The following is a 144179-nucleotide window of genomic DNA, read 5'->3' as shown; positions in this document are numbered from 1 at the left end:
GTCATGCAGGATGAAATAAAGGCTTACTGCGTGAATGATGTGGTCATCTTGAGAGAGGTTTGCATGTGCTACAGACTCGAGTTCCTGGAGTGTGGTGGTGTTGACCCATTCCGGTCAATTACGATTGCTTCGGCTTGCATGAAAGTCTTTTGCAACAGATTCCTCACCAAGGACACCATTGCATTGGTCCCCTCAGACAACTACAACCGTTGTCAGAAGACATTCTCAAACAGCTCAATACAGTGGCTTGAATATGTGGCCTCCGATAAGAATATATCAATACAGCACGCCCTGAACAGGGGTGAAGTGAAAATCGGTCCCTACTACGTTGATGGTTATGCTGAACGTGATGGTTTTAGCACGGTCTATGAATTTCTAGGTTGTTTCTGGCACGGTCACCCAAAGTGTCATTGTTCAACCAGCATCAATCCAATGACAAAGATTCAGTATGGGTTGATGCACCAGCAATGGTTGACAAAGCTAGAGGCTTTGAAAGAACAACACAACGTACATGTTCAATACATATGGGAGTGTGAGTGGAACCGGCTTAAAAACACATCCGCAGATGTCAAAGCTTTCTTGAAGACCTTTGGTTCTCCAGAGCGCCTTGACCCTCGGGATGCTCTTTTTGGTGGTCGTACTAATGCGATTCATCTGAAGTTTACGGCTCGAGAAGGGGAGACTATTCAGTATAACGATGTCTGTAGTCTTTACCCATTCTGCAACAAGACAAAGACTTATCCGATTGGGCATCCAGACATAATCTTTCGAGATTTCAAACCCCTAGACACTTACTTTGGTATTGTTAAGGCTACAGTGTGTCCACCGAAAGGCCTTTATCACCCCGTTTTACCACACAGGGTTGGCGGTAAGCTGTTCTTTCCATTGTGTAGATTATGTGCAGAGTCTGAAAACCAGGTAACTGATTGTTCACATACTGATTCAGAAAGATCTTTAACCGGTACCTGGGTTTCTATTGAGCTGGTTAAAGCTGTTGAGAAAGGTTATCGCATTGTGGAAATATTTGAAATCTGGGATTTCACCAGGACATCAGATGATCTTTTTGCAGATTACATGAGAACATTCCTGAAGCACAAGCAGGACGCTAGTGGCTTCCCACCATCTGTGGTTGACGATGAGGCTAAAGACCGGTATATCCGTGAATATCATGAAAAGGAGGGTGTGCAGCTTGACAAGGAAAACATTGTTGTAAACAGTGCTAGGCGATCTTTAGCTAAATTGGCAATGAATAGTCTTTGGGGTAAGATGGGTGAGCGGACTAACCTTATGAACACAATGTTAATTACAGATCCGGAGGAGTTTAGCCACTACCTTTTTTCCAGTGAAATAGATGTTGGTTATTTCTCGTTCATCTCAGACACTGTTGCGATGGTACAGTGGCGTTACACAAAACAGACACCAATCAAACCACGTAACGGCAACATATTTATTGCCGCGTTCACAACAGCTTATGCTAGACTCGAGTTGTATTCACTCTTGGAAAAGTTGGATAGTCGTGTACTCTACACAGACACTGATTCCGTGATCTTTGTCACACGCCATGGGGATTGGGTCCCCCCACTGGGCCCGTTCTTGGGTGACTTGACCGATGAGTTACCGGATGGTGACAGCATAGCTCAATTTGTTAGTGGTGGGCCAAAGACATATGGTTACAAAACCGTTAAAGGTCTGACCTGTCTCAAAGCAAAAGGCATTACGCTCAACAGCTACAACACAACCATTGTTAATTTGGAGACGCTGACACGACTGGTTGACAACTTTGTATGGGGTGAGGGCGGTGATGATCATGTCCTTGCTAATGCAGACACAATTGCTAGAGATAAAAGAACATTCATGTTGAAAAACCGAGTAGTGTCTAAGCGTTTCAGAGTTGTGTACAACAAGCGTGTACTGCTCCCTGATTACAGCACAAGGCCTTATGGGTACTAAACCACAGTCTAGGATGGATAGCGGTTTTGACCCGCGACTACAACACCCGTTCAGCTGTGTCATTAGTGGCCCCAGTAACTCTGGTAAAACATATTTTGTGAAGATGTTGTTGGATAATGCAGAGGTTGTATTCTCCAAAGAAATTCAAAATATCGTCTGGGTTTATTCATGTTGGCAACTGCTGTATGACGAACTGTTGAAAGTAAGGGAGATACATTTCATAGAAGGTCTACCAACATCGCTGTGTGATGACAATCTGCTACCGATTCAGAAAAACAACCTTTTAATTATTGACGATTTAATGAAAAGTGCATCAGAGAGTTTGGAGATGGAGCGAGTTTTCACACAATATTCACACCACCGTAACCTGAGTGCAATTTACCTCGTCCAAAACATGTTTGTTAAAGGCAAATCTAGTAGAACTATTAACTTGAACACAAACTACCTCATCTTGTTTAAAAACCCCCGCGACAATCAGCAGATTAGTATTTTAGGCAGACAGATATACCCCGGTCTTTCTCGATTCTTCATGGAGAGTTTTAAAGATGCAACACATCCGCCTTTTGGTTATTTACTTATTGACTTTAAAGCTACAACACCAGAAGACTACCGTCTGAGAACAGGGTTATTTTCAGGGGATTGGCCTGTCGTGTACGTTCCTAAGAAAGTTTGATCATGTCTAAACGCATTCGTAGAAATTTACCACTTTTGAAAATGATATTTAAGGCACCGGCAAGTCAACGAAAAGTTATTTTAGAATCAGCATCCACCGACCTCATTCTATCACTCTGTGAAATAGCGCTTAATCTAAGGCGCGGTAATATACCCTTAACCGAGTCGCAGCTCCGAAAAGTAAAGAGACAAAAAGCCAAAATTATATACATGTCTAGAAAGAACACTTCAGTTGCACGGAAAAGAAAAACCATCAACCAATCTGGAGGTTTTCTACTGCCGTTACTAAGCGTTGCAGTTCCATTCTTAACCAGTCTAATTGCATCGAGACAGGGTTAAACAACATGGAGCATGCTCAGAAAATGTTTCTGGTGCCACAACATCAGTTGGAAAAACTGCGAGAATCCAAAACGACTAGCACCGATGTAAGACAGTCTGTTGAGAATGATTTGGACTCATCGATTCGCAATATACTGTTGAAGCCTGATATGGATTTACATGAGAAAGCTAAAAGATACTCTGCCATTTTACAAAGATTTTTGACTGTTGTGCGCCAGGGGGAGCTTGATACAAACACCCTGACTTTAAGTCTACCTGGGTCTGAGACCGGGTCTGCTGTAGTAAACTTGACTGAGAATAAGCAAACTGTTGACCGAAATGTTGACCTTGTTGATGAAATTTTGGATAATGTGCCTGTGAAGCGTAGAAAGAATGTTGAATATATTCTTAATAGAATGCACAGGTCTAAAGATTTGACTTCATGGAATTCAAATGGTGAATTTGTTTTCAAAGGAGAGATAATCAAGGGCTCGCACCTATTGGATCTTGTTAAAAGTGTGACAGCTACCAATAAAATTGCTGACGATAGAAGACCGTTGGGGTGGGGTGTGTTTTTAGAGGCCATGGCATGTCTCAACATGCCTTTTACAACTATTCCAAATGCGCATGTAAGACGTAAAATCAATTTGTATAAACAAAAGTCTGGTGACACAATGGATGATTTAGCCACACCACCAGCAACTGGTTTTCAAACAACCAAAGCTTTCTTTGAACCTCATACCACGGACCCTGCAAAATGGCTTCCATTTTAATGTGTTTTTATTTTATTTGTGATACATTGTATGTTTGTTTTATCCTGAATAAATGTTGGATGAAAAATAATATGTAAACATTGTGGTTTTACAAATGTTTTTATTTTTGAATAATAAAGTTGACATACACGTGATTGGCTTTTCTATTTCTTCAACAACCATGGCACAAATTAAACGTTTCACAAGATTGAGCATGTTGTATGCAATTAAACATTTGCTTATCACGCTTACTCTGGTACATCTTAGCTACAAACTTTGAGACTAGGGCATCATTTACTCGTAAATCATCAGCATAAAAAGACAAAATCTTTATAACTCAGACCTTTTGTCATTAGAAAGAGAGAACAAACAATGCTGTCCACACGTGGTTGAAACCAGGTCCTGTACTTGTTTTGAACTGTATTCCACATTCTCACAGGTTTTCAGAAAGGCCTTGATTGACTTGGGAAAATATGTAAAATCCGGGGGGTTTCCAAAACTGTCATAAAACCTTCCAATGCCATCATCCGTTATGTAAACAGCCAGCCAGTGCTCCCCAGGTTGATTGCTTGGGTGTGTATTAACAATCATCATTGATGCAACATCTCGGACAGGCACCCTAGGTAGTTGGTCACTTGCCAGCACACCATAGAAATGGGTCCTAGATGAAAATTGGATCACCACACTGGTCAACTCTGCGGTATTCATTTCCACACAGTTCTCCTAATAGTAGTCAACCATGACTTGTCGCCGGTTTGACACTTCGATAATGGAGTCAAAGATTGAATAAACAACTAAATTAATTGTGTGGGGTAGTGGTTGTCTGAACCTCATCTCAAGTCGTACATTCCCTGACTTGATCAAGGATATGTGCTGACCACATTCCTCGTCTGGCGCGCAGTTGAATGCATAAAGGGCATAGCCGTGTAAGAAGTCCGACCTGTCAATAGCCAAGGCTTGGTCCTTTAGGTGTTTTCCTGAAGCTAAGGCCAATTGGTAAAATTCACGCACTGCTGACCCTGTTGTGTAATTTGGTTGGAATGGTTTGCTAGGAAATTGCTGACCATCCAAATACATAGCCATAAACTCCAAATTATAATGTTTGAAATTAAATGGATTCTTTGTGTAACTTCCGGTAAAACTGTCATTGTCCACCAATCCGATTACAATACATTTTGGCAGAGGTCCTAAAAATAGGTTTTCCTGGTTACAAACACGACCCCCAGCCGGTAAACTAAATGTCTTCATACACACTCTTTCAATTGGGTACTTGGCATTGGTTGAGAGTAGCGCTTGAGCGTGTCCAAGTTTCACTGCTGGCGAAACAGACACTTTCTTGACAAATAGTGATGCTGATAGTATATGCAAACGATAACGCACATCCCCGACCCCCATAAGGCAGAACTCATCTTTACCGCGCACCATCCTAACCTTTATGTCAACGCCGTTTAACATAAGTTTCTCTTGAAAGAAGATATCGCTATGAACAGGGCCGATCATTTCAAATGTTGTGCTATCCGCCGAATAGGCAGCCCTTTTCGTAAGTCCATCGTTCTCGCCTGCAGGGTCCGTAACATCCATGTGACCTGCGGCATCCTTGTAAAACAACCCTGCTGAAAACTGTGTTTTTAATGTATCACATCCATAATTCAGAATGCTCTCTATAACGGCTCTGTAGGGGTATGTGTTGCTACTCTGGCTAATTAAACGATCACCCAAGGAGACGTCCACTTGTGAAAATAGGGTGGCTATCGGATAGTTGATAACCCCAACACGTGCTCCGGCATCAATATTAGTTCCGTCCGGTTTAGTGACTTTTACACGTAGGTACAGCAAAGTATTGTTTAGATCAACGTAGTCTTCGCCATTCCCGGCAATAAAGAACTCCAGAGGGGCTGCGTCTGATATTGCTGATAGGGTCGGTATTTCAATGTATGTATTTTTCTCAATAGATGTCTGTGTGAATGGAACTGTGAATAAATCCAACTCGGTCTTCATACATTCGCCAGACATACGGTGTAGGAGTGCCATCTTTCTAAAATATATTCTTAATCAGCTTTGTCATGTTCCCTTTGAGTGTCCTCCGGGGTGTATGTCCTCTTTTAACCGTGGCTCTTGTTTTTGTCTCATTCTTGCGTTTGTTACTCTTGGGTAGGCTCCGCCTACCAGGTGGTCTCTTTCTAACACCTCGAGACATAACCATTAATCCAGAACCATCCTGCTGTTTTGTTTGTCGTGACATAACACTGTTGACAACATCGCCGACTATATTCCTAGCTGCACTCTTCAGATGTGGTTTTGCTATGGAGAACCCGCGCTTCAACAAAGGTATTGCCATCCGGAAAAGCCCTCGGAAAAGGCCCCCTAGACCGGCCCCATACATTGCTGAGCTACCATGATACCCTGGTAAACCGTTACCAGCCTGTGTTGTGTAGTATTCAACATACCTTTGAGGATCATCATAGAGCTTATGTGGCTGCATCTTAAACTCTAAAAGATTGTTTGACGGGTCTGAAGTGTAATTTTGCAATCTCCTTCCCCACTACAAATGAAACCAGCTGGTTTTGATCAGATTTTACTTCAATACAGATCTCATCAAATTGTCTCTTACTAAGAGGTACGTAGTGTGGCTTGTCGTAAAGTCACTGTGACAACTTCATTCTTTCTCCCTGTAATATGTACAGTTCGCAGCAGTGGGACATGACTGTCACCAACACATTGATAATCAATTATATCTGTGTAGATGTATAGGGTGTTAAACCCCGCCAGAATATCTGTGGGGTATGTTCTGTACCATGTGGCGGGCCACCGCTCACCTGGTTTTAACCCCAATATCTGTTCCAGTTTTGCGCTAAATTTCAAACTAAACTGTGGTTCACCTTTTAGAAACACTCTATTTTTAAATTCATCGTACCCCACCGATAAACCATGTGTTTTTATATGACTGTTGAGCTCTATCACTAGTTTTAATATGTGTCGAGTGCATATTTCCAAGTTTTGTCGTTTTTCAAGTCATGTAGTTCAAATGCGTTTTCGCCCCGTGTAAAAGTTTTCCACGTATGCGGGTATTGGAACTCTATCAAAGATACTTCCCAATCGCCTTTCAAATCTATACCTTTGGCAAATTTAGTGGTATAGCACAAACTTGTGTTGCTTGGATAGACATGTCTCGATGAGTTACTGGGCAGCGTTATGTAGAAGCCACCATGCTGATCGCAGTCAATGTAAATGACGTGATCCTGTAAACCCTGGAGTTTTATCCAGTTTCTAGGTCAACCACTTGTTCCGATGGTATCCAGCTGTTGAATTTCTCAGGCCAACCAAGCCACTTCACAAGACACATTTTCCTCCCTTTCTGTACTTTCTCATTCAAAACTGCTTCCACTTTAAAAGTTTTATCCTTGGCCACGATTATTTTCAGCAATTCCTGTTCATAAAAGGTCCCAACTATCACATCACCATCGTAATCTTTTATTCTATATACAGGAGGTACCCGAGGAATGCATTCTGTTATTGTAAAATATTCATCTGTGTTCCCTTTTTCATAGCCTTTTGTAAACGCACCTCTCAGCTTTGAGAGTCTCACAGTATCCCCAACCTGGAACTTGTAGCTTTGATTACCATTTCTCGTTAATGTTGTGCCATACAGGTTCTTGAGAACTAATCTAACATTTTCTTCACAAACGTCAGCAGGCTTCATCTTAATAGAGCGATGGTAGCTATGGTTGTACCCACGAACTAAATCTTGAATAACCTCAACATAGCGGTGAGTGTTGGCTGCTGTCAGATACCTCCACATTCGTGATTTAATTGTTTTATTAAACCTCTCAACGATACTCGCTTTGACATAATTTCCTGTAGCAAAATGTTTTATGTTGTACTTCTTCATCAACATTTCAAAATGTGAATTAAAAAACTCCTTCCCCTTGTCCGTTTTGACTTTTTGTGGTGTTCTTCCTTCTTTTAATGTCTTCAAATGCTCGCTTTACCTCTATAGCGCTTTTATTTCTCAGCATGCGAATCCATGCGTATTTGCTTAATACATCTATGCATGTTAACATAAATTTCATGTTATCGTTTTCCACACTGTAAGCACTCATGTCAACCAAATCCAGCTGAAATTGTGAATTTATATCATGAACAATAACTCTATTTCTTTTAAAATGTATAGCTACAGGCCTGTGTAGCGTGTATGTATCCTGGGCAAGCAGCCAGTCATCGGCCTCACCATTTTTGAGGATCTCCCCGGTTTTTTCCAAGTATGCTCTTTTCAAACCCTCTCTACCCACATAAGCACCAGGGTTTGCCGGGTCATAGTAAATACTTTTCATAACCTGTTCAGACATCGTAGAGTGTTCGAGCAATAATGAGAATTAATACATGTTTAACAATGTTTTATTTGAGTTTTCGAAATTACACAACCAATATTTTCAGAAAAGTTACACAAACATTCAGATTTCTCATAGTCTTTCTTTATATACATGTTAACATGAGAACTGAAGCTACCCTGGCCTTAGACAACAGACTCTTTGCTTTCATCACACCATGACCCCGCTGCGTCGCATACAACATCCTCATTAAATTTGTCCATGTACTCATCCCTGTTCTCACTCAGTCTCTGGGTGATGTTCGGCTCCAACTTGAGCTCGTGCAGAAAGTTCTCAGCGGCCTCGTGAACATCAGTCATCGGTGTGTGAAAACCAGATGCGTTCAAAGCCTTGACCAACACATGTTTCAGTCGCGGTGTTAAAACTGTCGCCACGATGTCATCATAATGGGCCTCAAAAAAATACTCAGGCAGTTCGAGACATGAATGTCTTGTCTGGCTCGGGTGGTCCACTTCGCATCCGATGCATGCTTTGTGTAGAATAGCCCCAACAACGTTTTCCAGAATCATACCCATTGTTGCTTTGATGATCTTTAAAATTTTTGGTGCAAGTTGTTTGTCCATTTTGTGATAACTCTTGTTAGCATTTGAAAGGTATGACAGGTTAAGAGGACCTAGTTGATCACCAACCCTGTCAATCCAATGGTAGTTTCTTGTTGGGTATGCCGGTGGAATCGAGCTGTCTGGGTCAGGGGTTCCGTAGAAGGCTTCAGCGTTGTCATCCCAGGCGTCACACAGCCAGTCCTCAGCCTTGGGGTCTTCAATCACCGCTTGGTTGTAATCTTGAGACATGTTTCGTAAATTCTTCCGACTGCTTGAATGTCACCGGCGGTCTGTCGGTTTTTATGCTGTGCTGATGAAGGTGTTGGCTTAAGGCGGGGCTTCGGGGTCTTAGGTCAGTCGATCAGTCCGCAGTCACAAACTAACGCCGATATTTTCCGGAAATAACTCCAATCTGACAGAGTCATACTCTTTCAGCCCCTCGACAACTTTAAACAGTACATCTACTGTATTATGTGGGCCTTGTTTTGGCCCCAAATAAAACACTTTTCGAAAGGTGGCCCATAAACAGGCATTAAAAACCATCCGTCCAATTTCCACTCCTGTGCCACCATATCCGGGTGTAATTGATGGATTCGGGTTAAACTCTGCATCGGTTTCTTCGGGGCTGGCATGTTGATTGCATCTCTGCGGTCCATTTGCAATTTCTTACCAAATCGCTGAGCTGCATTTAAGCTGTTAGCTTTCACCGGTGTTTCACCCAAAACATTGATAGCAGCACAATCCTCCATGTTTTGTAATGTGTAGGTAAGTTCGCTCAGGCAAGACTGAATGACCAACCCCGATGTCGGCGTGGTTTAAATACACATACCCCACCAGTCAACCCATAAAACATGAAAGGTTAACAAACACCGTTTGTATGCCAGCTGTTGCAACACTTGTCAGAAGATAAAACACCAGGGTTTTATATTTGTCGAACACCATTTGCTGTACACCAAACAACTTACCGCTGACACAACACTTATTTACTGCCTGGGAATTTAACATTCCGGAACCCTAAGCCCCATTTGTTAATCATCAAACATAACCCACCTGTTATAACACTAGTCTGGTTTGCTCATCAGGCGTTGTAAAACATCAAACACTGACACATCAATGTAATCATAAATCACAAAGTCACCGGACATGCATACGTCACTCCTGAAGTCCCACCCTAGCATACGTCATACAGGAAGTCCCACCCTAACCTACGTCATACCGGAAGTCCCACCCTAACATACGTCATAAAGGAAGCCCCACCCTAACATACGTCATACCGGAAGTCCCACCCATGCAAACCGGATGTCCCGCCCATCTGTCACATCAATATGGAAGTCCCGCCCCCTAGGGCCATAAATCACCATTCTGACACAATATACCCTACTGCTAATATAACAAGCACAGGCAGTGTGAATAACAGGAAATCAGGGAAACCAGAAATAGGTATCCTGCAAGATTTCAATTTAAAAGCCTCTTCTCTCCATGCATAGTGCAAACTGATTTTTCCAAGCATAATCCATGTGTGCAACTATTCTTTATTTGTGCGTAAGTTTCATGTTTAATAAAAAATCACTTCTGCTTATAGAAAATGTATTATTGTCTAGGACAACACACTTGTTCTCCCAAATACTCAAAAGGTATGTTCATACTGCACCTTAGCCTAGGGCTAAAAGCCTCCTAAGCCCAGGGCTAAGCACCACCCTTAGCCTGGGGCTAGCTGGCCCTGCTCCAGAGCTGGGTTAGCACTGACTTTTCAGAACACAGAACGTTTATTATCCAATCACATAAGCTGCATTTTCACATAATTTATATATGCTCTATATGTAGTCATTATTACCAACAGCTACACTATATTTCTGTTACGGTCCATTCTCATACCAAACTTTTGTTGTTTCAGTATACCAGCTTTATCTTAGTGAAGTAGTTACAGCAACTTGCTTTTGATGTAAATCTATCAAAGATGTCAAAACAATAAAGGTTGACTAGTTAAATTCTCTGCCTTATGTTCGTATTTTCACATTGTAGTTTCTCTTCCTTTGCGTATTTTTTACGAAGTTGTCAAAGAAAATGCAGACAGGGTGGACATCTTGGTAAACCGATGTCAGAAAGGAATTAATTGAAAATTGTTAAGTAATACTGATCGCTTGTCAGTGATGTACTGTAACATTATTCACATACCAGAGAGAACAAATCATTTGTAGCTTGTCATAGATGGAACGTCAAATATTCTCGTGTCGTATTTGTCTGTTAGCCCAGGGCTTAAGAATACAAGTGTGAAACCTTAGCCTAGGGTAAAACCTTGGCCCAAGTTAACAAAATCCTGTGCGAACATAGGCTAAGCTAACACAGGGCCAGTCTTAGCCTGGGGCTAAGAACAATGCAGTGTGAAAGGGCCTAAACAGCGTTGCTTTATGGGTCTTTCCCTAGGTTGTTGCTGTAAAAAGAGAACTTGTTAAAATACAAAATAACTAAAACTAAATGTTATGCAATCACTACAGTATTTCCAGGCCACTCACAGCCATCATTAAATATGATGGACAGAAAACAGCCATGAAATAGCACATGCCAGAGAGTAATATTTAAAGCAATATCTTAACCTTAAATATATTTTGCAGCTCAGACGAAAATTCTATGCAAGGCTATTCTGTGTCCTTTTCATTTTCACACACAATAATTTTACTTAGTACTTAAATGCATTATAGTCTACTGGTGTAATGTCATTATGAAACCTTAAAAAACAGCTATGGACTTTCGAACATGAAATCAGGACTCACAATGCCATTTTAGAGCACAGTGCTAGCAGTCCAACTTATTGTTGCTAGCTTTGAAGAGCAACGTTCGGGTCATATCTTTGTCAGTAATGCCACATTACCGACAAAAGTATGTACATAGAAAAACGATCCATAAACAAATAAATGGAGACAGAAAGGAAGAATTTAACATATAAAAATTCATAAAAGGGTGTTTGTACAGTCACATATCTAATTTCATGCTTACCCCGGCCCGTACAGAAAAAACATGTGAAATATAATTTGATTTTCAGCAGTTCAAATGAAATAATAGTACGTAAAAAAATACATGTGAAAAGTTGAAAAAAGATACATGAGAAAAGTTGTTTTTGTACATTTCACGTGAATGTTTCCACATGTGTATTTTCCATGTTTTTGGCACTTCACATATGAAAAATTAATATGTCAATTCCACACATTATTTTTTCCACTAGTACATTTTGGCCAAATAACAATTTCACATGTTAAATTTACACAGTTTTAGGAAATTTCACAGAGTGCACACGTGAGAAATTTGACTTTTTACATTTCACTTTTTGGATTTCATACAGATACATTTTACCCATTAAATCAGAGGCATGCTCATATGTTCATTGGCATAGAATTGTAATAGTTTTTTTAAACAATATTTAATAAAAATTTCAAAAATACAAAATCCAGTCTCTAATTATTGGCGGTAGAATTGAAAATAAGAGAAGCATTTCAAATACAGGAAAATAAATTGCACTATGACAATCTGACAATTTCTTAATTTCAGATTTAAATCATTTAACACAGTAACAATGGGATGAAAGTACTGGAATGTGAATGGTGTAAAAAATGTAACACTACAAACTTTTAGGGTGAAAAATAAAAAAATCACAATAACCTGGTTGCATAAGTGTGCACACACTTAAACTAATACTTTGTTGAAGCACCTTTTGATTTTATTACAGCACTTAGTCTTTTTTGTTAGGAGTCTATTATCATGGCACATCTTGACATGGCAATATTTGCCCACTGTTCTTTACAAAAACGCTCCAAACTTGTCAGATTGCAAGGACATCTCCTGTGCACAGCCCTCTTCAGATCACCCCACAGAAGTTCAGTTGGATTCCTGTCTGGGCACTGGCTGGGCCATTCCAAAACATTAATCTTCTTTTGGTGAAGCCACGCTTTTGTGTATTTGGATGTGTGCTTTGTGTTGTTGTCGTGCTGAAAGGTGAACTTCCTCTTCATTTTCAGGTTTCTAACAGACGCCTGAAGGTTTTGTGACAAAATAGCCTGGTATTTGGAACATAATTCCCACCACCATGACTAAGGCCCTGGTTCCAGCTGGAAAAAAACAGCCCCAAAGCATAATACTGCCACCACCATGCTTCACTGTGGGTATGGTGTTCTTTGGGACAGGTGCAGTGTTGTTTTTGCGCCAACATACCTTTTGGAATTATGTCCAAAAAGTTCTACCTTGGTTTCATCAGACCATAACACATTTTCCCACGTGGTTTTAGGAGACTTGATGTATGTTTTTGCAAACTTTTGTTTGTAAGAAAAGCCTTCGGTCTTGCCACCCTACCCCATAGCCCATTCATATGAAGAATACAGGAGATTGTTGTCACATGTACTTGCCAGAAATTCCAGCAGTTCCTTTAATGTTGCTGTAGGCCTCTTGGAAGCCTCGCTGACCCATTTTCTTCTCGTCTTTTCATCAATTTTGGAGGGATGTCCAGTTCTTGGTAATGTCTTTGTTGTGCCATATTTTCTCCACTTGATGATGACTGTCTTCACTGGGTTCCATGGCATATCTAATGCTTTGGAAATTATTTTGTACCCTTCGCCTGACTGATATCATTCAAGAATGAGATCCCTCTGATGCTTTGGAAGCTCACTGCGGACCTTTTGCTCTGAAATGCAAGTAAAAAAATGTCAGGAAAATCCTACTAGAACAGTTGAACTTTGTGATTAATCAGAGTCACTTTAAATGATGGCAGGTGTGTAATGACTTCTATTTAACATGAGTTTGAATTCTGTTACACAGCAACATCCCTAGTTATAAGAGGGTGTGCACACTTACACCAAGTTATTGTAAGGTTTTTATTTTTCATTTTCCCCCCACACAGATGTCAGTTTATTTTTCAATGGAATTGTTTACATTATAGGTCACATTAAAAGTGGAAAAGGTTCTGAGATGATTTATCTTGGTCTCATTATTTTACATTACAAAAACCTGGCATTTTAACAGGGGTGTGTAGACTTTTTATATCCACTGTATAATCAAACAGGTTTACAAATAGGTAATAGCTTTGGGTTATCAAACTGACAGCACCATTGTAGAGTTAGTATGTTGAGAATGTCAAGAAGATACATTACAGATTGTAATAAGGGGTGTTGGGATATACCGTATTGACGATAACCAAGATAATAAATAAAATATTGATATCATGCCAATAATACACATATGATAATATCACATTCACTAGGAAAAAATGACGTTTTTTTCCAAAAACTCATCTCGGTTTATCGATAGCTTTTTCATGTCACCTATAGACAAACAATGCATGTCCTTAAACTACCAGTCTGGACCTATACACTGGCATTTTAATTAATCCATGTACCCCATCAGAACTCCAAGGGCCCTGCCATACATGGCAAAAAACAAGCTAGGCCTATAAAAAAATGAAAAAGCAAAACATTTTGAGTGCGAGAGCCCCTACGTTTTGACAACCAGGTAAAGGACGCCTGTGCAGTAGGCTATTTAACAGATCTTCCTCCCCCTTCCAGTCGAAAAGGGTGCTAAATAGTCTCAAAATCCCTAAATCTGGCAGCAATGGCCTTTGCGTGTCTTTTGTGCATTACGCTACTTTCAAAATTGCTAATCATTAGGTTTTGATAAATGGCGGTAGACATGAGTAAAAATAAATATACAAGCGGTGCTCAAAAGCCAAGCAATAGTGTTGTCTGAACAAGCTTGCTCAAAACACCCAAAGATTACAAACTTTTTCAAACAAGCCAGAGAGGAAGCGATCATCAGCGCCTCCACAGACAAAACACTGCCGCTGCCGGTAGCTAGCAGCAGCACGTCTTCACCAGAAACATGCCTACTTAAAAGCGACATCAGTGCTAATTTCATCAACAAAAATAGTGACGAATATATGTTATATATTTGTTACACTGCTCAAAGAAATTAAGGGAAGACGTAATCATCACAGTATAACACCAAGCCAATTAAACTTCAGGTATATCGATCTGCCCAGTTAGGAAGTAAAAGCGATTATGAATAAATGTCACCTGTTCTGATGCAAATGAAAGTGACAACAGATGCACTGGAGAGGCAACAGCAAGGCAACCTGAAAAAGGGAATGGTTTTGCAGGTGGTGGCCAGACAAACGCTCTCTCCTTATCCCTCCTGACCGATTCTTCTCTAGTTTTGCATTTTGCTAGTGTCCTTGTTATTACAAGTAGCATGAGGCGGGACCTGCAGCCAATCAAGTTGCACATGTAGTCCAGCTCTTAAAGGATGGCACATCCACATGTGCCGTTGCAAGAAGGTTTGCTGTGTCTCCCAGCACAGTCTCAAGACAATCAAGGAGATAACAGGAGAGCTGGACATGGCCATAGAAGGGCATCAACCCAGCAGGAGGACCGGTATCTGCTACTTTGTGTGAGGAGGAACAGGAGGAGCACTGCCAGAGCCCTGCAAAATGACCTCCAGTGGGCTACTGGTGTGCATGTTTTTGACCAAACTGTCAGAAACAGACCCCATTAGGCATGAGGGCCTAATGTCTTTTAGTGGGCGCTGTGCTCACAGCCCAGCACCATGGCATTCGCTAGAGAACACCAGAATTCTTCACAGATGAGAACAGGTTCATACTGAGCACATGTGACGGACGTGAAAGAGTCTGGATACGCCGTGTTGAACGTTATGCTGCCGGCAACATCATCCAGCATGACCGGTTTGGCGGTGGGTCAATTATGGTCTGGGGAAGTATATCCTTGGAGGGTCACACAGACCTCCACGTGCTAGCCCATCGTCAGACCTTATACTGGTGCAGTGGGCCCTGGGTTCCTCCTGGTGCAGGACAATGCCCGGCCTCATGTGGCCAGAGTGGGCAAGCTGTTCCTGGATGACGAAGTAATTGATGCCATTGATTGGCCATCACGTTCCCCAGACCTGAACCCAATTGAGAACCTCTGGGACGTTATGTATCGGTGCATCTGACCCCGCCAAGTATTACCACAATCTGTCCAGAAGATCACTTATGCGCTTATACAGGTCTAGGAGGAGATCCCCCAGGACACCATCTGCCGTCTCATCAGGAGCATGCCCAGACATTGTCGGGAGTGCATAAAGGAACATGGGGGCCATACACACTACATTATGAGTCAGCAAGATAAAATTCACACTGGAAGTTGGAACAGCCTGTGATTTTAATTGTTTACTTTGATTTTCAGTGTGCAATTGACTGTTGTTCAACGAATTACACAATGTACAGTCAAGTTTTTGATCTTTAATATATTTGTTAAACGAGACCCAATGTGTGATTTAAGTGCCCCCTTAATTTTATTGTGCAGTGTAATGATTTTTCAGTGGCAGTTGACGAGACGATAACTTACTAAATAGAAACAGAAAAAAACTAAAATAGTTTATGGGCAAGTATTTTCTACTAATATGGACAATATTTTCTACCATTTACTTACAAATATTTGATGTCATTTTACCTTCAAGTACATTGGAAAGAAACAAAATGATAATATGTGCATATGCCTTTGACCACATACTTTTATTCTGAAGACAAGGCATGTGACCCAAAAGTCATGGTGTAGATAAGAGTTTGGTGATTGGCTACAATGTCCCTGCCCATGGGTAAAAACTGATTTGTATCTGTAAACATTTATTTTTATCTTTAAAAACCGAGTAGTATCTGCAGAAAAATAGTTGAACATGCCAAAACGGTGTTATATCTGCAAAGCAGGATGTGTAAGTTTCAAACTCATGATGTTTCCAAGTACAAATTGCGATATACAGTTAGGCCTGGAAAAAACTGGACACTGACAGTTGTTATTTTGGCTGTTTACCAAAATATATTAAAGTTACAGTTAAATAATGAATATGGGTATTCACATCCAAATTGGAGGATGGGTTTAGGAATTACAGCTCTTTGTAGCCCCCTCTTTTTCAAGAGACCAAAAGTTATTGGACAACTGACTCAAAAGCTGTTTCATGGACAGGTGTGGGCTATTCCTTTATTATTTCTTCATCAATTAAACAGGTAAAAGGTCTGGAGTTGATTGAAGGTGTAGCATTTGCATTTGGAAGCTGTCGCTGTGAACCCACAAAATGCTGTCAAAGAAGCCCTCACTGCAAGTGAAACAGTTAGGTTTAAAAAAAAAATCCAAGAATAGAATAGGGCCAAATAAGACTTCACCAAAAAACATCTAAAAAAGCCAGCCCAGTTCTGGAACAGCATTCTTTGAACAGATGAAACTAAGATCAACATGGCATGGGCATGCATGGCTTCCAATGGCACTGAGACGTGTCTATTGATGATGTGACAGAAGCAGCCGGATGAATTCTGAAGTGTATAGAAATATATTGTCTGCTGAGATTCAGCCAAATTCAGCAAAGTTGATTGGAAGCACTTCACTCTACAGTGATCCAAAACATACTGCGAAAGTAACCCAGGAGTTTTTTAAGGCCAAGAGGTGAAATATTCTGCAATGGCCGAGTCAATCACCTGATCTCAATCCGATCAAACATCCATTTCAATTGCTGAAGACAAAACTTAAGGCAGAAAGACCCATGAACAAACAACAACTGAAGACCGCAGCAGTAAAGGCAAAACATCACAAAGGAGGAAACCCAGCGTTTGGTGATGTCCATGCGTTCCAGACTTCAAGCAGTCTTTGACAGCAAAGGATTTGTGGCAAAGTATTACAAATGAACATTTTATTTATGATTGTGTTAATTTATCCAATTAAATTTGAGCCCCTGAAATAAGGGGAATGTGTATGAAAATGGTTGCAATTCCTAAACTATCCATACAATATTTTTTTATACCCCTTGAATTAAAGCTGAAATCTACACTTCTATGGCATCTCAGTTGTTTCATTTCAAATCCATTGTGGTGGCGTACAGAGACAAAATTATGAAAATTGTGTCAGTGTCCAGATATTTCCGGACCTAACTATACAAGTCGCGCGCTTTTTGAGTTGATATTAGATCTATAAAATGATTATTTTTTTGTAAAGAGGCATTTCATGTTTTACGTATGACTTTTATACTATCATACCAATGTACTTATGAATGTTCTTACGATCGTAACAATACAAGCTTAACCTTTTGGCAGATATCGAACCCCACATCTTATAGTTACACACAGACACACGCACACATCAGGCTTCACTTTCTCGCACTTACAGTATACAGCTCCGGAAAAAATTAAGAGACCACTGCACCTTTTTCATTCCTTTCCAAAAAAGTGAAAAAGGAGGGTTTTGAGTGAGGAACCGAAAGTTAAAAATTAAGAGACCACTGCAAACTGAACGCTTCTGTTCCTCACTCAAAACCTTCCTTTCCAACTTTTTTGGAAAGGAATGAAAAAGGTGCAGTGGTCTCTTAATTTTTTCCAGAGCTCTATAGCCTACTATATTTACACAGACACAATAGGCAACGCTTGCAACATCTCCCACACAGAATTTTTTTTAAATAAAACAAAAACGTATTCCCGCTCACCCTCCTACACTTAAGGTCGTGCCCGCTTCCAGCCTAACAGAGACACTGCTCCCACTCATGCGGGCGCTCACAAACCAAGACACGCATTTACAATTCTGTCCAGGAATCTTTTCAACACGGTTGTTCTCAAAATGTTGTGAACCACAGTATTTATCGAAGAGCATTGCATAACAGAACGTAACATTTTAACCAACTAAACAACTTTCTTGTGAGGGTTAATTATAGGCCTACAGTTGGCTCATACAGGCACATTTTACACTTGCTGTTAAAAATAAATGTCCCAAGTATAAATAGGCTACAATAATGTAGGCTACATAAACTGTTTTTTGGGCGAGGTTAAACAATGTAGAGAAATTGACAACTGGAAACGTTAACTGATGCGATGTCATCAGCCTCACACCAGCGCCTTATTTATACAGTCTATGACCAGCGCGGTAAAGAAAAAGAAAAAATTATACTTCCTGCTCAAACTCCCCAGTGGCAGGGATGCACGCAATTTAACACTTGGATTATGTTAACATTATTTTATCCTTGTGTAAACATTATTTAACAATTGTGTTATTTTAACATTTTGTTTACACATTATGTTAGTGGGTATAATTGACCCGGGATGTTAAATCACAACCCAAAACCCAGCAAACATTAGGTTGTCACGACGTAACGAGACAGTCCGTTTTCGTAACTATCTGACGTTGCAGCAACCGGAAAAGTAAATGTCCTATTTTCGTTGCGACAACGTAATTAACGCAATTAAATTACGTTGTCATTTTGTCACCTGTATGTCGAGACAACGTTATGTAATTAAGGTTGCCTATTCGTCATTTGTTGACCATTGGCAGGTTTGCAGTATTTGGTTATGCAATGCTTATTTTTGCACTAGCAAAATCAATTTGGTCTAGGTACAGCTACTGTAGCTAGCCTACTTGTTACCTTCTACTCCTGGTCCTCTGCAGCATCAACCATATCCCGTTAACATGGTGGTTCTATTTTTAAAATAAGACCGAGTTAACTCAGTTTTTTTCTGCCTTATATTCCTACATTACACAATGTTCCTGCTGATTTTTCAAGTACATGCCAATATAATCTCCTGCTCTTTTAAAGCACAAACCACAGTCTACCGTACTAGATATTTTGCTCATGTAGTCATTTCCAAGCAAACAGTATTGAATTGTCACAACATACTGACAAGGTAACTTACATTTGGAACCAGTTAGATATTGATCAACCTGAAATGCGATTTATTTAAAGTAATCCATTTGTAATTTGTGAAACAATATTTTGTACCAGGTATTTTAATATGCTGTAATTCTTTGCACTTCAACATTTGTATAGTCATACCTACAACTAGAATAGGTACAGTTAAGTTAATTTCTGTCCAGTCAACATATCTCACATGACACTTCTCTCAAACCTGGTGTTTATCCACTCCAACTGTCCCATGCCCTCTTAAAAGGTGCACAATACAATTCAGCAGGGCTCTAAACAGACTTTAGTTTTACAGTGAGCATGTGAGGTATTATGTATACATTTATCCTATCAACCCCTTTCCAGATATAATTATGTCAATGCTGTTAGATCATCAGTCCAGGTATTTTCTCCTAACAAATTACATGACATAATATAGAAGAGCCCCATATGAAATCTAGTAAAAAAAAAATAACATAACATTTACAAACAATCAAGAAAATGTATGTAATTAAAAAAATATATTGATCACCCACCTCACACACTCCCAAATTAGTCAACGGTACAGAAATTAGAACTGTGTGGGACTTCAAAACAAACAGGAAGGATAAAGTAGGAAATCCCACCTAGTTCACTACAATTAAATTGCAGGTCTTCAATGGCAATAACCAGGCTAAATAATTACTTTTTCCAATAATAGAGTTATATCCTTCTTGAATCACTGAAATTGAAATGCAACTATCAACTGATCACATAAGAGATATTATCAAACTATAAGAACAATATTAATGGCTCTCTTCATTGGGTTATTCTAATGGTGAGAAATTGTGAAAAATCATGATATAAATTTTTTTTTTTAACTATAAACTGATCAAACAAGAATAACTATTATCTAACCATCCAAATACAATAACACAAGCAAAAATGGAAGCTTTACTCTTCCTCGTTGCCAGAAATGAGTCTTAGTGGTCATCTATTCTATCTTCACCTTCCTTTGTTGTTGGGACCCAGAACCTGATCATGGACAATGAAAAGTGTCCACAACCTGATTCAGTTAATTTTATTATATCACTTTTCCATTATCAAATATCTTGTTGAATCACTCTTTGTGTGAACTCCGTGGTTAAACAGTTCTGGAAAAAACTAAGAGACCTCTCCTAATTTTTCTTAAATCAGCATCTCTACATGCATGGCAGCCATTCCATTCCAGTGTCTGTTAAATTCCAACACAGACACACCTCATTTTACTTAATGAGGTACTGAATAGGTGATTACCTGAATCTAATGACTCAAAGTTTGAGAGAAGTGATAAATGAGAATGCATATTAAGGAATTCGACGTTTGTTAAAATATGACTACAAAATTGTGTACTTCCTCGAATCTGCTTAGCAGATTTACCGTGTCAAAATCATAGACTGTATATATAATGGACGACGCCCTTTCGCTCTTTTCCATTGGTGAAAAATGAAGCCACCAGTGTCCTGATACGGCGCTGACATCTTGGACTTGCGTCTGCGCAGATAGCGATCTTGGGACCAGTTCTGCGCAGTAGTTATGCGCAGTAGCGAGAAGGAAGTAAAGCCGTAAAGCCGCGAAATCAACGGCCCCACCCCTGTGCCCCGCCCTCACTCTCCCTCGCAGAATGCGCATACCGTAATCAATCGCAAGTCCAAGTACAGTACAACCTTTGCTTGTTAAACCTAGACGATATGTTATAGCCTAACTTACATCATGTTTAACCTTAATTTAGAATAGGCCTAATACAAAAATAATTGCTAACTTTTAGCTAACGATCACCTGCTAGCTATTAACATGGCTATTAACAAGGCTTGTTGTCTTTTAGCTAACGTTAGCTAGCCCATTACATTTATTTACTAATTAAATAGCTTATAAATTTAACTTACCGAAAAAAATTCAAAGATCGATTGGAAATGCCAGATCGGTTAGCACAATGTACTGCAGAACAACCCATTATGTCCGTGTGAAATTATATCAATTATAGAAATTGAGATATTAAATGTAAAGTTCCAATCTCCTCAGTCCTCCGAAGATTCAGTGGCTCCTCGGCTCAGATAGCTGTCAATCACAGCTGTGAATCACGACGTCACACCACCGTTTTTAGAGCATTAAATAACTAACTAAAAACAAACTTATTTTAAAAACAAACTCTTGAATTTACATTAGCGTGATACAAACTACAGTAAATGACAGAAACCAGCTTCGGAAAAAATATATTTGAAGGGTAATTTAATTGTTTAGTTGGTCTCGCGTCCCATTGAATAACATGGGGAGGGCGGGGTTTATGACCTATACTGGGACCACTCACCAGGGGGCGATCGAGACGTTTTGGCTTCACTTTTCAGGGCTTGTGCGGCACGCTTGGTCAAAATGATATTGCGCTGGATATTAATATTTTAATGTTCCACTCGGTAGCCTAGTGCACATTACAGCAATAAAGTACACAATACTTTGAAAACATGATTACCGCGTGCTTAGTCACACCTTGAATACTCAAACTCGACTTGAGTATTTATTTCTGTCCCAGCAAGGGAAACATTTATTGCACAAAGCTCAGCTTGGCTGGGGGAAAAAAAACAAAAAAACAATCAAGCTAGCTACAGAAGTAGTTGACTTAATAGTACTGTAGCTTGCTAACGCTAGTTGGCTTGCTCTACAGAGTTAATGTTATTCAATGATAACTACCAATGTGATTTTAGCTAAATTTGTAAGATAGCCATCTTATCTATCAGCTTTGTAAAGAAGTTAAATAAGCTTACCTGAGATTCCTTTTCTAGGAAAGACACGGTGCTCCAGAAATTATGTCGGCGTAACGAGAGCTAAGCAGATGTTTGTTAAGTAGTCGTACATTTATGTTAATAATTCTAAATTGGAAAATTGCTAGATTAGAAAAACCGAAAGTATCTTGCTGTAGTTTGAAAGGTTAACATAAAAGATTACATCATTTCTAAATAGAAAAAAAGTATTGATTTGAAAAAAACTAATGACATATTAGCGGCTGAAACTTAAGCACTATGATAGTTATTGGGCTAAGAGTAGAAGAGTAACTCACAGAAACTACTAAACCAGAATTAACTTGAACTGGAGTAAAAAAATAATATATACACACACATATAGTTTAACACATCAGAAGTATACAGTCACCGCGACAATATAATTGCTGAGGTAAACCTCTCACGACTATTTAGGAGTGCATACTACAGCGAAGACATGGTGGGTCCCTCGAGTTGCGGCTCTTCCGTATGTCATTTTAACTGAGCAATTGCGTGTATTATTGTTTCTTCAGCTGAACTCTGAAATATTTGGAATATGGTTTCCGATGTGGTGGCAATTTATGACATCGTAAGCAAAGTACGCTGATCAATGAACCTCCTGAGCAGGTGAGGAAGATGTGGTCATGCAATTACCTTCGGACAACATTGCCACAACGTTGATGGTAATGTCACGACATGACCAATCCACTACGTCACGGTTCGTCGTGGTTACGTAACGTGTTTGCTGGGTACTCACTATTGATAGTATAACCCCCAACAAATGGGTTAGACATCCATCACCAACTCATTACCACAATTTGAAAGCAATGTCTGATTTTCATTAGTTAATGAATACAAATTCACTGAAAATTATTACTTTTGTCAGTTTCAAGTTATTTCAGTGACCATAGCGGGTTTTTCTTACTTTAACAGAAGGATACCAACAATTGTCCATGTGTGTATATGGAAAGTTGATTAAAAGTTACATAAACCTACTGGATGTATTGTAAATCTGCCCAGAGGATATTATATAAAGATAAGAAATATAAAAGCAACATAATTTGTAAAATAATATTAAAAAGGCATACCACACTTGCACCCTGACATAGGGTGGGATAAGTTGAGCTATCTAGACAACTGTACACAATTTTTGCCATGTGATCATGTATTCAGGAAGAACCCATAATTGCAGATTATGACACAACAGCTATTTCAGTCTATAGGGCTCTCTGCACTGCCACAGAAGAGCCAAAAACAGATATAGATTATTCTACAGGAATGCCAAGAAAAGGCTACATTAAGGAATCACGTCTGCCCATTGTGAGTTCGGAGTAAATTCAAAAAAAGCAACTTCCACTGATTGTGACGAGTACACTTACTGCGTAAAGGTCGGTTGCCTGGTAGCCTTGTACAGTGAAACTAACCTTGACCTCAGAATCGTGGACAAAAATACCCTCCAGCCCTCGCCTGCTGAAATTGGGGGTTTAGCTTTTAGTTTGGCTAAATAATTCACATTACGAGGGATATTGTCTCCTATAATCTCAGATGAGATGCCGCCATCAAAGCAATCACCAAGAATGAGTGGAGGTACCACTTACAGTGCTGAATAATCTCGGTCAAGTCAGACCCCGTTCTGCAAAACTATCAAGTCGATCTCCATCAGTTTTGGTTCTACCTCTGCCTGCTGCAAAGAAACTGCAACACATTGTAAGCAGAACAGGTAGTTGGCTTCCACTTGCCCTCCATCAAGGTCCTACATAGCTCTAAGGTAAGAAATCGTGCATGCAAGATTATTAATGACCCATCCCACCATGGTCAATCACAGGTAAAATAAATATTATCCACATGCAGGTGGGCAGTACAAATTAATCATCACCATACACAGGAACTGTAAATTAATGCATATGATATACTCACCCTTCTTATTTTAAGGCCTGCATGGTCCAGTCGTTTTCCTGATGGATGGTTGGCCATCTAAGACACAACCAATACTTCTTGATTTAAATGGACCCTGAGGCGGTATGCATGATGTTTTGTGTGGGGTTTTTGTCAGTAGGATTTCTTTCACACATAATTGGCCAAGAGTGTGGGAATGGGATTTGCACAGCAACACACTCTAAAATGTCAGAACGTGTCCTGAAGGATGGTCAAGATTGGAAAAAATATAATCATGTTATGTCATTGTGCACGGCCTCCAAGTTATACAGAATACTACAAGCCGTTTTGTTATCCTTGTTTATTATGGACATTGGATGTCCTGCACTGATGTACCTATCCGCATATTGATAAATGTACAAGGTGTCAACATTTCCTAGAATACTACAACTTCGCGTGGGTGGTGCTTCCTGCTCTGGCCCAGCACTGCCCAAAATTATGCCAAACAGGAGATTCTACAATGTTAGTTTATCAATACTACTATTGCCAATGCAAACCCAGCTGTTTCTACTTGGGTATAGCTGACCAACTGTTGAAAAAGCACCAACAATTAATAATAATTTTGATTATGAAAATGGCAAAAAGGCTCTCATTTAAACAGAATAGCATGTTTTTTTCCATTTACATTAGTCTGACGTAAACTGTATTTTACAAAAACTGATTGTGCTCTGTTTTACAGGATATAGTAATCTCTCAAGGCATGTATTGTCTTTTAATAATAGATTTTCTTCCCAGTTATATTACACTTAATTGAATGGAAAGTTAGTTAACAAGTTTCTGTTGAAAGATCAGTAATAATTTTTTACCTGTGCTACAGCAGTAAATATGCACCAAATGTAGTGACTTGGACAGTTGAGCCACCATTAGGTACATTTGGGTATATTCTGTAGTTTCTGTTCTGCCAGTGACCCTGTCTCTACATAGGCAGAGATGAACTCTTCCATCAGTTCAACTCAATAACCTTTAGGTGTATAATGCACAAGTTATATTATTTGTTCATGCCAGGAAGTTAATCTCAATTTCAGTAGTTCAGCAACTACGATAACTCCTACAGACGACAGTGCTCAATCTTTCATTTTATTTATAGTAAAATACTTTTTAAATGCATTCTTACTATACAGAACGTTTTTAATTGATCTTTACAAGAGCATCTCTTTCAATAAGAAATGAAGAGGCAAAAATCCAATATAAACCAGGCAAACATGATTCAGGATGAAAATAAAATAAAATCATGAAGTCAGCACAGGTAAGAGTAGCCTACACTTTGAGCTTGACTGTCTCAAAGACATTGAACAATCTAGCTCTCCACAACTGAATATTTGTCAAGAATAGATTCTGAAACCACCTACCCTTCCATCCGACATCAAAGTGTTCAGGTTCAGGAAGACCAGGCTCGTAAGCGTTCCGTTGTATGGCCCATACCTTATGTAGCTAGTCAACATGACAATTAAAACTTGAGAACCATACATCAAAACCAACACACTTCAGCCAAAATGTAGTGGGTGCCTTGTTTTGCACAACCTGGGATGATTTTAATTGTTTGGTTTCAACAAAAACTGAAAAGCAGATTTGCGCTAGAGATTCAGTCAGGCACCAGGCTCTAAAATTACCAATTGAGTGCAAAATCTGCCCACCAGTACAAAAACCAGACATCTCTTTGCAAAACGTGCCTAGACTCTGCATTATTGACACTCAACAACAAAACATCACTGAATGCAGTTTATGAGTGGCATTTCTTGAGAAGATCAATCCAGAAGAATAAAATGAAATGTAAACCGGTTGTAGCCAAATACTTAACACCACGCAATGTCCATTACTGAACAATGAATCCTAAAACATTTGCAGTCTTATGTATACAGTACGTATTCCCTCCCATAATAAAACCTTTGGTGTGTAGACACTGAACCCATGGTTGACATCAAACACTCAAAATACATTTCAGTCAAATTTAAACATGATTAAATGTAAAAAAAACAAAAGCCAGGCATCCTTTAAGGCCTCGTTATTTAGACATACAATGTCAATTGTGTGCTGACGAGATTTGTCGAGTCATAGGTTTTACACTCTAATGTGCGTATCGTTTCTAAACAAATGCCAGAGAAAACCTTATTTTTGTATCCATTCTGATGATTACACAGTGAAGCCCAGTGTTCATCAATGACACGGGTATGTGCAGGGTCTTGGGCATCGGTTCAATTTGTATAGTACTTGGTGGTGCAGTGGCGATTAACCTGAGGATATGGCCAGCTGTGTGTGTCAATGGTTGTTAAAAAGGCGGCCTCAAAAAGGCGGTCTCAGTCCTTAGTCGGCCACATGGGAGTCGATGGACCATAGGACAGCAAGCTTGAGGCGGCGAACACTGCGATACCCAATTCACTGAGGCTGAAGAGGGTCCGTTCAGCCCCCCACAGACCGTTGACCATTTAGCATTCTATAAAATGAGGGATAGTCCATATCAAACAGCACACTTTTGAAAGAACTTTAATGGAATCAAAAAAATTTGAACCCCAACTTCGGTTCAGTCTGAACAAACTTTTTTTTTAATCCACCCATGACGTCTGTGTAATATAAAACTATATTATATACAAATCTTGTTTCGGGAGCATGAGTTCTGTGGAAATGCTCTGCAAAGGCAAAGCTTTCTTCTGGCCCACGAACTGACACTCCACTTCTTCCGGTACTGTTCCTAGGGTGGGAGAGGCCACTGGACAGATTTCCAAACTGGCAGTGCTTTCAGTTGACTTGGTTCATTTACCCAAATCCGTCCACCCCTGACTCAGTCTTACCGAACTCTGCTGTACCTTACAGTCTTGTCCCTGTTGTTTATGAGTTCAACTACGGCAACATGTCCTAGACACTGACGGCTCCTCACTCGTTCAGGGACAGAATGATGTCATCCTCAAGGTCGGAGTTGTCAGAGCTGTCTGCTGGGTTGAGAAAGAAAGCATGGAGAGATTTAGAGTTTGGGGGAGATTTTTGACAGAATACTGCACAAGTCAGGCTGCTCTTGTAAAAAGTGCCAGAAAGCAACAAACAAAACAAAAAAAAACATGACATGTGGGCAGAGGGCTCATCTCTTATACTCCAGACGGGTTGACCAAAGAGTGCAAGCAAGAGTATAAATGTCCTTGCACAGCAGACAAGTAACAACTTTCTGTAATCAATTTAATGAACACCTGAGCCTAATAGAGAATGCAGACTGGATATTCTTTCGGTGCAAAAAACCACAGGTGTAGCTGGGCAACGTACACCGGAGGGAAACTAGAATGGCAGCATTTGCCCTTGTCTGCAACCGCTCCCACCCTCTACGTTCTCAGCTTCAGGTTGCCGATGGCTAGGAACAACCTGCAATTTAAATTACTGTGCAGTCAATTTTTGGACAATGACACAGACTATAAGCATTAATCCCTAAACCATGAACCACACATTAATTTCAACCTTTTTTACTATGCTTTTAGAATGTATTCAGACCTGTTGCCTTCTCATTTTTGTTGAGATGATAAAAAAAAATTGCCATCCATCCACACACCCAATATACCTTATGGACAAGGTGAAAACACCTTATAGATGTTTTTGGAAACAAGAAACCAGGCAAGCCTAGTTCAACCGGCCCGCAATAGAAAGTGTTGCCATCTCGAGATTCGAACGGGGGTCACCCACGTGAAATGCTGTGTCGTTAACCACTACACCAGGGATCTGTACATTTGCCAATGGATCTGTACTATCCTGAACAAATCCTCTTCTGCCACTGCCCGTTTTAATAGTTAATTGGCCATTCGTGAATGACAATGATAGAGTTAAACTGACTAACGTTTCTTACTAAGTTTACCTCCACCAAAAATAGCGTCTATGTATGCCGTTTGCCAGAAATAAGCTTTAAGGGTATCTACTAACTTACTGGAACAGTCATAAGAATTTAGCAATTGCTAGAGAGTCTGCCAAAGCTGGCAAAACATCATAAATTTTTCTTTCATTCATGAATGACACGTATACAATATCTATCAATAAAGTAAACGCTAACTAATTTTTTCATCAAGTGAAAAGACGAGAGAATCGTGGAATCTACCAGAAATAATTAATAAATGTTGTTGCTCTCAATAGATTTGAACTTAGGTCTTCCACATGAGAGGCACTGTCTTTAACCACTACACCACGGCATTACACGATTCAGCAGTCGCTAGACACTATTCAGGATTGTGTTAAACTGACTAACGTTTCTTATTAAGTTTACCTCCACCATAGCGTCTATGAACTGTTAGCGTTTGCCACTGGACGTTTTAACAGCTTACTAGCCAGCAATAGGTTTACTAGTATCTACTAACTTCCTAGGAATAATCATAAGAATTGAGCAATTGCTAGCGGGACTGAAGATGAACTTTTCCATGCCAGAAACAGTTGCAATATTACAGTATACAGTTCCAGTTAAGGCTTACTATAACGTAACTACTGTATGTTAAGCCAGCAAATGTGTTTGTCTATCCTGACCCAAAATGCATGCACGGATGCGTACTTGGAAAATCCACCAGAAACAGTCACAATATAACCGTAAACTGTTTTATTTCAGGCTTACTATAATGTAGATACTAACGGTTTTAGCTAGCGAAGTTTTCGTCTATACGGAATAATTCAATGCGTACATCGCTTCGCCTGTTAGGAGATACGAACTTGGGACCAGTAGTTCACGTCCGCTTCTCTAACCACTACGCTATTTAAAAAGGGGTAGTCGGTCAGTCACTCAGTAAGAGACATTCACTCTTCTTAGCCGGCTCCAATTACACGGTCGGGCAAAAAAAAAGAAAACACTGCAATCTACCATTTACCTTATTATTCAGAACTGCCTTTGGCAGTGATTGATCGGCAGCATCGGCAAACTGTGATCTTATCGTCTCCCCACAGATGTTCATTTGGGTTCAAGTCAGGGCTTTAACTGGCCCACTCAAAGACCTGAACCCACTACAATGTTGTTTTGACTGTGAGCTTCAGGTCGTTGTCATACTAAAAGACAAATAGTCACCCCAGTCTGAGATCCTGAGCGTGCTGGATCCTGAGCGTGCTGGATCAGGTTTTCTTCAAAGATCTCTCTGTATTCTGTGGTGTTTAACCATCCTTCAAACATGAACAGTCTCCTAGTGCCAACTGCTGAGAAGCATCCCGATTGCATGATGCTGCCACCACCATAGGGATGGTATTAACCAAGTGATGAGCTGCCGAATTAGTGTTTGACATTCAAGCCTAACAGTTTGATTTTGGACTCATGATACCCTTTCCTTACGCTGTCAAAGTGCTTTAAGAGTCATTAAGTGTAAAACTGTAGTTTGCATGGCATATCCCTTTTTTGTTTAACCAAAACCATAATGGAATGATTGGGATTGATGGAGTGCAGCAGACACGGTTGTCCTTCTGTTAGTTTCTCCCATTTCTGCAGAGAAACTCTGAAGGTCAATTAGTATAGCCATTGTGTCCTTGGTTATCTCCCGGACCAAGGCCTTTCTTGCCTGGTTATTTAGTTGACTTCTTTACATTTACTATTTTTCATATTTCATAATAATAGTGAAGGCATTGAAAAGAAACTATGAAATAACATGCAGTAACCCAAAAAAGTATTAAACAGATCAAAATACATTGAATATTGTAGATTCTTTGAAGTAGCCCCCCTTTTACCTAGATGACAGCATTGCACACTCTTGGTATTCTCTCAAATAAGAAGAACTGATGGGGGGGGGGGGGGGGGGTTCTAAAAGATTCTAAAGAGTCATGCCTGTATTTGTGGACTTATTTATTGCAGAGGTCACAGATCTGTCATAGGCTATCACTCCAGGCCAGTGGTTCTCAAAGCGGCTGGGGTTGCAAGATGGTTGAGCAGTACTGTCCCCAGTAGCTTACTTGGTAAGATCACAGATCTTGCAACTCTAGGGTTGTGGGTTCCCAGGGGGAAAATGTAAGCACTCACTACTGTAATTTGCCCTGGTTAAAAGCATCTGGCAAAGTGATGCAAATGTAAATATACTCATGACTATAAAACTGAAAGATTAAAAAAATATTTAAAAAGGCCACCTTAAGCTTTAATAGCCTACCTATTAAAATATATATCCAACTTCACAACATTCAATTAAGACATTTCTTCTTACATTGCCTCAAACCTTATCCATTACTCCCACTGGTCCACAAACTCATTCTTCAATTCTTAGTAAATACATCATCCTTTCCATACTATAAATGTCATGCATAGTATTAATCAATAATCAAGTTCCAGCGAGTCTAATTCATTCCATTTGATATGAGTATTGTCGTCCTCAACGTGTAGACACACTCTCCAACATATGTTGTGTTCATAAGGCTTTCATTTTAAATATTTTTGTATGCTAAAAAACACTAATGTTAATTAACAAGCTCAGTCTATGCAAACTGACTAAACTATCAGTCACCCAAAATGTGTTTATTTTTCTCAGGCCAGCCCTGGGGTTTTAAACCATATTTCCTGGTTGCCTTTTTGTCATACCCAGTGTACACTGTTGTATATACCACACATTGCAAGGAGCCTGTCGGACATGGACCAAGCTTACCGGGCGACATGCGTTTAGATTCCCTAAATAAACAGCTCCCAGAGAACAGTTGCATTGGAACATTACATCTGTACTTCAGGGTAGCCTGGCCTGTATCATACTTAAACGGACAAACTGATGTCAGCTACTCACTGTTATCCAGGGCCAGGTCTCCATCTTCCTCATCGTCGTCTGAATCATCGTCTTCGTCATCCTCATCATCTTCCTCCTCCTCCCCATCGGCCTCAAGCAGACGGGCCACCTCCTCATCGTCAGAGGGAGAGAAATCATTGTTCCCATCTTCCTCGTCTTCCTCATCCTCTCCTCCATTGTCGTTGTCCAGCTCGGTGACCAGGGGGTCTGTGTCCATGTCATCATCCGAGTCATCTTCGTCGTCGTCGTCATCCTCTTGGTCATCATCTTCCTGAAAGGGGAAAGTGTCAGGGAAACAAAATGTAATGATCCGAAGTGACACATCTAATAAACCTATATTTCATCTGTATCACCTGTCTGTCTCAATCTACCAATTATCCACAGCTCGTGTTGGACTATTAACTGAAATAACATGGGCACTGCATTTCTGATGTATAGTGGAATATTCAGTCTTTTACCTGGTCGTCTTCATCCTCCTCCTCCTCAGCCAGTCTCTGGCGTCCCACCTCATACAGCCGGCACACGGTGTCTGTGTTGACAGAGTCCTGGTTCTGGAGGGGAAGCACATAGTACTGATTGAGAGACCACCGCCATCATCACTAACACTACAATTAAAACCTAACTGTGCAAACCAGGACATGACATGAATGGTCACAACTCCATTTAGCAGCGCCTTTTAGACATATGGAGCTGGACTTACCTCGATCACAGCCAGATAGCAGTCCTTAGTATCCGTGCAGAGGTCGAAGATATTCCTCTTCACATCGATGGTGGCTGTGGAAGGAACGTCATACTTGTCATACCACTTCACAATATTGAAAGTGGATTCATAGAGAAAGACTCAACTGAATTGGATGGATTATATTTTCCTAGGAAGAGAGAGGAAATCGTATTCCATTTACATGACTAGCAACTACCAAATGATGGGTCCAGATAGGAACCACTGGTTGGCTATGACTGGGTCTCTAATCAGAATTGGATACAGTCCACATTTACATTTTTGATAAACAGCGTGTGGCAGGTAACAGGGCATCTTAGAGCAGTCTCACCAATGGGTTTGTAGTCTGTGGCGTTGAACGTCCTGAAGGAGGAGCCAAAGGGAGTCTTCATCTGCATCTCCATCATGTCATCCTCATCATCAGCCTGAAGCATGGCTGGGAAAAACAGAGCACAGTTCTCTGCACATGAGACAACGGAAGCCAACGCACAGGAGGAAAAGCTATAGTTTATGGACAGCTAGAAGTATTTTTCCAGTCAGAAGGACACCAGACATATCTATAGAAAGGAAACATGCAGACCTGGTAACCTTGAAGGATTGTTAGGAGTAGCACTTGAGGCCTTGGACCCTGCGATGACAGGGCGTGCTTCACCCACACAACACTCAAATCACAGGCAAATGCATTTTTCAACCTAATAATGATGTTGCCAGAAGGCTGCCTCCGAGGGAATTGTAGGCTGTGGACTTGAGTACTTTGTAATTGGTTGCTTTCAAAAACTCGAAAAAGTTTTTATGTACAATCAAGGTTCTCCCTAGGGCCTAAGGCAGGTGTGTCAAACTCAAAGTAGGATCATATCCAAAAAAAAAAAAAACATTTCAAAAAAGGCGGCTGGACGAAACCAATGTATTTGGTTTCCTGAAATAAACATACATAATTACTACCACTCAGTCTGGCGGTGTTTTACTTTAAAATATGCCCTTTCATAATGTCCACTTATAAACAATGTAGGAAAGCGTCTAGCATTTTCCATAAATCAAGCCAACAGAAACATACCGGTAATATTTGTCCAGCCAATGCTTGCACAAATAACTTACATTACACCCATCTACAGTCACCTAAAGGATTATTAGGAACACCATACTAATACTGTGTTTGACCCCCTTTCGCCTTCAGAACTGCCTTAATTCTACGTGGCATTGATTCAACAAGGTGCTGAAAGCATTCTTTAGAAATGTTGGCCCATATTGATAGGATAGCATCTTGCAGTTGATGGAGATTTGTGGGATGCACATCCAGGGCACGAAGCTCCCGTTCCACCACATCCCAAATATGCTCTATTGGGTTGAGATCTGGTGACTGTGGGGGCCATTTCAGTACAGTGAACTCATTGTCATGTTCAAGAAACCAATTTGAAATTATTCAAGCTTTGTGACATGGTGCATTATCCTGCTGGAAGTAGCCATCAGAGGATGGGTACATGGTGGTCATAAAGGGATGGACATGGTCAAAAACAATGCTCAGGTAGGCCGTGGCATTTAAACGATGCCCAACTGGCACTAAGGGGCCTAAACTGTGCCAAGAAAACATCCCCCACACCATTACACCACCACCACCAGCCTGCACAGTGGTAACAAGGCATGATGGATCCATGTTCTCATTCTGTTTATGCCAAATTCTGACTCTACCATCTGAATGTCTCAACAGAAACCGAGACTCATCAGACCAGGCAACATTCTTCCAGTCTTCAACTGTCCAATTCTGGTGAGCTTGTGCAAATTGTAGCCTCTTTTTCCTATTTGTAGTGGAGATGAGTGGTACCCAGTGGGGTCTTATGCTGTTGTAGCCCATCTGCCTCAAGGTTGTGCGTGTTGTGGCTTCACAAATGCTTTGCTGCATACCCCGGTTGTAACAAGTGGTTATTTCAGTCAAAGTTGCTCTTCTATCAGCTTGAATCAGTTGGCCCATTCTCCTCTGACCTCTAGCATCAATAAATGTTTTTCCCTTTTCACACCATTCTTTGTAAACCCAAGAAATGGTTGTGCGGGAAAATCCCAGTAACTGAGCAGATTGTGAAATACTCAGACCGGCCCATCTGGCACCAACAACCATGCCACGCTCAAAATTGCTTAAATCACCTTTCTTTCCCATTCTGACATTCAGTTTGGAGTTCAGGAGATTGTCTTGACCAGGACCACACCCCTAAAAGCATTGAAGCAACTGCCATGTGATTGGTTGATTAGATAATTGCATTAATGAGAAATTGAACAGGGGTCCCTAATAATCCTTTAGGTGAGTGTATTAAAAAATTAAATAACAGTTTCAGGTGATAGTCGGGCAAGAATTAATTGACAACGCAAATCATTGAGCAGGCCGGATAGAAGTGGCACTGGCTGGATCGGATCTCCATGTCTAACATGATCCATATCTGTCCTTTCTGTTACATCATCCCATCATTAGTAGCCTGCCAGTGACTCCACTGCATTCATTTCACTAAAACGCAGTGCCAAGACGAAATCATTACCGCCACACAAAAACAGAACATAAAAAAATAAATAAAAAAAGGCTTCTGGCAAGACACACTTTGAAGATGGTACAAGAGTCCACATTAAGTCTCCTCCCGCAAACATTAACGAGTAATAAATAAACTATTCTACACTAGGATCGTCAGGTTCATCCAGAAAACCCCAGAGGCTTGATAACGTGGATTTAATGGAACGGTTATATTTGTCTCCTCACAAGGCATATTTAAGTTGCAAAGGTAGGGAAACGTGTATTCTGACAAGCAGTCAATGCACAACAACCCATTAGTTTTTTGTTAAAAAAACAGAAGTGATCCCAGACCTCTACATCTACTATATTCCTTAATTGTCAATGTGAACTTAACTCTTAAACATGAGATATGTACAGCCACTATAGTGCATCAGTAGGGTTACATGCGACAATGCTTACCTGCTCATAGCACAGCTGATACTATGGCCTATCAGAAACAAGTATTCATTTAGACCATGCATTGTAGCCTGTTATTGGGATTTCTGGAAGTCTGAATTATATTATATACCATAAGATGCTGTTTGTATAATTTCTTTTTGGAAACAAATGTCCTTTAAGAAAAATGTAACCTGCCAGAATCAAGCATCCCACTTCACAATAAATTATATTAGGAAGTCCCTAACACAAGGGAAAACCAACTCACACCTTCCCCACACGGTGACACATTCTTCTGGAAGGAACAGCAACCTAGTGTTAAAATAACGGATACCGTGATCAAAGCATGTGCCTTTGCTAAACGGGAAAACAAAGCAAAAACACATGTAAACCTGCACATATCAAGCACAGGTGGAAGCAGCTTACTTTGACCTAAAATTGTAAACATTAATAGGATGGCATGTCAGAAAATGTTATTCCTGCAATTATGGACAGTAGTGGATATACAACCAACATTACAGCCCCCTTTGGCCACTAAACAGGGTTTGCCTCTGCCACGCTTGATACATTCATTTGTTTCCATAGACAGGTGGCAAGCATGCAAACTGCAGCGTCCCTGTTGCTAATTAATATGTTTAAGTACAACTGATGAACTGGCTTAGAAAGGGGAACATTGCTTGGATTTAGATCAGAAATTGCTACGCAAAAAATAGATTCACAAATGTACAATTCAAGTCCAGTTTCACGTGTTCCGAGACAAACAAATGGAACATAATCGGTAGGGGTCAAGCATTTCTTTTTTGCGATGTTCAAAACCGGGTATTTCAGCATTTTACAGCTATGGGTACAGAAGGTAAATCTCACAGCTGACCAAATTACATGAGCTTTTACTTCTGTTGCAGTGGATCTAGCCAAATGACCGTGTTTTAGAGGCTTTGGCTATAGGGCCATAAGAATGGTGTGGATGTGGTTGGATCCACCATGGCATCCCCGTGGCTCTGAGGCAGTATGAACCAGCTGGTCCCCCTTCCTTTGCCAGCTCAGGGCACAATCTCCCAGCCATATGGAACACACACCTCCACGTGCACCTTTCACACATTTCAAACATTAATCCTGCAAGCCTTTTTGACACATATTTAAACTAGAGGTTTAGCACGAGGCGATGTGTGAACCTCGCTGCCACAGCACGGCACTCAGTTTCCCATCATGCAGCGGGGGCCAGTCCTTACCACCATAGATGACCGTGCCGTTGTTGTTGAAGACAATCCTGCACTGGTCCAGAGCTGGCACGGTGTGGAGCAGGTGGAAGGTCCGCAGGTCCCACTGAAAAACTCCTTAAGGATTCTCAACATAACCTCACTGTTAATATATGACTGCTTTTGCTAATTCATTTGGAGTTCGGACACTTCACTGATAATACTGATGGCAGGGGCCACAATAAAGGATGCTCGGCTGCTTTGCGCATTCGACAGACTCTATTGCAATCATATAGTAAGGATACGATCTCCGTGTTGACGATGACCTCCAGTCCGTTTGGGTGGAAAACGCCGCTGATGTTCATGTTGAACTTGTCAAATTTATGGATGGCCTGAGCCGAGCGCACATCCCACAGCACACCGTCGTTTAGCACGAGGTCATCAGTGGGGTTAAAGGTTGCACAGTTCCTCTTGTAGTTGTTGGCCAGGTCTGGGTAGTTGAGGGTTAGGGTCTTCTGCCCCGTCTGGATGTCGTAGATCTGAGAGCCAAAGATGTTGACGTGATTTCAGGAAGGAAAAGAAATCCAGTGCATATTATATGGCTGTTAAGATGAACCTGTACATATTCAGGAAGTAGACTCACATGGGCTATGTGCTCCTTTGTGCCAATGACTCGGTCTTGTGAAAGTTTGCTGAACTCCACATAATGGTCATCTAAGAAGGAATGCCTGGAAAGTAAGAAATAATGATAATTACAGAGATGAAACAGCCTGGGAAACAGAAGGGCCATGATGACAGGCTTTGAAGAGCTTAGAACAATTTGTTAATCTAAACCAAGTGAATTAATGTTAGTTTGGCTTCTTGGCGCGAGTTGTGTTTTGAATCGTTTGTGTGGAATGAACCGTTGAGCAACGCGTGAATGTAACGCTAGCACCACCAAACCGGTCACCCACTTGTATAAAGAACTGTGTTATAGTCAAGCAGTGCCTGATACCTAAAGGCATTACTCTCACTGACGGAGTGTCAGAGTTAGCAAATTCTAGATTTGTCTGAAACATACACTCTGAGGAAAACGCATCCCCGGCAGGGGTGTTGCCAGACCCGGACATTTGGCGCGTTTCAGTCGTTCCTGAGGGCTTTGCAAACTGATATTAACAGCAGAGAGGCATGTTAAGAAATTCCCCAAACAAGATCCGATGAGCACATGTGCGTCAATGAAAAACCATACAGCCCTGTGCAATATCAGTGGCAAACCCTGATATTGGAATGCATACTTTTGTTCCTATAACAGATTAATTGAAGTAGTAATCGCCACACAAATCGAGGATTAAAATAGTCGATAGTTGCAGCCCTACTTTGTACTGAATAAGATATGTAAATCAAACTATGGGCAGAATAAGGCCCCACTAGACAGTTGGTGCTCTATGAAGTGGAGAATCCAGCCCTAAGGCTGTTTAGTCGTTGTGCATTGATAAAGAACCGCTCAGCCCCTTCTAAAAGCCGTTGTGACAATGGCAACATCACGCAGTGTTACACTCCAAGTACAGTCACCGAACCAGCTGACTTAACTTGAGTGGGAGGAGCAGTCATGCCAAATCAATGCAAAAACTGAGTGTATTGATCGCATGGAGTCTGGCTTGGTCACACTTACTTCATGATGAACACTGACTTCATGCCCCACAGTGCAGACAAAGGATAACTCCATGACGCCGACGTCAGCAGCAGAGATCCATCCTGATGAACAAAGACCCCACTAAGTGGTTACACAGATTTTTAATATAGCCAGAAGACATTTACATGTAGATGAAAAATGGTGGGCCAAAATGGTGGCCCACTGACCCGCGAAGGCTCCAGGTGTGTGATGGCGGAGCTGTGGCAGCTGTAGCTGGCCTCCTCTTGGCCCGTGAACACATTGTAGAGTTTGAGCTGGCCCGTACACGTCCCCAGCATCAGGAAACGCTCGCGGGCCGAGAAGGCACAGCACATGAAGCCACTCTCATCCTCGTCTGCCTCCCTGAACACGGAGATGGGCCTGAACCTGAAGAAAAGATGGAAACCTGATCGCGTTAACACAAGCATGCCTATTCAGATTATGATTTGCATGAATCCGGTCAAATCACCAATAAAGGGGCAAGAGTATCAAACTGGCCACCGGCCCAAAACATCCCTCCTCAGAAACGAGGACATTGATTCCCCCAGAGTGACGTGATTCACACCTGCTAAAGATGAGGTGTCTGTCGAAGCAGCCCCCGTCTACCCCTCCATATTTGGGGTAGACAACCCTGCGCGTGTGTCGTGAGGTGAAGTTGGTCGGGGCCTGGCGCCTCTGCTTGGGCTCCGGACACTGGTGGGGGGTGAAGAGGGAGAACGGGGGGCAGGTGGTAACCGGGTTCTTGCAGCGCGCGTGCTGCTCCCTCAGGTACTCCGTGATGATGCTGTCCAGGGCGGGTGGGGAGGGCAGGTGGCGGTCCAGCTGCTTCTTCATGGCCGGACTCTGGCTGAACGCGCCATGGTCCGACTTCTGCCTCAGCACCCGCGCCTTCTTACAGGTGGCAGGGACGGGGCACGGTGACGGCCGCTCCCGCGTGAACGCTATCCGCCCAATGAGCGGGGAGCCGTTGCTCTGGTGCGGGGCCGATAGGGGCGGGGCGGTTGGCGGGGCGGCGAGGAGCTGTGACGTAGATGGCCGCGGTTGACCCAGCAGCGGCACGGACGGGTGAGAGCCGTGGCTGGCCAGCCGCGCCGCCACCCCGTTGGCCAGCCGCGGGGTCCGGGGGAGGGCCGGCGCAGGGGAAGCGGGGGGAGGGGGAGGGGCGACGGGAAGCAGCGCCGAGGAGGACGGGTGAGCGAGTATGGCCATGGGCAGGTCGGCCTCTTTGGTGAGTGCGGTAGCAGTCTCGTGCAGGCCTTTGGTCACCAGGTGATTTCGGATCAACAGGAGGAGCTCCTTCTCGGGAAAGGAGATCCTGGATTGGGCCACCACGTTGGCCCTCTGGAGCCAGGCCAGGGAGACGTCCGTGCCGATCATGAGGGGCTTTCCAGACACCCGCTTGATAAGCTCCGCGGCAAACTTGCAGAATTTCACATGTTCGCTGCGTTTGTCCTGGAGCACAGGCTCCTTCATTAGCTGCTGGATGTGTCCGCTGCTAAAGAGGGGCAGCTTGCTGATGATCTGTCGGACCGAGCTGGACCGGGACAGGCCTACCAGGGCTTTACAGGCCAGCGCCCGGATCTGATCCGCATCTGTGATGGGCATCTTCACGGTCAGCAGAGACAACAGAACCTACGGGTAGATGGCAGAAGGACTGTGTCTATCAGGGCATAAAACATAGTGCAACCGATCTCTAATTAAAACCCTAAACAAATGAAGACAGACACTTCGGACCAGTCGAGCCCAAAAACAGTGCAAGATCGACAGCTCTGAAGTTCATCTCAAACCTTGATGCCGTTGTTGGACTGCACCACGTTCCACATCTTGGTGAGCACGCTCTCGCTGCTCTTGGTGGTCTGGGGCAGGCGTCGGCGCGGGGTGCCCGAGATGAACTTGCCAATGCTGGACATGCGTTTGTCCGGGGCGCACACGCAGTTGATGACCACCTGCAGAGCAGACTTCTGGATCTCAGCGTCATTCACAAACACCTCTCCCTCGGCCACCACCAGGACCACGCTCATACCTGAGAGGAAACAGGGTTCAGGGTGGCTCAGTCGGAAGAGCTTGACAATTGGAATGACAGGATCGCAGGTTGGATTCCTGGTGCCAGGCTCACATAAAACGCATGCAAGCATGACTGTAACGGAAGTGGAAGAAAGGATCTGCTAAAGGGAATATATTAACATGAACAAATCCTGTAAACTGGGATAGACAATTCATTTACTGTTCCATTAACATTGGACAGACACCCCACCGACGGACACCTCAGGGTTACGCACGTAGAAAGGGCAGATTGACCCTTACCCACAGTGGAGACAGCGCTGCCTGCCTCCCCACCCAGCACGGCCACAGACTCGGCCATCAGCAGCTGTGTCTTGGGGACAACCGTGAGGATGCTTAGGATGTCCAGGGCATAGCGTACCGTGTCACTCCTAGGGGACAGATAGGTAAACCTTCACACATCGTCCCCTCATTCACATGAAAGACAAAACGTGGGAAGTGTCAACGAAACACAGTAAAAGAAACTAGCCGGTCTGCTAAACATTTCAGCCAATTAACGCTGTCACACACTTCTGTGAGTACTGTGAAGATTAGTCATTTCCAAGTATGATCTGCAATAGATGTCATTACAACACTTCTGCTGGTTACAATAAACAGTCTGATATCCTTTTCAACGTTTCATTGAGCAGAGCATTACAGTGATTTTACTCAGTTACTGCATTTGCACAGCCACTTCATATTAGCCAATAATACATTAGTATAGGAAAATCTGTGGGTACGAGACATTTTTCATAACCATACATTAGAGGCAGGTAGAATGTTCCCCTTGTTCCCCTTGAAAATGTTTGTTTGTGGGGGGGGGGGGGGGGGGTCAATACACAGAACCGTTGTGCTTAGCCATTAAATGAATCAGTTTCTGAATGGGAGCTGGGAGGTTGCCTCACTAGTTGTCTTTACCTGCCATAGTATGTCCTCCAATCACAGGCGATGGAGATGAGCTGCAGGAGGAGCTGTACACAGGACAGCTTGTGGAAGACCTCCGCTGGTTCCCAGTAGAGCCGGACTGGGCCGTACTCGATCAGGAACTCCATCATCTCCACTACCTGCTCATGGGTGTAGCTGCAGGCCTGGGGAACAGAAAGAGAATGAGGCTTCGCTGGAGTTGAAGAACAGATGTGATGGTTTATGCATTATTTTTTTACTGTAACTATATAAACTGCTAGTGGAGAATGCTTCTGGAGAGAATTTTTCACTTTTATTTGTTTTTGCTACAGAGGAAAGTTGTTATTCATCTGCTGAGTTATTGTTTATCAACTGACTAGACTGCAATTTGTCATAGAATGCTTACAAATACTCCAAAACAACACTCATTGAATAATAATGTCTCCGCACTGAATTCTTAAGAGAAACATCTTCTGCGCACACACACACACTCGTAGAGAATTACTAGTGATGACATCACATAGGCAGAATTACAAGTGAAGACATTTTTCGGTGACGGGTGCATGCATCACATAGGCGCTTCGTCCTAACAATCACCCAACCGACAGCCGGTTCCTCCTACCTTGTAGTAGGGCTGTGGGTGAATAGGAGCACCCCCCTCAGTCCGTTGCAGGGACTGCTTCACCTGCTCCACCTTGACGGCCAGGTGCGCCTCGAAGTACCGCCGCAGGGCCATGCAGGTGTGCTTGGCCGTCTGTCTGCTGGAGAAGATCTGGTCGTCGCTCAGCAGGGCACCCTGGTCTTCAGGGTTCAGGATCTCCAAAGTACTGATCTGGAGACAATTATAACACAATGAACAGCAGTCCAACAAACAGCCACCAGAAAAATAAATAATCAACTAGTTGAATATTGTAGCCAGCAAAAAATAGGCAGGACGTTCAGACGAATCGTCTGTAGACAGCCAGGTATCACCAGGGGTTTCGTAAACAGGAAACCCCGGACATACGTGAGAGCTTGATGGAATGGAAGAGTGGACCAGGAGGCCGTCCTACCAGGTTGACGAGGCGCCGCAGGCCGTCCTGCCTGTCGAAGAGCTCCAGCACGGCTCGGAAGGAGAAGGAGATGTTGAAGAACATGGTGGCGTGGCAGCAGCCCGAGGCATGCGAGCACTCCAGCAGCCACAGAGTATAGCTGACCACGTCGGACAGGATGGAGTGGGGCAGCATGCACACCTGGAGGAGGGACACAGACAGAAACGGCAGACATGCCAATGTGTCCAATTTTATTCACTCCAACCTCCTGCAGTTTGAATCAGAACCGGATGAGGATCATCTTCCTGTTAGGTGTGCGGGTCTTACCCTCTCCATGGCGTCCTGGTTGTAAGCCAGGTAGTAGAGGCATAGGGACACCCCTGTCGCAGCCATTGAAGGTTTGGGGATCTCCAGCAGCTTCTGCACCCCTCCGTGGGCCACAAACTGGGCGGCAAACTTCTTATGGAGGAGCAGGGAAGCCAGGTACTGAAGAGAGAATGGAAATCCTATGACTGGGATGAACCTCCAACAACTGAGTCCCATTCCAGACTAGCTGAAGAAAAGGTTACCTTGAGAGCCTCAAAGGTGAGCTGGACATCATTGGTCTGCTTTAGGTCCATGTAATGGATGAGCAGCTCGCAGGCGCCCATCTGCATGAAGACAGCCAGAAGCTGAAAAACAGTGGATAAACATTAACAGTTGGTCTACCGTTCACTGATTACATAATGTCTTCCGACGAGTAGAGCAGCAGCTCTGGTAGTGGAGTTTGACAAGACTGCCACCTGCGGGCAGGTTTATGTAACAGACACTGACCTCCTGGTACTCCCCCAGAGGGGTGAGGTACTGCAGGATGAGCCTCTGCTCCATCTCCGGGGTGAGGGGGTAAAGGTGATAATTGTTCCCGATCACCCAGGGGCTCATCTCAGACCAGCTACTGTTGGACAGCTCGCTGAAGTTCCTCTCAGGCTCTGGCAGGGAGAAGTTCAACTTCTGCTTTACCTTCCGGCCGTTCTCCCTCTCTGCCCTCCTCTTGAGGTGGCTGCTTCCCTCCGCCCTGCCATCAGGGAAGTCCCGAAGGGACAGGGATGGAGGGGCGGACACAGGCGTCATCGGGCCTTTTGCGGCTGAGCTGGTGCGGCTGCTGGTCTTGTAAGTGGAGTTAAGGTAGTTGAGATGGAAAGAGATCTCGTTATCAGGCTCATGGCCAGGGTTCTCTTCATCTTCCGCTGGTCCCTCCTCCTCACCTCTCTCAGCGCCGTTATTTGCAGTGGGGAAGGGGGTGTCTTCAAAGCCCCCGTCAACAGTCTCCTCATCAAGAGGGAGGAGAGGTTCCCCAAGGGTCTTTCTGGGACTGGGGCGTTTGAACTCCTTCCGGTTCTCATTGTCCTTGGCCTGCAGCTCACGCAGCCGCTGTAGCATTAGAGGCACCTGGGTGGAGAGAGAAAGATTAACCTAGCCTCATCCACCTAGCCTCATCCACCTAGCCTCATCCACCTAGCCTCATCCACCTAGCCTCATCCACCTAGCCTCATCCAAAGATACAAATGAATGCCATAGCGCCCCCCTGTGGCAGCTTGGGGCAACATTTAATTAAACCCACCTTGCAGCATTTCAACAAAATTTGGAGGACTCGTCAGAGACACTTAAAATAAACATGTACTGTATACTGTAGGGTTTCGGCCACTGACCAGAACAGAGTTCTCCTCCCTGTAGTTGGCAGCGATGTCCTGGTTCTCCATGGCTCCGGCCAGGAGGCCTGTAGCGTAGATCCTCAAGGGCTGCTCAGCCTCCTGGGCCCATTTAAACAGCATCTCCACTATGCCCTCCTAGCATGCGTGCACAGACAAATAATTGAATTTGTTGAAAATTGCAGCCAGCAAAACATGAAAATAAGTTTAAGAGCCTCCCCACTATAGCAGGTTGTATGGATAGGCCACCTTTTCCTGAAAGACCACAGCCGTCTCCAGGCCAGGCATGATGTTCTGCAGCAGACGACAGGCTGCCGTGTTGAGGGTGAGCTCTCGGCTGGTCATCACATAACTATTAACCAGCTGGAAAACACAGGAGTGTTATTTAACAGATGTGAATGTGTGCATTCAACAAATTGTCAATACTCAAACACTGATTAATGAAAAACAAATTGTCTTACAGCATTCATGAAATCATCATTTTTAAACAGGATCTTGAGAAGGTGACCCAAGACACATTCTGGGTCTGCTCTCCCTGAATGGCAGGAGGCAGAAAAAATGTGAATAACAAACAGAATCTAAACTTGTTGCTATAATAAACTGTATACCCAGGAACTCAAAAAAACATTTTACCTGGGTGCCTGTCATCAAAAGGATCGGGATCTGCCTTGTGATATTCCTCAGTCTCCCTCTCCACTAACTCTGAGATCCTGAGAAGGAAAACCACATGTTCCTAAATCTCCAAACCTAATTTGTTTTACTTCCAGCAAATGGAAGCAACCATTATATTCACTGTTGTTAAACATCCCCAGGTGTTACCGACAATCACCCGTGTGTATCACACACAGACACTCACTTGGTGAGGATGTTGACCAGGTCCGGTGTGCTGGCCTGCTGTTCCCTCTCCCACTGCTCCAGCAGAGTGGTCAGCTCCGCCTTGGAATCCACGCTGGCAGATGCCGAAGCCATGCTCTGGCCTGGTACAAAAACGTAATCGACTAGTTATACTTTACAGGGTCTACAGAGAATGTGCAACAACAGAATTGCATTGGCGCATGCAAGAGAAGGGGCATTTGAACAGATAAGTGGTGAGCAGAGATCCAATAAAGTGTAACGAAATATTAACAACTGCTACAACTGAAATAAACAATCATGCATTTTCTTATACAAGTCGCCCATAGCGGAGGGGCTACGTGATATGCTTGCGCTATCTATACTCACAAATTAACCACAACTTCCTCTCCAGTTGCAACCACCGACTGATATGGGACCTGACTTTTGGGCTTCAGTGCAGAACAGATCCAGCTGCATTGGTCCTTTGGGACTCTAACAGTCAACAGGTGATTTGGTCACGGCTATGAGCATGATGGAGCTATAAATTAACCAATAATATTAGGTGGCTAGTACTAGGAAGCCTATAACTTACGTCAGTTGGGTGGCTACTGTTCTGTGAATATCAGCAGGTCGCTTAGCCCGGGTTAACTTTGTGCTGATTTATCTAGGTAGCAAACAATAGGTCCGAAACTGGTTATATACGGTCACCAATAACTGGCTAGTTTTGGTGCTAACTGTTACATTGTTTAGTTAGCTATACTGCAGATATTAAATATCCCGTAAGCTAAACTACCAGGTAGCCACGGTTATGTGCTATAGCTAGCGGGCTAGTACGTTGGAACACCGCTTTTTTACAACTATAAGTCCCGTTTTTAAATGTTTTGCAATGTTACATCACCATAGATAACTACCCTTAGTTGGTCAGTGAGACAGGGAAGTTGAATTACCAGTCAGCTAGCGTAACGTTAGCTTGCTAACATGAACAAATAACGCGATATAACAAGCTAGCATGCTGCTCAAACACCTCACGTTACCAACCTTGTTTTGCTCAATTTTTCTTAGTTGTGTCCTTATTCTTTACACAAAAAAATATAAATTTTACTGTAATTTCGAGACGCTTCCTAAGCAAACTTGTATTGTTAAAAACAATACAAACTGCAGCTCCACACAGCCACCTTGTTGTCAATTAGCACAGCCTTGTTGTGCAGTTTATTATGGCGAACACGTTCTACACGTCAAAAGTTCAGCGCCGACTGTCGATTTTTGATGACGCATTCAAGAGCCGAAGGGTGCGTTCAAGACATGAGAACGACATTCATCACAAACCGTAACATGCGGAAAGGCGAGTTGAGCGATCACTGGCAACCACGAGCGACCGTGTATTATCTCACTCGCGAGACGCCACCCACCAACCTGGCGCTAACAAACTTCAAAGGCTGTTCAAGAAGTCTGTCAATCGTGTTTTTGTGCAAGGGTCATTTATTACAAATCAATACAGAAAAGGTTGTTTTAGCAGGGTGTTTGAGCCCTGGATGCCGTTTGGTGTCAGTGTTGCTTCTGAGACCATACCATCACTGATATGAAAAAAAATCTCAAAACATTATCATTGAAAAAAAACATACACGTGTCCATTAAACTTTGTTCCAGAAATATAGCTTTGTTGTGCTTCCTAGCAAACTGTAACCTGGACATTCTGTTCTTGATATTGTGTTACTGATCTGTTTGACAGTGGAAAATGTTGTTTTTCAACAATTGAAAGCATTTGTCAGTCAACCACTGCTGTGGTATGGCAATGTCTACCAAGTTGTTTGCTATGCCTAAACTTAAAACAAAAAAAACAGGCTCAATTGAGAATGTCCATTCAGCTTGATTTTGGTTTAGTCCGGGACTAGGGCAAATCAGTGTCCCCAAAAGCAGTCCCCCCCCCTTTTTTGGCTATGTCTCTGGTTAATTTCCTACGATTTCTCAGACTCATGATGGTCTGCTTTACAAGCATTGACACTTTGCTTCTCAGGTTGAGACAATAGCAACATATTTCAAATGCCACATGTAGAATCACCTCTCGAACTTTTGTTAGCTCTCTTGTGCATGAACTTACTATGAAATGACACACCTGGCCAAGAAACAGAGGAGTAATTCATTGTTCAATTTCCATTCGTCCCTTTAAAGGGTACGCATAAAAATGAGATCTCATGTTGTTTTAGTACATCTTACCCAATCACCAGTCTATTCCACAAAAAGCACATTCAAAGGTGTAAATACAATGATAAAAACATACCCTGCATACGTTTAATTAGAATCAGTCAACCTTAATGAGGCGTGAAGTCCACCAACCACTATGTTCTATATAACCCCATTCTTTGGAATACAAACACATTCAGTATAATGAAGGCCAAAGCAGACATGGGTTACATTACTGTGCAACAACAGGTAGCTGGGTAGCTATCAGCATTGACCATATACTCATTCCCAAAGACAAAGTAAACATGTGAGGCTCCTTTCCACTTGTAGCTGACCTTGGTAATAGGAATCAACTCAATCGACTGGCGCTGCAGAAAGAGAAGGGGGGGGGGGGGGGGGGTTAAAATTAGCCAAAGAACATTATATTTACTTTTAGATTTGTGGCAAAAAAATAGTCCTACAGCATTATCCATCCAGAAATTGTTGTTATTTGAAGAAAGGGGAAAGACGATGGGGTCTTCACCTGCTGTAAAATGCGTGATGTCTGAGAGAACTTGGCTTGGTGCTCCCTCACTAAACGCTCTGCAGCATGCACCAAGTCAGGGTTTGGGAACCCCATCACTGGATACACCTTCAAGACAGACGAAAAATACGGTATGTCAGAACACTCGGAAAATAACAAGCAATGTATTCTCATGCTAATAAGGCATCAATGTCCAATCCATGTAATTACGTGTAAAATCTAAATTTTTGTTTGTTATAACTGAGAACCAGAAAAATATATATTCCAGTAAAATTACCATGTACTGAGAATCCCTGAACATTTCCTTCCCAGACACGTTGCTCAGGTTGGCCATATGCAAACCACTTGATTGTTCCACAACATAGTCTTCAAGGTTATTAGTCCTAATTATAAATATAGAAAAAGTTACAGAACACCAGCAATATACAAACATCCAAGGTAATCATAAAAGCAGAAAAATCCATTGCACCTATTTAATGACACATCCCGCTAACTCACCATATAACCTTGAGGTTGATGAAGACCAAAAGCTGTTGTTTGCCTTTACAGGTCTGACACTCCTTTGACCCTTGACCATGGCAATGGTTGCAACTGCAGGGAAACGCAACAGGTCAACCAAGCCATCCCAGTGCCTGAGAGGCCACAGGGAACAACTGACACACTGAAAACACTGTAGATATAAACTTTATATGCCAAGTAACAAAAATCATGTGATCCTCGGCTGGATTCCCTCCTGTGTACTTTCCACAGTATGCTGCATTCAAACCAGTGATTAAAAGCTGTTCAATAAAGAGCATTAACATGCTTACTTTTCCCTTCCCCTCCCTTGGCAATGGTGGCATCGATCACCACTAGCGCGATCACCAGCTCCTTTGCACACCCAGCAGATTTTCTGGAAGTGGTGACAACGACATGCTAATAACTCAGCTGACACACGATGAGTATAGAGCACCCAATGACAACAGAAACTAGTCCTTTAGGCTACTGTTTGTGAAAAAAACAACAACAATCCTGTTCATTTATACACAGGAAAGAAAGTGGTCAAGGTTTTGTGGAAGTAGTTAAGGTTATGCAGAGGTGATGCTCATTTAATTGTCATAACATTCAGTTGCCATTGATATCAAAGCTTCTTGCAAGTGTGGTTTATGGGATGCTAGTAGTGTCACTTACATTACCAACTCCAACACATTCTTTGCAGGGATTTCTCCCCATACCCAAACAGGTATGACAGTTCTGTTGATGAAATGAGTTTAAGGATTTATTTATTTAAATATACTATTTCCATATCCAATGCAGACAGAGACATCAGGTCACTTTATATTTATTCTTCAGAATGTTTTCTAACGTTTTAAATAAACAGACATTCTTACTTTGACAGACGAGGTGTTGGGAACTTTAATGATTTGCGTTTCGTTCTGAAAAAAGGTGGGGGTCTTGGCAGGGATATTCCAGGGACCAGGAGGTGGTTGGGTGTAGGCATCCACTGGCTGACCTAAACAAAAGACAATTTAATAAAAATACATAAAATCTAGACAACAATGGAAAGGGACGTAAAGCAATAAACAAGGTATTTTGACATGGCCAAGACTAGTTACCAAGGTATGGTTGCTGGCTCCATTCAGTAACTCTTTGCTCTGTAAAGGTTTCCAGGCGGTACTAAAGAAGGTGAAAAAAAGTGTTGATGGGTATTGTTTCCATCACTAGTTGTTTATACATACGTGTCATGTTTGAAACATTAGCACCATTTATTTTGACATTCTCTGGACTAGCCCAGGCACTCTTGGGGAGAATGTGTTGTAATTAGGGAGTCAGTGATGAAACCCAACTACTGTTTTGTATGACAAATAAAGTCAGATTTTCTTTTGCACAGTAGCCTGCTGATTTTAAAATGCATAAAATGCTTCATCCCAATGAAACATCTGTCTTTATTGTTACATCCCCTAACACCAAATTGGGTCTCATTTCAAGATAGGCCAGGCCCTCAAAAGTGAATAATATTCTTGTTTTACAGATTAATCCACCAAGCTGCATCCCCATGCCAACCATAACCATTTGGTCTCGGTTTCATGGAAATACGCACTTAGTTAATCTTCAATGGTGCCAGTAGGCTAAGTGGTCGGAGTGGATTTCAGAGCAGATAACATCATCGAAATGGCACAATCATCGGAATGGCGAGAAACTGTGCCACCATCCATTCATATGACAAATCAGGTCTATGTGTTGTTTTCATTCAAAAAGCAATATTATTTCATTACAATCTAGCTATTTGGCAGAAAACAAATGAGCCATTAAGTGATCTCGCCAGTCTGATTCTACTCTTAATGTTATTAATCAAGCACCAGTCTGGGGGGTCACCAGGCACTGAGGGCACTACAAGCCAAAATAAAAATGTATTCCTCTTGCACACTGTCCATGAATACTGCAACTTAAATAAGAGGCGTGACTGTAACAAGACCACATTGAGACAGGCAGCCAAAAGCTCCCTTAAATAAACAGAAGGAGTATAGTAAACATGACCATCTTACTCTGTATGTGTTGAATGTCTCCATGTTGGTTATCACGCCATCCTTCACTGGTCCTGAACTCCAGCAGCACTTACTGGAAACATACTTGGCCAAGGCCTCCCGGGCAGTGCTTTCGGAGATAGACGGGATGCTGTGTAGGGCGAAAGAAAACAACATTCGGCATGTGAGATAAAAGATGCTAATAACCACACTGTTAGCCTTACAGCTTTGAAGCTTCCTCATGGTATGTAATACGGAAGTTATGTTTTTATTTTTTTATTCAATGTAAAGCACACTGAATTGCCTATTTGAACACTTACTCCCAGTTTGATTGTCCAGGACCAGGTTGGGGCTGCGGGGCTGGGACGGAGGGAATAGGAGGGGGCAGGAAACCACCTAGTAAGTAAACAGATTTTCGTTTTGTCAAACATGAGAACACAAATACAGGTCAACGACAAAAGGATGGGAGAGGCAGGAATTCACATGAATGAGCAAAGAGTTTTTTTTAAAGAAAATGCAGGTTTACACCCACACACAAACATTGCCACACTTGATAAAGGCAAGCAAAAAAGATGTATAGAAAAGTACTGGCAATCCGCTATAGATTATGCATAAAATAAGGGAAACCAATATTATTTTATAATACAATAGATCATAGATTTTTTAAATCAAACTACAAATAATGATTTCAATGATTTTGGCACCACTGGGGGAGGTGTCAAAACCAAATACATTTTAATCAGCATCAACATTTTGCTTTTTAAAAGAACAATCGGCACATAATTTCATTGGGATATACAAAATAAGTGAAACTAGTGCTGGAAGAAAATACTGATAGTTGAATACCAATGACCAGTAACAATGTCTTTGACAACATAAGCATTTGACAGGAATTGATTCACACGTCAGGTTAACAGGTCAAAGGACAGCCTACTCAAAGTGGGAAATTGATTGTTTGACAGTGCAAATCCTATATAATGACTGATGCATATTTACAAAGATCACAAAAAGAACTCCTGATTTATAAGAACTACAACCCTCCTGAACTAACTACAGACAGTTTCACAGAAAAACCTCTCACTTGACCTATTCTCTCTATACAGAGATGTATGGTATCCTGAAAAAATCTGGTTTGAGCTTCCCTATTCTGTGAATTTGTATTTTCAGTTATGGTTTCTACCAGCTAGATTAACTGTACTCATTGATTGACAGTCCTTTCATAAACACCTTGGAATATATGTATATGGCTTACATTTCAGGTAATTTGATGGTTAGCAAGTTATTATTCTTTGGAAATAGCCAAAAACAGTGAACAGTGCTGGTTTTCTCCACTGTTTATTGATTATTAAAACTGCATATTAAAGACACAGAACAGGATTCTCAAGTTGCATACCTCCACCCCCGGCCACTGTCCCTTCATATCCAGGAACGCTGTCAAACATACTGGCTGGGGGCGCGCTGGGGCCCTGGAAGTCGGAAGCAGGCGGGGCAAACATTGCTGTGAAAGACACACCATTCACATTCAGAGAGTCACATGTAAATACTGACAAATAATTTATAAAACAAATAAAAATAAACAATTTAAGATCAAATTGACCTTGATCCTTACTGAGAGCTGGAGGCAGAAAACCTAGTGGATATTTAAGATCTTGTTTAAACCATGCTGGTTTCAAAAATGATGAAAAACGATTCCGGTATACTAAGTTCAATTTGGTTGAATAGGTTTACAGGTTTTAAAACCCTCTGAAACCTTTGCGAAACAGCGTGGCCGAAACCGTGTAGTTTGTTTCGAAGTGGCCAAGTCACGTGACTAAGCAGATGGGTCAGATTTCGAGAGTTGGCTGAAGTCAGACATCAGCCTACTATCGAAACGATTCAGTTAATTTGGAGAAATGAAGGGAGCATTACGGCTTTTTTAATTAATATTGTAAGCTAAACATTTGTGATATGTTCTATGAGTTGATACTGCGTCGAGCTACACTTAACTGTTCACCTAATTTACTATTCAGTGTATGCCACCCGCTCCACCAGGGCTATTCAAATCCGGTCCTAGAGGGCCGAAACACGTCTGGTTTTTGGTTCCACCTGCTAGTTGACTGCCTTCAGCTGGCATCTCAGGTCTGAATCAGTCCCACATTGTTAGTAGAAGATAAAGTCAGAAATGTTTCGGCCCTCGAGGACCGGAATTGAATAGCCCTGCTCTACAACACTCAGTCTATTAGTTCCATTACACGTATCTGGTCAGCAGATGTCCCCATCGATCGATGTTCCGAGTATTTCGAAACACTGAATCCTTTTTCGATGCAACTGTTTCAATTGGCTCGTAGTTTCGGAAAGCTTCGTTTCTCCCATCACTACACAAACCTGAAGGTGCAAAAAAGGGTGTAGACTCTACTGTAGCCCTTTCCAAACCGTGTGCAAAGATGGGCAGCCTCCAACCGTCTCGACCTCTACCAAAATGGAATCCAGATGTGGGGGACTCGAGTCACATGACTTGACTCGAGTCACAATTTTCAGGACTTCTGACTTGCTTGATTAAAGTATGAAAATGACTTGACTTGACTTTGACTTGAGAACAAGTTGCTTGAGACTTGACTTGAAGTGGAAGACTCGACAATGACTTGAACTTATAATAAACAAACAGCAATAAAATAATGTTATATGTTGTGACATCAGCACGACTAATCAGCGTATGTGCCTTTAACGCTGCACAATTCAAACCGCGCCAAACATGGCAGACAGTAAAGTTAGTCCAGCTCCACAAATAGTATCGTTTGGATACAAGGACTTGAACTGGACCGTGTGAATAAATAAAGATTTGCCAGATGCAAAATATGCAACAACGTCAAATTTCATTCGTCATTTTAAGAACCACAAGGAAAGGTAAGAAAGTAATCTCTTTATATTCAGTTTCACTAAGATCTATAACGATTAAGTTACTAATGTAATGAATTAATCTTTTTTTTGTCATAATTTGGCCTTGGTTGCATATTATGTTTTGTTTTTTTTCTTGTTAGAAATGTGACCATTATCATTACTGAATACGTCTGGTAAATAGATGTAAGGGAATTTGACTATAACAGTTGCATAGCCTGAATTTTAATGTTGATGGGCATCTTAAAATGAGCGGGCATGTATATTATTACACGTAGGCTATAATGTGACTTGTCCCCATCTCTGATGGAATCCCACAAGGAACCGCGTTACTTTTGAACATGCGCAAAATTAGCCTACTGAAATACTTGATGCGACATAACACAGATTCTGGTTGTTTTCGCATGTGATTTATTCAATTAGAAATTTCAGAATCAATAAAATAAGGCTTTTGTTTCGTTTACATGCATTCTTCACTGTACTCGTGCAAGCAATTATTTCTCGTCCCCACCAGATGCGATTAATTTAAATATCAAAACAAAAACCCATCGTTTTCTTTTTGGGCGGGACAATGTATTTTGCGCCATTTTCATCCATCGTGCAAGTTGAAACTGATTCTGATTTCAACTTCATTCGGGGTTATTAACGTGTAAGACCTACATAAATGCATGTTATACAGTATTAATATTGTGTATATATATTGCAGTAGGTCTATAATTTATTATATTGAAATTAAAGGCGACAGACAACATCTATGCTTTTAGCTAAAAGCCAGCTATCAAAAATGCAGGTGTGAATGTGGCAGGCATCCTTTTATCCCATAGATGAAAGCAGCTATATGTCACTTTCCTTTCGCCCGAACGACCACGCCCCCTTTTGGGGGAAAGCTAGCGCTGTAAAAAAGTGTAGAAAAGTGAATGGTCGCTGATGACTAAGACGAGAGTAGTCTTTGTGCTGTGCTTAGCTCGGAACCCTGACTGGAAAGATTCATACAGGTCGTGATTGGTCATTTGACACTGCTGTTGGGTAGCGATACTTATTTACAGCACCAACCGGAGAGTTCTTAGGGTTAACGGTCTTGCTCATAAACAGCTTTAATTAAATTGAATTAAAACACCTTTAATTACATTTGCACCTCGTGATTTACTTCAGCGTGTTTTGCTCCTTTCCTAGATGTCACATTACTAAGATTTATATTTTTCACGCACGCCAACAGAATGAAACAGTGCTTACAGATGGTGTAATGTTAAACAGGGTGAGGTCACTTTTGAAGAAGATCACTTTTCACAAAAAGGGTGGCTATTTATGAGAATATTTAATTTAAATCAGTTTTAAAATGTTGTTGATTTGTTCAACATTCAGTTTAAATTGTTCCCTTCACTATCAAGAGAGGGTCACTCATTTGTTTTGCTTAGAGGTGGGCCCCCCTACCAATGAATCTTGGTTCCACAGTGATTTTGAAATTCACATGACAGAAGCCACTCAGCCCGTGTTAAAATAGACAATATTTCTACAGAATAAACAGGGAGAAAGAAAGAAATCAAGATTACCTGGACTTCCCTGTACTGCTGGAGCATATCCAGGGTTAGTAGCGCCATAATATCCATAGTCCCTATGAAAAGAAAACAGAGTAAATATGTGGCTTAATTTTCAGACTACAATGCCCAATTTACTTTCTATGAACATGGTAGTTTTTCAAAAGGTACAACATACACTTGGACTAAATCATTATTTTATTTTATGTTACCTACCAAGCTGTTAATAAACGGATTGAGTGTAGTCTTCGAGATACATTTTTCATAAAAATGAACTTCTCACCTTACAATATTGGAGTTCTCCATTTCCACCAACCTAAACTAATAAATCATGTAAGTAAGTTCAGAAACACTGTTTTCGTTAGATCTCCACCCCTAAAAAATAATGCACTGGTTTCTCAACGTTACTCAAACCCCCCCCCCCCAAAAAAACAATTGATAACCAACGTTAACCCCGATCCTTCGCACTATAACTTTATAACTTATTTAGCGTTTTCATTTGGGAAAAGTCCTCCAGTTTCCGTGGTGGTGACATATTCGATAAAATACAGTGATAACACTTTCGATTTCGCATGCTGTTCTTGAGGAAATAGCAACCCGTGACTGGAACATGGGGCGTTGACTAGTTTCATGTACAATGACAGAGAAAACACACGTTAGTTAATTAATGAATGCCCAATAGCCTCAAATTATGAAATGTGTACGCATACTTCCTCAATCTAGCATAACAATGGCTTTTTATAAATCCACGTTTTTGGAATTGACAAACAGCCTATAGTCTTTTCTTACAAATTCGGTGTCGATTTTCAGAGTTGTGCAGACTGAAATGTAATACATTACCCATAACAACTTGCGGTCCTTCCGGAAGCCCTTTTCCTCCTTTCCGCCGTTGCTGACTCCTTCCAAAAAATTACACAGGCGGTGAGTTATCTTAATCTATGTCCATCTACTGGTTTAGGATGTATAATAATATGTATTTAAATTAATAATCACGTATCCAAATGAAGGATTCACAAGTTATCGCAAAATGTTTCACATAGCACCATTTTAAGCCCTCAGAAGCAACAGCTTCGAACAGATTGCTCTCCCAGTAGCTAGCGTTAGCTAGCGACCTTTCCCCACCAGTCTACAACTGCGTAATTAGCTAGTATCTACTTAAGTTGAGACTACACGTGTTCAGTTAAATATAATTTAGGCTTTGAATGTTCATGGTCTTAGATTGGTTTTTAGTGAATGTCATCAGCTAGATCGGTATTTAGGTCACATATTGCCAGACATCCTGCTAACTACTTCACCTACCATTGATACTGTGTAGAACTCACTTGTTTGTTACCCGATTATGTTACTTGAATTAGTTCGACCCTTATGCTGGCGACCTGTTTACAAAATGTTAGGTAATGCTAACTAGCAGTACCTGTGGTGGGCTGCTGTGAAGCCAGGTTAGATTATTTCTGTAGGGGGATGGTTGGTCTTCGGTAAGCTAAATAATGCGGTAGTCGTGTTATTGTAGCTACCTAACTTAACACATGTGAGTTGACATGCAGTGGTGATTGATATTGATGCCATTTTTTCTTAACATGTTTTCCTTTTCGTCCGCAGGTCACCATGGCAGCCCTCCGACCTCTTACCAAGCCGAAGATTGTCAAGAAGAGGGTTAAGAAGTTTATTCGCCATCAGTCTGACAGATATGTGAAGATTGCGGTAAGAGCACTTGCTTACGACGTCGCTTGCTACATCTCTTTATTAGTGTATGGTGACATACACTGTAATGTTTTCTTTTCAAACAGTCCACACATTCAGGTAGACTAACTAATTGTCATCTTTCATTTAGACTGTTGCGCTGAGATAGTTGCATATTTGTGTTAAATGCTGTAGGAGAATGTTAAACTAATGTGGGTTTGGCAGTACTTTTTCAGCTTGCAATTCCACCGAATATCTCCTAACATGGCTGTGTCCAATGTTTCAGAAAATGTATATTTCCAAAAGATCACAATCCTGTGTTTGTACTACCCAAGGTTATTTCCCACTGTGTGGATCAGGCGTTCAGCAACAAATTTTTTGCTGGTGGTTGGGTGACATGTCACATCAACACATGCTTTTGATACCATCTGCAACTGTACTGATATTTAAGGAGACGTATGTTGGTTGGATTCGCACACAGATAGTTTAGCCAAATCCAGGTTAGCCCAATATTTCCCTGCTATACTTAACACTAGCTACCCCACAACAGCAGTTCAATATACATGAAACAAGCAGAGGCATTTCAACTCCTGTCATGTTGTATGGAATATATGGAACTGATAGTGCTGAGTAGTTCTGTGAAAATATGAATTGCTTTTGTAAGTGACATGTTCTCTTTGCCCCTTACAGAAAAGCTGGCGTAAGCCCAGGGGTATTGACAACAGGGTCCGCAGGCGGTTCAAAGGCCAGATGCTTATGCCCAACATTGGTTATGGTAGCAACAAGAAGACCAAGCACTTGCTGCCCTCTGGTTTCAGGAAGTTCCTGGTGCACAACATCAAGGAGCTCGAGGTCCTGATGATGAGCAACAAGTATGTTTTTCTCCTTTCCCTGTGTGACTAGCCTTGTGTTTTCAAACGAGTCTCATTAAATGAATAATATAGGATGTGAGGAAGGGTTTGTTTTCTCCTTTCTTCCTTGGCACAAGCAGATTTAGGGCTGCTATTGAGGGATTTGTAGGAAGAGTCATGCTTATACCCAAGTGTCAGGAGTAGGGTGCTCTATAAATAGGTTGGTAAAAGACGTGTGACTCCTGTCACACCTCCCACTGTTCTGCCCCCAAATAATAAACCTTGCATACCCAGTGGCTATTGGTGACTGCTGAAGCCACCAAAATGAGCATTGGGCACTTAGCTGAACTCACCGGTGTGAGTGGCCTGTATTTGAGCTTTCCCGGGCCCTCTGCACCTCCAGACAGTTGGCTGCCACTGCAGTTCTCAAACAAGTCGGTAGACTAATGAAAATCATGTGGCCAGTACGTTTGAGTCCCTTGTTCTGGCACTGTCAGCAACATGCTCCAGCAACCCACCTACAGTTATGTGTGTTCAGATGCTTTCAAACAGGGCTCAAAGTCTTTTACATATCATTTCAGATTCTGTTTTCAAACTGCCTATTCTGGTTGACCTGATGTTCTGATCTCAGAATATGCACAAATTAATCAAATATTGCACATCTCTTGCAGCGAAGCGGTTGTTCATGTAATTTTGTAGCCTATGTTCAAGGTGTTATTTAATTTTGTGGCAGATTTTTGTGTGTGGAAATTATTCACTTTGGTAAGACAGAGCTGAGTCTAAATAAAGATGAATGCATGCATAGATTGTAGCAAAGCCTTTTGTCAGCACCAGACATTTTGGTCACATTATCTGGCTGCAGGCGGCGTTTGGCCTTGTTATATTCTCATTGTGTCTAAAAGCCTTCAGGTCCTCTGTGCCCTTCAATCTCCAGCACAGTAATTGGTCGTTGTGCTGTTCAGTTGCTCTACTTGTTTTTAAATACACTAAATGTAACAGAAGGATGAAGCATGTGCTAGTGTGGTTGATAAATCAAACTTTTCCATAAAATGTCACCTTATTGGTAAATAAGGTGGCAGCAATGTTAATATCATGCATGTTGTATGGTACTGGGTAGCTGATGCCTTGTCTAAACACCCTTTCCCCCTCTGTAGGACCCATGCTGCAGAGATTGCCCACAATGTATCTTCCAAGAACAGGAAGCTGATTGTGGAGAGGGCTGCCCAGCTGGCCATCAAGATCACTAACCCCAATGCAAGACTCCGCAGCGAGGAGAACGAGTGATCCAGCCCTTATTTCTCAATAAAATGTTTAAACGTATATCTTCTCCTGGCTATTTCTTCACTGCTCTACTTTGCTGTTGCCTTTAGTAAGAATGATTCGATTGGGTTTGTGGGATTTCTGAAGAACAATTGGTTTGCGGTTCCCGATTCCCCTTTTGTGGGGAAGGTTGGGTTCTGAGATCGAGTCCTGTGATCTGTGTTTGTTGGGCTAACAGCTTTGTGTCACTTCAGCCTGTAATACCATGGCCCTTTCAATCCCCTGTGGAGATCCAAGCTGCTCGGTAGCACGATTCTGACAAAAGTATCAACAATGGAAACATGAAAAATATAAGGATTTCAGCAACTGTGTGAAATTCCCAGATGATTGGACCCGTCTGGGGATCTATGAGGATAAATGTGTATTTTTGTCTAGCAAATCAGTCCAACAAAAATATGATTACTACGTCAAATGAAGTGACCCAAATCCAAGGTTTTCAAATCAAGATTCACCTTCGCTAGTATGCTAATATTTTATTTAGGACTTTGTTTCAAGGTAAATTCTTTGCCCAGTGCGCACATACCCCCCCCCCCCCTCCCCCCCCAACGATCCAAAACGAATCCAGTTATTCCACCTGAATAATGCAGTTGGGCTTTTCTTACAATCTGGAGGAGAGTGCAGAAGGTCTAACTATGTAGGCAAACTGCAATTGCATCCTACAAAATAAAAGGATTGTAAACCTAAAATGTAGCAGCCGCTACCGCCTCATTCCCAAATTCAGACAACAGCACACAATACTGCAAAGAAACATTGACATTGATGTTTGTCAATCATGAATTTTTCAAGTCTGCAATAGTATTTCTTTGTGTACCATGAACAAAATAGCCAGTGCCTATTGCCAGCCTCTGGGGGTGAATGTTTCCATTGCCTTCTGGCAGCAAGGCAGGCTATGCCATCATAGCTCCCATCCATCTGTTCATGTAAAACACACTGCCTGTGATGCAAATGCACAAACAGAACAATGTATGTTGCATTTACATTGTTCAGTCTGGAAAGGAAAGCGATGGAATGCATTTTCAGATTTTTGGTTGCATAGTTTAAATGTCATTTTTGGTGTGTGTTTCGCAAGAGAGACAGACACTGATGGGTTTATAAATATGCATGAGTTTATGAATATATACATCCACTGCATTTCTTTCCCACCAAGTATTTTCTCCCTGTTCTCATTTTTAGTCTGATAAAAACACCTGAGACTGTTGGAGTACCTCCAGTTAGGGTGGGGACTGTGAAGACAACAGGACAGAGCTAGAAGTCTGAGTCAACAGAGAGCGATAGCAAGGAAACAGAGAGAACTCAGATTTTGCCTTTCAGTGACCACAGAATGAACATGGCCGGCAGGGTGGTCTGTGGGAAGGGACGCCCGGCCAACCCAAAGCTTTTCACCATGGCCTTCTCTCAGACAGAGTCCTTGAGGAAGGCAGGAACACGAGGAGGAAAGAGGAGGATTTTCTCCTTTTCACTCCGATGTCGGCTTGGCGTCATCAGAGGGAGAACCAAAGGTAATGCTTATGTAACTATGTCAATAGGTTTTTAAAATGAGTTTACATCAATTTGACCAGTAGTTAATTTAGCAATAAGGCACGAGAAGTTGTGGAATATTGCAAGTATAGTATATGGGTTAAGTCCGACTCAATGCACAGTGCCTGTATACAACTCTTAGCCACAATATACCATACATATACCATACACTCAAGGTGTACATTATTGCTATAATAAAGTGTTTTCCGGGTTTAATTAAAACAGATAAAATTTATGTTTTGTCATTTTTGTAGTGTACAGTCTCATATACAACAGCTTTCAGCCAATTAGCATTAAAGGTATAAATGGGTTTTATCCACTGTTACTCTATTTGATCTGACATAGCCAGAGGAGTTCAGTCCTGTGAGAGGGTACACAGGTGCATTAGATTTATCAGCCTGGCACCCAGGCTGCTACTGTACAGCAGAGATATCCCTGGAGCTGTTTTGGAGGGGGTTTAAAAGGCTAGCATATACTAGCATCTGCAGAAAGAAAATATTTACTAAAACACATTAAAGACTCTCCCCTTCCTTTCTCTTTAACTTGCCATTTGTATGGAGTTTAGTACATAATATGGAATAGTTTTTATCACTTACCATCATTTAGCAATTTATGTGGAGTTTTAGGACCTACATATCTGTCTCTGAAAAATAATAAAAGATTTATTAAGATTACAGAGAAATTGGCCATTGCTGATATTGTGAATAAAAATGAAATGAAAATGTACTTTTTTTAATAACTGTATAGATAGGCTTGTGACATGATACAGTAAAACCAAAACAATCCTTTTGTCCAAGTGATTTTACTTAGGCTAAAGAGTGTATGAATTTGTACTTCCAACTTTTAAGTTGTGGCATTTATTTTTGTGACAAGACTGAACTAGCTTTTTTATGCAACTCTGTCCATGAAACAAACAAAACCTGTCATAACCACTTGTTCCCCAGACCTTTACATGATGTAAGTTATAGGTTAGGGATTTTTCTTCTTGGAGAAAACTGTTCAAAACTGGCCATTCTTTGCAATTCCATGAATACTTGAATGTTTTATATATACGTTCAAGTATTCATATATATGGGGTTCACAATGATCAGAATAATTTTGTCATGTTTTGTCATTCCTACTGTATTCATTATGGAGATTTATTGGCAACTCAAGTTGATAGCCATAAGATGGCAGTATAATCAGCAGTGTCCTCACTACACCGGCTGGCTTACAGTTCTCCTTCTAAAATGCTTATGTGAGAAAGTATTCTTGTACAGTGGCATGTGGAAATTGAAAATGTCCTAGCATACAGGTGCTGGTCATATCATCAAAAAGTAGATTTATTTCAGTAATTCCATTCAAAAGGTGAAACTTGTATAATGTATACATTCATTCCACACAGACTGATATATTTCAAGTGTTTATTTCTTTTAAAATAAACACTTATTTACTAATGAAAACCCCATATTCAGTATCTCAGAAAATTTGAATATTGTGAAAAGGTTCAATATTGAAGACCCCTGGTGCCACACTCTAATCAGCTAATTAACCCAAACCACCTGCAAAATAGTCTCTGAGTCTAGTTCTGTAGGCAACACAATCATGGGGAAGACAGCTGTCCAAAAGACGACCATTGACACTTTGCACAAGGAGGGCAAGACACAAAAGGTCATTGCTAAAGAGGCTGGCTGTTCACAGTGCTCTGTGTCCAAGCACATTAATAGAGAGGCGAAGGGAAGGAAAAGATGTGGTAGATAAAAGTGTACAAGCAATAGGGATAACCGTACCCTGGAGAGGATTGTGAAACAAAACCCATTAAAAAATGTGGGGGAGATTCACAAAGAGTGGACTACAGCTGGAGTCAGTGCTTCAAGAACCACCACGCACAGACGTATGCAAGACATGGGTTTCAGCTGTCGCATGAGTCTGGAGGAAGAGAGGAGAGGCACAGAATCCACGTTGCTTGAAGTCCAATGTAAAGTTTTCACAGTCAGTGATGGTTTGGGGTGCCATGTCATCTGCCGGTGTTGGTCCACTGTGTTTTCTGAGGTACAAGGTCAACACAGCCGTCTACCAGAAAGTTTTAGAGCACTTTATGCTTCCTGCTGCTGACCAACTTTATGGAGATGCAGATTTCATTTTCCAACAGGACTTGGCACCTGCACACAGTGCCAAAGCTACCAGTACCTGGTTTAAGGACCATGGTATCCCTGTTCTTAATTGGCCAGCAAACTCGCCTGACCTTAACCCTATAGAAAATATCAACTTTTTGATGATATTCAAATTTCATGGCCAGCGCCTGTATTTACCTCAGTCTAGAAGTCCTCAATTATTATACTTTTGTAAATCTTTAACATGAAGTGTAAGGCAATAGCACAGTTCAGTACTGATTTCAAACAGCTAAGTGCTGCATCTGTTGGAATCGATTGCCTGTTGCTTTAAAGTAGAATGTATAATCTATTAACTCGCAATTAAATCTGTTTATTGGCATAGTTTGTGTAACAATCACATTGTAATTGATTTTCTCTACAAGTAGAACTACTTTATGGGGCTACATTGAGTGGGTGCGTTTCTACCACTAGCTTGTACATAATCAACCTAACGCTGTTGCTTAGCATTTCCCCCTGGGTTTATCATACCAGCGCACATGGCTGTGTCTCCTGTTCTTCATCCTGCAAGAAATTAATTAGTTTCGCTCTGAAACGCCACTGAGTAAATGTGGTATTAAGGACAAAACTATCTGAGCAAAAATCTGTTTTGTCCACTGGAAAGTGTGGATTAATGAGGTGACATGCTACAATGGAGAAAATCGTTTGTTTGTATTTTTTGTGTCTCTGGTCAGGGCTATGCCCCCCCAGACTCTAAATCATCTACATACAAGGACATATTGGTACTGCACATTAAGAGTTAATTAAGTAGCTCTTTGATTTTTACCTGAGCTAACCCTAAAATCTTTGTAGACTTTGTAGCTGTTGTGTTGGCTGTAGTTCATATTTCTGTTAGTTTTCTTTTTCCCCAAACTCCTGTTTAGGACTTTTATGTAGTCTTCAATGCCAATCTTCTACTGTCAGATATCAAATAATGCCAAAATTTCCTTTTAAAGGAGGAGGAAAATGTTCAGGACCAAACAGGGTGAGAGAAGCCGTGGGGGGGGGGGGGGGTCACATCAAGAAGTGGAGAGCATGTGAATCGTGGGGGAGTGACGAATGGACAGACAGGTGCGGCTCTCAATAGGACCGTGTCCGTAAACCCCTCTCTGTGAAGGCATGGAGGGCAGGGATTGTGGAGGGGTGAACAGCCCTGTCACCCAGACAAGGGAATAGGCATGTTGAAATGCTCCACATATTCCACACACTTGAACAGAGAGATAGCACCTCTTTGGTTTGATTCATATTCATTTCAGGGCAGAATTTGCTAGTCAGCATTTCGAGCAGCTCTGTGAGAATCAGTCCCTCTCTTTTTTGTTGTCTCTTTGTTGCGGTAGCCATATACATTTGTTTGCCGGAATCCTCCCATGTAAGCAGGTAAACCATCACTGTGGTGAGCGGATGGAAGGACAAAATGTAATGCATGTGAGAGATAAAACAGGCAGGCATTAGCTAACCTGCATGTGTGTGAATGTGTGTGTGTGTGTGTGTGTGTGTGTGTGTGTGAGGGTAGGATAACTACAGGGGTACAGTAGGATGGACACGGCTTGTGTGTCAGCTAGTGTGGAAAATGTGTGACCGCTGGTGGCAGCCTTTGTATTGGCTTGGAGGGACAATGGATGTGAGGGCGGCGTTAATTGTGTACTTGACTGTAGGGAGTGTGAGGGGGTGTGTATATGCGTGAGTTTGTGAGTGCGTGTGTTTGTTAGAGAGAGAGGTTGAGTTGGGGGGTGTGACTGTGTCGTGCGTGGGGAGGGTGTGTGACTGCTTCATCACACCCCTCTGGCAGAGAGGGTGGGAGGAAGAGAGAGAGAGACAGAGAGAGAGAGCAAGACCCTCTCCAACACACTAACAGAGGCTGTGTGAGTGTGTGGGAAGGTTGGTTTGTGTATGTGTGTCCCTGTGCAAACTAGTGTGTGAAGGAAGGCGACGAATAGTCCTGTGGAATAGGAAGAGCGACAGGAATATCTCAAAATGAACTTCAACACGGTGAGAGGAAAAGGAGAGATGCCGTTTCCGTTGGTGCTTTGATCATTTGATTTCCAGGCTGCCTGTCAGTCTGTGGGAATTACTTACTTCAGCATGAGGAGGACTGTATTCATTACTCATGTTCTATACCAAGTATGAACAGTTAAAGGACAAAGAAATAGGCATCTGTTGTTTAGGATTTTTTGAGCAATAAGTGAAAGTTATGCTTCAAGAAGAACACATGCTCCATGTTGTCCTGCTTGTTATGAGTGGTTGAGACAGACGGACACTATTTTCCGGGACCCTTCACCTGGGTCTGCCACTACAGCAGGGCCGCTACCTTCCCTCTCAGGTCGGATGTTTTGACAGGACTGCAGCCATGCTGTGCGGTCTAAGGCGAGAGGCAAAGAACTGCAGCATCGGTAAGACAGCCAGATACTCACTGACTGAAATAATAGGGATGAATGTCACACACACCATTGGCTTTTTAGTATGCGCTGTCATATCGTTTTGTAGTGTCACCACCTAGTAGTGTAATTGTGACTAGAGCAATAGCACCAGGATTTAGTTGTAAACGTGAAGTGTCCTGAGGCATGTTACTTAACTGAAGAGCATCAACTTCCTGCTGTAGTACCTGAGGTTCAGCTTCCCCAGTATGTACATATTAACCAATTGAGAATGGTCTCATGTCAACCCGGCAGCGACCTGCTAGTGGTAACACATAGAAACTTGCCATATGTAATCTTCTCTTCAATAGATGTTATGTCATTATCTGGGAATGTTCATAGCGATTTCCCCCTACATTTCTCGTAAACATTCAGATTAATTTCACTTTGTTTGTATTCATTGCACTTTCAGAAGTTTTTTAGCTACTCAAGGCATTGTTTTCCACTGTTTATCTATGAATTCGCTAACAAAGCATTGACAGATGCTTTTGCTGTTGGCGCTTTATAGTGCTGAATTTAAGAGTGCAGTCAGAAATTGGGGCAGATATAGCAATGCAAACTGGGTCTAGTGGAGCCCAGTTTATAAATAATATTTGGCCTCTGAAAATAGCATTGCGATTGCATAGCTTTGTCAGAGTGGGCCCCCACATTTAACCTACATTCTGATTGGGTCCAAGGGGGATGGCATACGTTGCCCTGAATTACATTCCGAGTTAATTGAGTCGCCAGGAATTAATGGGGGTGACTACAGTTTCCTGACACATTACTTTGCACGCCACTTTAAGTAATGTCATAAGCACAGTCATGTTTGCCGATCCGCACTTCCTTGAACCATCCAACTAGCTGAGTATTCCCTCTGCCAAGACGACACAGTCAGCAAGCAAGACGGTGTGTCATCCCCAGGAATAACGTTGAGGTCATAGGGGCCTCTTCATTTTGGTTTGTAAATTGATCAGGTCAATTCCAACTGTTGTGTGCTTGGCCTACAATTAGCATCGCTAATGGGGATTCTTAGCCGGCTCTGGAGAGGCTGTGTGCCTGGCATCTGGGCACATGGAGTCGTCCACACGTGAGGGTTTTTGTGAGCGTCGCCTTTCGACTGCAGTGACAGCTGCTGGCCTGTCAGGGCCCTCAGAAAGCTGCAGGATTACAACGCCGCTGCCTGCATGTGTCTTTGATGTGTCACTAACCGTGGGCGTGCATGTGCTTGCCTGCGCGGGGACAACGTGCACGCATGGCCCTAAGACCGTTGAGTGGGATATTTGTGCAAGGGAACAAAAGGTTGCACATTATCATAGTATTCATGTTCTTTTTTTTTTTGTTTCTTTTGTTAACTCTTTCCTTATGTTGTATTTTTATGTTATACATTTTTTATTTTTTTTACAGATTTTCCACCATTAATATCACTTTACCAACCTAGTTCAGGTAAGGGTTTTCTATGTAGATGAAAGAACAGGAGAAGAAGCAATTTTTTCTAACATTTCATATATACAGGTGCTGGTCATAAAATTAGAATATCATCAAAAAGTAGATTTATTTCAGTAATTCCATTCAAAAAGTGAAACTTGTATAATGTATACATTCATTCCACACAGACTGATATATTTCAAGTGTTTATTTATTTTAATTTTGATGATTATAACTGACAACTAATGAAAATCCCAAATTCAGTATCTCAGAAAATTTGAATATTACTTAAGACCAATACAAAAAAATGATTTTTGGAAATGTTGGCCAACTGAAAAGTAAGAACATGAAAAGTATGAGCATGTACAGCACTCAATACTTAGTTGGGGCTCCTTTTGCCTGAATTACTGCAGCAATGCGGCATGGCATGGAGTCGATCACTCTGTGGCACTGCTCAGGTGTTATGAGAGCCCAGGTTGCTCTGATAGTGGCCTTCAGCTCTTCTGCATTGTTGGGTCTGGCGCATCGCATCTTCCTCTTCACAATACCCCATAGATTTTCTATAGGGTTAAGGTCAGGCGAGTTTGCTGGCCAATTAAGAACAGGGATACCATGGTCCTTAAACCAGGTACTGGTAGCTTTGGCACTGTGTCCTATAGTAGACACTCTCATCCATAACGCCTTTAAGGGCTAACTTTATTGCTCAGTGACAGAATGACAGGGGTTTATTCTGTCAACCTTTACCTTACTTGTATGATGCTATAACTGCCAGCCTATCTGTCACCTTAACTGTAGGCTATTGAGGTACACCCCATGTTATTTTGTCTTGTAAATTTGTAAATAAGTCCTGTTCATGACAACCATGATGAATCTCTCCATATTCTGACCAGAGGCTGGCCCCATTAAATATGAAGGGATTTAGTTATGGGTTCTATGATTGTATGCATGAGGGAAAAGTCATCATGATAGGGTTCACTGAGAGCGAACAGTAACACAGAGCAGCCATGACATTCCTGCCTCAGGCTGAACATCAGGATATCATTAAAGAAGCATTTAGTTTTCCATCACCATGTGTTATGTGTAGCATTTTACGGTAGCTAGCTGAGCTAAGTGTTATAAATGATATGGATCTAGTCAGAATATAATGGACCATACAGTGTACCAACTCCATCTGTCAGCGAAGCATATGAAATATCTGGACCGTTCACAAACGCCAGCCCAACTCAAATCTAAGGCGAAAAATGTGTTTGGGGGAAAAAAACACAACTTTGGCTTAGCCTTTCCTTAAGTGTGTAATACGATGTTAGAATCACTCGGTTAAAAAGGTAATCCTTGGTGGACAGGATTAAGGAAGTGCAGCGTCAGATTTCTCATCGTCGTGAATACTGACATGCCCACACTGCATCTTGTTCAAATAGGCTGCCAGGACAGGGCCACTGTTAATCTGGGTCCGGTGTTAGAAATGACTATCCCCGAGGAACAGATAGAACATTTCCTGATTTCCTCGAGCAGCTGTTGTAGATGACTGAAAATGGTTGTGTTCTTCTGAACAGTCCATTAACCACAGCATGTTCTCTCAAGAGCCTTTCCCAGCTCTAGCAGTTACTGTATGTACCATCTTGGTACGGACATAATGTTTCACTGCGGGTAGACAATGCCTGCAGACGCGGACCTATGATCAGCCCATCTGAATTTAAACATTAGTGAGAACTATGCAGCATTTTCTGATCTTACTCAATCGCAGGTTTATACCACTCCTCTTTTCCACTGCATGCCTCAACTCAAAACTAGCTGCCTCATATCTTTCAACCACTTCCACGATGTTACTGTGAAAACTGCAGTGTCACCTCCAGGTCAGTGCAATTGACCCTGTCGTATAGGTTTCTGTTTGAGTTAGCTAAGTGCCTGTTGGAAGATTACCTTCCTTCCCGTTGTGGCTATTTCTAATGTCCACAATGCCTCTAATGGGGATCAGGGGGTTAAACAAGGCCCAGGCAGCTGTCAGAGGAGGGATATTTTGGTGTCGGATGCCTCCCCCTCCTCCCCTGGGATGCACATTTCTCACAAACCAAAGCAGACATCTGCCTGACAGACAGAATATTCCCTAAAATGTCCTTTTCATTATTCCAGATGAGGTCCCCTACTCGAAAGGCAGCAGGGACTCTGGTGGGACCGACCACTCCCTCTCATCCCGGAGGCGCAGTATTGCAGGTACCGTGTCACTACACCTCGCTGTGCTTTTTCAGGGATTCAACTATTTCTTTGTTCAGCGTCTTCACCCTTGCTCTCTGGAAGATGGGATAATATCCACAAGAGTCACCGGGATCGTTTGACTGCACACGTTCGGTCACGTCTGCGCGGTGTTGGTTGATGGATGCGGCGCTGTTCAGAATATCTTGGGCACTGCTCTGCTTGGATAAGGCAGAAAGAAATGCCTATGTGGCATACCTGTCGAGTCCAAAGGTATTGTTTCCCTGTGTGGACTTCATCCGGTGTGATCTGACAGCACAGCACAATGTAGCCGCAGACAGAATGGGTCCAGGCATATGAGCCACACCACAGCGTCCATCAAGCTAGCTATCGGTCGGAGTTAGGGTCAACCCCATTGTTTCACGTCAGATCGGCGTCATTACGTACACGGAAAGAACTCTATCCGTTCCAACCCATCTGATGTAAGGCAATGGGGTCAACCCAATTGGAATTCAGATTTGTCCAGGAAAGAATGTCATGTATGAATGGGGAAAATTGTCTAGATTTCCTCTTTCAAATCATCCACTTACATTTTGTCCCGTGATGTTGAATGTACTAGGTGACAATGAAACTGACTTGCCAGCCATGACATCTCCTCATTCAAGGACGGGAGAAAGAGATAAAGAGAAGAGAGAGTGGAAGAGATCATCAAGTTGTGTTTGTAACCACTCACACAAACAAGCTTAGTCTTCCAGATTGATGCTGCTGACTCTGTGACTCTGCCCAGGGGCAGACTTGGACAAGCAATCAGCTCTGGCATTTCTTACATATCGGTCTATATTTTTCCATGTCAACAACTCATTATACCCCGCTCAAGGTCCCTTACAGACTATTTAATTCCTTAAGATCCCGCAATATTGCTAGATAATGGTCATCTTATAAAGAAAAAAAGTTTGCTAACAATGAGCCAGCCCATTTGGCATTTGCCGGAAATGCCAGATGGTCAGTCTTCCCCTGACTCTGTCCATCCATTGTCCCTGCTGTGTATCCCTGTGTTACTGTAGAGGACTACCGGGGGGTGACCACGGTGGACCTCATGAAGAGGGAGGGCAGCAGCCTGGGCCTCACCATCTCTGGGGGGTCCGATAAGGACGGCAAGCCCAGAGTGTCAAACCTGCGGCCAGGTGGGCTAGCTGCCAGGTGAGATCTCGGCCAGGATGACACATCTGTAACCTGGCAACTGCAGTGAGCTGTCTGCACACGTTACTGACTATGCACACAGGTGTCCACTGTAATACACTCATCTCTCCTAGGGATGGTAAACACTGCAGTAATCAGCTGTTTACTATGGAGCCTGAACCAGAGTCTTATAAGTCTCCTACATCATGTTCATTATTATAAACAAGATAAGCATAGACGTACCAACTTACTCGCACAGTGTCGCTTGATGTCTTACTACAGTGGTGTAATTTGTATTATATGAATGTGGAGATAACATTTAATGCCTCCCACTGTGCTCATATTCGTAAAGGGTTTAATAATTCTATTTCGGAGAGTGGTGCAATGTTATTTCAGTAAAGGATAGTGTAATTAACATTCAATTAATCTCATTTGTGATTACGTCAGCCACAAGAGAGCAAAACGCACTGGAAAGCTCTCTCACGCTTCAGTGTGACTAAGCGGCATGTGATGTGACTGCAGCCTCTCATCTTCAAGCATAAACGCAGACACACACATACAGATGTGCACACACACACACACACACACACACACACACACACACACACACGCACATGCTTACATACATACGATAGTTGGTATAGGAAATTATTTCTACCACCAAAATGTCTCAGTGTAGAATATAATCGACCAACTAGGCATGACAGTTATGACACTGCACTGCAAAAAATATACAAAAATATATTTATCTTGTTTTTAGGTTAAAGATCTAACCAACCTTAAAATAAGGTACATTTTTCTCAACAAACTGAAGTTGTATTAGATAATACCGCTTGGTTTTAGAAAATATGCCTTGAATATCAAATAATTTTTTCTTCCATTGGCAGATTGTTTCACTAATTTCAAGCAAAAATCGCCTCAAATACAGTTACAGTTGCAGTGTGCTTTACAGCTTAACTTTCATTATAACCATTGCAGCACTGACATGGTGGTTCAGACGGTCGGTCTGATATACAAACTGTGTCTATTGGTCTGAAATGATCATCTAACCAATATCCAAATGCTAGATTGAATCCCTGAGCCTGCAAGAGGAAAAATTAGCAGTTTTGTCCTCGACAAAGACAGTTAACCCTGTCTGCTCCTGTAATGTAATGGCTCTGGATATGACCGTCAGCTAAAATGACACAAATGTATGCTCAGTATGTTGAGGTAAAAGCCTATGACTGGTTTCGGTATGCTGATGAGTGTGTCCTGCGTCACTGTAGCCATGTGCATTAGCCCAGAGGTGAGGAAGAGTAGCAGAGCAGCGCATCTATTTAATTAGCTTCTGAATGAGCATCATGTTGACTCACAATGTCACATGGGAGACACTCCGGAAAACATCTGTCTCATCATCTTCGTCAGACTGGAGGATTATAGAATTTTAGCGCTACTTCTTAACACCTTTTCTAGTCTTTCATCTCAATAGGATAGTTCTCCATTTACGTACTGTTCATGGTACACACAGTGCCCTCCGTAATCATGGAGACTGTGAAAAAGAGAACCTTTTATTTCTATACTTAAACATTTACTGGGAGGTTAAACTATAGTCCCAGATTTTATCTAAGGGTATTTATGTAAATGTTTCAGAATTTAGAACTGACTACTTCAGGGCACTAAAAGTTGAAAAGAGAGTTGAAAAGTGTTTCTGGTTGGTCAGGTGAGTTCTATTACAGAATTTCTGCAGGAATTAGAAAGCTGTCAGTGTCATTTCCTGATTCTAAGCATTGCATTTGGCCTTTGGAATCTGTTTTTGGTGTCTATCAATATGAGGAACAAAGAGGTGAACAATGAAATGAAAGTCATAATCAGAAAACATAGCAAAAATTGTCTGGAAACAAAGCCAAAATCTTAGGCTTACCAAAACAAGTTTAGAATAAAAGGGAAAAACAAAGAAAAGCGTTGATATAAGAGTGCTCTGAGATAATAAATAGCCTGGTAGGCCAAATAAGACCTTTACAATGGATGACCAAAAGAAGGCTCAATATAATGAAGAGAAAACCTAAAACAACTGTCTGTTCAGGAACACTGCAGGAGGTAGTTATGTATGTGTAGAAGACTTTACCAGTGAACTACAAAGGCCACACTGCAAGCTGCAAAAACATTAACTAACTTTAAAAACAGGATAGTGAAAAAAATTACTTAAAAGAGCATGCAGAATTCTGGTAAGGGGTCTTGTAGCCAGATGAGTCAAAGATTAACATGTACAAGAATAATTCCAAGAGGAAAGTAATGAAAAATAAGAACCGGTATGCCTCCTCATCTATGAGTTATGGAGGAGGTGTTTATGGCTTGGCTACCACAAGAACTGGTGCACTTGTCTTCATTGATGATGTAACTGTTGATAATAATTCTGAAATGTACAGACATTTTTTGTCTACTAAAGTACAAGCAAGGGTCTCCAAACTCATTGGATGGTGCTTCATCATCCAGCAAGAAAATGACCACAAAAATACTGCCATAGCAAAATTTTTCAGGGCCAATTGGTGGAAAGTAATTTTTTAACATAACACATTTTTATTAGATTATCACAAAAAATACAACTCTGAAAGGAATTAATCAATGCAACTTAAAAAGACACAGAACACAATTCAGCTGTTTTTAAGCCAGGGAGCACAACCCCCCCCACCTCCCCACCTCCACCACCCCACCCCCCGTGTGTCCCCCATCCAGAGATGCTGGCTAGACTCAGCCCCGTACCCCTGAGGCACAAAGAGATGTTTCATGGACGGATAGGACCAAGTCTTCCCGGGGACCCAAGCAGGCCCGGGAGCAAGTGCGCCCAAGATCACAGCAAGTGGACGGTTCTTGACTTGTCAAATGAATAGCGAGATTTAAATCCAATTGAACATGCTTTTCATTTGCTGAAGATGAGGTTGAAGGCAAAAAGACCTCAAAACAAACAACAGCTGAATATGGTTGCAGTACAGGCCTGGCAGAACTGCCAGAGACGAGGTTTCAGTCTGGGACTAGGCTTAATCTCTGACATTAGAATCAGTATTGCACTGCATATCTTTTGTGTGCCCACTTATAATTTGGACATTATATGAATCTCTCTCAAAACCTTTTACTGTCCCATTACAGAGAGAGGACACTGTATGTACCTTATTCCAATTATACTATCTGGTACAATGACACCAAACATTATCACAAGGCAGAGAGGGAGATCCACAACAATGTAAAGACACATTTCTATTTCTAGAGTCTGTAATTAAGTCCGGGTGTTGTTGTTAAACATCTAGCAACATCGTGTTCTACCTTTGTCTACACAGGAGTGACCAGCTAAATGAGGGAGACTACATCAAGTCAGTGAATGGCATCAACCTGTCCAAGCTACGCCACGATGAGATCATCAGCCTCCTAAAGAACATAGGGGAGCGCGTGGTGCTGGAAGTGGAGTACGAGCTGCCTCCCTTCGGTGCGAGACCTAATGTGTACAAGCCTAGTTCTGGGCTGTCGGCAGTAGTCATGGTGCATATTTGTGCCTTTGAAATGACGTACAGTGTTGTGTTGAAATGACAGTGTTGAAATGACAGTGTTGTTGGTAATGTGAATGTATCTCACTTTTGTTCTTCACTGAGCAAGGCACCACTTTTCTATCCTGTTGTCCCCGTTACAATATTAATTTATTCCGGTGCAGTAGTCATTTATTTCTAGGCCTTGACTCAACCAGTAAACCAGTGGTTACCCTAGTAGGGGCTGGTGTTGTTTTTCCGCCCGTGGGTAGGGGGGGGCTCATTATAATGTCCGGAATTAAAACGGAATGTGTTTGTCTCATGCATGTATTTCCATGCGTTCCCTGTGGGACAGCGTTCATCATCCTGTGTAAACTTTAAATTTGAAACGTGAATTTGACTGCTTTCCCCCCCCCCCTCTCTGTCTGTTTTCAGTCCAGAGCACTCCCTCTGGTGTCATAGCTAAGACAATAGAGGTGTGCCTGTACAAGGAGGGCAACAGCTTCGGGTTCGTCATGAGAGGTGGGTATCATTCCTTCTTTCAGCTGTACAGTGAGCGTGATGAATGGTAAGGTGAAAAGACTGACCCGGATGTCGTGGGCCCCGTTGTTCTAGGAGGATTCCATGAAGACTGGCACCGGTCTCGTCCTCTGGTTGTGACTTACGTACGACCCGGAGGTCCAGCTGACAGGTAGAGGCAGCCAGAGACTATAGGTGTGGGGTGTGTTCATGTCTTTGCGTCCTAGTGTGGACCAGAAATCAATGACTCGGGTTTCCTGTCCAAACCGGCTATGCAAATTAGTACAAGAATATTTTGACCGCAGTGACAGTATTGGGTTAGGTTATGGTTAGGTTTATGTTTAAGGTAAGGGTCATGGGAAACTAGGATTTGGATGCAGAATAATGATTGGGGTCCCTAAAAGGATAGTAAAATGTATGTGTTGTGTCTCGTGTAAGCAATTATGACTCATGTTCCTATCATTGATGGATCTCTATGCAGTATTTACAGGTTGCTTGTAAATGCCCCTTAACCCTTTGTTTCAAAGGCAAGCACAATTGAAAAGATGTAGTGAAGCGCATTGCCTCGAAGACCTATGGAAATGCAGTCATGCATTAATTGTATATCCACATCCACAGTAGAGTATAAAGGGCACAATCTATCCTAAGGCTAGTGAATGCTGAATGCTGTCCTGCCACTGATTCTTTCCAAGATTTCTCTGCATACCGAGGGGCACAAAAACTCTCATAGCAAACAGTGACATGGTAAGACAGGACATCATTTACGTTAATTCAGGGCGAGGTGTTGTATGAGAAAAAATAGGAGCCTGTTTGATTGCTGGAAATGACTGTGGTGCAGCAAGAGGGAGATAAAAGTATCTCTCTATTGCTGGAGACAACAAACGGAGCAAGAGGGTAACCATCCGATCATGAGTCTACGGACAGAGTGGCTGTAGTCACTAACCCTCTCCGGCACACAGACACATACTACCCCCTCTCCCTCTCCACATCGCCTCCTCTGTCTCTCCAACCAGAGAGGGCACACTGAAGGCGGGTGACCGCGTACTGAGCGTGGACGGGATGCCCTTAAACCGGGAGAAGCACGCCGATGCCCTAACGACACTGATGCAGTGCAGCCAGGAAGCCCTGTTCCTGATCGAGTACGACGTCTCCCTCATGGGTGAGCACACACACACCAGGCGGGGGGGGGGGGGGGGGGGGGATGTGTGAGACTACGGTAAGGCAGCAGGGCTACATCGCTCTGAGGAGAAATAACGCCCCCCGCGTCCCGCCGAAAAACGTATTCGAGTGACGCGCACGAGGCGCCAACCGGGGATTCATGCTGCCCAAAAATCGTGCGTACACAGAATAGATGCGCAGCAGGTAGCTATAGTGTAGAAATGTACTCCGCTACTAACAACTCTATGAAAAGGTAACGGAATTTAGCATGTTGCATACATGATTATAATCTTCTGAATGAACCCAGCCAGCTAGTCAGCAAGCTAGACAGACAAACAGATATTCCTGACCCAGAATTAGACAGAGAAATTGTGAAAATGTCAAACAGCCATTTCATCCTCCAAAATGTAAATGACTTGCTTTATGCCAGTGGGGAGATATGACTACCCTACCTCTTTAGAACAGGACAGCTATCAGTCCGTGAAGATCATGCCTGTGTTTGTCCCCTCTGATCTGGGACAGTCCTTTGGTATGCAGACACAGCCAAGGCAGGAAAAGGTTGGACAGGAGCCCTAGACAAGGTTTCACATGAGCTGAACTTTCCTCTGAGAGGCAATCTATTGTGTCAAACTTTCACCATGGCGCCCCTTGACCTTTAGATGGAAGTAGATAACATGACTGTTAATGTAATATGTAAAGGATAACAGAGTGTTAAGACTTACTGTTATTATTTCCAACACTTTGTAAGACAGATCAATTTCATCTCTTTGTAATGAATTTACTTTACAATAATTCACTGTCTATGGATAATGCCACCTGATGTCGCTTCTTCCTGTCTGTTGTCTGTCTCTTAGAGTCTGTGCATCAGGCCTCTGGCCCCCTGCTGGTGGAGATAGCGAAGTGTCCTGCTGCCAGTCTAGGGGTCAGCCTGACCACGGCGATGTACAGGAACAAACAGGTCATCGTCATCGACAAGATCAAGCAGGCCAGTGTGGTGGAAAGGTAAGCCAAGCCTCCTGTCACCGTCTCACTTTAGGGATCATGCTTTATTTTGCATGAACAAAGCATTAGGCCACCAATGATTCTATCCTCCTTTCAAACCTCCTTTCTTCCGTCTCTCTCTCAGATGTGGGGCATTGCATGTCGGTGATCTCATCCTCTCAATAGACGGGACCAGCACAGAGCACTGTTCCCTGATGGAGGCCACGCAGCTGTTAGCCCAAACCTCTGACATTGTCAAACTGGAGATCCTGCCGGCCAATCAGAGCAGACTTCCTATGAGACCTCAGGATACAGGTCAGTCCGTCGGAAGACCCCGACGCTCCCAGAGGCTCTCCGATGTTAAGGTGCTTTAACATGTATGGGAGCCAGCAGTGAAGGGCATGCAGATCAAATGGATTTTAGACATATCCACACCTCTACATGGCCACCTTCAACTGGTGCTGCGGTATTGAAGGGACTGCAGAGGATTAGTTGCCTCCCTCATGTGCCTTGAGTCACCCATCATGTGAGAAGGCCCAGTGCCCTTGGGGAGACTGCCGGCCTCTTATGGATTCTGACAAGCAGTACACCCACACACAGACACACATTTAAGTTTTAGCTGGAATCCGAAATATTATTCTCATTCAAGAATAATAGTTTGGCTAACACCCTTTCACTAAGCCTAACCTTTTGCCAATCCTTACCTTAACATTAACCTCCAAAACCTTCCCCAAACCATAAATCTAACCCCTAATCCTCACTATAAAAACCCTCACCCCAGTTGTAACTTTTACCCAAAATGTCATCACTATGCCTAAAATAGCATTTTTGCTCATGGGGAAATGTTGTTCTACTATCCTTGCAGGGATTTGTGGTCCCACCTGGTTAGTAAAACCTGTATTCACACACCAACACACACGCACCTCTCTGAGATTCTCTTAATCCCATGTTTTTTCCAGGCTTCTATCTGGGCCAACAGTTGGAGGTGTTTCACATTATCTAATGTGGTAGGGCTGCACAGTGGCTTAATCTTATCTGTAGGTGCTTTAGTTTTAGAGTACAGAGCAGTTTCCTCAAATCAACATTGTGGAGTCATTAGTGAGACATCCAACACCCAGTGGAGTTTGACTACTTATAGTTAGACTTGTCTTCACACTAACACTTATTATAAACACATCAGAATGTTTTTCTTTGTGCCTACAAAATGACTGCCATATTACATGTCCAATCAAAATGGGATTAGACGTAGGTTAATTATGGAAATCAAATGCTGCAGCGATTAAATTACATGTTTTTTTTTTAGAAGACACGTTCCCTTTGGATATTGGACATGATCAGAAAATGCAATTTATCTTATCCTCACAGGGGACTTAATAAGACTGATATGGCAACTTAGAGATTAGCCGTTCCTATTCCCCACGAAGAGATACTGAATAGAGTTCTTAGAGAGCTCCTCACGGTGAGCTTAGATTTAAGCTGCAGGAGCCAAAGGTTTACAGGACCACAGAGCGGGGAGGAGGATTTGGAGGAGTGGGTAGAGATTGTGCCTAACTAGTGAGCTAGGGTATGGTTAAACAATGGTAAGGAAAGGGTTAAGGTTCTACCTGAGACAAACGCGGACATTCTTAAAGGGCTTGAAGTTAAACTGGGAGCATTAACAAGACACACTGTAATGTCTTGTGCTGATGCAGGTGACCTCAATTTGTGAGACAGCATGGCATTTTCATGGCTGTTTCCTGCAAATCCTACTTCCATGTGAGGAGGGAGGCTGTTACAGATTAAAAGTATAAAAATTGAACACTGAGGATTACTGTCATGTTTATAATTCCCCTCGTTAAATATAGCTGCAAGGTTTGGTTTCATTCAGGTGTGGAGCATAGTGCCACAAATTTCACTTGAGGTTTTCATTAACCTTTGGTTTTTCTAGGCGTACATTGATTGAAAGTATGAAAGAACAGCCAATACTCTATCTTTAGTATTTACCACATATTTTGTAGCATTTAAAGCTGTTTGTAAAATTTGTTAAAAATCCAATCAACAAAGCTGTGGAAACCATAAGAGTGTAAAATTTTTGCTCAGTCATTCTGTGTTGAGTACGATCAGTCAGCAAACTCCAAAATCAAAGTAACATCCTCTTTAATGGACACTTACATGCTCAATTGGTCAATGGGCCTTTTTAATGAGTCATGAAGCAGACCTGCAATCAGCCTTTCAGGTTTCAGCTGTGTACAATTAAGCTATTTCCACATGGGCCACATTCAGGTCAAAACACTCTGGATCGTTGCTGATAGAAATTCCATAAAGAGAGATGACATGATTCTTATTAGCACATGTCAGATAGAGATGTTTCTTCTACATAACATATTTCTATCTGAATGCTCCAGAATGTAAAAAGGCATTGAACTATGGCATGTCCTCTCTTAAGGCAGAATTCCATTTAGGTCAGTTCTGACTGACCTGCTAGTGGTTTTACTAATCCAGTATTGATTGCTTTATTTTAAAGTGACATTTTAAAATGTTCTCCAATCTGCATGCAGTTTTGTTGAAGCTAGTTAGGAAATGTAAGCTCTTGTTTATCAGCAATTACAGTCCTATGCTCCTATCAATTAATTCAATTACATGTGTCTCACTGATTACCCTGTGTTGACAAAAATACATTATGCCATTGGATTCAATCTAGTGTACAGTACCATGAAGAAAACATTAAATATCAATTACTCTGCTTGGTGTTATCCTGCAGGCTCTGTGCAGTGTTGGGATAAATTTAGAAATGGAAAAGAAAGCAGAATTTCATGGGCAGAATAAAGCAGCCACGTTTCCATGCCTGAACAGAGAGCGAGAGACATAGACCTTCACCCTAAACTTTTATGTGTTTTCTTGTTATTGTTTGGCTCATTCGTGACCACAGTGAAAGTGCAGAAGAGCAACCTTCACCCCTGGGACCCAACCGTTAACTACAGTCACACTCAACACTGCAAGACATGGAGCAGTCCCAGCCAGGAACACTGCAAATGTAAGTCTGAATGTGTTCATCAGCCGCTGGCGATTGAATCTGTAAACGCCCTTTACCTTGTACTGTGCATGCATTTCCATTGTAGTGATTGATCATAGATTTTTTTATTGATTAGTGATCCTAGATCAGATTTTGTTAGCCTCGCCGTGTGCGGTGTGGCCTCACAGGTCAAGTGCATTGCATTCTTCTGCCTTGAAAGGGATTCCTCCTTGCGCCGCTTTGATGCTGTGAGCGTGTGTCCTTTCAGCTCTGGTGTGTGGTGGCTTCTCCCCTTCCTCCGCAGCCACTTCTGGGTACAGCAGCACCCTGCCCTGCCCCGCCGCCCCCACCATCACCCCCACCAGCCCCCGGAGTGCCACCCACAAGAGGCGCCAGAGGAAGAAGGAGCACAAGAGCTCACGTACGTGCATTGCGGTCCATGGCATTCGTCAGCTGCAGTTATAAACAGTCCACGAATATGCCCGGGCCTCCCCCTTGTCAATGTGGCGACAGATGGTGATGAAAGGCCAATAGCTGACTCTCTGACTGTCAGACTGTCACCTTTTCTCTCTCTCTACCTGGAATGTTCTCTTTTCACTTAGACCCTTCTTTTCTTCCCTCCCTTTCCATTTGTCCCTCTCTCCTGCCCCCTCCCTTTAAATGCATAACTACCCATCCCCTCTGCCTCCATCAGTGTCCCTGGCATCCAGCTCAGTGGGCCCTGGGGGACAGGTTATTCACGTTGAGACTAGCGAGGTGGTTCTGAGGGGGGATCCACTCACAGGCTTCGGGGTCCAGCTGCAGGGCGGCGTCTTTGCCACGGAGACCCTGTCCAGCCCTCCCGTCATCCGCTTCATCGAGCCCGACAGCCCAGCCGAAAGGTGATCCCAACACACACACACACACGTCCTAGCACAAGTGACCCACAGTCTGAAGGCGACCTTGGCTAAGGCGTCTTAGTCACTAAGGAGAGTCACTCTGCTTTCTCTGGAGAGTGCCAGTCTGGATCTCCCAGCCAAAGTCCTCACTGTTTGATCCCCTATGTCCTGTCAATTCGATTAGTCACCTTGCTTCGAGTTAAAAGGAATAACGGAATTTCAGTTGCATTCTAATATTTGCATATGAAAGAAGCTGACTGGTTTCTAATCCACAATTGAATGTTCATGACGTTCACCCCATCTTTATAAGTATCTGTTTATCGATTATGGCAACTCGATACTGGCCAGAAAACAGAGAGCCCTCATTAATTCCTGTATGTGCTCCCTGCTCTTGACTTGTGAGATAAATGGCTGTGTTTGCAGGAAACACAGGAGGTCCTGTCCCCTTGGTGGTCTAATAGGATTGAATGTATCCCGCTGTTGAGAGGCAGTGACCATTGTGGTGTTTTTCTTTCTCTGAGGAAAGTCAATGAATATCAGTGGTTTATGAGTTCATCGTTGTTGACAGTGCTGCGATGTGTCCAAAGTTGTGGTGATTTTGATGTATGTGTGCGCTGCCTTGCACACATTCAGTGTAGGTAGTTTGGTGAAGTGTATGTTCCTGGCCCCTATTCAAGGTCTATTTTCTTTTCCTTATCCGGGAGGTGTAAGGGATTACATCATAACTGTGGTGACATGTTGATGCGAAGTCACTGACACCAAAGTCACTGGAGTCAAAACAATTAAAGGTTTCTGTTGGTTCCAGCTCCAGACTGAGGTTGATTTTGGGTTGATTGTGCCCTTTGGGGTCCTGACTCAGAGTATTTATTGACTGCAGCATTATGGTGAGATGGAGTGGAGTTGAGATATGTTCCCAGTCACGATTCTGTTATCCATCTCAGATATCTAAAACAGAGTCATAATAATCAAGAAAACCTCATGGATCTATACATTTTTATTTGCTCCATATAACAGAATCATGGCAGTAGTCAGAAAATGGATATGGTTTCTTATCGCTTTACAACAGGATTCTCATTGACCCCACGTAAAGTGCATTTTAGTTTTGTTGGAGTATGCCAGTACTAGAAATGGGCTCTACTGTATTCTTTTACAACATTTTTAGATTTCCGTCTTTCTAACAGTGCTCTATGTTACCAGATGTGGGCTGCTGCAAGTCGGGGACCGCCTCCTGTCCATCAACAGAATCCCTACAGAGGACGGAACACTGGAGGAGGCCAATCAGTTGCTGCGAGATGCTGCTTTGGCCAATAAGGTCACCCTTGAGGTTGAGTTTGATGTAGCAGGTATAGCCATTTTTATATGCTTTGCATATCCAAGTTGGGGATTTTTTGTGTTTAGAACCAGAACAATTTCAGTTAGTGAATTTAATATTAGCTGTTTAAGACAACCACATATCCATTATACTACATTCTAAGTCAATAATGAGTAGACATTTAGTCTACATTTGTTATTTTTGTTGAAATCAATCTATTTATTTCATGTTTTCCCATCAGAATCAGTGGTTCCAAGTAGCGGGACATTCCATGTGAAATTGCCCAAGAGGAAGGGAGTGGAACTTGGTATCACTATCAGTGGTTAGTTTCCATATGCAAACAGAAGGGGGCGACATAGCCCAACCGAAGGCGACAAACCACATAGCCTTGTCCTGAATATGCCTACTGGGGAATCAATGTTTGGTGGACTGTTACAGTTGCCTCCTAGACAGTCATGAGAGCTACAGCCTCGTTATATCTGATTAACAATAATGAAGAATTTATCATCACATCGTTCACAATTTTTAACAAGCCAACAGGACAGCAATTGTCTGTGGCATGGAGAGCTTAAGTGTTACCAGGGATACTGAAGCTATTAGAGCAAGTGGACGGTTGCCCTTTGACTACATGACCTTTGACTACGTCTAGTAAAAAACATATGCAATCACTAATGTAAGTCGCTCTGGATGAAAACAAATGACAAACATTTTACATTTATATAATGTTGTGGATGTGTATGCCAAATTAGAACATTGAGTTACCCAGAGCGCAATAACAAAATTTTTATAAAAGTGATTTATTTTTCCTACTTTTGTAACAGCGGATGCTATCACCACTCAATGTTATGTTGTCTCTCTGTCTGAACAGCAAGCAAGAGGCCAGACAAACCTCTTGTCATCTCTGACATCAGGAAAGGAAGTATAGCTCATAGGTATGTCCTACACACTAAAAACATGAAGCAGTATGACTTTCTTTACTGCTTAAGTTCTGGGCTAAGCTGCATGTAACAAGCCTGGAAGCACTTATGACACTTACTAGAACCAAGAGTTTTCCCGGGCCATGTGAGCTAGGAAAAACTATTGGGCCCTATTATAAGCAGCTTTGAGTTGTAAAGACAATTTTGGGTCCAAACTGACAACATCTAATTTCATGTATATCAGATTCATTTTCTTGACCCTCTCTCCCGTGCTTGGGGATAGGACCGGCACATTGGAGCCAGGGGACAGGCTGTTGGCTGTTGATAACGTGCGTTTGGAGAACTGCACCATGGAGGACGCCATGCTCGTTCTGCAACAGGCTGAGGACATGGTCAAGCTCCGAATTCAGAAGGACGAAGATAATGCTGGTAGGATGAACAGGGCTTTTAAAATAACTATTCAGCCCTAAAGCAGATTTACAGGCATGAAGAGGTAGGAGACCTTTCTGACCAAATGGGTTTCAACTCCCTAGTAAGACCGTCACATGACATACTGTCTGTTGACTAGTAACAACACCAGGACATTCCATTGATAAAAGTTGCAATTTGTGACGTATAATCCCATCTGAAAAAATAACTGTAGTCCCATCGTGCCATGATTTACAGTATGTGGCTGCTATATTTGTCCTAGAAAATGTCAGCATATTAATGTTTTATTTGTGGTTCATAATGTCTCATGTAAAGCGCTAGCAAGTTTGTATGTGACCCAGATTTGAGCAGTAAATAGACTAATTCATCTCTTATGTAATAGTTCAGTGTTTTCTCTCTTTCTGTCTTCTTTCTCTCTGTCTCTGTCTCTCTCTCTCTTTCCACTATTCTCTCTCTGTCTCTCTGTCTTTCCACTCTTCTCTCTGTCAGATGAACTGGAGATGTCTGGTTCCATTATCTACACGGTGGAGCTTAAGCGTTACAACGGCCCACTGGGAATTACAATCTCAGGCACGGAGGAGCCCTTTGACCCCATCGTGATCTCAGGCCTCACCAAGAAGGGCCTGGCCGAAAGGTGAGAGGTCATGGGTTGGGGGGACAGAACTCCCCCAAACATCACACTGGTTCGATTAGGTGATATTTTGCACACAATAACACTTGTTAAAAGTGATGACCTTGTCTGCTTCACCTGTGTTGAGATGCACAGACAGGCCAGCTGAATGCAGTGTAGATAATGGCTACCAGGGATGAGTTATGTCAGTCTTAAGTGGACGATGGCCCTTGACCTCTCCTGATATACTGATGTCATGAAGATAAGAACCCTGTATTCTATTGAATATAGGACCGGAATTTAATTCACTGTTTATCTCAGTGGTATATTTTTCCCCATTGGTGCCACAGCCATTCTAGTGAGGTGCCCATGGTAAAGTAAGCCCTCTGTGCCTGACTGTCTAAAATAACTGCAAACTGTAGCTCTCTGGTGTGTGGTTTGTGTAAACACTTTGTTACTGTCTAACTGACAAACTGGTGAGCCAGGCCGTTTTACAGCAAAAGCAATACAGGAAAGCCTTGGAAACCGTTAAGAAGCTATTGGCCAACTATATTACACACTTTTATCATGGAGCAGATCAGACCTGTGAAAGATCACAGGGCTATGAAGGAATTACTGCCTCACTTGTAGTGTATTCCCCAGAAAAATAAGCCCCCTAATTTCAGAAAAGTGTTTCAGATTTTCTCAATTGGGTAGAAGCAAACGTTTATTTGAATGGGAGTCCCTGTTCATGTCACTGATTCATCGGTTCTGTTATGATGTACACTGCTCCAAAACATTACGGAAATGCGTAAACGTCACAGTACAACACCAAGTCAATTAAACTTCAGGGATATCAGTCTGTCCAGTTAGGAAGCATAAGCGATTGGGAATCAATATCACCTGTTTTGGTGCAAATGAAAGTGACAACAGTATCTCCTTTGTGCGAGGAGGAACAGGAGTAGCACTGCCCGAGCCCAACAAAATGACCTTCAGCGGGCTACTGGTGTGCATGTTTCTGACCAAAATGTTTCTGTCAGAAACATAATTCATGAGGGTGGCATGAGGGTCCGACGTCCTCTAGTGAGACCTGTGCTCATAGGCCAGCACCGTGCAGCTTGATTGGCATTTGCCAGAGAACACCAGAATTGGCATGTCTGGGAGGAGATCCCCTAGGACCCCATCTGCGGTCTCATCAGGAGCATGCCCAGACATTGTCAGGAGTGCATACAGGCATGGTGGGCCATACACAATACTGAGTCACATCATGAGTTGCTGCGATGAAATTTATGCAAGTTGGAACAGCTTGTGTTTCCAATTATTTACTCTGATTTTTGGTGCAAGTTTGAATCCAGCCCTCGGTTGGTGGTTTTGGTTTCCATTAACCATTAACCATTGTTACGTAATTTTGTTCTCAAAGAATCACACAATGTACAGTAAAGATTTCAATCTTTAATATATTTTGTTAATCGAGACCTGATGTGATTTAATTAAGTGTTCCCTTAAATGTTTTGAGCATTGTATTTCTGTATTCTACATGTAGTCCTACCTAAAAGGACAAATCCAGATCACTTTTGAACAATTATATTTCAGCTCTGCATGAACCTCTGTTTATGTTGTGTTTCTATTGTTGAGTCAGTGTATGTGAGTGGAATTAGGCGTGTGTGTGTGTGTGTGTGTGTGTTCAGACATTCAGTGCTCCCTGTGTGGATGGGTGTTGCTAAGATCTTCACCTATTGGAGTGACACTTGCAGATGTTCTGAAAAAAACAATATGCAAAACAGTATCTTCTCTGTAAAATGTGATTTATTGAATTAGGAAATGTTGGCTGAAATTATTTACTGTAGGAGATTATGACGCTGGCTTGATTACACTGTTGTCAGAGGAGGGGCGTAAATTTCCACATAACACCTGCATTATGTAATTTGATTTTTTTCCATCTGTTTTTCCCATGAAAACAGCAGTGTTACCCTTTGTTATTGTTACACAACAAGAATGCATTTGGGTGGTTGACATACAAGCCAAGTATTAACTAAGTATTACAGTAGGCATGAAAATTGAGTTGTGCAATACTGACTCTTAGAATTCCAAAAATATGTGGTCTATAAGATTTTATTCACCAATTTGTTATAATAGTGCCTAAAATTGTCATCTGGTGTGACATGAAAGTTATTGCCTTAAGAAACTCCTTAAGAAACTCCCTTTATCATAATATCTTATCATTACTGTCTTGAGATCCACTATTTCCCTGTGAAAATTCATTTCATGTTATATTATTTTTTACACGTTATATCTGTTCTCAATCTTTCAATATATTTTAGATTAATTCCGTCAAACCCTGTTACAAATCTAACAAAATGCTTGTGACTCTTGCGGATACTATTTTCCGTGTTCCATTGAGATTTAAGATTTTCACTAACAAAGCCTTTTTTGGGTCAGAATTCTGGATGTTAAACCAAATGATAGTTACACCATAGGATGAACCACACCACACTACAATTTGTCAATGCAAAAACAAGTATTATATGCATTAAACATTCAAACATTGTGCCGCTAAACATTGTATAGCACTTGGTTATCCAACACAGGACAAGTGAAGAAGCATATTTCTAGTGAGGACCACACTAATAAAGAATATTATCAAAAGTAATTTGATAGTTAAGTCTGTTGAAAATTAACTATTGGTAAGTAGTGATTACTCAACTACCCCTAAGTAAATCAGTGATATAAACAAAGTTAGGTTAGTAATGGGTATTACAAATGGTGTAGGTACAGTCTTCAATGAGCGCTAAAGTAAAATAATACACTACTTTGACTGTGAGAGGTCAGCTAAAAGAGGAATATTCTGATTAGCATAGCGTGCAAGGCCGGTCTGGCTATAAAACAAGGCTTCAGCCTAGTTCACTTGTTTTCATGTGAAGATAGACAAAAAAAGTGTAAATAAGTACAGAATGTACATTAAGCTTAGCTATTAGTTATAAAATACAAGAATACATTTTTAGCTCAAATTAAAATGTATTCTGTGTATAGGAAATCATATGGTGTGACAAATGGATCATATGAAGTGATGTGCAAAACCTGTCACACAATATGATATAGTGTTATCATATGAGGTTTCATGCACTTAGCACAAGATTAGGCTTTGGTGGTTATGCGTTAGCATTCTAGCAGCACTGCAACATGGTAACATAGATTTAAAAGTAATTTGGTTCAAAAGTTACAAAAAAGTATTATCTTTGGCATTGTAATGTAAAAAGCGTCACACTAAAAGACACTGGGATAGGGTACTCAAGTTGGAGTTCCAAGAAGATTTTTTTTGATAAAATAACAAGAGACAACTCACATTGTAAACCTTCCATGTCCTGCTGAGGTGTTTTCAGTATTTCCTAGTTGAACAAGGACCCCTCCTCCCCAAGGGTCTACAAACCTTTGCCCGTTTAAATATCACAAAATAGTGACATTTCATATCTATTTCTGGGACAAAATATTTTTGTTCAGAGCTGACTCAAAATATTATGCCTGGACTTGAGTCTGAAAATATTAGACTCATATTAGACAAATAGACATGTGTTATCATTCTGTACTTGATTGAGGAGAGTTGCATTTACTTTCCTTAGATTTATTCAAGTTAAAACTTTGTGAAACGTGCTTGGGACAGTCACACCACATGAGCTTTTTCATGTTTGGTTGAACATGTTTGCATGAATGTTCAGGATGTTCACATAAAGCAGCTTGTTCTGAACAATATACAGCTCCGGAAACAATTAAGAGGCCACTGCACCTTTTTCTTTCCTATCCAAAAAAGTAAAAAACGCAAACTGCAAATTGAATTGAGCTGTAAAAGGTTTTTGACAAATTGACATTTTGTGTTTGATGCTCAGAACTACAAAAAGGCCATGTCATGTCAACCACCAATTTCTATATTTGGAGTAGATTTTCAAAATGTCATTACAGACCTGTCTGAATGTGTTTTCAATCAAAATTTTTTGTTTCTTTGAACAAAAAATGACCTTCTAGCTTTCCTAGTAATTGTTTAGAATAGATGCGAATGAGGGATTGACTAGAGATTTGTAAGTGAAAAAATTCCAGCTATCAATTAAACAGAATAATAATTATATATACTGTATATGTGTGTGTATTGTATATATTTATATGTACCGTGGATATAAAAAGTCTACACACCTCTGTTAAAACGCCAGGATTTTGTGATGTAAAAGAATGAGACAATGATAAATCATGTCAGAACTTTTTCCACTTTTAATGTGACCCATAATGTGAACAATTCAATTGAAAAACAAACTGAAATCTTCAAGGGGGAAAAATGAAAAATAAAAAACTTACATTAACCTGGTTGCATAAGTGTGCACACCGTCTTATAACTGGGGATGTGGCTGTGTTCACATTTAACCAATCATTACACACCTGCCATCATTTAAAGTGACTCTGATTAATCACAAATAAAGTTCAGCTGTTCTAGTAGGATTTTCCAGAAATTTTCTTAGTTGCATCTCAGAGCAAAAGCCATGGTCCACAGAGAGCTTCCAACGCATCAGAGGGATCTCATTGTTGAAAGATATCAGTCAGGAGAAGGTTACAAACAAATTTCCAAACCATTAGAAGACAGTCATCATCAAGTGGAGAAAATATAGCACAATGGAGACATTAACAAGAACTGGACATCCCTCCAAAATGTATGAAAAGGTGAGAAGAAAACTGGTCGGGGAGGCTTCCAAGAGGCCTACAGCAGCATTAAAGGAACTGCAGGAATTTCTGGCTGTGTGCTACATGTGACAACAATCTCCCGTATTCTTCATATGAATGGGCTATGGGGTAGGGTGGCAAGATGGAAGCCTTTTCTTTCAAAGAAAAATATCAAAGTCTGGCTGAAGTTTGCAAAAACAAACATCAAGTCCCCCAAAAGCACGTAGGAAAATGTGTTATGGTCTGATGAAACCAAGGTCCAACTTTTTGGCCATAAGTCCAAAAGGTATGTTTGGCGCAAAAACAACACTGCACATCACCCAAAGAACACCATACCCACAGTGAAGCATGGTGGTGGCAGCATCATGCTTTGGGGCTGTTTTTCTTCAGCTGGACCCAGGGCCTTTCTCAGGGTGGAGGGAATTATGAACAGTTCCAAATACCAGGCAATTTTGGCTCAAAACCTTCAGGCATCTGTTAGAAAGCTGAAGATGAAGTTCACCTTTCAGCATGACAAAGACCCAAAGCACACATCCAAATCCACAAAAGCTTGGCTTGCCCAGAAGAAGATTAACGTTTTGGAATGGCCCAGCCAGAGACCAGACCTGAAACCAATTGAACATCTATGGGGTGATCTCAAGAGGGCTATGCACAGGAGAGTGGGCAACTATTAATAGAATCCTACACAAAAAGACTGAGTGCTGTAATAAAATCAAAAGGTCTTTCAACAAAGTATTAGTTTAAGGGTGTGCACACTTTTATGCAACCTGTTTATTGTGAGTTTTTAAATTTCTTCCCTATAGGATTTCAGTTAGTTTTTCAATTGAATTGTTCACGTTATAGGTCACTTCAAAGGTGGAAAAAGTTCTGAAATGATTTATCTTTTGTTTCATTTTTTTACATCACAAGATCCTGGCATTTTAACAGGGGTGTGTAGACTTTTTATATGCACTGTATAATTTCAATCAGTTGGAATCGGAAATTGTGTAATTATATTTTCTAACATCAAACAACATATGTAGTTTAGTATTGTGCATTATTTTCTCTACATCTATTACAAGTAGTGATGTGAATATGATCATTCAGAATATTGTACAGATGCATACATATTGCAAATAATAGTTGGCCAATGATAGCATTCATATTTATGCTTTCATAATGTCATGACATCTAATAGCGGATATGGGTATTTCCATTAACGTCTGGAAAACATTAGGGTGTGATGTGGACTAACAATCATCTCACTACATTTAACTGCTACTGCATAGAACAATGAAATTCACAATATTATTCTATATGCATTAATCACAACTTTTACAAAAATAATGGATCAAAATTACAGCTGTTTATTGAATCTGGTATCGATGTCTATGTTATGGCTTTATGTTTGGCACAGACTGATTCAGTGTGAGCAAATCTATATTTCTGCTGCTGTACCGTTCACCAAAGTGTACACAGTACTCCATAAAGCCAATGCAAAAACATTTAAAAAAATTATGCCATAAAATATATTTATGATCATATAAAATATTGTATTTTTGATTTCCATGAGCTGTAAGCCGTAATCATCAAGATTGAAACAAAAAAGTATTGAAATGTTTTACTTTGTGTAATGAATCTAGAATATATGAAGGTGTCACTTTTTGATTTGAATTATGAAAAAATAAATAATAATCCATGTTATTATAATTTTTTGAGATGCACCTGTAAGTATTCAGACCCTTTATTCATTACTTTGTAGGAGTGCCTTTGGCTGATGTCAAATCTTCCTGAGTATGCTGCTACCAGCTTTCTTACATTCTTCCTTGCAGATCCTCTCAAATGCTATCAGATAGGATGTGGAGCTGTGATGAATTGCGATCTTCAGTCTTGAGTGGCCCAGCCAAAGTCTGGGCCTTGGCTGGGCCACTCAAGGACATTCACAGATTTGTCCTGGAGTCACTCAAGCATTGTTTTGTCTGTGTGCTTCAGGTCATTATTGTGACCTTCCCTTAATCCAGACCAGTTTACCAGTCCCTGCCGCTGAAAAGCAACACCATACTATGATCCTCCCCCCATCATGCTTCACTGTAGAGATGGTATTAGCCAGTTGATGAATGAAATGTTGGTTTAGTCAGATGTAGCACTTGGCTTTCAGGCCAAATTGTTAGATTTTGGTCTCTATGATGCTGCAGAAAGGGTTGTCTTCCTGGCCGTTCCTCCTATCACTGCAGAGAAACTTGGAAGCTCTGTTGGAGTAGTTGTTGGGTTCTTGGTTCTTCTGACCAATGCACTTTTTACCCAGCTAATTCGTTTGGACAGACTGCCAGCTCTAGGAAGAATCTTGGTTGTTCTAAACATATTTTGTAATAATTAAGTCCACTTCATGCCTCGATACAATTCTATTTTTGAGGACTTCATGGCTTGATTTTTGCGTGGGTCCTCAAAGACAGGTGTGTGCCTTTCTAAATAATATCCAATCAATTGAATTTGCCACAACTGGGCTCCAATAGCACTGTACGTTCTAGAGACATCAAGGATGAGCAAATGACACCGGGTTAGGGTCTGCCATGACACTACAGATCTTAGAAGGTTAGAATGAATAATTATTAAGCTATGGACATTTCTACATATTTGTTATACAAATGGGATTGTGTTCTGTAGTTTAATACAGACAGAATTGGCAAAGTGGTTTTCAAAGATTTGCATCAGGCAAACTTTGACTGTTATTTCGATTTAAAAAATAAATATATTATACATTAGCTCGCACAAAATCTTTATTTAGTTGTTGTGCCATACAATATTATGAATTATCCATTTACATAACCGATAACAGATTTTATCAGTTTGGATGAATTGCAGTGTAGACTTCTGAAGTCCATATTGAATTGACAAAGGTATGTGATATTATTGACAAAGGTATGTGATATTATTCTATGACTTCAGAAGTCTGCACTGCAATTTAAATGCAACCTCTGACAGTTGTATTCTGTCATTTTCAGGGTTTGACATGCAAAGTTTCTCAATATTGGTGATGCTTAATTATAAATGGACTCAGTTCCAAACAGAAGAACATTTTGAAATACTACAGTGGGGAGAACAAGTATTTGATACACTGCCGATTTTGCAGGTTTTCCCACTTACAAAGCATGTAGAAGTCTGTAATTTGTATCATAGGTACTCTTCAACTGTGAGTGATGGAATCTAAAACAAAAATTCAGAAAATCACATTGTATGATTTTTAATTAATTAATTTGCATTTTATGGCATGACAGAAGTATTTGATACATCAGAAAAGCAGAACTTAATATTTGATACAGAAACCTTTGTTTGCAATTACAGTGATCATACGTTTCCTATAGTTCTTGACCAGGTTTGGACACACTGCAGCAGGGATTTTGGCCCACTCCTTCATACAGACTTTCTCCAGATCCTTCAGGTTTCGGGGCTGTCGCTGGGCAATACGGTCTTTCAGCTCCCTCCAAAGATTTTCTATTGGGTTCAGGTCTGGAGACTGGCTAGGCCACTCCAGGACCTTGAGATGCTTCTTACATAGCCACTCCTTAGTTGCCCTGGCTGTGGGTTTCAGGTCGTTGTCATGCTGGAAGACCCAGTCACGACCCATCTTCAATGCTCTTACTGAGAGAAGGAGGTTGTTGGCCAAGATCTTGCGATACATGGCCCCATCCATCCTCCCCTCAATACGGTGCAGTCGTCCTGTCCCTTTTGCATGATGTTTCCACCTCCATGCTTCACGGTTGGGATGGTGTTCTTGGGGTTGTACTCATCTATCTTCTTCCTCCAAACACGGCGAGTGGAGTTTAGAGAAAAAAGCTACATTTCTGTCTCATCAGACCACATGACCTTCTCCCATTCCTTCTCTGGATCATCCAGATGGTCATTGGCAAACTTCAGACGGGCCTGGACATGCGCTGGCTTGAACAGGGGGACCTTGCGTGTGCTGCAGGAATTTTATCCATGACGGCGTAGTGTGTTACTAATGGTTTTCTTTGAGACTGTGGTCCCAGCTCTCTTCAGGTCATTAACCAGTTCCTGCCGTGTAGTTCTGGGCTGATCCCTCACTTTCCTAATGATCATTGATGCCCCACGAGGTGAGAACTTGCATGGAGCCCCATATCGAGGGAGATTGACTGTCATCTTGAACTTATTCCATTTTCTAATTATTGCCCCAACAGTTGTTGCCTTCTCACCAAGCTGTTTGCCTATTGTCCTGTAGCCCATCCCAGCCTTGTTCAGGTCTACAATTTTATCCCTGATGTCCTTACACAGCTCTCTGGTCTTGGCCATTGCAAAGAGGATGGTGTCTGTTTGATTGAGTGTGTGGACAGGTGTCTTTTATACAGGTAACAAGTTCAAACAGGTGCAGTTAATACAGGTAATGAGTGGAGGAGGGCTTCTTAAAGAAAAACTAACAGGTCTGTGAGAGCCGGAATTCTTACTGGTTGGTAGGTGATCAAATACTTATATCATGCAATAAAATGCAAATTAATTATTTAAAAATCATAAAATTAGATTTATCTGAATTATTTTAAATTTTATTTCGTCTCTCACAGTTGAAGTGTACCTATGATCAAATACTTGTTCTCCCCACTGTATATGCAGTAATATTTATTTTATTGTTTTAAATGAGATATTATCTTTGGACACAATAATAACACATCAATTGCCCATACCTCTTGTAGTTCTCTCATGACGATAACTTTTAACAGGATCATGTTTACAGTTGCACCCGATTATTATTATTATTGTCTTCTGTCTGTAGGACGGGTGCCATCCACATAGGGGACCGTGTCTTAGCTATCAATGGTGTAAGTCTGAAAGGGAAACCTCTGAGTGAGGCCATCCATCTACTTCAGATGGCCGGAGAGACCGTTACCCTCAAGATCAAGAAGCGCCAAGATGGTATGTACAGCTCATTTGATTTCGAAAACATTTTTATGGAAGGGGATGGCTATTTAGAGGAACTGAGCTGGAAGGTGGAAATATTTGACTTAAGATTGCCTTTTGATTTGCTTGATTGTATCTCTTTTCCCATGCAGAATCGGATGGGCAGCAGACATCAGAGCAGGCAGGATTCCTGAGCGACACAGAAGACGAGCTGACTGACTCCCAAAAGACCAGTAAACACTCTGGGATGTACTCTGCCACAGTGCCCAGTGTGGACTCTGCCATGAGCTCCTGGGATGGCTCTGGCATTGATGCTGGTTATGGCAGCCAAGGCAAGGACAGAACATGGCCACACAAATGTTGTAATTAAAAAAAAACTGCTTAGGTCGCTTTACAACTATTGATATGCTCACTGGGTTATCCTAAAATATGTAAGCTGGGTAATTGAGTTCTTATTCCTTGTGTGCAGGAACGTATCTTCACAGGGCTACAGATCTGACCTTGCAGCCTAACGAATGGAGACGTACCAAACCGCCCAGGACCCACCTCAACTCCACCTCTGGCCTTACCCAGCACTCCCACCTCTACGATGGAAGATACACTGATGATGACTGGGATAAAGCTGCTGGGTGAGTGCCTCAACTAGAACAATGGATTTTTTGCTTGGTGTTGGGTCTGTCTGTGCTTTATCCCACAAAGTATATTGCTCCGTTTTGGTTGGTCACTTTGGGGCCACTATGGGGAATATGCATGCGTCCAGCATATACGTGAAATCCAATACAATTACGCCTGATAAGGCCTGACAGGTGTTTAGCAGCATATGCCCATGTTATAAATAAACAGCGTACACTTGGATTCACTGATTTACTGCTCGTCACATGTTCTTTCGTGTTCTGCAAATCTCTTTTCCTGATGTTTTTTTGCATATTCACTGAACAAAATTATAAACACAACACTTGTTTTTGCCCCCATTTATCATGAGCTACACAAAAGGCAAAAGACAAATCTGTCTAAATCTGTGTTAGTGAGCACTTCTCCTTTGCTGAGATAATCCATCCACCTCACAGGTGTGGCATATCAAGATGCTGATTAGACAGCATGATTATTGCACAAGTTTGCCTTTGGCTGGCCACAATAAAAGGCCACACTAAAATGTGCAGTTCCATCAAGCAGCACAATGCCACAGATGTTGCAAGTTTTGAGGGAGCGTGCAGTTGGTATGCTGACTGCAGGAATGTCCACCAGAGCTGTTGCCCGTGAATTGAATGTTCATTTCTCTACCATAAGCCGTCTCCAAAGGCGTTTCAGAGAATTTGGCAGTACATCTACCCAGCCTCACAACCGCAGACCACATGTAACCACACCAGCCCAGGACCACACCAGCTCTTCACCTCCAAAATCGTCTGAGACCAGCCACCCGGACAGCTGCTGCAACAATCAAAGAAGTTCTGCACAAACTGTCAGAAACCATCTCAGGGAAGCTCATCTGCATGCTCGTCGTCCTCATTGGGGTCTCGACCTGACTGCAGTTCGTCATCGTAACCGACTTGAGTGGGCAAATGCTCTCATTGGATGGCGTCTGGCACTTTGGAGAGGTGTTCTCTTCATGGATGAATCCTGGTTTTCACTGTACAGGGCAGATGGCAGACAGCGTGTATGGTGTCGTGTGGGTGAGCTGTTTGCTGATGTCAACGTTGTGGATCGAGTAACCCATGGTGGCGGTGGGGTTATGGTATGGGCAGGCGTGTGTTATGGACACCGAACACAGTTGCATTTTATTGATGGCATTTTGAATGCACAGAGATATTGTGACGAGATCCTGAGGCCCATTGTTGTGCCATTCATCCACGACCATCACCTCTTGTTGCAACATGATAATGCACGGCCTTATGTTGCAAAGATTTGTACACAATTCCTGAAAGCTGAAAACAACTCAGTTCTTGCATGGCCAGCATACTCGCCGGACATGTCACCCATTGATCATGTTTGGGATGCTCTGGATCTGCGTATACGACAGCTTGTTCCAGGTCCTGCCAATATCCAGGGACTTCGCACAGCCATTGAAAGAGTGGACCAAGATTCCACAGGGCACAATCAACAACCTGAACTATGCGAAGGAGATGTGTTGAACTGCGTGAGGCAAATGGTGGTCACACAAGATACTGACTGGTTTTCGGACCCCCCCGGACCCCCCCAATACAGTGAAACTGAACATTTTAGAGTGGCCTTTTATTGTGGCCAGCCTAAGGCACACCAGTGCAATAATCATGCTGTCTAATCAGCATCTTGATATGCCACACCTATGAGGTGGAAGGATTATCTTTGGGGGGGGTATATCTATGGGGGGGGGGGGGGGGGGCAGTTTGTTTCTTCAGGGAAGGCTCTAGAGCTTCCATCTTCCGTTGCTGTGTCAGCTCTGTCTGACCATGCCCCGCAGTTGTATGATCTCTGGTGTCAGGTGACAGAAGAATTGGTAGTTGATTGGCTGATGCTCCAGGTTTACCAGACGGAGTTGTTGGCAGAACTTCATCGGGTTTTGGTGGATTGTCTCCCCAACTTGCACCTTTTTATGGAGGCACGACCTATTACCAACATTATTCTGTCTTTCCTTGGGGGTCATACCTCTCTGGAAGGGGGTGGCTTTGGCGGCTGTTGTGCAACGCCAACTTTGGTCGTCTTAGTTGTGTCTTCCTGAGCCTGACTGATGGGTTTTGTTGGACAGGCCTTTTTCCCTACCCTCTTGGGCTGTTATGGATGAAGCCATTAAAATGCCACCATCGATTGCTCCAAGTGTCTAAGTGTCATGCTCTCCTTTATGCATTCTGATGGTCTGATCCAGCCCATGCTGGACAGAGTTTGCTCAGAGAGTCTGTCCCTCATTGTGGCTTCTCGCTGGCCCAAGACATGGTGGTTTCCAGAGTGTTTCCGTCGGCTCAATGGGCATCCATGTTGAGCTGAGCTGCACTTCGTTTGCACTTAGTGACTCTAAAGTTACACTACACCCTACTTGTGCCGAAGTTGTCGTTCCTATCAGGTTCTGGAATTCAACCTCCTTCCCTTTTCTGCACATACCTTTGTATTCTCTTACCAGGAGTCCCTGCATGCTCTCTGTCATATTTGTTCACTCCACATCAATTTGGACACATTAGCATTCCAGATCTTCAGCCTCGCTGTGTATCGTCATAATAGTGCCTCCAAATGAACCACCCGAAAGGGAACCTTAGGTGTATGTACAATGTCTCTCAAAAGTATTCCCCTTTTTTTAAACATTTTCTTGTGTTGAAGCATGAAAAAACATCACAATGGTCAGAAATTTAAGTTGTTGCCACAATCCAGTCAATTATTTTGTGTTTTATATTTGTAATTCATTTAGAACAATTTGTCATTTTTATTTTTTATTTTGACATGGACACTTTTTTTGTGTTGATCAGTGGCAAAACCTCCAAATTAAATCCATTTTTATTTCATGTTGTAAAATGCGGAAATGTTCAAGGGGTTGAATACTTTTGAGAGCCATTATATGTAATCTCTATTCCCTCAGAAGGTTAGTTGCAATTTTTTCCCCCTTTTTTCCCCCTTTTTTTTCCATTTATTGGGCCCCTCACTGTTCGAGTCACAGTGAAGAGCAGTTCTGAAATCAGTGAATGAAGGTGTACACTGGGAGGTCATAGCCCAGGAGGTTAGGCCCCTGGCTGTTACACACCTGTATGGCATTATCAGGTGTGATTGTATTTGTGTTAACAAATATGCATGACTCATGCATGTTCCCCATAGTGGCACCTCGTTCCCCTTAGGGAATGAAGATTATATACGTAACCCAATGTTTTATTCTGTGACTTTCACCCACAGTTTCTCAGTCACAGATTAAACCTAGTCCTCTACTAAAAACCAAGCTCAATAAAAAAAATCACAACAGGAATACATTTTTAGTCCTGGACTAGGCTTAATCTGTGTCTAGGAAACTGCCTATTTTTTTCCCATTAAATCAAAGCCCATGCCTTCTGTTTCTGTCATCATTTGATCATTATTTGGCTTTCAATTTTTTATTCCTCCATGCAGTTGTGCTTGTCCTATCTCTGCTTTTTCTCTCTTTCTCAGGTATTCTCTCTCCCATCCGCTTTACTAACCGACCACCAGGCTCCTGGGGTTTCACAAACTTCACATATATTTTTCTCTGTTGCTTCTTTGTCTTCACCAAACGTGTCCCTCTAAAGCACCTAAAAGACCCATGGATTCAACCCCCGTGCTTTGTCTGTTTCCTCACTTGTGACATTATTTTTTTCCTCTCAACTTTTGTCTCCCTCACTACCACTGTCAACTCTCAAAGGCTTTTTGGGTGGCTTAACTTTTAAACAGTGAATCTGCATCAAGGCTCTGACTATTTTAAGGGAATACACTGTTTTGTGGTAATGCAGTTCAAGACCAGCATTACCCACGCTGCTTTGCAGGACACACCTTTTCCAAACAGACTAAACACCCCCCATTTCCAGGACATCAAGGCTACTCTCATGTTCTGGTTCCTGCGTTGTCATAGATATGTCAGCCCCCCTCGTTGCCATGGCATCCTAAACCAGGAGGACAGCTTCTGGTCCCAGGCCCTGCAGGACCTAGAGACCTGTGGCCAATCAGAGATACTCAGGGATCTAGAGGTAATTTGATAATCTGCCACTAAATGAAACAATGCAGAAATCTGAGTTTTTGATCAACTGACACGTTCTATTCTATGAACTTGTGTGTGCATGTAAATGCATGTGTACTATGCAGTTTTCTTCCAGTACCTATACTTAAGAAATCCTGTTATCTACTTGCAGGCATCCATGACAGGCAGCACTCTTAGCCTGTATCTGGAAGAGACCAAGTCCCAGGAAGACTCAGTCTTGCAGAACAGAATCAGTCCTGTGAAGAGAGGTCCCATTCACGAGGAGCCCAAAACGAAAGACAACCTTCAGAGGTCCAATAAGATAAGGGACACCCCGCATAGAGGAAAAGAGATCCATGAAACCACCTCCCCGACAGCCCTGGAACTACTAAAAGTGAGGGGGTTTCTTCATTCAGTTGATTTTGAAATGAACTACAGATCCTGTTTAAGAACGGATTAAAATGGAATCTGCAATGTGAGGAAACGGCGAGCATTGACATCACTGTTTATCTTTTCAATGTAACATATAATACAACTGTAATGAAGCTGCTCTACTACCCAAAGACACGTTGGGTACATTTGAGGAGAGAGCCTAGAACAGGACCCTAGGGGACACGAGTAGTGAGTTCTACTGTACTGTATCTCACAGCACACAGAGCCTACTCCACTAGCTTATGTTGTACAGATAAGCTCCATATTGGGGCCCTACAAGGGAGAGGGAGTAGCACTGCCCAGAGTAGACAGGTCAAAGTCTGACAGTTTGGTCTTGTCTTGTTTCACTCTGGCAAATACTTGTGGTAGGTTGGGTGCCGGAGAGCTCAAATGTTGCAATTGGCTTTGTAATGCGTTCTACAAAAGCATATATGTGGGCCGGTAAATGCCTTCTGCTGATGCCAGCAGTGTAATAAGAAGTAGAACGGCTTGACAAGATGGGCATCAGAGGACACATACAAATCTCAGATGGAACAAACTAAATCAGGTTTGGAGTTTCGGAGAAAGAAGAGACAACTACTGGGGGTGAACACAATAACGGAAACACTACATGGAATAGGAGTGTTACTTTGAACTAACTAAATAAAAATTGCAAACGCAGCTACAGAGGTCATGCTGCAGAAGTCACATTCAGTTTATCACCACTTAGCATTACACGTGTCAGCCATAAAAAAGGAGTTTTCAAAGCAACATGAGGCAAGTAACAGATTTAGAAAAGGCCAAATATTTGCTGCTCGAATTGTAGGGGCGTTGGTCCAGAGCAAAATTAATCAATGTGTCGAGGGCAGAGGTGTAAAAAGTACAAAGTAAAAGTACTCAACTGGGTTCGGCTGTATTCACTAATTAAAATCTACATATCTAATTAAGATCTAAATAACCAGGTAAAGGGAGTTCAAAACTAACTAGTGATAAATAAAAAGGAAGAGTGTAAATTATCAATTAAGGACACTGATGAGTTTAGGAACTTCCCAAAACTGGTGAACACAGCCGAGTACTTCTACTTTGTTCTTTTTACACCCCTGCCGGATATGCCAAACATGTACAGATTGTATAGCCATAGAAGACCTATGGTCACAAGTCGAAGCTGACCAATAGAGATAGACGGACACTTAACAGGATCGTTTCTCAATGCCCCAGAAGCACCGCCTTGAATATTACTACAGAATTTAATCATCCTCCCTGTACACCAGTCTCAACAAAAACTGTTTGGGGTAAGCTTCAAACAATGTTCCCTCATGATGTTCCCATTTTCCAGAATGATAATTCCCCCATACACACTGCAAAACTAATTCAAGAGTGGTTTCATGAATATCAGGATGCCTTCTATGGCCAACCCAATCATCAGATATGAACATCATTGCACCTTTAAGGGAAGTTCTGGTGTATAGAGTGCGAAGTAGATATCCACCTCCTTTATCCTTCAAGACCTGGAGGCTTTCTTCTTGAAGAATGATGCAATATTCCACTACAGAATGTCCAGGACTTGCAGAAAACCAAGTCAAGAAGTATTGGCGCTGTTCTGAAGGCAAGCAGTGCTACATGTGAGAAGTAATCATATCAGAATGATTGAGAGACTCAGATATATGGTTTGATGTCCCATTTATTAAACACTACACAGTATTTAAAATGATACTTTACAGCTTTGTATAGTATAATTTTATTTTAGGGAACACTCAAATGCTCAGTGTAAAATATAACTTTTTTCACCACTGTGATAGTGAAAGTGTCAACATTTTTTTTTGATTCCCCACAATATCTTTAAACATGGGTGACATCAAAAGGCCATGTTATTGGTTGTGGATTAAATGTGTCCCAAGCCAATACAAACATTTTAAGCTTTTGCTGTGTACCTATGAGGCCAAAACAAGCCGTTCAAAAGCTTTGCTAAAATTGCGTTTTCAGCACAAAAAATATTTTGAGTTTATCAATTGACTACATGGGTTGTGATAATTATAGTTCCTGCATACTGTGATCTCTCTCCCTCAGTAGAGAACCTTTCTTATGTGCTTTAATGTACTGTTGATTTAGGGTTGAATATAAGCACAATGTCAATGTAACTGAATGTTACTACACCCTGAAAAACAAACATGAATTTCAAATTGAATGATTGAGACTGGTATAACTACCTCTTAAAGTCAAGCTGTGGACAGAATTGCATAATTCTATTAATTGTTGGTTCTTCATTTATATTGCAAAACAACATCAGATAATGATACTGAAACTCTGGTGTTATCATTACCAGCCTGTGGTAACCTTAATTATCCAATCCACATGACTTGTGCAAGAATGACAGTGCAAGTGATTGTTTTTCAACGGAGGAGGCATTGCATTCAGCAGAGGGTTATGGATGGTAGACTCTTTGGGATCAGTGATGCTGTACTAAGTTTAAGAAGGATTACAGTATGCACTGGGCTGGCCATAAGGGATACTGATGCCTTATAGTCTGTCCTGTAGGTGAGCCTGAAAAAGGACCAAGACTACGGAGACTTTGGGTTCAGTGTGTCAGATGGCCTCCTGGAGAAAGGTGTCTACGTCAACATGATCCGGCCAGATGGACCTGCCGACCAGGGTGGGTTGAAACCCTACGACCGCATTCTGCAGGTACATTGTGGAAAAAGGTTTTAGTGTGTGTGTATGTATTTGTGTATATGTTTGTGTTCATTTTGTATTCACATGTGTTATATGACTAAAAAGCAATTATTATTTTTTTCCCCCCAGGTGAACAGAGTGAGGACCAGAGACTTTGACTGCTGCTTGACCGTCCCTCTAATCACTGAATCTGGACATAGCTTGGACCTGGTCATCAGCAGAAACCCACTGACACAGGCAGAATTTGGCCCGCTTCAGGACTGCGAGGAACCCTCTGACTCCTTATTGGGCTTCCCACATTACAGGAACAATAGTATTGCCCTGTGACAAGGGTCCAGGGGGATATTGTGGACTAATTAGTGTGTTTGTGCATTCGATTGGTGCACATTTTACACACATTATACTATGGGCACAAACACACTCATCTCTTGTCCACACACACACTCAAAATATTATTCATACATGAGCATATATGTTTACTTGAATAAGGAAGACACTGTCCATCAGCCGCTGATTCACACTTTCCACAAGTGTATTCATGTGATCTGGAGCAGAACAGAGGGCACTCAGTCAAGCTCCTGAGGCTTTTTAGGCGAAAACCACATAACAGCAGTTACATAACAGCTTCTGACTCTGTCTGAACAACAACATTGCAACCCTGTAAGAAACTGTGGAAAAGCACAAACACACACTTCCCCCTGAGAAGCAGTCTTGTTCACAACACCACACCATCCCAGTGTTGTGAAATGCGTGCATTTGAACCTCAGCAACCTCTTGCTGGGACTGGTGGTGTTACATGTACACACACACACATGCGCACATTCGGGGAGGAGGGGTTAAGGATTCCAGACATGCTGTGCTGGACCATTATTTCAGCCATGTTTTGGCTGGCTGCCCTCTTTACTTCAGCACGACCTGGACAGCCAGCGTCCCACACTGCCAAGTCCGGAGACAGAACGGCTAGCTAGCGCCTCCAAATAGCTGAAATACTAAGCTGACACTCACTGTTAACTTGCCAAGTATTGCAAACATTTCTATTTTAGACAGCCCCCCATCCTAAAGTCAGAATTGTTTGTGAAAATGGACTTGGTGACTTGGGTCCAAGCTTTCTGCCCTTGAGTTTTCAAATGACCGTCAGATGAAGGACACATCCTTACCCTGGTATTTTTTATCACCACACTTTCTATGAGGCCCTCAACAGAAGATGCATTACAGAATGTTTCTTATTCTTGTTGCATTTTTCACTTCGTGTTAATGGCTACTGGGTGTACCAGACTCATTTGTCATTCCTTTTTGTGGTCAGCATTTTATTTCCTGAGAGTATTTGTGTACAATTTATAGTTATCAAGTTCATTTACCAAATAACACAATGTTTTTGCTTGTGTACACTAGTTGTTCACCTAAATCAGAACCATGCACTACATTGAACACTTTTTCACACTATCACTATTTTGTTTTATTATATCACTAATTGTGGTTTAGACACATTTTTTTCTTTTGAGAACTTTATCACCCACTGTGAAGGAGTATTTATTTGCACAAAGCAATGTTCAGATTTTGTTGTTCTGAGAGCTTATATCTCAATTTTCTTTCTGACTAGAATAACCTCTTGCCCTTATGTAAATATCACATGTAAACACATTTTAGAAGGCATGACACAATTTATTTTGTTTTGCAGCACACAGAGTCAAGTCTCTGGAGTAGAGTGTGTGGTGTCCAATAAACAGCCTCAAGTACATCACATCCCTGGCCAAATGTGGATTGAAATACTTTTCAATTCTGTAAAAATGAAGTTCAGATTCTTTCAATTTAGTTTTAATGTTTCTGCCCCAATTCTGCATAGGGTGTAGAATACAATGACATACTACTTTCCCAAACCTTCACAGTTGGATGGTTGTTGTTTTATCATGACACTGGATGTTTTTATAAAGCTCTTACATAACATATTTGGCCCTGGCCTGCTTAACAAGCTGCCTCTGAGGAAATAAGGTGATTTGTTTCATTTCATGTAATGGCTTGTGTAGCAATGTAGCAAGAACGCTGAGATGTACTGTCCCTTTCTGGGCTCAACTCACTGCTTTTTAATCCTCAGGAAGGGAATGTTTTTATGTTGCTCTCAAACTTTCATCCAACATCAAAAAATTATCTAATTTGAGGGGTGTGTTTTTTAAATTAATTTCATGTGGTTCAGAAACTGGTCAGTAAATGGTTTGTACCTGGTCCCCATTTATAGTGTTTGCAAATGTGATTTCTATATGTAAGATGTGACCGAGTGCAGTATCTGTTCTCTGTACAGTTCTTCTGCTTACAAAGTATTAGACATTTAAGTGTGTGTGGGGTGGGGGGGGGGGTTTGAAGGAAATTGCTTTGTGAAATGTAAATGAAATGGATATTTTATTCTTTAATGAGATGTTTTTCCTGCTTTTTATGAAAATAAAAGATACAGTATGACGATTGGGGTGTTTGTTTTTCTTATGAAGTAGCAAATTTGAAGGAAATGCTTGGTAAAATGAAATGTATTTGCAATTGAATTCTTAAATGAGTGATATTTCCTGCTTTTTAACAAAATAAAGATATGATAAATGGTGTTCTTTGCCATGTCTATGTTTTGCAGAAAAAAATTAAATCAGGTGCCAGGGCTGTTGCTAAGAATCCTGGGCACCCTGAAGACGTGTGGGTTTTACCATGCAAGAGCTTGCATCAGCCAAGTTTGGCACTGCTAATTCCAGATAACAAGCTGAACATAATATCTGGAAGATCTCAGTCCATCTCTTACAATCTCACAGGTGTGATCACACTAGAGTAGTCCCTGAACTGAAGCATATGATTAATCACTGGTCTTACCTCACTGTTTTTCACATAGTTAATTGAAACAGTCTTTATAACTTGATGTCCTCAATGTTCATCTCAGTATAGAGGTTTTAAAAGAGTTATCCATGATTCTTATATAAATCTGTGTACAAACTGTTACGTTCATCCTGGCTCTGAAAGCAGCCAAGACCTGTGGTCATTTCCACTTAAAAGAAATATGATATGCCTAACAAAAGAAATTATAATAATTAGTGAACAGTAATTAGAACTTATTAGAGCTGATGAATAGACAAAAACATTGTGTAAAAACATTAAAAGTTAAGTAACCTGAAAGTAGCTTAAGTATGTGGTCGCTGCCGTGTATGTTTATAACCAAAGAAGGTGAGAAGATGGGTACTCTAAGAGACCAGATGGTCATCTGAATTTGCTCATCTTCCGATCAGATTTGTGATGGTCTTTTTCTAAGATCGTTGGTCGGATAAACCTTAGGACTCCCAGAATCTAAATCAATGTAAATAAACATGGCTGGGCTTATAGACAGTAATTAGTTAAATAAGCTCAATGTAACCTTCAGATTACAATTTTGTACTGATTGTATTTGTCCGTTACTAAATATACAAGAATAGGAGTTCATGATTTGTCATAAGCTACTGAGAACTTGTAAATAATACCGGAAATAAAGAAATGATTAACCCCCAACCCATTGTCTAATAGTTAGGATAGGTTTTATTGATACATCAAGTAAAGTGTGCAAGTTTCTAAAAATTAAACAAGCAGCTGTGGAGCAAATGTATTGTGTCATAATCAAATTCTGGAATAGTTAGCGCATACTCCAACCTCATACTGCGAGGCCATTGTTGTTGCTTGCTCCTTGGGGTTTCAGGCTGGGTGATTTGTAAAATCACTTTGAGACAACTGCTGATGTAAAAATGGTTTTATAAATTGATTGATTGATTAGAGATATTTGTAACTTCAGTTTGATAGGTTTTAGTTCATCGTTAAGCATGATTTCAAGAATGTGGTTAAGGTGAGAGCTAGGTTTAAAAAATAGTTGGTATTTACCCGTGATTATGGTGGTGTTACGGTTGGACAGAAGTCCAAGGAGATGTGGGACCAAGGATAGTGGGTATGGGCAGGAATTGGAGGAGGCCAGAGGAGGCTTGCCCCAGGGTCTCGTTCTGGGCACACAAATGGTACAGGTGGAGACAAAGGAGGGGACATCTGCCCCAAAGGTTGGCCACCAGAATTGGTGGCAGATGAAGGCAAGAGTCCAGGGGGTCCACGTGACAAGTCTGGTTAGATGAATGGCCCCACTCCAAGAGCAGATCTGGGACAAACAAACAGCCGATAGGACCGTGGAACCAAAAAGGCGGAGGAAGCATCGGTTTTGGTGTTCTTGGAGCCGGGCTGGTATGGCAAAGTGAAGTTAAAATGATTGAAATGTAGGGCACATCCAGCTTGTCTGGAACTGAGTTGCTTGCTAGTGTGGAGATTTTTATGGCCGGTCCAGATATGGAAGGACAGCCCCAACCGATGCCTCCATTTGTCCAATGCCATCTTGACAGCGAGCAACTCCCTCTTCCTGGCATCCTAATTCCTCTCCACAAGGTTTAGCCAGTGAAAGAGCAATGCACAGGGGTGCAGCTTCTGGTCACGGTCCAAGCACTGGGAAAGAACACTCCCATGTCTGAGGCACTGACTTCCACCACAAACTGGCTGGAGGGGTCTGTGCAGATCGGGTTGGGAGCAGAGGTGAAGCTCTGCTCCAGGTCAATGAAAGCAGCCTCAGGAGACCAGATGAACCAGACCATAGTGAAGGTGAGGGGAGATGCCAGAGTGCTGCACCCCTGGATGAAATGGTGAGAGAAATGTACAAAAACCTAGGAAACTCTGGAGCTGTAACTATGACGTGGACTGTGGTCAATCCAATATGATTCTTAGGCACTGGAGGACTTGCCAGACATGGATGACATGCTCCCGGCGGGGCGGGAGATTACCAGGATGTCGTCGATTTAAACAAACATGATCCTGTTCAGCATGTCCCAAAGCACATTGTTGACAAGAGTCTGGGACTCAGTAGGGGGGTTGGACAGTCACCAGGGATTCGTAGTAGCTACTGGCAGTGTTTAAAGCAATCATCCTCTCGTCACCCCCAGGATCCGAACCAGGTGATAAGCATTCTGCAGGTCGATCTTAGAGAACATGGTCGTGCCCTGAAGCACCTCGCATGAAGGGGAGATGAATGGAAGTGGGTAAACATTTTTGATGGTGATGTCCTTCAGTCCCCTGTTGTCAATGTAAGGACGTGTTTTTTTTTCTTCCTCTCCACAAAGAAGAATCCTGCCCCAGAGGGAGATGCAGAGAGCCAAATAATTCCAGCTGTGAGCGAGGTCTCAACATGGTCTCTGGAGTAGAGTCACGCCCCAGGGAAGTGAATTTACAAGGAAGAGGTTGATAGTGCAGTTGAAAGGCCGACATGGATGGAGTGTCAGAAACCCTCCAGATATTTAGCCCAGACAGAACAGGTCGGGGGCATCCTCCGGACCTGGGAGGTTAGCCACGGGGTCAGACCCTGGATATGACAAAAGCTGCTGCCGATAATGGAACCCACAGTCCAGTCAATAATGTGATTGTGTCTATGGATCCATGAGTGGCCTCAGACCTGATGTATGTGGGGGGAACTGAGGGGCATGAACTGGATTGCCTTGCTGTGGTTGCCAGAAATGCGCAGGGCCGACTGGGACAGTAATGTGCTTCACTCGGCCGAAGGGATGGCCTTCCAGGAACCTAGCCTCCATGGAAGTGGAGAGGGGTCGTGGGGATCCCCAGCTGCAGTACAAGGGCGGACTCTATAAAACTCTCATCGGAAACTGGAGGGAGTAAGATTGGGATCCGCAGAAGTGGGAAGCGTGCAGCTTAGTGCAGGTTGTAGGAGATGAGGGGGGCCTGTGCTTGGCCCACCAGCTTACCCACAACCAGGGGTTAAATTAGGTGGGTGCCAGCAGGAGCTTTGATCCTGCACATATGGTCAAAATGAGACCCAGGGGGAGATGATCTCCCGTACTTCCACTGGCCAGCAGTTAAACATGCTAGATACAACTGGAAACTAGGAAATATGGCTCCTCCAGTTCCCGAATCCCAGTTTAACCCCTGTTCATAACAACAGATCTGATCTTTTAACAGGTTGGTGGCGATGAAATAAGACAAGTTCCCACAGTATAGGCAGCTGTGGGTGCTGATCCTCCACTACTGCTCTACAGGAGTCAGTCATTCCCTACGACATTGCATGAGCACCAGTTCTAGAGGGTCAACCATTTTCTGGTTATTTTCGGGAGTCACAAAGAACAAAACGCCAGGGGTTTACGGGACATTGGGCAGATGGTGTAGGGGATGCAGACAGTCAGGTGTTCTATCGCTCTTCGGTCCCGTAGGTGACTGTTAAATTGGACTGTAAGGGAGTCGAGGTCGGTGGGAAGCTCTCAGGCTGCGAGCAAGTCCTAGATGATGCCTGTGGAGGAATGTATCAAAGAGGAAATACAGGTTCCTCAAGCCTTGGCTAGGGAGCATAAATCAACCGCATAGTCTGCGTTTTCCAACCCGCCTCCCTTTTCGGTCTTCGGGAATCTTACACCTTTCTCACCTCAGCTGAAAAGTATTCTAGGCTGAGGCAGATGAAGGACTGTTGCTCCCATATCCCAGTAGCCCAGTCTTGGCCCCTGTCAGACATTAGCGTGATGAGACGCTGTCCTGGAGCGATCTGTGGAACATGATGGAGCACTGTGAAAGGAACAAATGGAAGTCTCTGGGTCTCTGGCATAATGCTCTGGAAGGGTTCTTGTGGAGTAGGGGTGGCTAGAGGAGAAATGGTATTGGGTGTAAGCTTGCTGGAATTTAGAGGATTTGGAGTTTACAAATAACTTGAATTTCTGATAAGAAAACCCCCCCACAAAGGACAAAAATATACATTATTCACTTTTTAATATCACACTATGAATAATAACTTATTATATTATAATGTTTTTTAATCCTTGAAATTACATCTACTCCTCCCTCAAAATATTAATAGATTTATATTTTTAGTTGAGAGCATTCACATGACAACAACAAACAGGCAACAGTATTGACAGTTAGGTAGGCCTAATGTTTACGCTAGTGGAGCGTTCCATTTACCTCAGAAGTTGGAACTCAGAACTGGGAATTATGTCACAGTTGAGTTAACTCAAGTTGATTGCGTTCCAGTGTCCAAAAAAGTCAGAAAACAAGATGGAGCCCCCACTAAAGCCTTTGTTATGCTTCCCCTTTCAGAATATATATAAAGTTTTTCATTGTATTTCATTGTGTAGGATCTTTTTTTGACTGCTTTTTAAAATCGGCCATTCCATAACCGGTAGCCTAACCTGTAACCTGGACGGGCGAGTGCTCTTCAGAATATTGTAACGTTAACTATAAATATAATTTTCCTATATGATTTATAATCCTAGTCTGCTAAATGGCAAATGTCCGTTGGACTGTTGATACAAGGTGCTGCCATCTTGGATTCCAACCTTGGGGGTAGTAAGTGGGGTTCCAAGTTGGAATTCTGACTTGAGTGGGCGTTCCAGTTAAAACTTGTTATGGAAATTTTTAACTAGGGTACATTTGGGAAATGTCTGTCTTTCTATTAGCTGGTATGTAAATCTTTACATGTGACACACGTCTGTATAATATCAGAGGATTATTAGGTACTTTGACCATGTTCTCTTGCCTAGACCAAGAAGGGTGTCAGTCCTTTTGTTCCTTAGGAATGTGGCCCTTGGGAAGAAGTAGGAGCAATTGGCTTGTTTAGGTAAACACAACAGTAAACATTATTGCAAGAAGGATAAGGTGGGGGGGACAGCCCTCCCTTTAGTTAAAACCTATGTGACACAAGACAGATGGCCAGCAACTTACCACACCCCTTTTTCCTCTATAAATACGAACTGTTCATGTATTAAGTGAGAGACTCCTCGAATTATTATGTTTGTATGCGTTTGACGCGTCTCTCTATTTGCAAATAAACTAATAAATTGTGCAAGAGAATTTTGTCTCTGTTCTTACTCCTTTAAGAGTGTCGATCGATGGAATTGCCATCACAAACTTCCGACTCGAACTCCCAACCTCTGAGTACAAATGGAATGCACCATAGCTAGCAGAGCTAACATTATCTCAGTTACACAAAAGTAAACCGCAAAGTATCCTTTAATATTGCAATCACCTGCTCTAATGGGTATGATCTAAATAAATAAATACAGTGACTTATTTGTGCACAGATTAAGTTATTTAAATTGTTTAAGTTTCCACCACAAGCGCTGCCATGTCGAGTGACGTGACGTTACTTCTCGGAGCTCACAAAAAGTGTTCAGGTGTTTTCTGCCACTCAGAGGTCGGAACTTTCCTATTTCCACGTTGCTCATGAACGCACCTTCAGTTAAAGCTGAAGTACGTAACTTTCAAGAACAATATTTCCGCATCGTTTTCCTATTAAAAAAAATAATAATAATAACATTATAAATGTGTTAGAAATATTAATCAATGAAAATATATTCCTGTGATAACTATTAACAGCCTAACAAAACAAAACAAAAGACAAACCAAGAACACTGAACACAGGGGTATACATTCAGGCAAAAAGACACAAGGCTTCACATATACATGCGGTTTGTATTGCTTTGTAATTTTTTTTATTAAATAGAAGTTTCAAATATTGCATAAACTCTATTTTAAAAAGTACACATTTTGTCACTTATTTAGCCCACTTACTTTTATGGATAAAGAATTTTCCACAAAGTATAATATAAGAGGTTATCAATATACATTTTGTGGATAAAAATCCCCGTCATGGATAAAAATCATGCAGCACACGCAAGGTCCCCCTGCTCAAGCCAGCGCATGTCCAAGCCCTTCTGAAGTTTGCCAATGACCATCTGGATGATCCAGAGGAGGAATGGGAGAAGGTCATGTGGTCTGATGAGACAAAAATAGAGCTTTTTGGTCTAAACTCCACTCGCTGTGTTTGGAGGAAAAAGAAGGATGAGTACAACCCCAAGAACACCATCCCAACCATGAAGCATGGAGGTGGAAACATCATTCTTTGGGGACGCTTTTCTGCAAAAGGGACAGGACGACTCCACCTTATTGAGGGGAGGATGGATGGGGCCATGTATCGCGAGATCTTGGCCAACAACCTCCTTCCCTCAGTAAGAGCATTGAAGATGGGTCGTGGCTGGGTCTTCCAGCATGACAACGACCCGAAACACACAGCCAGGGCAACTAAGGAGTGGCTCAGTAAGAAGCATCTCAAGGTCCTGGAGTGGCCTAGCCAGTCTCCAGACCTGAACCCAATGGAAAATCTTTGGAGGGAGCTGAAAGTCTGTATTGCCCAGCGACAGCCCCGAAACCTGAAGGATCTGGAGAAGGTCTGTATGGAGGAGTGGTCCAAAATCTCTGTTGCAGTGTGTACAAACCTGGTCAAGAACTATAGGAAACGTATGATCACTGTAATTGCAAACAAAGGTTTTTGTTTGCAATTACAGAGAAAAAAGTTTTGTCCACTGTTTATCACACACAGGCAAAATCAATGATGTACTTGTCATAATAACGATAAATTAATAACAGCAGCAATCACAAAGCTGTCTTTCTCAGTAGGCTATTTCATAATAGTAAACATCATTGACCAACGTTAGCAAAATTAGCTAGTGTGTAAGCAGAATTAGCACACAAACATACCAACTAGCTCATGACCAAATTGCTCATACACAGTTCAGCTAAGCACTTAATGAATTAATGGGATATACAGTAATATTATATCTGTGATATTACATTTACTTTACAAAATAACTGGAGAAGGTGTCCAGATAATCCATATTCCTATATGTTGTAAAGAGGTCTGACACTGCAAATTGTCACTTTCTGCCACCAATTTGGCTCTGCCCATAAAATACATCATCGTTGTTTACTAACACAAAAAGTGTCTATTCGGGTCATCTAAAAAAATATACCTTAATCTGCAGAGATGGGGACAAGTCACACATGGTCAAGTCCAAGCAAGTCTCAAGTCTTAACCATCAAGTCTCGAGTCAAGTCTCAAGTCACAGTTCAGATAAATCAAGCAAGTCAAGTCAAGTCAAGGGTTCACCCTAACCAAGTCAAGTCACTAAAGAGATGAACACACACACACACTGTCCTCTGTTTCTGACGTGCGCTCGGTGCGAAGCTCGATTTCAAAATCTAATATTTTTCTCCTCCGCGGAACAATTTTTGGGGGGGACGAAGCGGAGGGATCTTGAATCAGCCTGAAGGGGTTGTATTCGCTATAACAACCGCTTCGCTATACCTTATCCCGCTTATCACATGGCTACCTACCAAATAAATCTATAATTTGACACAAAATATTGATTTAAAAAAGAATTTATTGATTTAAAAACGATTGTATTGCTTCCTCTAAAGAAAATAGTCCGTTCCGTCTCTGGTTAGAATCCTGCTGCGTCCATAGCAACGCGCTGTTTTTAATGGCAACGGTCTGTTATCAAGAAATAACACGCATTCTGCACTGGAATTCAGCCAATCCATGTAATAAGGGCTAATAATACCAACCTTATAAACTAATTATTGTGACTGAAAAACTGCCTAATATGTAATTACGCTGTAATTATTCTTGTCTGTATGAGTAAAAAAAAAAACTCTTCGAAATGTTTAGGTGCTAGTAATCACATCGGCGTCTCCATGTTAGCCTTTCATGCAGTAAAGTTAACTGTTATGGTGTAAGCACAATGCTTTTTAGTTTCCACACGCAGTCCACAAACACTTGAAAATGCGCACATTTAATACAGACATTATGGCCTACGTGTAATAATGCCCGCTCATTTTAAGATGCCCATCTACATTAGAATTCAGGCTATGCCACTGCTATAGTCAAATTCCCTTACATCTATTTACCAGATGTATTCTGTAATGATACAAAATATGCAACCAAGGCCAAATTATGACAAACAAAAGATTAATCCATTACTTAATCATTATAGATCTTAGTGAAACGGAATATAAAGAGATTACTTTCTTACCTTTCCTTGTGGTTCTTAAAATGACGATTGTAATTTGACGTTGTTGCATATTTTGCATCTGGCAAATCTTTTTTTATTCACACGGTCCAGTTCAAAGTCCTTGTATCCAAACAATACTATTTGTGGAGCTCGACTAAAGTTACTGTCTTCCATGTTTGGCGCGGTTTGAATTGTGCAGCGTTAAAGGCACACGCTGATTAGTGGTGCTGATGTCACAACATATAAAATAATTGTATTGCTGTTTGTTTATTATAAGTTCAAGTCATTGTCGAGTCTTCCACTTCAAGTCAAGTCATTTTCATACTTTAATCAAGCAAGTCAAGTCCTGAAAATTGTGACTTGAGTCAGACTCGAGTCAAGTCATGTGACTCGAGTCCCCCACCCCTGTTAATCTGACCAGGTGAGTTGACATGCCATTCTTCTTGCTATATACTTAAATTAATTGAACTAAATGTATCTGATGTTGCATAAATTCAGAAACATGAAAATAGCTAGCATCTAATCTAAACTCGTCCTGGTAATGTTTTCCGATTACAGTACTACAAGCATGGCTGGTAAACAAAGCAAACAGCATGTACAGACGGCTATATAATTACCTTGCCTCTACCAAATCAGCCAATAGTTTTTATCAGGTAATTAGTTATAGCTAATATTAACAAAAGTATGAGGTTATTCTAAGCAGAATTAGCACACAAACATACCAAATAGCTCATGACCAAATTGCTCATACACAGTTCAGCTAAGCACTTAATGAATTAATGGGATATACGGTAATATTATATCTGTGATATTACTAAGCAATTCAGAATGAAACATGGAATGTGTCTGTGGAAGGCTCACAGTTGCTGCACCACACAGCCCATGAGTTAGGACTCAATTCAGCGAAACCTGCATTGAAGCATTTACACAGTAGCTGTTCATCCCAGGGTTAAATTAACTCTCTGACTGGTTTTGAGTGCTGTATAAAAATGTACTTCTACATTTCAGTTGTATGGTTGTATACACCTCAATCATTGTAACAAAATAGTTTAATTACACATTTCCCATACTGCTTTAATGGATAAATATAGGGTACGAAATGAATAAGGATGAATGTATATGTTGTCTGCTTTCTAAAAGGGAATGTGTGTCATAATCCAAGAGCTGACTGTATGGGGAAAAGTGCCGTACAGAACAAATTAGTAATTCATTTCAAGACATGTAAAGAAAAAGATTTTTTATTTTGCATTTACGAACACATGATGAAATCTTTAAGGGAATAGATGTTAGATAAAAATACTTACAAATTGATACATTTAAGTTTTCAATAGGGTTTATTATTGCCTTTGGACAATTTTGTACCAAGCGCTGTACACTGGATATTCATGTACATGCTTTGTTTTAAAGGTTAACATATTTTATACTTTGTAGACTGGTCACATATCGTTTAGTATTTGTTTTGGTTTTAAAATTAAATTCAATAAATTGAGTGGTAATTTCCTTTGACAAAATATTCCACACAGCATTCCACACGGCTCATAACAGTTAACATTAAAAATACAAATTTCTGACTTTATTCAGAAAAAATAAGTCATCATCAGTGACATATGGTGTACTGTATAAAATGGTTAATACAAAAAGGCATATGTGATTTACAAACAAGTAAAATACTATAATACATTTGCCTAAAATCAACACGATTAAACCCAGAGTTTACCAGTAGTTTCATATAATATAGATATTTAGTGAACATCACTGCTATTAAAATGAGCTCACTGGAGAATAAAACACTTTCACATTTCTAGAAAAAGCATTTTGTTAGGATTACATTTTGCTCCAATTAAGTTATGTTTCACACAACTCACACAAATGCATTTACAGAGATACGATGTTTGATGGCAATGATCCAACCTTTTTATGTAGTTAGAGTGTAATGCTTGTGTTTGAATTAATAGATATCAAAGAAAACTATTAAAAAGGTGTGAAGCTATTAAAATGCATGGTGTAAAGGTAACTGCAGGATCTTGTGACACTTCAGATGACTACAGTTAGGGTTAAATGGATAAAGTGCAAATAGAGGCTTCAATAAAAGCACTGGGACGGACTGTGACAGTCTTAGGCAATGTACAAATACTCTTAAATGCTTCTTCCCTTTTCATTCTACAATTTGCTTTCCCCACCTTCTTATCTTCCTCCCCCCTAAGGACACATTATGTTTCCAGGAACATTTTGTACAGTATTTGGGCAGGGACATTAGTAACCATAAGGACATATGAACTACTAAATCTACACTACATGTTGTCACTATACATTCAGTCTAAGTGGTGTGGATGTCTATTATACTAGCAGGTATGTGTGGCTATAGCCACAGTAAGTTGGAGACTTAGTTAATATTTTGCAAGCTAACATGTTACACGTGTAGTTACACGTTCAGTTGACTGTATTTGCACTGTTGCAAATTGCACAATTTTTTTCTGTAGTATTTCCGACCACAAACACCTTCTCTATTCTTCACAATCAACAGAATGGTAGTTAACGCAGAACAACATGTTCCATCTCAAAATACCTAAACTGAGATCAGTACCCACTATGGCGACAACAATAATGGTAACAACAATATGATAAAAAAAAACAACAATATATATAACTCTCTTTTTCATCATCGTCATAGAAACCAAACCAGAATATTCCCAGTGTGGATATAGAACAATGTAAACCTGGTTCTACCACTATCAAAGTTAGCAGATATGATAATAATAGACAGCACATCAATCACTACTTCCTCTCACAGAGAGTGCTCACATCGTTGTTTCTACAATGGTGTGGGTGGGCTTAATCAGGCCGTTGTTCCCATTGGGGTCCAGGGGCTGGGTCAGTTCACTTCCCTTCACACTGTATTCGGTGGGGCGAGAACTCGCACCTCCCTTTACTGGCGCCGCCACCGCCTTAATCCTCTGCAACAATAAAAAGACACTTAGTAAAATCATGGTATCTTGCACAAAAATCCTAGTACATGGAATGGTCTTACATTATTATTTATTACATAATTACCTTCAAGGGCTTCAGTTCATACAGTTTCAGATATCTAGCCTATCTATCATCGTCATACTCTTCCGTGTCTTCATACCTCTATGAGTGGTCCGTCAGACTGGAGGATCTTGATGACCATTACCATGGGGATGCAAATCATAGAGGCAAGGGCCAGAGACCAGCCCAAGCCGATGGACCAGTCGGGGTACTCGTACACCTTGTTATATGTCAGGGGCTTGTACTTGACCAATGAGAAGATGAAGCAACCCTGTGAACAACAGGAAATACGCTTTAGGACTGGGTCACTTACAGAGACATTTGCAATACATCTTATCTTTGATCTGATATGTCCCTTGTGTTTTCATCACAGTGTAACTGTTGGCATAACTGCTGCTGAATCCCAAATGAACACTTTCGCCTTCCTCTAAAACCTCGGACCCCATTTGTGCGATTACACGCCCTTCCGCCATTTGCACAAGCATCCCATTGAGGGAGTGAAAATGATCAAGGGTTTAGGGCAGTGGCTGGAAACCATTTTAGTGAAGAATGCTAAATCAAGTTCTAAGTTCAAGTTCAAAGTTTATTCATCAAATGCACCGAATAACACACCTTCATCCGGCACAATGAAATTCTTGTGACATGGCACACAACGTCTACCTCTAATTAAGAAATATATAAAGCAAAAATATAGCAAAAATGTACTCTTTATTCTTCCATTTCTACTGATGGTTTATGATTATGCTGGTAATTTACTGCCACAAAGCTCCAACCCCATAGATCTGGGCCAACCTACCTACATCACATTAAGCAAGACTCATGAGGCCTCTGAGATTACAGCTTTTAAACGTTTTTGTCTTCTATTTTATTTCAGTGCCTTATGTTTGTAGATCTGTTTTTGCATATATTTTAATTAAAGAATTCAAATATACAATATTTTTTGGAATAACTACAAATAAACAAAGCCAACTTCATGGCCATAGCTGGACCCAACCCATTGCAGTTGGTGCTATATATGGGACACATAGCCTAATTGCACGAATTATTGCACCATCAAAAGATGAATGCGAATTTCTTTACAAGCTGACATACATGTTTGAGGCTGACAATTAGCTGAACATATCTTCAGTAGTTAGAATGCCATTCATGGTTTCATTTTTAATCAGTAACATTTAGCCTACATTTTTATTTTAACATATTTATTTCAATATGGCAACATGACACATCGTTCAACAGTATTGTGGGTATAGCAAGTAGACTTGTTCGTGGAACACAACATCATTTTAGCAGCTTTGTGAATAGGTTTTAAGAGGAAACTCTTAGCTAGGAACTTTTAGTGCTGTTTAGGAGTCATCCTAGTGGTAATATGGCCCCTAATCTATAAGAATAGGCTAATTATAAATTTTTTACTTCCCCTCAAAACTACTGCATTACCTACCACGGGCTGGATGGATTGGCCTCGGCCCGCGTGCCATAGTTTGCCCACCTCTGGTTTAAGTCATGAGTGTGCCATGAAGTTAATTTGTTTTTAAAAACCCTAGCCAGTCTTTGGAAGTCACGCTCAGAGTTATGGTGGCAACACATGACCGTGGAGGGCACTCGAAGCAAGTATATATGGGATAGGGGCTTGTTTGAGATCCAAGGACAGTGCTGGGCTGTTGAACACGTTGTAAGAATGTGGGGCTGTAGAACACTCACCGCACAGAGGACAGGAGTGATAAAGGTCCAGCTCCATTTCATCCACCGGTTTGGTCGGTAGCCAATCATGTCTTCAATCGCGTCATAGAAATTATTAGCGCCTGTCAACGATACAAAACAGACTCATTGTCAGAGATACAGTCTAAGTCTCCTATACAGTGAAGTGAACAATCATATAAAATCTGTAGACCATGAGGAGGTGTACAGGATAATGAGCCATCATAGCCTCTATAAACAACCTAACCTACCTATCGGATGTTCCACATTATGGCATAAACAGTCTATCTCTGGCTTACTGTGAACCATAAATAAATAAATAAAAACATAGGAACAGGTTCTGCTCAAGAATGAGAAACAAAACAATATTATGGCCTGTGTGTTATTGGATGTTAAAGCGATTGTTTGCAATACCAGCACGCATGCTATTTTAATAATAGCAGTGGCTGCAACTGCTCTACTAAACAGCCTTCTAGGAATGGCAGCTGGCCACAGTTCTCAGTAATTTGTCTTCAATAGAAGCCAATGGGACATGTGTGGACGCCAATTCAAGAAATGAAAGTGATGTGGAAAGAAAAAACAAGGGGATTGTTCACCCCAAGCAATGCCATACCATGTCATTTGTTCAGACCCTTTAAAAACATGAAATTAATATTGATTTAACCCTTTAGTGCAGTGAGCTAAATCAGAAATTAATAAAGCTCACGCACATGTATATTGGCTAAAGACAAAGACACCTGTATCATGTTCGAAATAGACAGAGTTTAAAAATATTAAAGTTTGAACCGCTAAACTGGATGAATTAATGTTTATTATGTTGTACACTGACACAACTTAAGACATTCTCATTCTCATAATCCCCCACAATGCGAGTGGATTGGTGTACAGGTGTTGATAAAAGGTTGAGAAGGGGAAAGACTGATTAAGATCTGGTGATTCGGGTTTGCTGAGGGTATGTTTGAGCCAGAAACATTCTTTCAAAATATTTTAACCTGTTACTGCAGTTGCCTGAATAACAGACTTCGTTGTTTTGTAAACTGGGTTCACTATTCAGACATGAATAATCAGTCTTTCGAGACAAAAAAACAAAAATTAATACTAAAATCCACCAGTAAAACCAGTGGGGGCTGTTGTTTTTACTTAGCTTTTTGTCTTTAAAGAAATAATGGTGTAAGATATTTGCTAAATGTTTTGCCTGCATATTGGTATGATGCAGGCTATCACTAGAGGGGACTTTTCACCTACTGAGCACTGCTGAATATTCACCACAGGGTAAAGAAAAAAACTGTGTGTGACTTAATGCTTAATGTTTCAAAATTAGTGGAATATGGAAACTGATCACCATGGGGCCAACACAATACGGTATTCATCCACTAAACTCACCCCAAGGTACAGCTTAGTTTTCTTTGATGTACGTAAACCGTATCATTGGAATTCAACATTGACATAAACCACTTAATTTGTGTGAGGTGTATAGTTTTGCTTCAAACTAGATGTTAAACCATTGGTATTAACAAACTATGGGAATTAACAGTGGAATTTACCAAACTGGGAAAAAACCACATTTGCTATCATTCAATCAATGTTAAAGATTTCTGAATGGTCAGACAGCTTGGGTAAATGAGTATTTGCTTATATAACCAAATGACAAATCTTTACACATCCATGTATTTTCAATGGAAATTGTGGAATATTAACAAGTAAGGTTGTATTCAGAAAGTTAGTTTGATTCCCATTTGGGGCAATATACGTTAAGGAGAAAACCCTCTACTTCTGGTCCTCAAGTTGTAATGCAGCCTATAAGCCCCATCTGCAAGTTCTTTGATCATCACCTCTGTGCCTTATAAAAAAAGCCATATACACATTCATAGTTATCTATGTGGAGAACACTACCCTGTTAGCACAAGACACTGAAAAATATAAATATAAACATTTCTGGTTAAAGACATCTTTCCAATTTTTTACCCAGGGGGTTTCTACTGTGAAGCTACTAAGCTAGGCTAATCTAGTTTTGACAGCAAATATCTTTACTTTCTAAATTTCTAAAATTAGACCTACAGAAAGATCTACAGACTACCTACTGTACAATATATTAGACCTACAGACCTACTGTAATCAGATAGTTGGATAACTGTAAAAATGAAGTCCCTATTCTGAACTCACTACATTATGGTAGGTAGCCAATAGGCTAAACGCAACTAGAGACATTCTCCACTAGTCTAGGACTATGGAATTCTCTTTTTTTAAACTTACAGTGAACTGTTTTTCTAATGTCACTCTATATAAAAAATAGGATGGAACATTAAAAACACTCATAATACTTGCAACAAACATGTATATGGCCCTGGGGTCTTAAGAGTGAAAGGCACACCCTCAAATTTACACAAATTCACATTTAGTGGGTATTTTAACATGGTTAATTTAGCTCAGCTAAATCAGCTAGAGCTATTTACTTCAGTGGTGTGTTTGTAATTTTTTTAATTTGATGTCTAAAGTTCCCATGTCAACACCACAATAATGTCAGTCCACACATCAGCCTGACATTTCCAAGAATTGGGCATCGATTACTGAGCAAATTTTCTTTATGCATGTCAAGTGGTTGTGGTAGTTAGTTTGACTATCAGAACATTCCCATGGACGCTTTAGGGAGAATATTTTCAATCAGATATAACTATGTATATCATTTTAATTGACAGATTTGAATTTAGGAACCAGATATAATTATCTTGTCAGCTCATCGGCCCCCTAGTATCATGGATCATTTTCCTGGTTGGCCTATGAGAAACGCTACCAGCTAGTTTAAACAAATTGTTTATCTCCCCAGGCCCCAGTATATCTATGTTTGTTCCCTAAATGTAGACTAAACCGTGTATTTGTCAAAAAGCAAACATACTTACCATAAACCCAGGCTACAGCAACACATTCAAAGAATGCAACCCAAAGAAGGCAAACACCACTGGCTGCATAGTAGTCAAAGAGCTGAAACACATACATGCCCCCCTGAAAAACAAGAAGACAGACACAGTCAATTTCCAGATTGAGAGACCGAGTGAAACAAAGTGAGAGAAACAGAGAGAGAGAGAGACAGACAGTGAGAGAGAGAGAGAGAGAGACAGTGAGAGAGAGAGAGAGAGAGAGAGAGAGAGAGAGAGAGAGAGAGATGGAAACATGGGTAGATGTTGGCCATGGGTCAATGAAGGGAGAGTTCAACAGGTGGTGAGATCTGAGACGTCACTGGAGTAAAGTTAACTGCTAACTGGAAAACAACGTTCCAGATTTTTTCATTCAAGATGCAATTTTTGCACTTCAAAGTTGTTAACATTACTCAACATTTAGCTCACATATTATAATGGTGTATTTTAGGTAATAAGTCAATACGATAAAAGTTTTTCTGACTTTGAACCTGTTGGATGTACTTACGTTGGTCACCATGCTTAGTCCAAGAAGATAGCTTATGAAACACATGACAGCTATAAAGATCTCACGCCGATAACCCATCCGCAAAATGGATGGATACAGATCCACCAGGGAGGTGATCTGTCCTTCCACTTCAACAAACTGGGAAGACAGAAAGAAAGCTATTTACTGTGGTGTACCGCTGATGTCTGCTGCCAATATAATTGGTTTTGCTTTAAGCTTTGTGACAAATTTGAATGCTAAATTAATTAGAAAGTAACAGCATATTGTATGAGTAGGCCTGGTTTTGAGCATATACACAGGTTCCAAATATGTGCAAGCTGGATAATCTGTTGAAAGCTGAACAAAAATTCAGCCTGCCTCTTTACACACTTGCTACTTTTTTGTTGTCCTCAAATCAGCGATTAGACCAGACTAGAGACTGACTGGTGTCTTTGTTGAACAGTAATGAGACATTTCAAACAAGGCTCCTCTTGGGATCATTGACCTTTCATCAGTTAGTTCAGCATCCACTGCTGCTCTTTTTCTGTATCTCTCTCTCTGCCTCTTCCTCTCTCTCTTTGCCATGTCTACTTATTCAATTTGTAATTTTGGGGGAAGAATATTTTACAGAGCCACTGCAGATCCAACCTTTCTCAGACCTTTATTCTCTGACGCTAAGGATCTGGAAGCTCCTGCATGTGTAGATCATTTTCTGCGAATGTGTTCATTGTCCACTTCTCCCTTCACTTTTTATTTCCTTTTTTACATAGTTCTCTTGACTCACAAACTGATCAACATGTAGCCCACACCTATAGATAAAGGTTTCAGGAGGTACATTTGTGGTTCTTAAAATTTCCACAACAGTGGAAACGGTCCATATCTTGAGGAAGAGAATCACCAGGGAACCCCTGGTAATATTTTTTTTGGTTATAACACTTTTTAATTTAGAGCCACAATCTGGAAAGCATTCAGGGTTAATGGTCTTGCACAGAGACAGATTTTTAATTTTTTTTGCTTGCTAGTACAGTGTTATTGGTCAGGTGCTCTAAGAGCAGGTCTACCAGCTTCCTCCATAAATGGACAATGGAATTTGCATAGGCCCCTTAGAAACTCAAACACCTCTGTTAACCTCATTCTATGTGTATCATGTGTCTGTTACATGTGATGACAACAGAACAAATGAACAGGAATGAGTTTTAACAGGTGGTCAAAAAGTATCTATCTTTAAGCCATGTTCATACTAAGCCACACATACACTCCAGAGTTCTTCCAGAAACCTGTCGCTATGTAACCATTAAAAGTTCCTCCAAAATCCACTCAACTAACCAAAGATGAAAATAGTAACCATTAAGTAGCAATCGCTACTTGAAGATCTACAATGTTTTCTCGGGGCACCACTCATTCTAAGAGAGAACATCTCTGCCTCATTTCTGAACAGCACAAATTAAAAAAATTCCAGACTGGATTCCAAACATAAATAAAAATAAAAGTCACCCACATCTTCCTCCCAGTACTGTAAACATGTTGTAGGCTACAACAAACATGCCTGTTGTTACTGGTAACTGTAGCCTGTTACAAATATGAGAATGACACACTGACAGTCTATTTAGGAAGGCTGTTTAGACAGCATATCACACAGGCAAGACAACCATGAAGTCCAAATACTGTGTCCAATTGACCATGAAACTCATAAATGAATTTGGCCTGGGATGTTTGTGTCACAGATACGGCAGAAAAGTGAAGTGTAAGCAGCACGTAGCTTAGTAAAAAGAGTTTCAACAATAAACACATGCACAGAACATAATCCTTACACATGCAGAAACTTCCGGATCATAGCCCCAGAGATAAAGGCCAGAGTGTGATCAGCAGCTACTATCAGTAATTGTACAGCCAGTACAGTTGTTGTTGTGGTTAAAGTATCTTGAGATATTTCTTTTGTGAAATATACCTTTTTTGAATTCAGCTGTCGCTGAAAAGTTTTTTTTCCTCAACATCCTACAGCTCTCCTCAGAACTAAGATATGCACATTAAAGCCGTAAAACAATACTATATTCAGCGTCGCTAAAATCTTTGCAATTTATGTCAAGATTTACACTCACTCTCTTCCCATCCTCCCTATGGACATAACTATCCTGGCAGGACACGTATTTGGACTGTCATCCTGATGTCCTGTTTGGCTGAGACATGTCTTGGCCTTGGCGGGGGGCTGAGTTAGCTCAGAGTAAAATTTCACTTGGAAGTGGGAAATGTGATAGTGAGAGAATCCCAGCCCTGTGTTGTCTCCCTGGCTACACCTCCGTTCATCTTAATAATCAACACCTCAGGTTTCTGGGCTGAAGGGACAGCTCAAAGGAAAAATATTTGAATGCCTTAAAGATGTAACAACTGTGATTAAACGTTCTGACTGTTTTTCTACTTTAGAAACACACAAGTTAAAAATCCTGTCTTGTAGTGAAAGTGCCCAGTTGCTTTTCTTGTCTGAAAGTTATTTGAAGCCTCTGGGGGTTGCTGATGTTCATCAAACACAAGATCTCTTTGAATGACTTTAGCTCTATACTCAACTAGGAACTAAAGAAATTAGTTTTTTGTTTTCAGATAATTACTTATTTTGTATCTTTGTCTAATTTTATTGATAGGTCAAGAATACTCCACGGACATGGAAATGTATTGCACGTTTTCTACAAACCCGATTCCAAAAAAGTTGGGACACTGTACAATTGTGAATAAAAACAGAATGCAATGAAGTGGAAGTTTCAAATTTAAATATTTTATTCAGAATACAACATAGATGACATATCAAATGTTTAAACTGAGAAAATGTATCACTTTAAGGGAAAAATAAGGAAAAATTTCATGGCATCAACACATCTCAAGAAAGTTGGGACAAGGCCATGTTTACCACTGTGTGGCATCTCCTCTTCTTTTTATAACAGACTGCAAACGTCTGGGGACTGAGGAGACAAGTTGCTCAAGTTTATGAATAGGAATGTTGTCCCAATCTTGTCTAATACAGGCTTCTAGTTTCTCAACTGTCTTAGGTCTTCTTATTCGCACCTTCCTCTTTATGATGCGCCAAATGTTTTCTATGGGTGAAAGATCTGGACTGCAGGCTGGCCATTTCAGTACCCGGATCCTTGACATGACATTGTAATTGATGCAGTATGTGGTCTGGCATTGTCATGTTGGAAAATGCAAGGTCTTCCCTGAAAGAGACGACGTCTGGATGGGAGCATATGTTGTTCTAGAACTTAGATATAACGGTCAGCATTGATGGTGCCTTTCCAGATGTGTAGGCTGCCCATGCCACATGCACTCATGCAACCCCATACCATCAGAGGTGCAGGCTTCTGAACTGAGCACTGATAACAACTTGGGTTGTCCTTGTCCTCTTTAGTCCAGATGACATGGCGTCCCAGTTTTCCAAAATGAATTTTGATTCGTCTGACCACAGAACACTTTTCCACTTTGCCACAGTCCATTTTAAATGATCCTTGGCCCAGAGAAAACGCCTGCGCTTCTGGATCCTGTTTAGATACAGCTTCTTTTTTGACCTATAGAGTTTTAGCCGGCAACGGCGAATGGCACAGTGGATTGTGTTCACCGACAATGTTTTCTGGAAGCATTCCTGAGCCCATGTTGTGATTTCCATTACAGTATCATTCCTGTATGTGATGCAGTGCCATCTGAGGGCCCGAAGATCACGGGCATCCAGTATGGTTTTCAGGCCTTGACCCTTACGCACAGAGATTGTTCCAGATTCTCTGAATCTTTGGATGATATTATGCACTGTAGATGATGATAACTTCAAACTCTTTGCATTTTTTCTCTGAGAAACTCCTTTCTGATAATGCTCCACTTTTTTTCGCCGCAGAATTGGGGGAATTGGTGATACTCCGCCCATCTAGACTTCTGAGAGACACTGCCACTCTGAGAGGCTCTTTTTATACCCAATCATGTTGCCAGTTGACATAATAAGTTGCAAATTGGTCCTCCAGCTGTTCCTTATCTGTACATTAAACTTTTCCGGCCTCTTATTGCTACCTGTGCCAACTTTTTTGGAATGTGTAGCTCTCATGAAATCCAAAATGAGCCAATATTTGGCATGACATTACAAAATGTCTCACTTTCAACATTCGATATGTTATCTATATTCTATTGTGAATTAAATATAAGTTTGAGATATGTAAATTATTCCATTCCTTTTTTACTCACAATTTGTACAGTGTCCCAACTTTTTTGGAATCGGATTTGTATTTATCAACATTATGGATATCAACAATAAAACAAAAAATATGCCATTTCACCAAAAATTTCCAAAACCATGATAAAGCGTACTTTGTTTAAAGAGTTCTTACTACTCCAATGAATGGGGCTCTAAGACATACATGGAACTACAATGGCTTAGTGTAATTACAATGTAGCTAAATACACTAACTACATTATATTAAATTGGGACATGAACCAGGTACTGTAATACCAATAGAAATGTATGTTAACTGTTGCTTTAAAACTGACCTGACTGTCGAGACCCAGTAGCAGAAGCATGATGAAGAATAGGATGGCCCAGAACGTGGGCATGGGCATCATGGACACAGCCTTGGGGTAGGCAATAAAGGCCAAGCCAGGACCTAGAGGGGGAAGATAAGGGGCAGGCAGAGAGGGGGGAGAAGAAAATGAACCAACGTGTCTAATTTGAGCTTGGACGGTATGAAGGGAGTAAAAAACATTAATCTAAAGACATACAAAATCTCAGAACTTGTCCAAGGATTACATTGATAGATGATCAAAGTGTGTACTCCTATTGGTCATGACTCTCACAACCAGCAGTTTACTGACTGAACAAATGTTGACAAAGCAGGTCAGTTTGCCCAAAAGCATATGCTAATTGTGCCAAATTTACATGAACAAATACAAACAAACAGCCAACTTAACGCAATGAATGATCATTAACTCTTGCAAGTCCACAGACAAAGAATAAAACACAGTGCGTTAATGTTGTATAATAACCAGAGGTGTACTCGACTGTGTTCAACAGGTTAAGGAAGTTCTTATGTAAGATCAAGTAAAGGAAGCTCAGAACTAACCAGTGATTTGAATTTATAATTTTCACTGGTTAGATATATACTCCCTTCACCTGGTTATAAAGGTCTTAATTAGGACCATCCCTAAACAAGTGAACACAGATCAACACAGCTGAGTACTTTGTCTTTGCAGTTTTTACATTTTTACATAACACAACCTATGACATAGATTTTGTAAAATCTCACATTTTCCATTATTTACTATATTAATATTACTTAATATTTACTGAAACCTTTTCACAAAGGTACTTTCCCCAAATAAAAATGCATGAATATAAAAAACATTTCTGCCATTGACGTTTTGTCCAATTGACATAAACACGGCAAACATTGCTTTAACAATATTATAATAATACAATATAATTATCTCTTTGTAATTAGCAAAATATACATGGAAACAGTTTCTCTCTGAACCAGGCTGTCGTTTAGGGAGAAACAGTAGCAGCACTAAACTGGACAGAGCGGGCATGCTGAAAGAAGATGCATCTCATTCAAAATCCACACAGAATAGAATATCATGGTGGGCAGAAACAGAACCGCTAGCTAGCGGCCACCTCAGGGATCCACAGCTCAATACAATACTGGATGTATGTAACATTACAGTTCCAATACTTTGCACAGTCCTTTTCAACAACTTTTAGTTTTCACTTGTGGTGATCACAGTGTAGTAGTCCACAGAAATTTTATGGAAACTATGCGTAATATTTATATTTTTTGCTAACCTCACATTACAACATGTCCCATAGCCAATTTCTTAATTCAGTCAAATAAATCTACACTTGCCAAACTTTTGAATGATCTCTCACCATAAGATGGAATGATATAGAATGACGTGATGATAAACCTTCGAGAGGAAGGTTGTGGCACCCAGTGAAACACAGTGGCTGAGCATGGTTGAGTACAGCTGTGATTTTGAGTATTGTTTTAGAGTGGTTTTATTTGTTTTTTTAATTTTATAGGTTGTTTCTTTAACATGATTTACCATAAATATGTCCCCTCCCAATTTTGTGATGTCAAATTATGACCTCTCCTCATCGCAGAAACTCTTGAGTAGGTTCAGGAGGGGTGAAGGTTGAGAACTGTCCTCTGAAACAGATCTCTCAAAGCCATTCTTGCTCACTCAATGTGAAAGTATTCACCGGAACACACGCACTTAGAGGAGAGTGCATGTTCCAGCCAATAACCCATTATTGAGCTTGCACTCACCAACCTACCGCAAGGAGTTAATAGAGTGTGATGAGAAAATATAGCACTTAATCCACCTGGTGCTGATCCAAATTACACCTACCTCTAAGGGATCCCTGGGGACTGGCCGCAATGATGCAAATCTACTGGGGTGCAGTGACTTAGACCACAGTGCCACTCAGGTGCTCCAGGAGCGCCACTCTTTAGCAGTAGCTCAGACATACAGCACAGCACTCAACCAGAGCCAAATTTGCTGTGGAGAACACATTATACAAAAGCAACAATTCTGTTTCTTTCAGGCCTTTATTCAAGGAGTGTGCAATTGCCGATACCTCTACATTTCAGCATTGTCGTTTCCAAAATGTCTCTTTTGAAATTACTTTTTTTATTTTATTTTTTCTCTCAGAATTTGTTTTCTATTTTCGAACTTTCCAATTATCTGCTTTGTTTTGTAGCAGTGCCCACCATCACTGCTACGTTCACCTTTGACCCTCGTACCTGACTCTGCCACATCGGCAATGTCCACCCCTTGCTCTTGTGCCATGAAGCCCAGGACGGAAAATATTGCGAAGCCAGACACAAAACTGGTTCCGCTGTTCAGGGCTCCCAGCAGCAAACAGTCCCTATGTCACACATATGTCATGGAGGATGTTAATTTACACAGACGGAACCGAAGTTCCCATTTTTTTCTTACGCAACCGTCTTTGAACCGAGTTTCTCACTACTTCTACGGCAGTCCCCAATCCCCATGACAACAACACTCACCTGTAGCAGTTGTATTTGTATTTGTTGTAGCTCCCCAGTGAAGTCATGGCCCCCAAACAAATGGCGTAGGAGAAGAATATCTGGGTTCCTGCGTCGATCCACACCTGTGACAAAAGCAACAACATGATGTCTGCCTGGTTAGTTCACCCGTTAATCATACACTTCTGATCACAACCTTGTTTTGCAACCTGCTGGTCAAAACAATGCTCTCCAACCTTTTGGTTGGGACACACTGTAATTGGTTGAAATTAACCATTGGGATGTGAAATTGAATTGTATAAAAAAAAAAATCATGATGACATTTTCCTTCTCCATCTGATCAAATGCACATAATTAAGTTACTCAGTATAACTACTTAATTTAACTTGTTTTGAGGTCAAATGAAATTGAGAGCCCTGATTTGCACTCATATGCATTCTCAAAAATGTTGGTATAAATAGCAGCATTTCCAAGAACAATTGAACATTTAAAAGCCAGGTTTTTGGTTGTAATAAAAAGAACATGAGGCATACAATGCTGCAAATTTAATTTATCAAACAAATGCACCTCTTAGTTTTTGGGCGAAGAGAATGTTACATTGAATCAATAATCTTATTGCAAAACCACATGATGTTGCAAAATGATTGCAATGGAACTTTCCAGGTCCAACAGGCATACTGTTGTGCAATCTCATCTACTTTCATGCCCTCAGTACTCTATATCCATAGATTGTTTGGAAACAGCAGAGAAAAACATATTATATTTTCTTAGCTTCTAGTCTATTGTTGCTCAACTAATTTTACTCACTTGAGGTACAGTTATTGAATTATGTCATAAAGTTGAAAAATTTAAGAGTTTTAATGAGTCTTGCATTCTCTTAAAAAACAGCACCACTGATAATTTAATAAGTTAAAACAATTCCTTTTCTGCAGTCTAGATGTCTTTAGATGACAGTAAAAGGACAGAATGAGACCTGGATAGACGTGGACAGTAATTAAAGAAATTTTTATATTTTATTTAACCATTATATAGCCAAGTCAACATCAAGATATGCTGAGATTGATGTGGTTAGGTAGAGATTTTGAACAAATTATTTTGGAACAAAATATTATTGGCACTTTAACTCCAAGTAGTTCTTTTGATTTAGTTTTAGTGTTTCCGAGGTAGCGCTAGTCAGCTTTCCCTGCACCAAGACACTGGTGTTTTTAATCCTACGTGCACATTAGGATTGCCTAATGTAATTGTGCGTGCACAAATATTAGGCAAATCGTATTCTTCAAGATTTATTTTATTGTTGAACAAACACGATGCTCTCAGTCAATCCAAAATATCATTGAACTTCCAACCTGAATGATTAGCAAAGGATAAATTAGTTTGGATCTTTCTCAGGGGAATACATAAGTGTGCACAATTATCAGGCAACAATTAGTGTGCACAATTATTAGCTAACTAAATAACAAAAATAATTTATCCAACTCTCACACTCATTTCATCTGTCCATAAAACCTTTGCCTAATCTATACGCTTCAACATGTGAATCTTATTCAGTCTTTTTTGAGTCGTCTTGACCTTGGCCATGTCTCTGAGCACTTGACACTTTGTACTTCTCTTTCATTACACTACACTCCAGGTAGGTTGCTGTTCTGGAATATGGTGGCACTGGAGGATAATGGGTACCTGGTAGCAAGTATTTTTCAGGTAATTTGAATCTTTTCTTCTCCATACATGTTTTGCACCCCAGTTGACTATTAGCGACAAAACGTTTGAGTGTCCGGTGGTCACGCCTCAATAGTTTAGCTATTGCAAAAGTGTTGCATCAGTCTGAAAGGCATTTTACAATTTATGACTTTCCAGTGTCAGTCAAATCTATTTTTTGGTCATGAAGCTGCCTAATAATTATGCACACCTTGATATAAGGTGTTATTCATTGTTGCCACACCCTCCCTCATTACACAAGTACATATCACCTTAAAATGACTCAATCCAATGAGCATTCAAGTTTATATGGTTTGGAGTTAGAAAACGTGCATAAAAATAATAATACGATCAGAATACTCACTTGCCTAATAATTGTGCATGCAGTGTACAGCTTGTTCCCCACAATTTTAAATAGGAAACATCTTGCCAGCACCTGTTTTTTTCCGATGACTGATAATTTTCTATCGTTTCATTCTGAACCAGAGCACTGAGAAATGAGTTGATTTGTGAAGTGAGTGTTCAGGGGTAGCAACGTGTTCAGGGGTAGCAACGTGTTCAGGGGTAGCAACGTGTTCAGGGGTAGATAGCAAACATCTACCAAGAATAACATGCTTATACGTGTCCCAGATTTACATTTATAATGTGACGTCAAGTCGATGAGACCGGGCAGACAAAAACATCAAATCACAGTAAAACTGAAGTATTAATAAATCTCAACACCTCATATTGTCACCTAAGTATGAGGGTAATATGGTATTGTGAGATCCCTGTGAATTCCCAGGCCTGCTGTGAGGGGATGAAGAACGGGGTTAGGCCATCTGGGTTCTGGCTCCTACCTCTGGGTCTTGTAGGCGACTCAGGTCCGGGTAGAGATAGAATTTGATCCCTTCAGATGCCCCTGGCAGAGTCACTCCGCGGACCAACAGCACGATAAGCATGACGAAAGGGAAAGTTGCTGTGATATACACCACCTTGAGAAAACCCATAGAGACAGATGTATTAAGTCCCATGATGAAACGGGCAGGGTTGGGAAGGTTACTTTCAAAACTGGAATCGGTCACAATTACTAGTTACCTGTCAACTACTTTAATCTGTTACATACTTTTTTCAATTACCTAAACTCATAAAAATAATATGATTACCTTATTGTTATGAGGCATTTAAAGAAGCCAAAGAAAATGTAACCACTTGAATAAAATATAGTGCAAGATCAATTAATATTAGGTTACACAGTTGGTCATTAATGAATGTTGCATTTCCCTTAATAGATTAAGTATGTTTTTAACCCACATATTTATACTTCAATAGTAAAAAAATGTATGATACACAGAAAACAAAAGTCTGTCAGAGTCACATCCATTCTGAATGGGTAAATGCCCACCGGGGTTCAAGAATGTATATTTGTATTTTTACTTGAACATAACCCAAAAACAACATTTATGTTGCTTCTTTTCTTCATGCAAGACTGACTGTTTCTTCAAAACATTGTTAAAAAATGAATGCTGATCGGATGGAATGACTACATAAGCCTACTAAAAAGGCCTTTAAAGTAAAAAATAACTCAGACATTGCAACAAAATAAGGGGGGAAAAACAGCAAAAACTTGAGTTTGACAGTTCCTCAACTAGACCATGCTAGTTGATGAACGGTCATTTACACAGTAGTGCTCCAATGTCTTCAATGAAAGACAAAATCTGAGAGAAATTGATGAAATCATAGCTCGAGTATTCTACTATTGCATCTTTCAATAGTTAGTTAAAGGCCCAATATAGTTCCATTTCATTTCTGGGACCCACGGTTCGTATCGACCCCATTCTGCTCCGAATGAGTTCTGGTCTGCCTGTTGATTATATATGATTTGATTTAAATACATATAAATAAAAACATAACTGCACAAAGGAGGGGAGGGTATTGTTGTTTTCAGTTGGTAGTGGGCAGCTGGATTGAGCTTACAGAGTGTGTTTACGTAATGCCAGCAGCAATTTACTATCTGGATTCAAGCCACTCCTATGAACATACAACAATACTTGACATACAGTGATTTACCATAATGGAAGGAGTTAATTCTGGGTTATTTTGGAGCTGAAACCACAAATAGGGTATTTCCGTAGCAGTTTGCCAAATAGAGAGTTGATCGATCTTCCTGCAAGCCACAAAGGTCCCTTAAGTGGTTCAGTGCTTAGTGTTGGACAGGGTCCAACAATTGTTCTGTTCCATTGACAGACAGAGGGTATATGCTACAATGTATACAGCCCATCCAAAACCAAATAGTGAAGTAAAAGTAATTCGTGGCCCATTAAAAATAAAAACCAGACAAGCCTGCCTGCATGTATGCCAGACCGTTTCTGCAACCATCAACAATCTTGTCATGGATAAAGAAAAAAGTTTATCTACAGCAGCACATCTAGCACACAAATACTGGACTAAGGCAGCAGACATTACCTCATTTAGGCTTTTCCGTTTGGGCGTCTGCATAAACAGTCTTTTTAAAGATTACAAACAATAAATAACATTTTAGTAATTCAATAGATTCTCTTATCCAGTGCGACAATGTAGTGAGTGAATGTATTTTCAGACTAAAGAACCCTGGCGTTGCAAGCACACACACACTACCACCTAAGCAGTCAGGAAACACAGCGCACTTCTACTCACCTTCCCGGTAGACTTTACTCCCTTCCAAATGCAGAAGAAGCAGACGACCCATACTGCCAGAAGACACAAGGCTAGGTCCCACTTCAGGGAGCCAACGTCATCGATCCCCGAGGAGATGCTCAGCACGTTGCGTCTTAGGAGGGAGGGGACAAATAGGTTCCAGGTTAATGACTAATCAGTTGGGGAGTGTGTTACATCTTATCATTCCTGTGGGGTTTCACCCAAGTCCTGCCAACAGTAAAGCAGTGAAAAGCAAACAGTCATGTGATATGGCAGTGGGGAAGTGGCCCATCTCGTGAAGTTACGTTTTTAACCAACCCTCCCGAGCTTTAGCATCTCCTGAGCCTAAATGTACTGAGAACTGAGACAATAATAAGGTATTACAATACAGCTCCGGAAAAAGTTAAGAGACCACTGCACCTTTTTCTTTCTTTTCTAAAAATGTAGAAAAGGAAGATTTTGTGTGAGGAACAGAAGGGTTAAAATTAAAAGACCACGGCATATTGAACACTTCTGTTCCTCACTCAAAACTTTCCTTTTCAACCTTTTTGGAAATCCGGAGCAGTATGCTATTTTCATCGTGTGTTTCATTTTCTATCAAACATCCGTGGCTGGCCCATGGATAAACTGGAAAGTAGATATGATCTGTTCTACTTTCTTCAGGCATTACAATGTTTTATTTGAACAGAAAGTGGGGAAAGATAGAGGAGTTTGTGTTTTTCTGAAAGAGGAGTTGGCCAGATTCTGCAGCAGTACATGAGCACTAGGGGCAGTGGCTTAGAATGCTGGACCACCCAAGGCCACAATAAGCATAACCTCAAATCACAGTGTAATGTAAGTTCAAGTGTTTGTGGCTTCCCAAGAGGATACAAATCTGACCAGACTTTTAATTTGAAAATACCTCTTGATCCAAATATAGTACACTGAAATGAAAAGATCCAATTTTAAGATAGTCAGCCTCACGGCTGTGGGGTAGTTCATTAAAGTTCAGTATCCTTCTGTTTATGGAAATGTCACCCAACCAGACATAATGTTTACAGCAAAACAAGGGAAAAGGATAGTAAACATACTGTTTAGGTTTGGGTTGGAGACCGTTTTTTACTTTGTTTATGTGCACAGAATGTGGGTTCTCGTGCTTGTGTCTATGCAAAGAGGTCATATTTGTGGTGTACATATGTGTGCAGGCATTTATGCATCAGCGAGTCTGTGTGTGCTAGTGAAGTACGAGTGAAAGGTTTGGACACACTCACTCACTCATTTGAATGGCCAAGTGTGTCCAGACTTTAGACTGGTACTGTATGTCCGTAGAGTTAGCTCAGCTGTTGGACACTCACTCCCAAAACTCAATGACGGGGGAGGTAAAGTTGGTGATGTTGGCAGTCAGCATCAGGGTCTTATTCTTGCGGACGGTGTCCTCCACGCAGCGGTCTGTGTTCCACGGCTGATTGCATTTGGCCCAGGGCAGCTCCGGCTGAAAGCACTGGAACAGGTAATAGAGTCCCCAGGCCAGAATGACGATGTAGTAGACGTTCAGAAGAGAGACGATCACAATGGAGGCGTAGCCAATACCTAGAGGACAGAGCCACATGCATCCTTAACAACGCAGTTGAGCTTGGCAGTCTAGTGGTTAGAGTAGATCACTGCCTCAAATCTCTGAGCTGACATGGTGGACAAAAACAACTTCCAATGTGCCCTTGAGCAAGGCCCTTAACGCTAACTGCTTCTGAAAGTTACTCTGGAGAAGAGGGCCTACAAAAATGACAGAGATGGAGTCTTAAATAAATCAGGAAGTTTCACAGATGCTTGTGAGTGAAGAAAGAGCATTCCTGAAATAAAAATCGGAGCTGGGACACTACAGTAAACACAGACTTTGTGCCCTTCGAGTAGAAAAGCAGTCAATCCACCGACTCTAACTCAACTCAACCCTAACTCAACTGACTCCTATTTCAAATAGAGGATGTTTCCCTGGCTTGAGTGTTTGGTTATAATGACCATAGTATTTTTATTTTTAGATATGACTTTGCTCCCGGCTTGGATACAGAAATTCCCTGTACTCTTCCACTCTGAATATGTTTTTAACTTGCCAAAACTCCACTACACTCCCCCTTTCTCTCTCCCCATCTCACCCTTCACATTCCACTGGCAACGTGTCAGACAGTAATCCAGGGTCACATGTGTGTCCACAGTAGTGTGTGTGTGTGTGTGTGTGTGCGTGTGTGTGTGTAGGCGTCAGGCAAGGCCTTCTGAAGGTGTGATAAAATCTTAGGAGGGACAATGGCAGCCGCCGATAGGCCACCTGTTGGTGTCCATCTCTCTCTATTCCGTGTGTGGGCACACGTGTGAGTGTGTGAGTGTGTCAGTTCACACAAGCCGCAAGTCAGATAGGCATTTGTCTCAGCACTCCTTGCTTATTCAAACTCATTAACAGCTGCTGTAGATCAGCGACACCCACATCCCTCATCTTCAGCTGTCTTTCTACCTGCTGCTCCCGACTTCAAGGTAAATCCGCTCATGGCAGAGAGATTCCACTAACTGAATCCGATCAATTGCTGCTTTATTATCTTCCACATACTGGTCTACATGTTTAAATGGGGTCTGCCTGCAGTACATTACTGTGCAAACCTATGGAAAGACCCTCACTAATAAAGCTTTATGAACCCATTACTTGACCCCAGGACAGGAATAACAACACCATACTAATATCCGGTAACATATCTGTGGTGTTGACAGCAGGTGTCCCCCGCTGCCAAAACCGTCACCATCTTTCAGTTCATGAAACACCGTGTTTTCTTGGCTGTTTCATTGCATGAGATGTTTATTATTGTACTGTGGATGCTGTTGATAGGCAACTTACATCACACTCGCACTTCCCTTCTCTGTTGCCATAGTAACGCAGACCTCAGCGCCCGTATAAGCACCTAAGGCTGCAAATGTGTATCTGTATGTATTGTGTGTCTGTATGTATGACCCTATCAAAAAAAATAGGCCAGTCTGAAAGTTTCTTAATGATTGGCTTGTTTATTGACATCCAGGCTCCAGCATATATTAGACAATAGTTTGACATTTTGGCAATGAAGCCTCTCTACTATTCTTCCCCAGAGTCTATATAGGATAAACCATTGAGAAATGACATCAGGTTTTGAAAATGGTTCACTGTTCACTGTAAAGTATTTGGACAGATTAAAATAATGTAAATTGAAGAAGTCATGGTTAGTACTTGCACATCCCTTGCATGCAATGATTTCATGATGTCTGCAACCCATTGATATCACCAGGCACTGGGCATCTTTCCTGCTCTGCGAGCCTGTACTGCTGCTATATTTAGTCAGTGCTTGTTTTTTGACGTTTTGCCTTTACCTTTCACAGGATGTAGACAAGACTATGCTCGACAATTCAGATTGGGCAATTAACTTGGCCCGTCAAGAACTGATAATCTCCTTGGTACCTATGGCATTGTGTTTGGGGTCATTGTTTTGCTACATGATGAAGCACCTTCCAATAACTTTAGAGGCATTTGGTTGTATCCGAGCAGACAAGATGTTTCTGTAAACTTCAGAGAGTAAACCCTAATGCTTCTATCAGCACTCACATAACCAGTGAAGACAAGTGAGACAGTTCTGTTTGCTGAAATAGCACTACCTCCACCACATTTCACTGATGAGATGGTATACTTGGGATCATGGGCAGTTCCTTTTTTCCATCACTGTGGTTAATCTTTATTTGATGTGTTCATAAGACTGTTCCAGAACTCTACAAGGTCTTAGGGTGTTTTTAAACTGTATCCTGGCTGTTGTGTTTTTGGGACATAATAGGGCCTCTTCTGTTGTGCCCTCTGAAGTTCTGCTGGTGATGTCTTCTACCTCACAATTGTCTTTGGTACATCCACGTTTGCCTCCTGGAGAATTTAGCTGATCGGTTAGGTCTCTTCACCACTGAAATTCTTCTTCTGTCATCCATTATGTCTTCCTTGACAAAGTGGTTTGCCATTACTGAGTTCACCAGTAATTTCTTTCTGCTAAATGCACATAGTACTAACACTTTCAAACAGACATAATAGCTGTATCCATAGTTCATCTGACTCTGGGGGCAGATTATTGCCAAAATGTAAAGCTATCGTTTTAACTAGTCTGGTCCCAGATCAGTAGGCCTGTGTCCTCCATTGAAACCATGCATGACAAAGGCATAGTGAGAGTGCAGTTGGCTGAAGCACATCCAGACCTGGGGCCAGGCTTCTCCTCAGCCGTGCTAACAGAATGCTTTTTACACATCACAGAGTCAGCTAATGAATGAATTAAGTATGTTACAATTACCATTGGAACATGGGGAGGCTTTACCACAGCAGAACACAATGTCCGTGCCCTCAGTCTAGCAATCCAGAGACCGACACAATAAGTGCTGCTAAACACTGTAGGGGAGTTACACAAGAGCACTTACAAAGCTAACAAAATACTGGCTAGAGATTCGGGTTTTCTAAACTGGAACCCCCAAAAATCGAGATCAAGAACATAGATCAAGAGTAGGAAACGTACAGAGTCAGTCTAGACAGGAAGAGGAATCCTAAAGGTGTTGATAGTGTTGTAAATGTGGGAGAGGAAGAATGAGGTGTTGATGTAGATGTAACCCTTTGTCAGAATGAGCGTAAGGGCAGAACAATGAGTTTTAGGACAGGATAGAACATCAGGGGGTAGGAAGAGATAAGGAATCACAGGATTTTCACAGGGTGCATATGCAAAATCCTACCCCCACCCGTTCTTGTATAAGTATTGAATGCATTTCCAACTGCCCTCAGAGATGTCTCATGGTTTGCAAATTGTGTAGAGAACTTTCTCTCTGTACTTACTTCCAAAAGGGTTTTATTTGAAGGAATTGCCATCACACCTGGAACAGAGTTGGCATGGTGCCAAGCCTCCCAAGCCTCCCAGTCTGGCCCACAGTACGCCACTCCCCCTTCCCCTAATGACAACTGGTCCGTGGGCAATAGGGGAGAATGCTATTGGGACAATGAAAAGTGTAGTGGCTCACCAGTGAAGATGGGGCAGAGCTTTTCCCAGCAGGTGATGCCCCCCTCAGAGGTAAACTGTCCCAGAGCCACCTCAAGGAAGAACACCGGCAGGCCTCCACCAAACAGGAAGATTGTGTAGGGGATGAGAAACGCACCTGGTGCAGAGGAAGAGAGGCGGGAAGCAGAGACACCGGCAGACATTTAACAAATCCATATCATGAAGACTGAGTAGACTTTGACCAAACCATGTAAGTGACAACCCAAAACTCTATTTCCAAGTGACACCCCACTGTAGCCTGTTTCTATGAAAAGCACACCCATGTACATTTCAAGACCTACCTCCACCATTCTTATAACAGAGGTACGGGAAACGCCACACGTTCCCTAAACCGACGAAGCCTCCTGCCACAGACAAGATAAAGTCTAGCTTGCTGGCCCATTTCTCCCTCTGAATGGGCTTGCCCTCGGCCTCATCCTCCGGCCTCGTGCCCGGGCTCTTTCCTGGGGAAGGCTTCAGTGTGTCCTTGTGGAAATCTTTCAGACATTGGAGCTTTTCTTTCTGTGCCATGCTATAGACGACAAAAAAAGAGGAGAAAGAGATAAGAGAATGAGAGTTAGAGAGATATAGAGATGAACAGGCCGAGGGCACAAAGAGAGAGGCTACTGCATGAAAAGACAAAGATAGTAGGGCAAATTAGCAAAATAAGGTGTCCCACATGTTGTACAGTCAGCCATGGCATTTTGATACAGAGACATCTCTGTTTCAACAGTCATGATGAAGCCTGCAATAAGAACAGCAGTAGGGAATACTGATTGTATTCTTAATTGGTACAGTTCTCTGTCATTGTATTCCCTTTGGATATGGTGCTCAAGTTAACATTGCAAATCACTCTGTGCTGTAATAGATCATTTATGGGTCAAGTTTGTGCCTTTATGGAATTCCTGACTGGTAAACACAGTATTATCTTTATGTGTATAATATAACCTATTTTATAGCTATACATAAGTGTTATTGTAATTTACGGTTGTACTTATTATTCTTAGGGAATTTCAAGGTGAGGATTATGTTAATTATAATTCTTTAAGTCAGTAAGGAAAAATGTATATGCGTAACGACAATCTAATCCAGTTCACAATAGAACAAACGGGTATCTTTGCCAATACTTGCCAATGTAACCACTGCATAAACAAAAATTCCCATGGCCAGAAAGGGTTACAGTTACAGAAACAACAACAGCTCCCAAACTTGAATCTGAACTGACAAAATATAAATGGGTTTGTCCAAACCTTTGACTGGTACTGCATATATAAACAAATCGGGTCACCTTTTTTTATCATTTTAAATATGTAAACTGCACAATAGTCAGAGTGGGGCTCCCTTGAGACTTCATTAGCTCTGAAGGTAGCAACTTTAAAGTGAGATTTTTGCAAGTTTATACTGAAAAATAAGGACCTGAGGGGTTGTGTTATATGGCCAACATAACATGGCTAACGGCTGTTCTTAGGCATAACAAAAATCAGCAGGTTTGGATATAGTTGTAGCTGTGACCGACTGGCCATATACCAAACATAAACTTAGAATATATAATAATAATTTATAATATAAAATAAAACAGAACACTGACAAACATGATATCCCCGATAGATATTACAACCAGAATCACAGCCAACAAATGATTAATGCTAGGAGCAGTCAAGCCAATGTTAATGTCTAGATGTACAGATATCCTGTCAGAAAACTTGGCTAGAATCCAGAAGAATCCAAAAGTTTACTGAATGTTCATACTGTAAACAGCCTTTCCAAGAGGACAAGAGTTGTCATTACTGTATTAGGCATCCCATTTCCTTGCCTCTGCCAATGAGCTGTAAATCACCCTGTTGCAGGGCAGGAGGGATAGCTAGGCAAGAAATTGCTTAGACACCCTGGATTAAAAAGATGGATTTCCTATCGAAGTTAAGCAAGGTCTGTCTTGGTCAGTCCCTGGATGAAAGACCAGATGCTGCTAGAAATCTTGCCAGTGGGGGGCAGCCTGCTTCTGGTATAAATATGGAATTCCAATGCCCCAGGGCAGTGAATGAGTCTACAATTAATTGTAAAGTAATGGAGGTACTATTTCTGAGAAATCACTAGTGCATGTCAGGTGACCTGGATAAGAGTGTCAGCTAAATGTCTAAAATGTAAACAATATAAAATGTTTGGACACAAATTAATACTGCATACATAATAAAGGGTGCCGAATAAAACACATTGAAAGAAAAAAGCTGTTATGATCCAATGCAGGAACAAAAATACATTAAAAAATATATTTTGAGGATACATTTAAGGAAACAGGTGAAAAATAACAGAGATTGATATACCAGTGTGCCTAGGCATGGTTTCCTATTCTTTTGAGGCTGGCTCAGACTAAAATGAAGTTGGCATAAACTGAGAAATAGAGAACAACTTCAAAGGCTTCCCCTCTGCACTCCCTGGTTACAATGAAAATCTGTCATCTGTATTGTGTGGTTCACAAAAGCCTATCAGAAGTTTGATTATGTGCCTCGTTCCCAAGAGACAGACAGAAGAATAGCTGGAGAACAAATTGTTCTCCAATGAAATGTGTCTCTTTTGGCCTCAGAAAGTGACAGTATTATTCAAAATTGATTTATAATCATATAATTAAGATAATTGGGTCTTATTGCCAGTTTACATAAGAATTTAACAACTCTCAGTTGAAAGGCAGCCATAAAGATCATTCAATCTTAAGGGATGTTAATTCAACTTGTCATCTGACATACACCACACAGTAACATCATGTTGCAAAAGTGCAGGGTAATTAAGAAATAGAACTGACCTGCTTTCAGTCCGGGTAACTACTTCACACACTTCATCTTTGAACAAACCAATATTGCATTGTTAAATGCATAGATGCACTCACTGACCAGTTGCCACTCTCTGACTGTTAAAACAAGTGAACTTTAATGAAATGATTAAATGGATGCTTAGGCTACAAGCACAGAGCACATCTATTCATCAGCTCTAGTTGCCGCGTTCATCATGCTGCCCTCGTTCTGCTCGGTCATTTTCTACGTTCTCTCCATCTTGGTTCTGCATGACATGTCAACTTGAACCACTTCCCACTCTCAAACGTCATTACATAACTGGATCTGCACTCCCCCCACTCTAATTCTCTTCCTCCCTGTCCCGTGTCTATCCCCGGTCTCTCTTGTTTCGTCTATATATATATATATATATATGTTCACCTGCTGAGTGCTTATCGGGCAGGATGTCTGCCTTCGGATTAAGACAAACAATCCAGGTGACCTACTCAGGCACCCTTGACCAGACATTGCAAAGCCATTCTAAAATGATTATGACAGTACACACAGCATTATCAACATGTCCCACTTAGCACACCGTGGACACTATGGACAGTGAAACTCAAAAGGCCCTGTGTAAAGGGTATGCATGGCAACAGACAGAAAGACAAACCGACATAAAGAACAGAATGCAACTGATGTTCTTTGTGAATTTCAGGTTCGTTTTTTCCAATTCACAGAGCATCAACAACAATATACATATTTCTTTTTACAGAAAATAATTGCTGGTTTTCCAAGTACTTACATGAAATGTTCATTCGGTTGAAACAAAATGAATCCCCAGAAAATCTTAATAATGGCTTGACATAAAGATTAAGGTAATGCTACTTTCTATTCCAGTTGAGTAATTCCATGGACTTACATTTCCTTCATGGCTGTGGCTATGTGTTGGGTGCTTGTCTCTCAGCTGTCACCATTCCTCTGTACCGAATGGCTTTATGCAAACAGCGCTCACAAGTGAAGCCCACAGCAAGGCCCGCCCCCTCGGCAAAAGACAATTAAATCCTATGTGAAGATTGGGTGCAGCCGCGGAGCAACTCTCCAGATACTGACTGGGCATTGACTGTAAATTTCCACTCGACCCCTAAACACACGCGCACACACACAACACGCGAAGGGAGCGCTTGCATGTCTAACAGGCACCTCTTAGTCATGTCACTGACGGAGAAAAGAGAGGGAGTGGGTGAGGGAGGGAGAGTGTGAAGTGAGCCGAGCATGAACAGAACCAGAAGTGGAACTCAAAGGACTGCTTCTGGACAGGAGAATGGAGCCCCCCCCCACCCACCCAAAAATAAATAAAAAATAATTATGTGGGTGAGGGGCAGTGGGTCATGTGAATCCGACTAGCTCGGCTGACCACGCCGCTTCATACTGTCAAGCTCCCAAATGCCACTGGTATGTGGGATGCTTCCAACTGTAACCCCCATATGACAGTGTGTCATCACTACACATCACTGCAAATACTTCCAAACATCTCTAACGGGACTATTTGGCAATGTAAATACGGTGCTGTTAATCGGTAACAAGATATAATTGAGGAAGTGTTTCTGTGTTTTTCTGCTCTATTTGGGATCATTCTGCGCCATTCGACATTATCTTGGAGATATTAACCAGGTACAGGTCACAGTACATCCTAATAAGGTGATGGGTCCTGGATTTTACCCGGTTCTGTTTAAATGCCATAGACTCATAAAGGACCTTGTGTACAATAGCTGGGACAGTAATGGCAATTAAAATACAGTATTAAACTTGACTACAGGATTTGCGCAATCCTTCTGACAGACGACAGGGCTTGGCTATGGAGAAGTATGAAGGGAATTTTACAGAGATCTTGTTTCATAGAGTTGCTTTGATCGTCAAGTTAAAATTAGACGTGAAACAGAAGAGCCCTAACTTATCTTATAGCCCCAGATATCATTAGACGTGGGTTAAGGGACTGTTGTAGTTTTATTGCATATCTAAGAATTAATTTGGTTGTTTTTTCCAAAAGGAAGTTACTATTCCACGGCATTGTGGTCTCAGAACGTTTACATTGTCTTCAAAGACAGATGAAACAAAATACTTTTATAAAAGTTTAAAAACTATTTAAAACGATCACGAATTGGTCAGAAGAAAAATACAGGTTACTTCCATTGAAGCCAGATAAGGCAGTCAATATTGTATACCTTGTTGGTCCGCTTAAGGGACAGTTCTAAATGTACTGGAGTGGTAGGGTTAATCTGTGCATGGTTGACCATTTCAAAATTGCAACATCCAAATTGTGCATGCACCATTTTATGAATGTGAAGAGAAATACGTTGTAAAAAACACTAAACAATCATTGTCAAGCCAAGCCATTGGTACTCAATATATAATATAGGGAGAGGTATACACATTTCTAGAGATTTTCATCATACTAATTTGTGATGTTGAAAATGCAAACCATGACAGTGTTTGAATCTTGCTCACGTCTTAGCCCAGGGGTCCCGTGAAGAACGATGCAATTGGCCAGGGCCCAGTTTCCCGATATTGTGGCACTTACGAAAGTTTAACAATGCAGGTATCCTTGAGATGAACTTTGTTACCACGGATTTGGGCCCGTTTCCAAAACCACCACATACGTCACTCTTCATGCACCATAAGTGCCACATCACGGCTGTTTGGAATGGAAACAGGCCATCTTTGGGGCTTGGAATGGAATTATGCAATTAATATGTTTTGAAATATAGCCTATTGCATTTTGCTAGAGCTTGATTACTTATCAGGAGCATACAATATCGCTGGAAATGTATTCTATTCACATAGCAATCAACACGTGATTGGTTAACTGGGAATATAAAGCATAGTGAGAAAAAAAAACATTCTAATTGTTTGGAATAAAAATGGAATGCAAGAGAAAACAAGAATTCATAGCTAAAGAAATCAATGTTCTTCTTGAGAGGCACCTGCACCTATCCATCAAAGACAGTACCAGTACAATACAGAGTTTTTAGACTTGTGAAGGGTTAATTTTGAACACTTTTTAAAAACGATTTAATGTTTTACTTACATTTTTCTTTATCCTCAGTAGCCCAACTGCATTCAATTACATTTACATCTACCCACAAACTTATTATGTAATTTCTCTAAATAAATTGGTCTAAATCAAAACTGCTTTGATAATTTTCATTCATTCTATTGCCTTAATATTAACTGTTTGCGATCACTCCTCGCATGTCACTCCTGTACTATTTCACCAAAACAGAACTGTTAAGATGGACTAATGAGTGGAGCGTAACACTCGTTAATTAATGTTAATTAAAGCAATGTTACTTAAGTAAAAATGCTTTCGGGAAATGCACCAATAAAACAATGAGGAACATCTTATGAACATCTTAGTGCTTTGGGATACTGGGCCCAGCACTGTCTGGGTTTCGGGAGCTTATAATTGAATACAGTTGCTTTGCCTTATCACACACTAGTGACTCCTTGTGGAATCTGTATGTGGAGGTCCTGGGCTGGCGTGGTTACACATTGTTGGTGGTTGTGAAGCTGGTGGAAAATAATGACTTCTCCAGAACAACATTGACGGGGGCTTATTGTAGAGATATTAACATTCAATTATCTGGCACCAGCTCGGGTGGAAATTTCCTCTGTCAGTGGCATTGCGTTTTGTGACTGAACTATACATTTTAGAGTAGCCTTTTACTATTCCCAGCACAAGGCACATCTGTGTAATGACAAGGCTGTTTAATTGGCTTTTTGATATGCCACACCTGATTATCTTGGAGAAATTCCCACTGTCAGGGATGTAAACAAAGTTTTAAGAGAAAACTGTTGTGGAACATTTTAAGGATCTTATTTTTCAGATCAGGAAACATAGACACTGCAACACTTTAAATGTTGCATTTATATTTTTGTTCAGTTTAATTATAAATATTACATATATTTTTTTTACATTTTGATTTCCTTCCAGCCTATCATTGTCTGCAGTTGGTTCTGACTGTAGAGTAATGGAGAGTGAACGAGGTAGTTTTAGTGAGCTCATGCCTGGTGGTCAGCAAACCCTCAACCTTCTGGCGTGAAGCCATGAGCAGGGCCTGCCCACCAAATAGGCAGATTAGGCAACCGCCTGGTTTCCCTTGTCCACTAGGGGGACAATACCACAGAATTATTTTGGGATGAAAATCAGTCAGGCTTTCAGCTTACTTAAAGTAAAATACACAAGATGCTAATTTAGCAGCCAAATCACTCCTAAATTACCATTCAGGGGAAAATTCCACGTGGTTAAAACCAATTCAGATGTCGACACATTTGCAGCTATGCTTCTGCAAATATTTCAGTAACTGTCAGACCACATCTACAGTATCTTATATGACATATTTAGACTTGGAATTCATGTCTTAGCCCTGAACTCTGTGTAATCTCTAAGAAGATAAAATGTATTACTACTGACACTGTTTACCTGGAAACAACAGTCTGCAGGAAGGCTGTTCACTCTACATTCAGCAGGTAATAATTAAAACAAAGGTGATCTGTGGGCCTTTGATATCAACATGACAGGATGTAACTTTGTAGCATGATATGAAAACAATACAAAGTAGCATTCAGCATAAAAGGCATATAGACTGCGAAGCATCCCAAACCAGCTTGGTGGACAATAGTATATCCACAACAACCTTGTCAATATCATGAAACATATGTTATAGAGAAGGAATTTTCTGAAGGCATGAAAGGTGTGAAAAAGAAACGACAACATACAGATAGGGTCAGAAATCGAGCAACCCCTATTAGATCATGCAGTGAGTAAACATACAAACACATCCACAGCCACAAACAGATTTTGACATTAGAAACAGAAGATGAACACAGACATGCACGCACAGCATTATGTCAATGAGCAAATGTAGACCAAAAAAACAGAGATAAGGCTTAATGTGCAGAGCCGTTGATGTTCTTTTTTTATAGCACAGAATATAGAATCCGGGCTTACAGTGTGTATAAGTCAATATAGCTACAGTCTATTCATATGATATAAAGCTCTTTACAGTTGATCCTTTAAAAAAAAAAATATATATATATACAGTTGTCTCTTTACGACCTGAGGTGAATACACATAATGTAGTTGGAGTCAAGAAGGAAGTGCCTATGAATGTTTTATTTCCATTGTGTATCTATTGTGTTCACAGTATCCTTTTGTACTGTGTAAGCAAGCTTCTGTGCAAAGCATAATTGTTTCAGCATCACTGCAATTGTCAGCTTGGCTGCTGTCAACAACTCATTCATGCTTGGTTAGCAAAGACACAAGACACTGGGTAGGAAATAAATCAATGCCTAGTTTCATAAATCCAGTCTGACATACAAAACAAAAAACACAAGCCATCTTTGTCTTCATTACACATTAGATTTGTAGGCTATACTGCCAGTCTAAGACTCCACCAAAACAATATGGAGCAGAACGAAAATGTTTAAAGGCATTCATCTGATATATTAAACAACACCATCTGAGTGTCTTACAAATCCAGAGAGGGATTGCATTTAATTTCCATTTAAATGGTATCAAAAGAGACATGCCTTAATCAATACAGGTTTCTCAGGAGTTGGGACTCCTTTTTGGGGCGTGGAGGGAGGAAAGTGGAGACAAAAGGAGGCAAATGTACAACCGATTAGTGGATATCATAACCGTCTTCAAGCGGTACAACTAGGCTAGCTTAGAAACAGCATCCTCTTTCAAATAACCGTCATCCTCACTAGGACGTTGACAAAAACAATAAATCGCAAATATAGGCTAGAATCAGACACGTGGGAGAGATACGAGTCTGGAGGCAATACATCATCCCCAACTCCAATATGTTGATGTCCATCTCATCGCATTTATTAAAAAGTGAAACAAAGACCTGTTCATTTATAAAAATGTCAAACGCGGAAGTGCAGGCACAAAGGCAATGGCATTTTTTACGTTGTATTTTTTTCATCACAAATCTATTATAGCTAAACTATAAACCGTTGGCTTTCATTACACAGCTTCACCGCAATTAAACAAAAGCTTTTTTTCACATCATATGGACTCTCGACCGTAACAATTACGTATAGGCTGCACTGCAATTGTAAGCATTGGCCTACTTCAAAAAATACAAGCAAGTTGAGAAATGGCTAAGAGAACGCAAATATTTGAATGAGAACAAAATGAAACCTATTTGGATTAATCATAAACTATAAGAATTACAGAAAAGTCATCATAGGATTTATAAAACAAAGTCTTATTGACTTAACTTAATAAGACTAGTATTATTAATGAACACTGAGTAAATAGTATTAATACTCAATAATCGTATTTTTCGTTACTTCTCTCTCCATGGGTAAAGACAATGATTCATTACCTGTCATGTAGGCTACAGTATATCTTGCGCTGTCCCTTGTTCCTTATTGTGTTGTGCAGTGAGTGGTAAATACAAACAATTATATCGGAAATGAATTACAAGACTCTCTCTCTCTGACCTTTGTTTCTGAAAGCGGGTGTGAGTTTAATATCAGTTAGAGTGGAAAATCACCAGCATCTCTATTCAACAGGAGAACTCATTCTTAAAGTGACAGGTTCCGCTAATTTGCGTCGCAAGCGCTCTAACTCAAGTCGCCATGTTTCCGGTCTTCCATTGTAACCTAACCAAAGCGGGTTGAAGATTACGCATTGATACACTACGTCCGAGCTCATTTTAAGCTTTTAGCTGTGGGCTATTTGGTAATGACAGCCATTATGAACATTAGCACAGCAGACAGAAGTTGTTCCAGTTTATCTCACTACAGTTTCATTCCCCTTGATGTGGCCCTCATTAATCGACTAGATCTGCCTCTCAGACTATGTTATTTATCAAGCCACCTCCCATCTGTTAATTAATCTGCTGCACAATACTGTTCCGGAAAACGTTCCTTATCTACCTACAGTACATCTAGATAGAAGCATATTCTGGAACTGAAATTCAGGCCAGTAGCTGACCAAAAGTGGCTCATAGAAATGTCCTAAAACGCCAGGGTAACATCAAGGGATCTACAGGCCTCACTTGTCACAATCAACATTGAAGTGTGTCAACTGTCAGGAAAAAGTTATTGAACTGTGTCAGTCATCGGTCAGAAAAAAGACTGCACAAACCTGTCCAACATGGGAGGTCAGGAAGGAAGAAGCCTCTGCTCTCATACAAAGAATAGATATGACTGAGGTATCAAGATATGACTGAGATTTGCCAGACAAAACCTGTGTTATAGGCATTAAAGCATTTCACCTAAGATCAGTCTGAATGGCATTCCATGAGATTTGTTTTATCATCACCTTCAGCCAAATAGTTTCTCCCTTTTTACGTTCCCTTTTCTTTGTTAGCAGTATAATACATAAGCATTTCATTTTTCTTCAGTATGAAACATTTCAGTTTAGCCCAATCCTT

General features: G+C 41.2%; 5 protein-coding genes across 14 annotated transcripts; 2 read left to right on the top strand and 3 right to left on the bottom strand.

Annotated features, from left to right (window-relative positions):
• Positions 1 to 26476: 26476 nt before the first annotated feature.
• Positions 26477 to 44944, bottom strand: LOC105013973 (DDB1- and CUL4-associated factor 1). 3 transcript variants are annotated; one of them, XM_010875878.5, is made up of 27 exons: positions 44732 to 44944; positions 44286 to 44357; positions 44081 to 44185; positions 43716 to 43836; positions 43493 to 43569; positions 43321 to 43394; positions 43109 to 43222; positions 42860 to 42997; positions 41985 to 42599; positions 41741 to 41842; positions 41499 to 41657; positions 41193 to 41372; positions 40763 to 40972; positions 40156 to 40325; positions 39502 to 39629; positions 38985 to 39220; positions 37763 to 38829; positions 37386 to 37584; positions 37198 to 37280; positions 36190 to 36274; positions 35852 to 36085; positions 35580 to 35673; positions 31756 to 31860; positions 31407 to 31480; positions 31165 to 31257; positions 30707 to 30977; positions 26477 to 26938 (listed from the first exon to the last, which is right to left on the bottom strand). In XM_010875878.5, the coding sequence occupies exons 4-27, from the start codon at positions 43826 to 43828 to the stop codon at positions 26880 to 26882; spliced, it is 4680 nt and encodes a 1559-aa protein (XP_010874180.3). In that variant the 5' UTR covers positions 43829 to 43836; positions 44081 to 44185; positions 44286 to 44357; positions 44732 to 44944; the 3' UTR covers positions 26477 to 26879. The 3 variants fall into 3 exon arrangements, with proteins under 3 accessions (XP_010874180.3, XP_010874179.3, XP_010874181.3); XM_010875877.5 differs by lacking the exons at positions 44081 to 44185; positions 44286 to 44357; XM_010875879.5 differs by lacking the exons at positions 44081 to 44185; positions 44286 to 44357 and having other exon boundaries at positions 26477 to 26935.
• Positions 44945 to 45946: 1002 nt separating this feature from the next.
• On the bottom strand, positions 45947 to 54056 carry ssuh2rs1 (ssu-2 homolog, related sequence 1). Of its 2 annotated transcripts, none has more exons than XM_010875880.3 (13): positions 53527 to 54056; positions 53326 to 53387; positions 50295 to 50399; positions 49222 to 49297; positions 48923 to 49052; positions 47993 to 48053; positions 47768 to 47889; positions 47568 to 47630; positions 47207 to 47289; positions 46896 to 46988; positions 46675 to 46780; positions 46398 to 46505; positions 45947 to 46242 (listed from the first exon to the last, which is right to left on the bottom strand). In XM_010875880.3, exons 1-13 carry the CDS (start codon positions 53574 to 53576, stop codon positions 46102 to 46104), a joined length of 1200 nt encoding a protein of 399 aa, XP_010874182.2. In that variant the 5' UTR covers positions 53577 to 54056; the 3' UTR covers positions 45947 to 46101. The 2 variants fall into 2 exon arrangements, with proteins under 2 accessions (XP_010874182.2, XP_010874183.1); XM_010875881.3 differs by having other exon boundaries at positions 53594 to 54056.
• On the top strand, positions 54017 to 57159 carry LOC105013976 (60S ribosomal protein L32). The gene is given in 4 exon segments (NM_001304158.1): positions 54017 to 54231; positions 54910 to 55011; positions 55681 to 55862; positions 56996 to 57159. Coding segments are annotated over 3 exon segments (408 nt in total). The 5' UTR covers positions 54017 to 54231; positions 54910 to 54915; the 3' UTR covers positions 57126 to 57159.
• A 1256-nt stretch (positions 57160 to 58415) lies between these two features.
• LOC105013977 (glutamate receptor-interacting protein 2) lies at positions 58416 to 100942 on the top strand. 4 transcript variants are annotated; one of them, XM_010875885.5, is made up of 25 exons: positions 62626 to 62797; positions 63129 to 63198; positions 66760 to 66840; positions 67884 to 68019; positions 71310 to 71455; positions 71928 to 72014; positions 72108 to 72183; positions 73025 to 73170; positions 74024 to 74171; positions 74296 to 74465; positions 77059 to 77163; positions 77411 to 77563; positions 77837 to 78023; positions 79218 to 79363; positions 79574 to 79654; positions 80201 to 80264; positions 80533 to 80678; positions 81168 to 81312; positions 90731 to 90870; positions 91008 to 91187; positions 91325 to 91484; positions 95390 to 95504; positions 95667 to 95888; positions 98441 to 98587; positions 98705 to 100939. In XM_010875885.5, the coding sequence occupies exons 1-25, from the start codon at positions 62783 to 62785 to the stop codon at positions 98900 to 98902; spliced, it is 3264 nt and encodes a 1087-aa protein (XP_010874187.2). In that variant the 5' UTR covers positions 62626 to 62782; the 3' UTR covers positions 98903 to 100939. The 4 variants fall into 4 exon arrangements, with proteins under 4 accessions (XP_010874189.2, XP_010874186.2, XP_010874185.2 ...); XM_010875884.4 differs by lacking the exons at positions 62626 to 62797; positions 63129 to 63198 and adding an exon at positions 58417 to 58660 and having other exon boundaries at positions 77447 to 77563; positions 98705 to 100942; XM_010875883.5 differs by lacking the exons at positions 62626 to 62797; positions 63129 to 63198 and adding an exon at positions 58420 to 58660.
• A 9812-nt stretch (positions 100943 to 110754) lies between these two features.
• Positions 110755 to 143292, bottom strand: slc6a6a (solute carrier family 6 member 6a). Of its 4 annotated transcripts, none has more exons than XM_010875889.3 (14): positions 143124 to 143292; positions 134266 to 134495; positions 133947 to 134081; positions 130259 to 130493; positions 128925 to 129057; positions 127109 to 127243; positions 124596 to 124699; positions 124329 to 124453; positions 122080 to 122192; positions 117586 to 117723; positions 117063 to 117165; positions 114169 to 114269; positions 112571 to 112741; positions 110755 to 112397 (listed from the first exon to the last, which is right to left on the bottom strand). In XM_010875889.3, exons 2-14 carry the CDS (start codon positions 134492 to 134494, stop codon positions 112242 to 112244), a joined length of 1878 nt encoding a protein of 625 aa, XP_010874191.1. In that variant the 5' UTR covers position 134495; positions 143124 to 143292; the 3' UTR covers positions 110755 to 112241. The 4 variants fall into 4 exon arrangements, with proteins under 4 accessions (XP_010874191.1, XP_010874192.1, XP_010874190.1 ...); XM_010875890.4 differs by lacking the exon at positions 143124 to 143292 and adding an exon at positions 137531 to 137824; XM_010875888.4 differs by lacking the exon at positions 143124 to 143292 and adding an exon at positions 137648 to 137824.
• Positions 143293 to 144179: the final 887 nt, after the last annotated feature.

This window comes from Esox lucius, chromosome 12, assembly GCF_011004845.1.
Source record: "Esox lucius isolate fEsoLuc1 chromosome 12, fEsoLuc1.pri, whole genome shotgun sequence".
Taxonomy (NCBI): domain Eukaryota; kingdom Metazoa; phylum Chordata; class Actinopteri; order Esociformes; family Esocidae; genus Esox; species Esox lucius.
This window is presented reverse-complemented; position numbering and strand designations above follow the sequence as displayed.

Coding starts and splice junctions, on each gene's coding strand:
- slc6a6a (XM_010875888.4), bottom strand. Junction 127,244..128,924: donor GAGTAAAGTCTACCGGGAAG/GTGAGTAGAAGT, acceptor GGTTTTCTCAAG/GTGGTGTATATCACAGCAAC. Junction 124,700..127,108: donor GTCGCCTACAAGACCCAGAG/GTAGGAGCCAGA, acceptor CTTTTGTCACAG/GTGTGGATCGACGCAGGAAC.
- ssuh2rs1 (XM_010875880.3), bottom strand. CDS start 53,576: ATGAAAAATGTATCTCGAAGACTACACTCAATCCGTTTATTAACAGCT. Junction 46,989..47,206: donor CAAGGGAGGGGAAGGGAAAA/GTAAGCATGTTA, acceptor GTTTCCCTGCAG/TTGCAACCATTGCCATGGTC. Junction 46,506..46,674: donor TCAGGGATTCTCAGTACATG/GTAATTTTACTG, acceptor TCTGTCTTGAAG/GTGTATCCAGTGATGGGGTT.
- LOC105013977 (XM_010875883.5), top strand. CDS start 58,483: ATGAACATGGCCGGCAGGGTGGTCTGTGGGAAGGGACGCCCGGCCAAC. Junction 58,661..66,759: donor CATCAGAGGGAGAACCAAAG/GTAATGCTTATG, acceptor TCATTATTCCAG/ATGAGGTCCCCTACTCGAAA. Junction 72,184..73,024: donor CCCGGAGGTCCAGCTGACAG/GTAGAGGCAGCC, acceptor CTCTCCAACCAG/AGAGGGCACACTGAAGGCGG.
- LOC105013973 (XM_010875878.5), bottom strand. CDS start 43,828: ATGGCTTCGGCATCTGCCAGCGTGGATTCCAAGGCGGAGCTGACCACT. Junction 43,570..43,715: donor CTGGTCAACATCCTCACCAA/GTGAGTGTCTGT, acceptor TTTCCTTCTCAG/GATCTCAGAGTTAGTGGAGA. Junction 36,086..36,189: donor CAAAGGAGCACATAGCCCAT/GTGAGTCTACTT, acceptor TTTGGCTCTCAG/ATCTACGACATCCAGACGGG.